This window comes from Pleurodeles waltl, chromosome 4_2, assembly GCF_031143425.1.
Source record: "Pleurodeles waltl isolate 20211129_DDA chromosome 4_2, aPleWal1.hap1.20221129, whole genome shotgun sequence".
Lineage (NCBI taxonomy): Eukaryota > Metazoa > Chordata > Amphibia > Caudata > Salamandridae > Pleurodeles > Pleurodeles waltl.
In genome coordinates, this window is record NC_090443.1 from 305,464,523 (window position 1) to 305,608,701 (window position 144,179).

Sequence of the window (144,179 nt, forward strand, 5' to 3'; positions counted from 1 at the left end):
AAGCAGCTGGGTGATTTATGCCAACAAAGATTAACAGATTGGGAGTAGTGAGTGTGTCTTTGTCCGGCTATGAAGTAAGCACTTCAGTTGGAAGAAGAATTAAGATAATCTGCCACAGCCTTTGAAACTACTTATAAATATTTGGGAACAGTTAAAACAGTCAAGATCATAAATCACAAAGAGTTTGGCAAATCCACGTGTCTTGTAGGAGTTGGAATCATGTAAGATGAACTCTGATTTTAAAATTATACACATAGAGATACACCAGGCTCAGTGCACATATGCAACAGGGTGGCTTGGGGGAGGATGTTTTATTTTGTGGATCTTAGGCAGTATGTAAACAATAGGGTGGTCATGGGTCTTTTTTGATGAGGAACTCTGCTTCCTTTGTCATGATCTACCCCATGTTGTAATTCCAACCCCTACAAAACACGAGGTTTTATGGAAGAGGTACCTAGACAACATCCTCCTGATTTTGAAAAGGGTCACAGGATGAGGCGAAGATGTTCACCAACTGTCTGAATGCGCTAGATCCCTTCACGAAATTCACAATGTCATCTTGAAATTCACAATGTCCATGAGCACTAAAGAGATATCCTTTTAGACATGAGAATTTACCCAGTAGGGTGGGCCTTAGATACAGAGGTGCCCTATAAACCCACTGACAAACAGCTTAGTATGATATGAAAGTTCATGGAGGGACTTCCTGTGGGCCAGTTCCTGGCAACATTCCACCAATATTGATAAATACAAAAACACATGTTAAAAAACTAAGCACTAAAATGAAAGAGAAACACTATCCCCAAAACATCATTAAAAAAGCTGAGAAGCATGTAAGAAGCAACAATACTGAGCTGTTTCTGGCAACTCACAAAAAAAACAGCGGTAACAAGACCAATATGTGTCACACCATATTGTCCGAGTTCTAACAAACTGAAGAAACTAGTGAACACACACTGGAGTTGTTGGAACTCAGGAGACCTTAACATTGAGAAACCATGTTTTCATTTGGGAAAGGCAGAAACCTCCAGGAAATTCTTGTGCCTACCCAACCAACGAAACAGATAACTAGAGAACAAATACCCTGTGGAACATGCAACGTCCTGTGGGACATGCCCTCTGCGGAGGATGCAGTATTTGCAAATTCACAAGGAGATGTAATACACTAAACCTGGGGCTCCAGACTCTGTGACATATAAATGGTCTAACTAACTGCAATTCACAGAATATCTGCACACCTGGAGAAAGATATATATCTTTAAACTAATCTTCCTCTCCTTTGATGATGATAATACTGGGAAATTTACTCTCCCAGACTAACCGCCAGCCAAACTTGAAACTACAATGGTCTGCTCATTGTATAGAGTCCCAATTAATGATACACTGAGGGCACTCACAATAAATAAACTTAGGAACTACCTTTCCCATCACTACTGTGACTCATGTGATGGACACTGGACCAATCCAGCTGTAGCTGAGCCCTTAGAATTGGAACTACCTTTCACATAACTATCATGACTCACATGACACAAATTTAGACCAATTATACTGCAGCAGGGCCTTTAGCAAATGTGGGCACAACAAATCAGTAACCATGTGAACAATGGAGCCCCACCCAAAGATGGTGTCCACCAGTATAAACCTGTCAGTAGCACCTCTTCTTGAGCACAAGAGAGGTTGGCTAGCACAAGGCGAAATAATAGGTATAGGCCCATTCTCCTTTATGAAGTAAGTACTTGACTTCTAAACTGATCCTGAGATCCCCTGGCTAGCCGCACTAAATCAGCTGGGTGTGTATTGGCACTAATGAAAACTCGCACCTGCGCTACAATAAAATTTAGCATATGGATTATGGGATTCTCAATTCGTGACTTTAGATCTAGTAACAAATAATCTTCTTTCATAAAGATATCACACAGTATTGCAATGTTTCCACTAATAGGAGGTAACCATAAAATTCCATGTGTAAGTATGTGACTACATGAGGGCCCCCCACCTCTGCCTGACCATGAAGTAAAGAGTAGCTCTAAGTAGAGCAAGCAAAGACAAACTAGCATGCATGTTGACTGGCACTAAGCTGCACGAATGATAAACATTTGTTGTGTTTGGGCGTGTGATTTACAGTACCACCCTATCACATGTGCTGTGTCATTGAACAATTTTTCCACAAATCGTCACCATCCCACGTGATGGATGGTATCTTATTGCCTAATTGATGCGCTTTTGTAACCTAGGTCTTAAAATTAAACTATGGAGTGGTAGAACATTTCTAAACGAAAGCAGTCTGTGGTTTGAGTGGTGCACTCATCTGCTGGTGCTTGTGACGGCGGGGACCATCCATGTCAATATATAAATAACAACTAATTTTCACAGCACTTCACAAGTCCAATTATTCCTCCTTTATTTCATTTGCATAGCCATCAACTCGATTCAACTCGCCTGGAGTCTTGATCATGGTAGTGAGTCCCTTTACCATTTTTACTTATATACAAACAATCCAGGTAGCTAGTAATGAAGCATTCTAGATAACGTAGTTTCAAATAAACATAAAAGTGTTCTCTTAAGTTGAAAAATAAAGACATAAATATATAAAGAGAAGGGAGGTGCTAAAATACATCATGCAAACTGAAGTATCATGTTAGTATCAAATAGAAAGCCTCACTATGTGTTCCAACATAAAATTAACAATCAAATACACCTTGATACTGTCTATACTCTAGAGATTCAGTAACATAAAACTGTTAATAACGTTTTTGTAGGAAAGTACCATCTTTCTTGACATGTTTCCCCCCTCCAATTTGACCTCTATGTCAGTATGTTTTTGCCTGTCATTAGGATCCTGCTGGAAAGGACCCCAGTGCTCATAGTTCATGGCCTAATGTGTGTCTGTATAGTGCTTGACTGTGTCACTGAGGCTCTGCCAATCAGAACCTCAGTGCTTATGCTCTCTCTGCTTTTAAATGTCACTATAGGCTAGTGACTTCATTTACCAGTTTCAATTGGCACACTGGACCCCCCTTATAAGTCCCTAGTATATGGTACCTAGGAACCCAGGGCATTGGGGTTCCAGGAGATCCTTATGGGCTGCAGCATTTATTTTGCCACCCCTAAGGAACTCAGACAAACCATCCACAGGCCTGCCATTGCAGCCCGCGAGACATAGTGCACACGTTATTTCACAGCCATTTTCACTGCACTTAAGAAACTTATGAGTCACCGATATGTCTAACCTTCACTTGCTGAAGGTTAGGTGTAAAGTTACAAAGTGTGAGGGCACCCTTGCACTAGCAAAGGTGCCCCACATAGTTCAGGGCCATTTCCCAGGACTTTGTGACTGCGGGGACGCCATTACACATGTACACTACATATAGGTGAATACCTATATGTAGCTTCACAATGGTAACTCCGAATATGGCCATGTAAGGTGTCTAAGATCATGGAATAGTCCCCCATTCCAAATCTGGTATTGGGGAGCCAATTCCATGCATCCTGGGGGCTCCACTATGGACCCCCGGTACTGCCAAACCAGCTCTCTGAGGCTTGCTCTGCAGCAACAGCTGCTGCTGCTGCCACCTCAGAGACAGGGTTCTGCTCTCCTGGGGGTCTGAGCAGCTCAGTCCTAGGAAGGCACAACAAAGCATTTCTTTTGGGAGCAAGGTGTTACAACCTCTCCCTTTGGAAATAGGTGTTACAGGCTGGGGAGGGGTAGCCTCCCCCAGCTTCTGGAAATGCTTTGAAGGTCATAGATAGTGCCCTCCTTGCATAAGCCAGTCTACACCGGTTCAGAGACCCCTTGTCCCCTGCTCTTGTGTGAAACTGGACAAAGGAAAGAGAAGTGACCACTCCCCTGTCCATCACCACCCTGGGGGTGGTGCCCAGAGCTCCTCCAGTGTGTCACAGACTTCAGCCATCTTGCTTTGCAAGGTGTGGGGGCACTCTGGAAGGCTCTGAGTGGCCCGTGCCAGCAGGTGACGTCAGAGAGCCCTCCTGATAGGTCCTTACCTGATAAGGTAGCCAATCCCCCTCTCAGGGCAATTTAGGGTCTCTCCTGTGGGTTCTCTTCAGATTCTACTTGCAAGTTTCCAGCAGGAATCCTCTGCAACTATTACTTCATCCTCTGACCTTGGATCAACCGCAGCCTGCTCCAGGAACTGCTGTAACAGCAACAAAGTATCCACAAGGGATTCTTTTTTTCTGCAACATCACCTCCAGCCAGCAACTGCAACAGTTTCCACGGTGTGCACGCTCTGAGGACTCCATGTCTTCATCCTGAACCAGAAGGACAAAAGAAATCTCCGGTGGGGTGACAAAGTCACTTCCTGCTCACGCAGGTACCTTCTAAGTCAACGACCGGTACTCTTGGACTCCTCTCACAGCGACGAGCGTGCTCCTTGGAACATAGAGGGTGGAATCCATTTACACAGACTGTCCTGAGGTCCTGCTGACGCAATTTGGAGGAGGTAAGACCTTGCCTTCTCCCAGAACAACAGTACCCCTGTGCACCACGTCGTCTTCATCTCCTGAGGCCTCTGTGCACTATTTGCAAAATTCCTTCGTGCACAACCTGGCCAAGGTCCCCAGCACTCTATCGGGCGACACTCAACTCGCTGAGTTGTTCTCTGGCGGCCTGGGACCTTCTTTTGTAGTGCTGAACCAACCGCATTTTGCACCTCCTTAATCCCAGTGTACTGGGACTCCCATGGGTGCTATCTGGTGCTCTGAGGGCTCTCTGCAGTGCTGAGGGCTCTCTTTGTCCTCAAACAGAGTTGGGGCACCCAGGTCACTCCTTGGTCCAGATATCGCCTAGTTGACACAAAACGCGTCTTTGCCGGAACCAAGGCTTGTTGGAGAAATCCAGCGTCAAAACTAACCTGCATCCAACTTCACGACGTGGGACATCCTTTGCATCACGCAGGGACCTGTAGGAGGCTGGACTGGCTTGTAGTGAGTACCAGGGGGTACTTACACCTTGCACCAGGCCCAGTTATCCCTTATTAGTGTATAGGGTGATAGATAATGGTAGCTTAGCAGAGCAGCTTAGGCTGAACTAGGAGACGAGTGAAGCTCCTACAGTACCACTAGTGTCACTTGCACAATATCATAAGAAAACACAATACACAGATATACTAAAAATAAAGATATACTTTATTTTTATGACAATATGCCAAATTATCTCAGAGTGTACCAGAAGTATGAGGATAGCAAATATACACAAGATATATGTACACAATACCAAAAATATGCAGTATAGTCTTAGAAAACAGTGCAAACAATGTATAGTTACAATAGGATGCAATGGGGACACATAGGGATAGGGGCAACACAAACCATATACTCCAAAAGTGGAATGCGAACCACGAATGGACCCCAAACCTATGTGACATTGTAGAGGGTCGCTGGGACTATTAGAAAATAGTGAGGGTTAGAAAATTAGCCCACCCCAAGACCCTGAAAAGTGAGTGCAAAGTGCACTAAAGTTCCCCAAAGGACAAAGAAGTCGTGATAGGGGAATTCTGCAGGAAAGACACAAACCAGCAATGCAACAACAATGGATTTCCAGTCGAGGGTACCTGTGGAACAAGGGGACCAAGTCCAAAAGTCACAAGCAAGTCGGAGATGGGCAGATTCCCAGGAAATGCCAGCTGTGGGTGCAAAGAAGCTGCTACTGGACAGTAGAAGCTGAGGATTCTGCAGGAACGACAAGGGCTAGAGACTTCCCCTTTGGAGGATGGATCCCCCACGCAGTGGAGAGTCGTGCAGAAGTGTTTTCCCGCTGGAAGACCGCCAACAAGCCTTGCTAGCTGCAAATCGTGCGGTTAGGGTTTTTGGATGCTGCTGTGGCCCAGGAGGGACCAGGATGTCGCCAATTGCGTCTGGGGACAGAGGGGGCGTCGAGCAAGACAAGGAGCCCTCTCAGAAGCAGGCAGCACCCGCAGAAGTGCCGGAACAGGCACTACGAAGAAGAGTGAAACGGTGCTCACCCGAAGTTGCACAAAGGAGTCCCACGTCGCCGGAGACCAACTTAGAAAGTCGTGCAATGCAGGTTAGAGTGCTGTGGACCCAGGCTTGGCTGTGCACAAAGGATTTCCGCCGGAAGTGCACAGAGGCCGGAGTAGCTGCAAAAGTCGCGGTTCCCAGCAATGCAGTCTGGCTTGGGGAGGCAAGGACTTACCTCCACCAAACTTGGACTGAAGAGTCACTGGACTGTGGGAGTCACTTGGACACAGTTGCTGGATTCAAGGGACCTCGCTCGTCGTGCTGAGAGGAGACCCAGGGGCCGGTGATGCAGTTCTTTGGTGCCTGCGGTAGCAGGGGGAAGATTCCGTCGACCCACAGGAGATTTCTTCGGAGCTTCTAGTGCAGAGAGGAGGCAGACTACCCCCACAGCATGCACCACCAGGAAAACAGTCGAGAAGGCGGCAGGATCAGCGTTACAGAGTTGCAGTAGTCGTCTTAGCTACTTTGTTGCAGTTTTGCAGGCTTCCAGCGCGGTCAGCAGTCGATTCCTTGGCAGAAGGTGAAGAGAGAGATGCAGAGGAACTCTGATGAGCTTTTGCATTCGTTATCTAAAGAAATCCCCAAAGCAGAGACCCTAAATAGCCAGAAAAGAGGGTTTGGCTACTTAGGAGAGAGGATAGGCTAGCAACACCTGAAGGAGCCTATCAGAAGGAGTCTCTGACGTCACCTGCTGGCCTGGCCACTCAGAGCAGTCCAGTGTGCCAGCAGCACCTCTGTTTCCAAGATGGCAGAGGTCTGGAGCACACTGGAGGAGCTCTGGGCACCTCCCAGGGGAGGTGCAGGTCAGGGGAGTGGTCACTCCCCTTTCCTTTGTCCAGTTTCGCGCCAGAGCAGGGCTGAGGGGTCCCTGAACCGGTGTAGACTGGCTTATGCAGAAATGGGCACCATCTGTGCCCATGAAAGCATTTCCAGAGGCTGGGGGAGGCTACTCCTCCCCTGCCTTCACACCATTTTCCAAAGGGAGAGGGTGTAACACCCTCTCTCAGAGGAAGTCCTTTGTTCTGCCATCCTGGGACAAGCCTGGCTGGACCCCAGGAGGGCAGAAACCTGTCTGAGGGGTTGGCAGCAGCAGCAGCTGCAGTGAAACCCCTGAAAAGGCAGTTTGGCAGTACCAGGGTCTGTGCTACAGACCACTGGGATCATGGGATTGTGCCAACTATGCCAGGATGGCATAGAGGGGGCAATGCCATGATCATAGACATGTTACATGGCCATATTCGGAGTTACCATTGTGAAGCTACACATAGGTAGTGACCTATGTGTAGTGCACGCGTGTAATGGTGTCTCCGCACTCACAAAGTCCGGGGAATTTGCCCTGAACAATGTGGGGGCACCTTGGCTAGTGCCAGGGTGCCCTCACACTAAGTAACTTTGCACCTAACCTTTACCAGGTAAAGGTTAGACATATAGGTGACTTATAAGTTACTTAATTGCAGTGGTAAATGGCTGTGAAATAACGTGGACGTTATTTCACTCAGGCTGCAGTGGCAGGCCTGTGTAAGAATTGTCAGAGCTCCCTATGGGTGGCAAAAGAAATGCTGCAGCCCATAGGGATCTCCTGGAACCCCAATACCCTGGGTACCTCAGTACCATATACTAGGGAATTATAAGGGTGTTCCAGTATGCCAATGTAAATTGGTGAAATTGGTCACTAGCCTGTTAGTGACAATTTGTAAAGAGAGAGCATAACCACTGAGGTTCTGGATAGCAGAGCCTCAGTGAGACAGTTAGGCATCACACAGGGAACACATACCTATAGGTCACAAACTTATGAGCACTGGGGTCCTGACTAGCAGGGTCCCAGTGAGACAGTGAAAACACCCTGACATACACTCACAAACAGGCCAAAAGTGGGGGTAACAAGGCTAGAAAGAGGCTACTTTCTCACAGGACCCCGCTGGCATCTTTCTATGGTGCATTTCAGCAGTCTTCGTCCAACCAGAGACTCTTCTTTTGCACCCTCTTCTGGGTTGGCAGGGGCTCCTGTCCTTCCTGGAGCTTCTTTAGATTTCTGGACTTGGTCTCCTTCCTTTGCAGATCCAGGAATACACTGTTTGTTGTTTGCAGACTAAGTTGGTACTTGCAATAATCCCAATCACGAGGTGCAGTGTGTCCTAAGGAAACTTGCAGTACCTTACTCCTGCTTTTCTGGGCTCTGGGGTGAGGTAATTTACTTACCTTTACTGTATTCTTACTCTCCCAGCGATTCTGCACACAATACACTTGTCTAGGGGCAAATTCGTGATTGATTTGTGTTGCCCCAGACCTATTTTCTCTCATTGCATTCTATAGCATTTCCTATTGTTTGTACTATCCTATGTCTAATTACTCACCCTATTTTGGTGTCTAGTGTATATATTGTGTACAATACTTACCTCCAGAAGGAGTATTGCCTCTAAGATATTTTTGGTACTGTGTCACCCAAATAAACTACCTTTATTTTTGGTAACACGGAGTATTGCCTCTACTTGTGTATAAGTACTATGTAACTTTAAGTGGTATTGCATGAGCTTTGCATGTCTCCTAGTTCATCCTCAGCGGCTCTGCTATAGCTACCCCTAACAGCCTGAGCTGCTAGAACACTACTACACTTCACTAATAAGTGATAACTGGACCTGGTATAAGGTGTAAGTACCCAAGATACCGACTACAAACCAGGCCACACTCCTACATTGGTGGTGCAGCTGTGGGACAAGTACTTGCAATTACTTTGCCACTTTGTTACTGGTGCTTTTCACAAGAAAAGCTTGCTCCAATACTCGGAGCATACATAGTATATACCTAGAAGTCATTTTCTAAAAGGTTCTTTAAACTTTACAAAAGTTTTTACAAAGTTCTGAAACGTTTTCATCTTTTCTCTAAACAGTTACCTCTGTTATTCTACTAACTGTTTACTCGCTTTCCCAAACTTTTTCTCTTTCAATATGTCTTCTGTAGAAGCTACCCCTAGAGTTGTGAAAACAACATATGAGAATCTTAACTTTAAAAGTTTGAGGGGTCTCTGGATTGGGAAGAACCCCTATAAGGAGTTCCTCTTAAATCTTCTCCTCCAAGATGACGAGGGACTCAGCACTGGTCCCGATCAGATAGGGGAAGAGGTCGAAGATGATTCCAACCAGGAAGGCTCAGTGGAGCAAAATGACAATCCTGGGGAGGGAACTTCCACAGATCTATCTGTTAACAAGCCATTAGTACAACTGGTAGTGGGAAGGGTTCACACACTAGTAGGGCCCACTTCACCCCTAGAGGCCAGGTCACTAGAGTGGCCCCTGTTAGAGATAGGTCTGCCTCTGCCCATTCCAATGTTACCTCTGTTTCAGAGGCATCCCACACAACTAACCCTGAGGACCCGTCCCTAGATAGGGAACTAAGAAAGCTGAGGTTAGAGGAGGCCAGACTAAGGCTAATGCAGCAACAGTTGGCCTTAGACAGGGAATTCCTGGCTGTGGAAAAGGAAAGGCAGGGTTTGGGGTTAGTTCCTCTTGGTGGCAGCTGCAGTTTCAGAAATTCAAATGTTAGGGAACCTTCATTTTACTCTAGGAATCTGCACAAAGTTGTCCCTCCTTACAAGGATCGTGATGGCATCTACAAGTGGTTTACTGCACTTGATAGGGCCTGTAAAGTTCAGAGGCTCCCCATGTACAGTGGGCTGCTATTCTTTGGTTATTCCTCTCTGGTAAGGGGAGAGGCAGACTCCTTATTGTCAGAGAGGATGATGCAGATAATTACCAAATTCTTAAAAATGCCCTCTTGGATGGTCTGGGCTTAACCACTGAGCAATTTGTGATTGGCATTCCACTTTCTTAGTATATGTTTTGTGTTGCTCCTAGACCTATTTTCTCCCATTGCAATCTATAGCATTTCCTATTGCTTGCATTGTTCTATGACTATTTACTTGTCGAATTGTGGTGTCTAGTGTATATATTGTGTATAATACTTACCTTCAGAAGGAGTATTGCCTCTAAGATATTTTTGGTACTGTGTCACCCAAATAAATATCTTTATTTTTGATGACACTGAGTATTGTCTTTACTTGTGTATAAGTACTGTGTAACAAAGTGGTATTGCAGGAGCTTTGTGTGTCTCCTAGTTCAGCCTAAGCTGCTCTGCTATAGCTACCTCTATGAGCTTAAGCTGCTAGGACACTACTACATTTCACTAATAAGGGATAACTAGACCTGGTATAAGGGGTAAGTAACCAAGGTACCCACTACAAACCAGGCCAGCCTCCTACAACATTGGAGACAGTTTACCTGTCAAAAGTAAAATTTACCAGCAGCCAGACCATGTCAGAGATTGCATAAAATCAGAAGTTCAGAAAATGTTGGATCTTGGAGTTACTGAGGTGGTGCTTGTCCCCAAACCGCATAGGAAAGAAGAAAGAGAGAAATGCGGTTTTGTGTGGACTATGGGGGTCTTAATACAGTAACCAAAACAGATGCTCAACCTATACCCAGCGCAGATGAGCTAATAGATACACTGGCATCTGCTAAGTATCTAAGCACCTTTGATTTGACTGCAGGGTATTGGCAGATCAAAATGTCAGAAGATGCTAAAGCAAAAACTTCATTTTCTACCATAGGAGGGCATTATCAATTCACTGTAATGCCCTTTGGTTTGAAAAATGCACCTGCCACTTTTCAGAGGCTGGTGAATACAGTCCTCCAAGGCTTGGAAGCTTTTAGTGCAGCATATTTAGATGATATTGCTGTCCTTAGCTCCACCCCTGGAAAGTTTTGGAGGGCCTGCAAAAGGCAGGCCTAACTATCAAGGCATCTAAGTGCCAGATAGGGCAGGGGCAAGTGGTTTATCTGGGACACCTGGTAGGTGTGGAACAGATTGAACCACTACAGGGGAAGATTCAGACCATTATGGACTGGGATCACCCTACTTCACAGACCCAGGTCAGAGCCTTCTTAGGTCTCACTGGGTATTACAGGAAGTGTATTAAAAATGATGGCTCCATTGCAGCCCCTCTTAATGACCTCACCAGTAAGAAAATGCCTAAAAAGCTATTGTGGACAGCTAGCTGTCAGAAAGCTTTTGAGGAGCTTAAGCAGGCACTGTGCTCTGCACCTGTGTTGAAGAGCCCAAACTACTCCAAAAAAGTCATTGTTCAAACACATGCTTCTGAATTAGGGGTGGGGGCTGGACTATCACAACTTAACTCAGAGGGCCAGGATCAACCACTGTCCAACCGCATGCACGAACCTTGTCCTCGCTGCTTACCCAACTGGGAGGATAATCATACAATTGTACCCCACTATGCAAGACAGAGTACCCGTAGTCAGCCCTATGGCAAAACATGCATGGCAGGCAGACTTAGATTCTGAACTGTCAGACAAACGTGTCACTTTTATTGCGCCTAGACTAATGCCCTACAACCACACTATTGATTGCATCTGATACACGTCAAATACCTTCACAAAATATACCGTACCCCTGCCATATTATATAACTTTGGCTTGTTACAAGACTCACGATGTGCATTCTGGGGGCACTGATGGTGTAGATTTTTGCTTTTGGCCCGGATGTGCACAGAGGTGGCTGCCGTTAGACGCTAGTTTATGACTGTATTGACAACGTAACTGACAACTATCCTTGGCACTGACCCTGGCTGTGGGACTTTCGGTGCATGCCTGGCCCAGCGAGCTGATAAAGACCTAGTGTCACTCGAGATGGTGGGAGATGGAGCTGCTGGAGCTGTCTGATTATTCTGTAAACCCGTGATTTATCCCATTTTGATCCCACATACGAGCTAGAGCACCACAGCAGTACTTTAGCGCCGTGACTGCCAGCAGGTTGACCTGCAAAATGTGCCTATACTTGCAGTCACAGCTGGTGTCAGGTAAATAGTGGGGCAGTGCGGGAGACCAATAATAAAACAATAAAAAAAAGAACTCATCTGCCGATCTTCTGCTGTGCACAGGCCGAGGCTACTAGACTCCCCTACAGCCAATCCAGATGTTGCTCTCATACTGGTAATACCCATGAGAGCAGCATCAGGATTTGGCTGGTTTTGCACTCCATTGGGGACTGGGAGCCTGTGCCTGCTGTTGCTCTCCACCCAGCAACACAGCTGGGTTGGAGAGAAGTAAGTGCGCATGTCACGGCCGACCAAGCCGACATGTGCACTGATTACAGTGCCCAACACTCCTCCACCATTCTTCGTATGGCCCCACCCCCAAGACTCAGAGCGTGATGACAAATAAAATGATAATAAAACTATTAGCATTTTATTTTTCATTTGCCTCTGCTGGCGGGGGCGGCACGCCTCCGAGGAGCTGGTGCTGTAAATTTGTACTTGCTCTCACCTGACCATGCAATGTGATTAGAATCAATGGATTAATTAACGCTAAATAACAGGAATAGTAACTGCTTTGGTTTTTATATTGCACGGACCTTCAATCCATGCTGTAACTGCTGGAGCTGGGGTTAATGGAACTTTTGTCTGTTACCTTTCTAACTCAATAAATTAAAAAAAAAACTTCTACAATTGGAGACAATGTCACCTCGATGGGGGAAAAGATTGGCAGGTTAGAAAGGGATATCTGACCAGAAACTTTAGATGGCTAGGAAGTTATCCAGAATGCAGGTGTGATGCAACTGAAATATCTACAACTTGCAACCTCTAAGAAATGTGCCAGTGCGAGCACAACATGGTTACAAGTACTATTACTTCTCTCAAGTATCAGCTATAACCCTTTCAAGCTTCAACTCTGTGGAAAACTGTTAACTAATAGCTCAGTTTCTGGATTAGCATTTTACCTAATTTGTAGCAATCAAAATCACAACGGCTTCGCAAACTGCCGTCTGTACAGGAAGGCCAATGAAGTGCCTTATAAATCCAAACAAGCACAGAAAATATCCTCCTGCAGTGCAGTTAGAGCTGGTTTACCACTCTGTTTCAGAGAATTAAACACTGTTAATGTTAAAAGTGCTTAGTATTACAACCATCGCTATAATTGTAGAATATGGTTATACCTGGAAACAGCAATGGTTGGATGAGAATCACTGCAAAACACTGGGTGTAAGATTAAAAAAACAAAAACAAAGTATCCATGCTCTTGGTCTCCAATAGCTGTATGCACACGAGTAGTTACCAACAGGACATGTAAAGAAATAAGTACATTTTTCGAAACTCAACTAAAATCATTCTTGCCACACGGGCCGAAACACTCTCAGGTGGTGAGGAATGGATAAGGGATCATCCACATTGGAATCTTGAAGCAAACTGAAGTATTGCACACTGATCGTTGGAAATCATAAACATTTCAATCACCATATATTTGTAATACCACAAAATAATTTCTCCTTGCAGGCCTCCGCCACACACGCAAAGCAAGATAGCCTGTGTTATTGTGCAAAATCACCCCATGTCACCAAATATGCATTTTGCTTGCTATGACAAACTAATCTGCTGCATATTAAGTGAACGTTATATAAGGAACACATTTTTTTATTTGGCATAAATTAAAGAGAAAATATCCATAATTGGAAGGTCTTGAGAGGAAGAACCCCGATTTTCACCACTGTCTCAAAAAAAGCCACAGTTTCAATGGCTGCATCTAGAGGGTATGATGTTGCAACTTAGCCATCACCATTTCCATAAGCATCTACAAAAGTCAATGATACAGCACTAGTTCTTTAAGTAGAATCTCCTTGACAGGAGGCCAAAATTCTCGCTCTTTTCTCATACACCCCTGTGCAAGATATTACAACAGATGCAGGCTGTGAAAATCGCACCACTGAGTAAAGTGCTGGACATTCCTTCGTAGTCCTCTGGTTCCCCATTAGGCCCTCACATTGTTGGACCAATGAACCTGGAACTTGAGGTTGAACAGAATAGTTGAGACTAATGACATCTTGCTGGCACGAGTGACATTCTAGTAGCTAGCTGCTGGTCCACCAAGAGAGGAGACCCAGGCCTGGCTCACTGATTGAACCCTGCAAAACAAGAAAAATGTAACAAATGAATCCCAATGAAAGCAACTTAATGCCAATTCAACATTAAGGTGGGATAGCTAAGTTAATAACAAACAAAATAACACTGTTATTTTCAGAGGCCAACATTAAAAGAGCATTTTCTACCCCAGTCCTCATGCTACTAGAGGAATAGGTATAAATAATGGTGAACCTGAAGATAAAGTCTATTGCTACCAGTTTCCCAGGACTTGGAATACAGCCATGGTGAGAAGGAGTGATATTCACAATGAAAACCTTACTGTGAAGAAGAGCCCGAGAGTAGACCTAAGGTAGAGAAGGTATCACCAACCTCCCAGGGTTCAAGAGGGAAAACCAGTCAATATGTGTGAGACCCAACACCCTTGGTGTGGTGTTCCCTAAACGTTTTGCCTTCACCCCACCTGTCTAAATTCGGTCTTGGTGGCATTAGGACTTGCTGCACTTTATCGCTGCTAACCCGTGCTAAAGTGCTTGTGCTCACTCCCTAAAACATGGTAAGAGTGGCCTACAACGGACTGGAAAATGTAATTTACTTTTATAAGCTCCTAGTAAAGTGTATACCAAATAGCCAGGGCCTGTCAATTAAATGTTACTAGTGAGCCTGCAGCACTCATTTTGCCACCCACTAAAGTGACACTTTTGAAACATGTCTCAGGCTTGTCACTACAGCCTGTAGTGCAGTTTTAAACTGCCAATTTGACCTGGCATTAATTCCTTGTGGGTGCAAGTAATTGCAGATGGTCTCAATGCACTAGGAAGAAAACAAATCACTGGGACAAAGATCACAACTCATGCTAGCCATTACATTGGCAGAGATCAAAGACACCAGATACAGTTGACATAGCACCTTTCCAAGATGCAATGACAACACCCACCTTATTACGTCACTATGCAGTGAAAGCCACAGCAGAATCAGTGTAAGAAGTGAAAAGGTGTATCTGTACCCTCATGACTATTTCTCTTCTATTCTTGTAGATGTAAGACGTGGACCCCTGACAAGGAGGGAACCTACCCTTTCTCCATCACTAGATCTTTCATAGATTCACATGTTTAAATTATCCCCCATTATCAAGCTGTAACAGAGACTATTTTAAGTATGTTAATCCAGGAAAGACTCCAACACCTGAGTACTTTATCCACAGAGAACATGTATTATACAGCACTTAATGTCCATCTCTTGCCAGACTGGAAATCTAAAAGGTCTACAAAAAGTGCTCACTCCAACAGATCTTCTCTGCATAAAATCCAAGACTCCGGAATTAGCCTTCTTTGAACCTCAGATTCTCTCCATCATTGGAGCAAATCAGGAAAAACTTCAAGCCCAACCACTTTCTAACGCCTTCTGGTATACTCAGCTTTTGCTTGCATCTCTCACTTTTTTTATGGATTTCTTCTGGCCCCACAATGAACGCCAGCTACATTTTTATTACGATCACCCCAACTTTGAGGGTTTTATCACAAAGAAGGTTGGAAATCGTGAACTGGAAATAGTTACACACAGTACATTTGAAGCATTTATACAATCTTTGTTAGATAAGACTAAAGGCAGTAAATGTTTTGGGCGATGGAAATAATGTGGCACTGGAGGTTTTAAATTATAAGGCAGGATTGACTAAGTATATCAAGCAGCATTATGTAGCACATTTTGTGGCTGTCTTTTCACACAGTTTTGTCATTTTAACACACGTGGATACAAAAGGTAGACTGTGCTTCAAAATAGAAAGGAGTCTTATTGACCTTTCAGCATTCTGGTTCTGCAATCGATATAGCTCCCCACTTTCCTCTCCAACTTGTCTCCCCATTCCATCCATTTATTTTTCTAATACCATTCTATATTTCCTTCTATGTTACCACTCTTACTCATTCTCATTTCGCTCCCCTTGCTCCTGCTCCAACTTCATTGCTCCTTACCTCCTTCCCCTTTCTCATTCCGACCTTTACTTTTACTCCCTCTTCACACTCAAAGTCTTCTGCTCTTTCTCCATCTCTGTTCTCTCACCGTACCCTCTTTTTCACTTTCTCCTCTGCTGCAATGTTTCCTCTACCTTTCTGCCCTCTCACACTACTTTGTCCTTGCAATCTGCCTACACTTCTGTTCTAACTCACTTTCTTCCATCTATCCCTCTACTACGAATTAACTCCTTCTCTGCATCCCATTCTCCTACTCTCTAGTCTTGACTTCCCTTTCCTTCTCCTTGTCTATCACACTTTTACCCACCCTGTACTTCTTTTTAGTTCTCATTGCCCTCTTGCCAGGTTCCCCTCTCCCATAATTCACTATGTTGTAACATTTACCAATTCTATGATTGTTACAAATTAGATGGTCAATGTATTACTGTGTTCTCTACATGACCTTTGAGTCAATGTTGTTCTTTGTAACGCACCCTCGTACATTTTGGTACTTGTTGCCATACAGAACTGTTAGATAAACAAATGCTAAGAAAGAAAACAGATACTATTGAAAATGTCATTAATCAAAATTATGATTTTGTTTTGAATGGATCTTAGAGAGGCTATTCTATTAACACCAGTCCTTTTAATACCAAGTGTAAATAGTGTATGCTAGAAGTAGGGTGCACATACTGGCTTGTTTTCTGCTCCTGCACCCAGCAATAAAAAAATAAAAAAAAGCATATTTCTTGTCATAAAAGGTGTGACTATTTGTGTTTTAGGTCTGGAGTTGGATATCCTCTTTCCCTCGATTTGAGATTCTATATTTACATTTTCAATTCCCTTTCTTTTGGGGGTGGGGGGGAGGGGGGGGGGGGAGATGGGAAGCAAGTTTGAAGACATCAGATCATAAAAAGAGAAGCAAAATGTTTGAATTTTTTTGTTTTTGAAGTGTCATCTTGAAATAACTGCTGCTCCGAGAAGCGTCACTGGTGCAACATTAATTATTTTTCGCTCAAATTCGATTTAAATATGCATTTTTTTTGTCATGCAGACAAAAACTCTTCCCTCATCAATCAACTGGGGACATTAATATTCTCTACACTACATTTTCATCTTATCAGTATAACAACTTAATACAGCAGTCAACAACTGAAAAGCTACCAGTTAACATTTGCTAAGTGTTTGCTACTACATTAAAATACAAGCAGAACGTTTCTTTTATTTTTGATGGAAAAAAGATTTCTTGTTTAAATCTGAAAATTAAGATCAAATGGTGGCATCTGCCACCAAATCAAAAACAAGCAAGCAGTGCCATCTGAAAAAGCTAAGAGGACAGCGTGAACAACCATATTCAGGCAAAGAGCACATCACAGTCTTCCTACGACCAGGAAGACACAGAATGATTTTTTGTTTTGCAGGGAAAGCCTCTTGAAAAAAATAGTAGAGGGGACTACTGGACGAATGTGGCCTCAGCATTCAAATTCTAGGTTCAAACCCTAGCTGGAGATCAAAACTTTACACAACCCTCTTTCAAGGGATATATGGTTTGCCCTCATAAATTACCTTCTTAGATTATTTTATGGAACATTGCATATATTGACAGGATAAATCTTCTGGGGTTTCTGGTTTTGGATTTACTCACTATTAGACTGAGCGGGGAAGGTAGCTTATCAGGTGGTCTTATCACGTAATTCACAGCAAAATGGAATACTACACTTGAACCGTGTATAACGGAACAACATTCTATAACAGCTTTAAAAATAGAATTCCTGAATGTCAAGCATAGTGTTAAAGGAGCAAGGTGCTGTATTATGCATTTACTCCCCCAGATGCGTTATGCACAAAGAATGGCACAAAAAGTGCCACTGACCTGCATTCGCTTTCAAATACAAAAAGATCACAAGACACATTTGAGGGTTAGAGGGAGCTTAAACAATATAATGAATAAATCACAAACAAATGTGGAGGATGTACATACAATTGACAACTTTTGGCATCTTCCAGGTATCGTTTCACTTTTTTATGAACAGGATTTAAGATAATGGTAGGCTTTGGAAAGAACTGACAGCCCATCTTTACAGGTTATAAAAAGCCCTGGAGCCTGGATACCCTCACAAGTGATAAGCTGTGCTATACAAATCTTCTTAACATAACATGTTCCTAGCTATTCCTGCACATCCATCATATAAAAAAAAAAAAAACAATTACTGTACTAGCCTTCACTATATTGACACTGGTGTCATTGCAGATGGCCTGCTTCCTTAATATAGTATAAAGATGCAGACGTTAGCCAGACAGTATAACCCTCAATTTCTTGGCTATGGAAAGTCTAGCTTTAAAACAATGTTGACCATGGGAAGGATTATTTGAAACGGCTCAAAGAGACACATTTGTCAAAATCTTGGCTACTACAATGAAAGGGCTCTACGGTAATCACATTTATACAACACATTTCATTACTAACCCAATAAGACTTGGGCATTTCTAAAGCACAGCAAGACATTCTCACTAGTGTTCTTGGTTTTGTAAGCCCTTTAGAAATGACTTAATGAACATCAAAAGAGGGAGACACAGTTATAGAACTCAGAAATCAGGTAGTTTAAAAATAGGAAATTGCAGCTACAAAAAGTCACTAGACACCATAAAAAACTTGTTTTATTAGCAGAAGATGATCATATCAAAAGAATAAAGAAAACCTATAAAGGGCAATTTGAGAAGCTAAATAGACCATGCAAGCAAAGAGATAGGCTAATATTCAGTTTGGGGCATATAATCAATGCACATACAGCAATAGAAAAAATTTACAATATGCAGATAGGTGACCTCTAATAGTTCTCACATACCAATTCCAAAGGGCAACCATAGATGAAGACCCACTATATATAAACACTTCTACCACAAATTGTGCCTCATTAGACTCCATGTCCTGTGCATTGGGACAATTGGGTGGATTTTCCTACCAATAAATGACAAACTGGATCACGATTTGGGGATTTTAAACATTAGCAGTAGAACTAAAAACGATATGGGATTCATGGAAAGGCTCGTACTGCATCCAGTTTTTTTCCATATAAAGGAAGATTAATAATCTACAGAACTATAGAAAATAAATGCATTGTTAGTGAGGAAAAGTTATTTGCCAAAGCCTAACTTGAGTAATTTTAAGTATAGGTCGAGGGCAATTCAGTGTTGCTGCTCTTGTAATGTGGTTTCAGTAAATCAGTAACAGTGCAGAAACCACAGCCAACATAATGGCAACACACATAATCACACAAAGAGTCTTGAACAGTCTTGGAGATGGGCTCTATGCCTGCTTCCTCAACTATTCATCTGCTATTGTAAGAGGCCAAACTGTGCAAACAGTTGACCGAATTAGTGCTGGACTGTGCATTTCCTGCTTAGAGCAATAAAGCAATTATATTGGGAAAACTGGATGTGGATGAATGAAGATTGGGGGCGGCACAAAGGTAATAAAAATAACCAACTCTGTTGCTTAACTTATATACAGCAGATGCAAGTCTGTGCTTGGATGGTGTAAGATATTTTTCAACAAAATTAAGGAGCCTTGCTTCAATAAGCTGAGGGTACTGTTCTTTTGGATATCACCCTAATCGAATTAAACCACGACTTCAGAACCATTAAGGATTAAGGTCTGACTTAAGATTAGGCAGTAAATGGTGTAATGTCTAAAATCATATTCTGATGCATACTTCTAACCATATATTCTGATGGGTACTTCTAACTGCACTTTCTTCACCTTCTGAATATCCCCCAAGTTTCAGACTGGATCCGTAACTTTACATATGGTGCTGCATGGAAGCACTGCTATGAAAGGTGCATCTCTGCGTGCCTGAGTCAGTTCCTTTGTTTTCATGCCTTTGAATGTGGATCTAGAGCTCCACTCTAACTTTTCATCCATTTGACAAGTTTTTTCCAAACTGAATTCCAGTGTGCAAGAATGATGCCCCCACCTAAAACTACAGGGCTCAAACCATGCCATGTCTGGTGCAAGCAGATGTCGTGACAGACCTACACAAGGTGTATTTCTAGTGTTTAGGCTCTGGGCATAACTCCAAGCTGTGTCAGGAATGTGCCATCATGCACTCAAAACATGTGTAGAGGAGCTGTACTTTGCCAAACATCGAAATAAGTCACAGAAGTCCTGCTCCCGTTCTAGTCCGGGGTGCAAACCTGTTCCAATGACAGGACTTTTTTGAGCCTGTCCAATAAGTCTTAGTCGAAACACAAGAAGGAGAAGCGGGACTAAACCTAACCCTTCCACACTCTATTCAAACTGAAGTCACAAAGGCATAGATGTGCCACTGGATCTCGCTCGCTGTGTCCAACTGAGAAGCCATATCCACAGCAGGTTGAGGCCTATAAGGAAGCCATGCTGCATATTTAGGCATTCTTCAGATACCCTTTTGGCCCCAAGAATCTGATGGGGCCTGCAATAGGGTCACTGTTGGCGGATCTACCCTTGGCGCCATCTGAGCCTCTGTGGACCTACCTCAGGTTCTGCACTCACTCTGGTTACAACCTCCATTTAGGCTAAAAAGACCTGCACCTGTCTATTCTACATTGACACCAATCCCGACATTACCATTGGCAGATGCAGATCCACTTCATACTCTGGTTTCTGACCACAAGACAAATCCACCTTGACCCCAACAAGGTCATGCTCTGAATCCACTCCAGTGCACCTGTACAATCTGATTTCTTACAAAACATTCTGGTTCCAAGGAGCACTCCTCATTTGCTCCACCAGCTTTTCAGTTCCGATTCTGACCAGAGTTTGCAACCATTTGGAGATAACAAAGGTAATGACGGGGATTATTTAATCCCACATTATGATGATGCCCGTTTATAGATGGACTCAAGAAATCAGTGGGCTTAACACTTCCCCTAATACAAGGTTTACTTACCCCCTCGGGTCACCAACAGAAGAGAGATCTTCCTTTGCTGTAGTAATTTGATGTCCTCCGAGGATCCACCATCATCTGGGGTCCGATTCCAACCAGAGTGTACCACTCATAGATGACAATGGTGGTGACAGGAATAATTTAACCCCACATTATGACACTGACTGCTTATACACTGATTTACAGGAGGCCAATGTGCTGGATACTTCCCTGATACAGGACAACACCATTATACGCAATCCCTCTGGGATATGGCTAGCAAACTCTCACTGTCTGGCCTGGAACAGCTCGGAGCCTAACTGACTCAAATCTTTCAGGGTAGGCAGGATGCAGCCAAATATATAATTTGGGCACTCCTGCACACTACTGATTGCTTGGGGGAGCAGTCAGCAACAGAGTGTTGTTTCATCACCATGCGTGAATGAGGGCCACAGGCTTTTCTGAAGATGTGCAGGCATCCCTCATGGGTATCTCTTTTGAAGGATCCTGCCTTTTTGGTGAAAAAGCTCATTCTGCCCTGGAGCGCTTCAAGGAAAGCCAGGCTACAGCATGCTCTTTGGACCTTCGGAACCTGCCAAAAGGTTCCTTCCTAAGTTTCGGTCCTTCCAGTGCTACTCCAGAAGTTGGGCCTTCAGACAGCACCAAGCTGCCCAAATTGCAGTCACTATGGCCCTTTTGTGGCCAGGCATCAGACAGCCAATGTGCAGGTCACCACAGACTCTGACATTTCCAGTCTCCTTTCCCTGCATCATCACCCTCCAAGCTGCTTTAATCAGCCATTAGTAGCACACAACCACCTGTGGCAGGCAGGATTCAACATTTTCTCCTAGGGGGGGCAGTCCATCATATCCAACGAATGGGTCCGCCAGATTGTCCAGCAAAACCATGCTCTACATTTTCTTTGCGACCCACCAGCTCTGCCTACATCAGAGCGACTCTCAGAGGAGCACTTATCCATTTCATTACAAGAAGTGTGAGCTATACTGTCCAAAAGTGCCATTGAGAAGGTGCCGGACTTAGAAGAGGAAGGCATGGTACTCCCACTATTTCCTCGTGATGAAGGATGGAGGCCTTTGTCCCATCTCAAATCTCCCTCTGGATTCCTTCCTGCAGAAGGCAAAATTCAAAATGCTTGCACAGCCAAGTTCTATCTGCCCAGGATCCAGGAGACTGAATAGCGGTCTGAGCCCACTCCACAGACCCTCTACCATGGGAGGTACTGCTATGGTTTTTATTCTAAAGGTAAGGAATCTGCAGTTAGACGTTTCTTATCAGAAGACCAAGTTAGTTACATCAGGTCACTCTCTTTCTGGTGGATACCCCACCTAACCACACATTTCTCACTGCCCTCCCACCTCCCAGTCCTGTGGAGCGCTCTCTTTTATCATCAAAAAAGGTCCTAAATTCTAGATATGCACACTGGTACCGCCTATGGTTTTGCCCTCCGGATCCAAGGTGTGGAAAGAGTCAAGCAAGAAACTGATGTTGTCAGGCAAGGATGGTGCTTATATGCGGCACTGCTCCATCACTTCCGGGCACTAAATCAGGTCAATGCATAGCCACACAGCAGCACCTGGCGGCATTTGGAGGCTATGAAAACTTGCACATCCAGTGTGACACCTGGGCAGTATTCTAAAGGTGAAGAATCTGCAATTAGATAGAGAATCAACCAGAAAGAGTGCTACTGAAGGTAATGTTCTTGTTGTTCTATGCATGAAGAAAATGACTTTTGCTGGAATTTGGATACATCAAAGCTCAAGAAACCATTTGGACATGCAGCAAGTAAAAAAAAAAAAAAGGCAGGTGGTAAAACATAACTCCAGACGTCAGTCAAGCTCAAAACCTCTTACCACACACCCAGAAAATAATAAATGAATCTCTATATTTGCAGGCCACAATCAATTCTAGTCAAAACTAAGTTAGCAGCATCAATTTTATCCAGGTACCTGACCGTCAGAGAAGACACTTGCACCCGCCTGGAAGCCTTATTTTGTAAAAGGCTCAACTGCATCTTTTGTTTGCTTAAAACATGTCCACCAACACTAATTAAGATAAGAATTAGGTTTAACAAATACGGTATGTATGCTGGATTCAGCATTTGTCAAATCCTGTTATAGGATGCGGAATGCAGATGCTGAAACCCTGTTTATTGTGGACAGCAATGCATTCCAATTCACATTTAGTTCAGAAAGGAATCCTATCCAAGAAAAAACATTGTGGATCACAGGGGGCTAGATCAGAGTCAGAAGACTCCCCTTCATATATTCGCTTTAAAGAAATTGGAAAGGATAAAGTGAGAATTGTATCTTTTAAGGGGATTTTGAAAAGATTTGGATAAGCTCAATATTATCACATTACCTAAGCCACAACCATATTTGTTGGTCATGCTAAAAACAGAGTCTCAGCTAAAATACAGGAAGTATTGACTTTTCTGTATACCAATATTAGATACAAGGGTGGATCTGAGGTGTGATTTTACCCGACAGCTCATGCAGCTACCACTGTGGAGATACATTGGAATTAATACTGCACTTGATTTGTATCTGCTCAGGTTTTCAGAAGGGACGTACAAAAATGGTGAAACTACTTTTTAGACAATATGGTGTAACCGTTTCTAAAGAAGTAACATTTTGTGTGGCTAGAAATAACCTAACCACTAGATTACAGAATTATTAAATGCATAGAAGTGTTACACATGAAGTTAAGTAACAGAAAACAAAAGCCATAATTTATACTGTTAGAGGAATAGGAGGTCTGATTTGAAGTCTGAAAAGAAATGTGAAACGCATTACAGCTTTAACTAATGGAGAGCACAGAGGTTTTATGAACATGGTTTGTAATTTGTGCTATATGGCACTAGAGAGAGGAAGGATTAAAATCACTGGGCTTGATATTCTAATGTATGTTAATGATCATGAAAGCTTGGTGATACCGCTAAGCTTATGCAGCTCAGCTTGTGGAAGTTTTTCTTATCTATATTTCTATTTTTTTTATTTTTTATTATTACCTATTTTAATTTACAATAACAAAAAATACTTTATTCATGAATTAGAAGTGCCACGTTTCTTTTAGTAACTTTTTCTACAAACAATACATACTTGTTGAAATTTGGAAATTATGCAGCAGATGGTTTACTGAGTGGCAAGCACAGCAAACTATGAAATACATGCAAAAAACCTCTATTGCCAGATCTCAGTTTCAATGGCTCAGTTAGAACTGAAAAAGTGTAGTGAATGATACAGAACAATCAGATCAACACATTAGGATCAGAGCACCACTGTCCATATAAACCTGAAAGGCTACTGGTGTTACTGAGTAAGAAACAGCATCTCTCGGTCAGAGGTCATTGCCCAAACAGAATACAATAGCTACATGTCTTACGGTGTATGCCCAGCACTAGGTATGTTCCTTGGTTGAACGGTCTAGGACTTACCACTAGTGTGTAGGGGGCGTCCTTTTTCTGAACTTCATCAGGGGTAGAGGTAGACGCATCAGCTGTGCTGGGCCCCGTCGGCGATGTGTCAAGGAAGGTTTCATCAACCACCCTGAAGCGAATCTCCTCTCCCATGTCCATGTACAGGTCGTGGGCCCCTTCTTCTGTTTCATACTCCCACACCCATACCTGTTCTCCTTCATCACTGGTGGGATCAGAGGTCAAGAAAACAGCAGAAGCAAGCCGAGGAACGACAGTAACAGACATGCAGACCAAACAATAAAGGTGGGCGAGCCAACATCATAACAAAGAGAGCTGAGCCAAGGGTCAGCTCTAGCTGTAAGAGCCCCTGTACGAGCTGAGCCTTGAAACTATTTGGCATGTAAATCATGCAGCAAACATCATGTAAGAATATGATAAAGCCTAATCAATTTGATAAAAAGTGCATTTCTTTAACAAATGGAAGTGTTTCTCCTTAGTACGTAAAATTATTTGAGAAGTATTAAAAGTGAGTGTTTTTAAACACTCAGTGAACAATAAGGCAGGTCAGAGGCTGTGCACCCTACACATGGCCAGGTTCATATTATGTATGAAGCAACATTATAGGCTATTAAATCAAAAAGGACAGCTTTTGTACAGAACACTACTGGACTCACTTTTTTGTGGGTGCTCTCATGTGATAAAGAACAAAAAGGAGGCTCAATGAAATAAAGTATTTGCATAGATCACACAATTTGGTCAAGTGGGTGTAGGAAAGTGCCACTGTTTGCATGGTTACTACCCCACTTTTTGCCAGATATTTATGCCAACTTTGATTGAAAGTGTGCTGGGATCCTGCTAAACAGGCCCCAGCACCAGTGTTCTTCCCCAAAATCTGTACCTTTGTTTTCACAGTTGGCACACAGTTAAGTCCCTTTCAAAAGGTATCCCTGGTACCAAGGGCCATGTGGCCAAGGAAGGTCCCCAAGGCTGCAGAATGTATTATGCCACCCTGGGGGACCCCTCACCATGCACATGCAGTTGGTGTGTGCTGGTGGGGAGAAAAAGGCAAAGTCGACATGGCACCCCTCTCAGGGTAAACCACTGCCTGTGGCATAGGTAGGTCACCCTTCTAGCAGGCCTTACAGCCCTAAGGCAGGGAGCACTATACCATAGGTGAGGGCATAGCTGCATGAGCAGAGTGCCCCTACAGTGTCTAAGTCTATTCTTAGACATTGTAAGTGCACTGCAGCCATATTGAGTATATGGTCTGGGAGTTTGTCATTGCGAACTCCACAGTCCCATAGTAGCTTCACTCAATACAGAGACGTTTGGTATCAAACTTCTTAGCACAATAAACCCACACCATTGCCAGTGTGAGATTTATTGAGAAATGCACCCAGAGGGCATATTAGAGATGTCCCCTGTATGTTAGCCAAACTGCTAGTGCAGGACTGACTGGTCTGTGCCAGCCTGCCACTTTCAGACGAGTTTCTGACCACATAGGGTGAGAGCCTTTGTGATCTCTCTGGTCAGAAACAAAGCCTGTCCTGGATGGAGGTGCTTCACACTTCCCCCCCGCAGGAACTTTAACACCTGGCGGTGAGCTCTAAAAGGCTCAAACCTCTTGTTAGTGCCCAGGGGCACCCCAAATTGTGGAGCTGCCTGCCCCCCAGACAAAGCCCCACTTTTGGCAGCAAGTCCAGTGGGTAAATTAGGGAAAACAGGAGGAGTGACCACCCCAGCTAGGACAACTCCTAAGTTGTCCAGAGCTGAGGTAATCCAATCCACTCCGTGCAGAATCCTCCATATTGGTTTGGAGGACAGAGACCAATAGGGTTAGGTGTCCATCCTCCTCAAAGGGAGTGGACAGAAGAAGGGTTTAGCCATCCTCAGGGACAGTAGCCATTGGCTACTGCCCTCCGTCCCCTGAAACGCCTCTATATCCAGGATTTAAAGGCCTCCCTGAACCCAGCTCATCAGAGTCCTGGCAACCTCACAAGAAGAAGGACTGCATAGCTAAAACCCCCGCAGAGAAGAAGGACGACACAAACTGACTTGGCCCCAGCCCTACCGGCCTTACACTCTCTTCAGAGAACCTGCACAAAGAAAGCGACGCATCCAGCAGGACTAGCGACCTCTGCCAAGCTCCTGAGGACTGCCTTGCACCACATAGGACTGAGAACTCTCAAGGACACAGGCCCTGTCCACAAAGAATCAACAACCAAGGGACTCAGAGCCTCCTCGGATATGTGAGTCCTGACCACCCTGCACCCGACGCCTTTGGCCAGGGTGACCAGGTGGCCCAACCAGCTAAGTAGAGTCCCCAGACGACTGTGAGCAAGTGTCCACCATGGGTTGACCTCTCCACCCATCCCCAATGACACCTGCAGAAGGAATCCCGAGGACCCCCGACCACAAAACTCTGGACGAAGATATCCAACGCCTAAAAGACCACTGCACCCGCAGCCCCAGGGCCTTGGAGAACCTGACCTCCAGTGCAGCTACGTTCAGCAGGCTGCCCTCCTCCCTGTCTAGCCTGTGGTTTGTCCAAGCCAATCCCCTGGACCTCGCCTGCAGCATCTGAGTGACCCCCGGTGTCCCTTCACAGGCCATCATTGGAAACCAGATGCCTTGTTTGCACCCTGCACCCGGTCGCCCCAGTGCAGCTGAGTGTGTGTTTGGTGCCCACTTGTGGCCCCTCCAATGCTCCTCTAAACCCTCCAGGTCTGCTCTCCGAAGCCGTGGGTACTTATCTGCAGGCAGGCCTGATTCCGAGTACTCCCAATCTCCATAGAAGCCCATGTTAAGTTTGCCTCAAATTTGACCTCTGCACCCAGCCGGCCCCGTGTTGCAGGTGGTGGGGGTTTGGGGTTAACTTGAACCCCAACCTGTGGACTTCCTAACCCCCGGGGACTGGGACTGTAAGTCAAGTACCTACCTGTAAAGCGTACTAACCTTTCTTCCCCCCAGGAACTGTTTCTGAAAATTGCATTTTTAAAACAGATAAATGCCAATATTTCAAAAACTGTATAACTTATCCATTTCAATCAAAGTACTATTGATATATGTGTGCAATACGAATCTATTGAAGTACTTACATGCAGCTTGAATCTTGTGGTTCTAGAAATAAATTAAGAAAATATATTTTTGCTATATAAAAACCATTGTTCTGGAGTTAAGTCATTGAGTGTGTGCCTCTTCTGTTGTCTGTGTGTGTACAACAAATGCTTTGCACCACCCTCTGATGAGTCTAACTGCTCGCCCACACTACCACTGCCTCCTGTGAAAGCTTGGTTAGTTTTGGGCTTGAGGTTCCAAGAGGACCCCCAGATGAGCCATAGCCGGGCTTACGACTGAAGCTTTCAGTGGCTCACCCCCCACTTAATAATATCCATGAAGCAATATGCCAAGTGAATGTTTTCAATTGCAGTTTGCATCTATGAGGCATACTATAAAACAACTTGCTTAGTGCAAAGAAACCTTCTCCAGTAAAGGAGACTAACCCACCAGGAAGATCCGGCTTGTTTGAAGGAGCGGTCACAGTGTAGCCTGTCGTTTGAATGGGACCATTAGTAGATTTGCTCCTGCTCACCGCTTCCCCTAGGACGTTGCCGCACCGACGCACACAGAAAGGATTTTTGCCACCCACAAGGATCTTTCTTGGTTTCATTTTGTCTCCCTTACAGGAGCAGGTCCTGAACCGGCTTCCCTCGCTGCCTCGTCGCTCTGTTCTGCCGTGTTTTAGGCCTCTGCTGCTTTCCTGCCATTTGTCCCCGCCTGCCCTTCTCCCACTTCTCCCCTCCCAACCCAGAACATACTTAATGGTGGTCGCTGCACAACCCCACTGAGCAGGTCCTGAACCAGCTCCCCTCGCTGCCTGGTTGCTCTGCTCTGTCAACTCTGCTGTGGACAGACTGCAGGTTGGACCAATCACACTCCATTCAATGCACTGGTTGCCCGTGCTGCTGCGTGTTAGGCCCTTGCCCCCTTCCTGCCGTTTTTAGTGCTCCCCCCCCACCCCACACACCTCCTACTCCGCCCCTCCCACCTCAGGACCTACTTAATGGAGGTCACTGCACGACCACGCACAGCGGGTGCTCCAAAGGCAAGCACGTCTGCACCTGGACTGCGCCTAGCACCAGGAACCATCACTCTCCCACTATCCGCCGATACTCAGCAACCGCAGTCCAGGACCTGGCTCCCAGGAACCAAGACAACTACTGCTGCACCACCTCCCCCCCAGTTCACAGTCGGACCATTTGCCTGCTTCCAATACAACTTCACTTGCTACACCGATAACTCCACCAGTCCCCCACTGCAGCCCTCCAAGCCAGAGAAACAACTCCACTGCATACTGCTCAATGCTAGATCGCTCCTCAAACAAGCTACAGAAATATGGGACACCATAACCACCCTCAGCCTGGTCCTGATGTTAATTACCAAGACCTGGCTCACACCCACTTCGGCCCCAGCCATCACCTGCACCACCCCGCAAGGTTACAAGCTTATCCACAAAGACCGCCTCAGTAAGCATAGAGGAAGCATCGCCATCATGCATAAGGACAGCCTCCCTTGTACCACCTTCTAGGAAGAGATATCACCTCATAGAACACCTTAACTTCCTCATCCGAATCGACACAAGATCAACCATCAGGGGAACCTCAGCTCTAAACCCCACCTTCATCGCACCCCCCCACTTCTCCATAACCAGCAGACTGGAGCCTTCCACCACTTCTCCCCCTCTGTAGATGGGGGAGAAAAAAAATAAAAAATCACCCAGATGCAATGGACCACCGCCTTCTACTCCAGCAAATCGATCCTCTCCGGCAAACTTGGGCAAGACGCCTGCAATCTATCCAAATGGAGCCTCACAAGCAACTCCACCTCCAGAAGATACAGCAAACCTGCAAGGTGGTTCATCCCCGAACTCCGACATACTCAAGAGAGAATGCAAACCATTAGAAAGACAGTGGCACAGCAGCAGAGAGCAAGCAAGACCGCACCACCTTCAAGGAAGCACTGAACAAATATCTCCACCTCAGATAGGCAAAAAAGGCCACCGTGCTCAGCCGCATCAAGGAAAGTACCAACCGACGGAAGGACATTTTCAAAATCATCAAAGAGTTCTCCTACCCATTAGCCACCGAAAACACAACCCAACTCTCTCAGACCCTCTGCGACTCATTAGCCGACTACTTCCATGACAAAATCAAAGGCATCTACTGAAAATTTCACCCCCCACCCACCAGCATCGAACACCTGCTGACCCCGTCATGCGAGCCTCTCAGCCACCTGATCACCGACTGGAAGCCTCTTTCCATCCAGGAAACAGAAGCACTCATGAGTTTGACCCACTCCATCTCACCCAAGACCCATGTCCCCACTACATCTTCAACCTGGGCCAGAAAGAAATTAGCAGCATCCTCACTCCCATCCTCAACACCTCCATCAGGACTGCCCCCATCCCTGAAGCATGGAAGCAAGCAGAGATCAAGCCGCTCCTTAAGAAACCGTCTGCCGACCTTAGTGAACTCAAAAGTTACCACCCTATTTCACTGCTCCCCTTCCAGCTAATGGCCTGGAAAAGGCTGTCAACAAACAGCTCTCTGAACACCTAGAAGGACACAATCTACTGGACACCTCCTAATGTGGCTTCCGCACCAACTACAGAATCGAGACTGCCTTTATCAATGCAATAGATGACATCAGGTCCTTCCTCAACACAGAGACAAGGCAGCCTTGATCCTCCTCGACCTCTCCACTGCGTTCAACACTGTCTCCCACCACAACCTCACCTCAAGACACCACTACATCAGGATCCGAAGCAACCCCCTCAAATGGATCCACACCTTTCTCACAGGACTCACCCAGAGAGTCCACCTCCCACCGTTTTCCACTGAACCAAAGAGCACCATATGCAGCGTCCCCCAGGACGACACTCAACTCATACTCTCCCTCTCCAAAGACCACGCTACCCGTACGGACAATTTCGGCAAAGCCATGACACGTTGCAGAATGGATGAAATCCAAATCCTTGAAACTGAACACAGACAAAACAGAGGTGATCATCTTCGGAAACACCTCCTCTCCTGGGACGACTCCTGGTGGCCCTCCACACTCAGACAACCCCCGACCCTGACTGACCATGCCCGCAATCTTGGTGTCATCATTGACAGCAAACTCACCTTCAAACGACAGATAAGTGCAGTGGTCAGCTTACACAACCGCTGCATGCTACAGACGATCTTCAGATGGATCCTCATCGAAACCAGAAAGACGGTAACCCAAGCCATCATCACCCGCAGACTAGACTACGGAAAAGCCCTTTACGTCAGACCCCCCCACCTCCTCCTCCACCACCACCTACAGACCATCCAAAATGCAGCAGCAAGACTGGTCTTATCCTCCAGAGGCGGACCCGGATCACCCCCTCACCTCCGAGGACTCCACTCGCTGTGCTCAAGAGGTGCAAATTCAAAGTCCTTACCCTCGCATACAAAGCCCTCCACAACATCAGACCCAATCTCATCAACCACAGACTCTCCTTCCACCGGCCCACAGGGAGCTCCGTTCCACTACCTTCGCTCAAGACTCAAAGTTTGCCGCAGCTGAGGGCGCTCCTTCTCCTACCTCGCTGCCAAGATCTGTCACGACCTCCCCACCACATGCATACCATGCACAACCTCCTCGACTTGAGGAGGAAGCTCTAGACACGGCTCTTTGATGAGTAGATACAAGTTCTCAGCGATTATCCACAGTGCCTGGATAACCTTCGGGGTGATAAGCCGCACTTTACAAATCTAATGATTGATTTAAAGCAGCCTGAAGCTGTGAAATAGCTGTGGAAATGGCCACAAATTAAACTGAGGTGTTGTATGCCCAATCAATGAAGTCGCGGATGAGGAAAAATTCCTTTGCATTGAGTGGCAGTTCGGATTCTTAGCCACAGGATGGAAGCAAACAGAGTAAAGGGGGAAGGTTTTGCTTAGTGGTATTGACAAACTTGTGATTCAGAGGATGAGTGGGTGAACAGGTGAGAGACAAATAGTGGAGATGTAAAGTGACTCTCTATAGATGATCGCAAGTCATCCTTGGTGATTGCCCATTTGATAGCGAGTGAAGGTTGTGTCTGTTTGCTGGCAATTACTTTGCTTATTCTTCTACCCTCCCTTAGACCTACCTCCCAAAATAAATGTTGTTCTACTCAAACCTTTCAAATTTTTAAAAACCCCGAGACAACTTTCCTTCTTTCCAAGACAGGAGGACTTAACCTCTCTCCCCAAATCCTCCAACCCCCACCCCTAAAAAATAAAAAAATAAAATTGGTTATTTGGTTGCAAGATTGCCTGAGAATCAGAAAGGCAGCATTTCATTTTCTCTGTACTGTAGTTAAAACTACATCACTTTTCGAAAGTAATCCTATCTACTTTTTGCAACTGCACATACTTATTTTGTAAAGGATACAACTTGCCAGGCTGTTGTAAAGACTCTGGGGGAATTAATATATCGTCGAAGAAACCCAGTGTAACTACAAAGTGAAGAACAGAAAGTCAGTGACTGGTACTGGACCTTAGCAAAAGAAAGGATTTAGAAAAAAAACCTCACAGACTCACAGAACTGGTTACAGTCCTGTCATGCACATCACTTCTGATAGTCACCAAAGGTCACTGGAATGAGGCTTGTAGGCTTAAAGAGCTGAAAAAGCAGGCTACAAGTCATGAAATGTGCTGTTTGGACATTTATCACTGTCTCTTGGCTGGCGAAATTCCCATCCCAATTTCTGAACCACAGAGCAACATACCATTTGATTACACTGCAATACAGCCACCCCACAATCACCACTTTATTGGGTCTACCAGGCCACAAACTGGCCTTAAAAAGTGGTGGTCCAAAGCCATAGTTCATAGAACAAAATGGACATACAAAGATGTGACAAATATTGGTAGACATTAGCCTGGCAAAAAGGCAGGAGGAGCGCTTTGAACTAAAGGAAATAAGGAGATTCTTGTACAACTTGACATCTTTGAAAGACCAACAAACCTGAGAATCACATGCTACGGCACCTGCCTCCAACCTTTTATATGCAACCGCATGTGAAAATGTCTGATTTCTGATAGCGACTTCTATTCTCATTTTGTGAGTCTCCCAAGGCACCAGACTGGATCCGGAAACTTTTGAAGCAGTTCCTCTGTGTGTAGGTATGTTGTGTTGTGAGGCTCTACTTCAGATCCATCCCGCTCCGGATGTAACAGAGTACCTAGCTCTGCAACAACTCCACATCAGTTCCTTTCTGTCAGAACCTTTTGAGGCGGATCTGGAGCTTTTCCAATTCTGTCAATCTGAGAGAAGTTATGTCTGAATACTGAGAAGAAATTTGAATATGTCTTCTCCGAAAGCAAGCTGTGTCGAGACTGTCCTCAAATGATGTTGATGATAGACATCCACAACATCTGCCTTTGGCACCTCAACCCAAACACGACTAGGCGTTGTGCGACTGCTGCACAAAGAAGAATAGCATGTGCATCGGCGACAGCAAAGCCAAAGGCGATGAACTCTGCAAGTAGTATCGAAAAAGGTCCCAGTCGAAGTCATGGAACTCTCGCTCCCAAGGCCCATCTCACAACCAGTCATCACTGGAGTTGCAGGGGTCAGATAAGTGTAAAAAAAACAACAACAACAAAAAAAAAAAAAACACAAGAAGTCCAAGCACAAGCTGCAGTCGTACCACCACTCCCACCATTTGGAGTCAGGCAATGTCCCTGATACCTCCAAGCCGCATTCGCAACCCCTCTCCTCTCCCAAATCCCCCAATGGAACCGATCCTGCTTTTGCTCCTGGTCATTTCCAAACCCCATAAGATCAGCAATTTCAAAACAGCTCCATGAGCTGAAAGAAGCCCTGAATAAAATCTTCAGGATCCCTTGGGATCCATGTAGAGTGCCTTTGGGCCCTAAAGATCTGAAGTGATCTCCAGTTGGGTTAACACAAGCAGATCTTTCACAGACTGCGCCACTCTACCTCAACCTGAGGCTGGCATCTGCTTCAAGCTTGGTCCCACAGCACCAGTCCCGCTCTACATGAGATGCCATGCTCCACCCCCGACCAATACTGCCAGCACAAGTCTCGACAGATGCACCAATGTCAGTGATGCTGGAAACAGAGCCAATACTATTAGGAGAGCCTGAGACCCATGCTCCACCAACACCAACGTCCCAAACATGACACCATTACACCTATTTGGCCCAAGAGACATATACTTAATATGATGATGATGAAGACACAGGAGAAGACAATGTCCCTATGATGAAGACAACAGCTTTGACGACTTACAGGATGACAGTGGTCTGGATAGCTCTCCAGACATTGTTCACATAGTCAAGTTTGGGGATGAAAAGCCAGACAAACCAGCCTTCTTAGCTATGGTGATTAGGAGGGCGGCAGAGATTTAAAGTTTATTCTGTCCATAACAAAAGTTAAAATTAATCTCCTCACTGAGGTCCTCAACCCTGGACAAACCAATTGAGGACCTCTATTCTCAATCAAGGAGGCCATGCACAATGTACTGGTGGGCACATGAGCGAAGCCAGGGCTTTTCCTCGTCCATTAATAAGCAATTGGCAAGGGGCATAGGCGTCCTCCTGGTGCTCCAGAGTTTCTAGCTCAGCACCCTGCTCCAGAGAGCTTGGTAATACAAGCTTTAAAGAGACCCCTCAATCCAAATACCTTCCCTACAATCACTTCTGACATCTTCGGCCAGCCTTGCCCTAAGATCTGTTAACCTATATTGCCTCCTGGGCAGGTATGAGCATGCGTTGTAGGACAAGGTGGCTGATATGACATTTGACCAACCCTACAGTGCCTTATCACACATGGTAAGTATGCAGCAAAATACTCAGTTTGGTCATGCTTGGATTCGACTGACAGTCTGGGTAGAGCAGTTGGACCCAGTGTGGTACTTCTGTGCCCCACATGAATTCCGGCCACAGGCTTTACTCAGGATGTTCAACAATCCCTGATGGGTATGCCCCTTAATGGATCTAGGCTCTTTGGAGCGTAGGCAGACTTGGCACTAGAAGAGTTCAAATACAGCAAAGCCACTGCTTGCTCTCTATGTGTAGCTCTTCAGGTTTGGCAGACCCACCAGCAATTTCAGCCCTTTCGATGCTTTGACAAGGTGCACCAGCAGAGGCACCACCAATGTGGGTTTCAGCAGCAACAGGTCTCTTTGTCCTTTTGGGGCAGAGGCCAGGGGTCTAGTCACCAGTGTCCAGGCCCTCAAGGGCACCGATCTACCAGACCCTCACCCCTGTCCCACAGCTGCTGCAAAACTGCTTTAATTCACCCTCTGTAGTTCACAATCACTCGGTGCGAGGAGGTATCACCGTCTAAGTTTCTGGATCCAGTCTAGTGCCTGGGGAAATTCACAATGGAGGTAATCTGTAGTGAGATTGAGCCTCTACCAGAAAAGGTGTTATCTAAGGTAAGTAACTTGTACTTCTGTGCTGACTGGGCCAGTTGCAGACAGAGGCACAGCACAGTGCTGGCCCTCGTCACCTACCGTGTACACCATCCTGGCTGCAGCCCTTTATCTTTCCAATGAGAATCTCATCCAGAAAGGGGTGAAACACCACATAGCGAAAGTGAACTGCAAAAAAAAAAAAAAAAAAAAACACAGGGAAATCGAGGGTGAACAAGAGATAATAGATCCAAGGATAAAAAGAGACATGTACCCAGTGAATGCAGCAACAGCACCTTCATTGCCACACTTTAAAATTGCTTTGACAGCCTAATTTCTATGTAAAGAACTTTATTTCATTTACATTCATAAGAAGTAATATACAAATTAATGAGCCATGCCAAGTGCCATGTGTCTTAGGTTGGACTAATGCATTTGGACATTTTCTCTGCACCACCACAAGCACCCAACATGTTCATGCAATTACATCTGAGCTGTGTGTTGAGTCTCTGTGCCTGCCTATGGCTACTGATGTTGCTGTTGTAATTTCTTCAGCTTGGCGATGTATACTGATACCTTGGATCATTTGCAAGGTGGTAGGGTTTTTTGTCACAATGACTGATAATGTGAGTACTCCGCTTCTGAGGCACTAACCCTCACTGGCCTGTTGTTACTAAGGTCCAACCAGGACGAGGGTGGGCTGGATGGCTCGCTCTCTTACTGGCCCTGATTTGATAACTCAGGCTTCAGTGAATCTAGCTTTACCCCACTTCCTGACTATCTAGCATATCCCTCCACCAATTTCCCTGTCTCTTAGGACACCTGCCGCAATCTGTCACTGTTGGCTTACACTACTAAGTTCAGATCCGAAGAACCACTGTCAGATGCCTGGCATGACAAGGCACTCAATGTTTGCAGCAAAGAAAGTAAGATGTAAAGTTTATTCAAGTTCCCGTCTGCGACAGTATGTTATGCATAGACCTTTAATGTCAGGACTGACTTGTTGCTGCTGCTCTGCGGTGTATAGAAGAGCAACTGCTCGTAGTCTAATGCAATGTCAAATCCCTGGGCTACTCTGTGGACAGTGTGCATTGCAGAGTAGTGATGGCTGGTTCGAATATGTGACTGAACAACTAGGTCCTAAACAACGACAGGCTAAACCACTACTGCTGAACAATGAAAAAGCCTAAACAACGAATTTTCCAACAACTAAAAAATACTATTAAAGAAGAATATACCTGAACACCTACATCAATTGCCGCACATACCCAAACCACTACATTAATAACTACAAATATATATATATATAATTTCTAAACAACTAATAAATCATTAAAACAAAAACAAAAAAACTTACCTTAAAATAAATTCTAAACAACTAATAAACCATTAAAAAAAAAAAAAAAAAAAAAATTACCTTAAAATTCGTTGTTCAGGCAATCGTTTTTGAGGCAAAATCGTTCTTTAGGCAGTAGTTGCTCTGTACTTCGTTGTAGGGACTTATTAGTTGTTTAGGGGTCGTTGTTCAGGCAACTCGTGGTTCACACCTCGTTGTTCAGGGTGTTTCCCGGTTGGTTCACCACAATGGAAATGATTACAATGATCACTAGTGCTCATTGTTCATATTTTTGAAATATGAACTTGTGTCCAATTCTCACAGTTAGGTAAATAAAGCTTAGTATAATTAAGCAATAGTTTCCATTATCGAACAATCCCTTAACATCATGAATATGAGAACAATCATATCAAAGCACTAACACGCCATTAAATTGGAGAGTTGTGCCTTTACCCGACCCATAACACTGCAATAGCCTCCAATTTAAAGTGTCCCTCTACTAATCAGAGGTGCATGGTGGGACAAGGATGACAAACATAGAATCTAATGCCCATGAAAGGACCTTGCCACACCTAAACAACTGGAATCCTGCATCACTTTTGATGCTAGGAATCTGCAGTAATTCATACCACGATCTGATCCTGCAGTATGCTCTGCAGCACCTCAAAACCTGACCCGAGCGCTGCAGAGCACCTGTGGGTCCTATATCGGTCCCAAAATCTGCAGTACTGCACTGAAAAAGATTGCGACCTAAGTTAATAATGGAGGGGGGATGAGAGTTGAGGAATGTAAGTAGCGATGACTGAGTCACATGGAAGAGAACAAATGCTTCTCAAAATGTATTATTGGGAAACAGAGCAAACAGAAATTCCAGTGTGCAGAATAATGCTGATTTCACAGAATGCAGTTATCTTACACTGTGGTTTGCATATTGAAACTGGTTGAGAATCGAATCAGAATTTGGGCATTACTATAAAGAGAATGAGGACTGAGTCAGAAAAGGGAAGTCAATCCTCCCTCGCCTCTTCCACTGTCTCCCCTGGGGGCAGGAAGGGGAACTTCAGTAAGACTGAACTCAGATGTGCAAGATATGGCCTGAACGGCTGGGCCTGGGTGGCTTTCGGCTCACCTGCCACATGAAGTCTAACATTTTAACCAAGTAATGAAAATTACTTTGGTGAACACTCTGTGATCCCAAATGAAGCACAAGAGAACCAATGGAGTAGACAGCGGGAAGACCCAAGCATGGAAATTCAAGGGAAGGCTTCTGTAGTTTTTACTGTCAAATGGCTTCAATCACGGTAACGTACTTGGTGGAACGGTTGTATTTAATCAATTAGGACCTAGTAACAGTGTATTCTAAAAATAATTAGCATTACTTTCCAATGACACAGACATTAGATTTGGCAACGTGAAACATAGCTTTGCTGTCAGAGGTGTAGCCTATCAGGTTTGTGAAACCTTAGCTACGGCTCAATTGCTAAAAGTGATGGCCTGCAAGAGCTGACTAACCTAAGAAAGAACGTTGTTGTCTAATGCGAACACCAGAAACAAAGTGAGGTTTGAGAGATGGCTGGGCTGTTTGAGGCCTGAGCATGTAACATTTGGTGAGTTAAAATAAATCTGGTCTCTAAGAGTTTTTGAGCATGAATAGCCTGTGGATTAGTTCTTCCAAGTATAAGCAGAGTTTGTGGTTCAGTATAACCTGTGGAATAGTTTTGCTGTGTTAAACCTTTTAAGCTCTGTGCCATCACATCGCAGAAATCAGACTAAAGTTTGATCTCACATTGTCATTACTTTGGTAACAGATACCCATACCTTTAAAAATCTAAGACAATGTTACTAGAGAAGGAAAGTGGGTTAGCGATCTTTCATGAACACTTCCGCGCCTTCCAGCTGATTCTATGCAATGTCTAAGACATTACATTGCATATAAGGCATTCATTTCCGTAATTTATATAATTATGTGGACATAGTTATTTTGTCCTACTTATGGTAAAGTGTCACTGTTATGCCCTGTGGCCTGTACACTTCCAAAATGTGTGAGAACTCCTGTTACTGTACATATTGGAACTATGAGTTTTGATCACACTCAAATGCCAGATACAATAAAATCTGCATCCCTCGACTTGAATTCAATATTTGCTAGAGGCAGGGCGATAGCTAAAGTACCAAACGTGGATTGTAGTGCAATATGTGCTAAAATCTGCATTTTATTCCTGTATTTTGCAGGAAAACGCATAACATGCGATGATTAGCGCACCTAATAAATTACGGACACCTTAGTGTCAGATTTGATTAAGTAAATACATAGAGCATAGAAAACAGGCCACTTGTAATCAATGCCACAGTGCCACACATGGAAGCACTGAAATGTCACACATAGGCTTACTGAAAAAAGGGTCACACACAAACATTCATTAAACTTGCCAGCTATGCAGAATTCCACTGAAAGCTTGATCAGCTGAATAGTTACACAAAACATGGTTGGAAGGAACAAAGGTATACAGATATAAAAGATTTTTCCAGCGATAGTGGAACAGTTAGGATGTGCATAGTTTGGACTGTGCTTTGGTCTGGATGGGTCCAACGTAGCGCACTAGGAATTTAGTCAGCAGGTACTCAAACCTCTTTAAACTAGAGTCAGGGCTGTGGCCAAGATGGCTGACCGAAGAGACATGTTCCTGAGTCTCACCTTCCCCGCTGTGTTCATCCTGACATAGCTGCCTACTAATGGGGGTCGTACATCCCATGATTGGCGGACATCGGCTGAGCGAGAACCGGAGAGCAGACAGAGGTGGTCATTCTGACCTCGGCGGTAAAAGGCGCCTACCGCCGGTCAGAAATCCTCCATAATCCCGCCGCGGTCGCGGAAACCCGCCACGGTCATTCTGACCCGCAGAAGGCAAACCTCCGAAAATCCGACCGCCACAACAGACCGCCAGACCAGCGGTCGGCGGAAAGGTGGAGGTGACCAAACCTCCACCGCCACGCCAACAGAAATACGCCCATCCCATTACGACCCACGAATCCACGCGGCGGTCATTCAAACGCGGTATTCCATTGGCGGGACACACCGGCGCGGTCAGAATACACACCAACGAACAAAACTCACCCACATTGGACGATTTGAATCCCACACACCTGATACACATACACACACCACTCCCACACACACAATACAATATAAAACACCCACCCACATCACCCACAAACCCCTACGCTTACAAAATCGTAAAGAAGGCAAGAGCGAGACACCAGCATCCAAAACATAACAGCCACAGCCACTCAACACCATCACCCACACACTATCCACACACAAAACAACTCACACCACCACACTCAACTCACTTAAATACACATACTCCACCCCACACATCATACACACCACCCCATGGCACCCCAAAGACAACCCCGCTTCACAGACGAAGAACTCAGGGTTATGGTGGAGGAAATCGTTCGTGTAGAGCCCCAGCTGTTCGGCACACAGATACAATACACCAGCATTGCCCGGAGGACGGAGCTATGGCAGAGGATTGTCGACAGGGTGAACGCAGTGGGACAGCACCCCAGAAATCGGGAAGACATCAGGAAGCGATGGAACGACCTACGGGGGAAGGTGCGTTCCATGGTATCCAGGCACAACATCGCCGTGCAGAAGACTGGCGGAGGACCCCCACCTCAACCCCCACAATTCACATCATGGGAGGAGGAAGTCTTGAACATCCTGCATCCTGACGGCCTCGCAGGAGTCGGCGGAGGAATGGATACTGGTAAGTTGAAGCTTCAATACTGCTTCCCCCCCACCTGCATGCCAAATCAGACCCCAACCCTCACCCCCATCCTCGAACCCCATCCTCACCCCCACCCTCACCCCCACCACCATCCTCACCCCCAACACCATCCTCACCCCCACCCCCACCACACCTATTCCCCGCCAATGTCTCACCATCACAACCCACTCATCCCAAAACCTAGGCCTGCATGCGTCCACTAAGCATGGACACCCATCACCAAAGCATGCCCAATGCATATACACATCCCCCCCACAAGCCACCCTCACCAAAGCCCCCACACACGAATGCCAGCACTTGGGGACACGGGAACCCACAGATACACCCATATGCCACACATTGAAACTATAACCATACCTCTATACCCCTGCAGGACCCGACCGTCAACACACCGCCGCGGAGGGCCCAGAATTATCCCCACCCCCCACCCAAGAGGCCGTCAGCGATGACAGCAGCTCTGTCGATCTGGACACCGATGACCAGCCCGGACCATCGGGGACCTCTGGACAGTCGGTTCCCCTCACACAGGCACAGGCCACTATAGACCCTAACCCCTCTGGGAACACCAGCACAGCTCCCACCCAGCGGGCCCATGCCTCTGTCTCCAGGGCGCGTCAATCTGCGGTGTGTCTACCACTACAGGGCACCCAGGATAACCCACCACCCCAACAACAACAGGGACCTGGGGGCAGTGGTAGTGGGCACACCGGCCAGGGGGCAGAGGCCCAGGGAAACAGGGCAACTCGGCGGGCAGCTGTGCGACAGGGGGGGGAGGAGAGGCCCAGGGAACCCACTCTCCACGAGGTCCTCACCACCATCATGGGAGCATACAACCGCTCCCAGGAGACGATGGCGACGGTACTGGCCCGGTTCCAGGAGATCCAGGTGCTGCAGGAGGAACACTATCGGGGGTACAGGGAGGACATCCGAGCCATCAACACCACCCTGGTTACCATGGTAGGGCTGCTGCAGGACCTCGTAAACAGCAGGGCGGACACTGAACAACACCCAAGGGCCCCTGCCACTAGCCGGGACCAAGAACAGCCATCCACCTCCGCCGGCGCTAGTGGACAGGAGGCCCCCGCACAGCAGCAGCCCACCAGACCCCCACCTCCTGCAGGAGAAGAACCACCCCGCAAGAGGGCCCTGAGATCTCGCAAGACAGAGTAGGATGTCAAGACCCCCGCCAGCAATGGATACCACCTGATGTCATCCCACTGTCCCACATTGTCACCCTGTCCATCCTCGAACTGCCCATGCTCCATCTCTCCACAGGCCTCTGGACAATGCACCTGTGTGACTGTTACTCTGGACTCTGCCATGGACATTCCTTCACCATAGCCCCCACCCACTTGAAACCACCCATCCCATTTTGAGCACTTCAATAAACACCTATTTTGCACCAAAATATCAGGAGTCTGGCTGTGATTTCAATAGATTGTAATTGACATGACAGTGCAAATATGTCCTTGTACATGGTGAAGTCAACAAACAGCTGCCACAAAGCTGTAGTCCATGGGGAAACGAAGCACAGGACTCGTAGTGGGGACCCCAGATCTGAAATAGGGAGGGAAAAGCCAAAACTCAGTCATCATACACTGGGGCAAATAGATAGGCAGCAGAGATGCTGCAGAGTAGTTAACATTTACTAAATTATCTTTGAAATGTTACCTGTGTCCTATTGGAAGTACTGTTCAATGATTCTGTCCCTGTTGTCTGTTTCAGCCCCGTCGTCTTCCTCCTCGTCACTCTCCTCAGGTTCCACCGCTGCCACAACACCACCGTCTCGACCATCCTCCTGCAGGAAAGGCACCTGGCGGCGCAAAGCCAGGTTGTGAAGCATGCAGCAGGCCACGATGATGTGACACACCTTCTTAGGTGAGTACATTAGGGATCCACCGGTCATATGCAGGCAGCGAAACCTGGCCTTTAGGAGGCCAAAGGTGCGTTCGATCACCCTCCTAGTACGCCCATGGGCCTCATTGTACCGTTCCTCTGCCCTGGTCCGGGGATTCCTTACTGGGGTCAGTAGCCACGACAGGTTGGGGTACCCAGAGTCCCCCACTAGCCATACACGGTGTCTCTGTAGCTGTTCCATCACGTAAGGGATGCTGCTATTCCTGAGGATGTAGGCGTCATGCACTGACCCTGGGAATTTGGCATTTACATGCGAGATGTACTGGTCAGCCAAACACACCACCTGGATGTTCATTGAATGGTAACTTTTTCTGTTCCTGTACACCTGCTCCCTGTCTCTTGGGGGAACCAAAGCCACATGGGTCCCATCAATGGCACCAATTACGTTGGGAATATGTCCAAGGGCGTAGAAATCACCCTTCACTGTAGCCAGTTCGCCCACCTCAGGGAAAATGATGTAGTTCCTCACGGATTTCATCAGGGCAGACAACACTCTGGATAACACCTTTGAAAACATGGGCTGAGACATCCCAGAAGCAATTCCCACGGTTGTCTGAAATGACCCACTTGCCAAGAAATGGAGTACTGACATGACCTGCACCAGAGGGGGAATCCCTGTGGGTTGGCGGATGGGGGACATCAGGTCGGGCTCCAGCCGGGCACACAGTTCATGGATAGTGGCACGGTTAAGACGGTAGGTCAGGATAATGTGGCGTTCTTCCATTGTCGCCAGGTCCACCAGCGGTCGGTACACGGGAGGATTCATCCGTCTCCTCGCCCAACCCAGCGGACGGTGCCTAGGAAGGACAACATGGAGCACACAGTCAGGCAACCCACAGGTACGTACTCACAGCTAGCACAGTATACGATTCTCTATGCAGTGAATGGCGTGTCTGAGTGGCTATGCAAGGCCTAGGCCTGTGTGACGCAGTTGAAATTGAGCCATGTGGGCCCTGGAAATGGCGGCTGCCTGACCTGTGAAGTGTGACAATGGGATGTGAGGTCAATGCGCTGGCGTGGCACACCGCGGCGGGCGGCGGGCGAAGACCGCGGCGCGAAGCCGCATTGGTTAACATTGAAGCCTATGGGTTTCAGGAGCCAATGGCGAAGGGCGCCGGCGGTGGCGGGACGCACCGCCGCGGTACGCACCGCCGCGGACGTGACCGCCATTTTCTATCTACTTATCCACTTGCGACTTGAACTTTCACAGGAGAGGACCTATACTGCAAGTGTTGCTGTGACCTCGGTCTGGAAGGGACAATGGCTGCTGCGACTGGGGAAAGGGCCCCTGCCTTCACTGGAGAGGAGTTGGAGAAACTTGTGGATGGGGTCCTCCCCCAGTATGCGCTACTCTACGGTCCTCCAGACCAACAAGTGAGTTTAATTCTATCTGGATTTGGGGCCACTGGCTGGCTTGGGGGCCTGGCGGGGATGGGGGGCATGTTGGGCCTGGCGGGGGGCCTGGCGGGGATGGGGGCCATGTTGGGCCTGGCGGGGGGCCTGGCGGGGATGGGGGGCATGTTGGGCATGGCGGGGGGCCTGGCGGGGGGCCTGGCGGGGATGGGGGGCATGTTGGGCATGGCGGGGGGCCTGGCGGGGGGCCTGGCGGGGATGGGGGGCATGTTGGGGCTGGCGGGGGGCCTGGCGGGGATGGGGGCCATGGCGGGGGGGCCTGGCGGGGGGCCTGGCGGGGATGGGGGGCATGGCGGGGGGCCTGGCGGGGGGCCTGGCGGGGATGGGGGGCATGTTGGGCATGGCGGGGGGCCTGGCGGGGGGCCTGGCGGGGATGGGGGGCATGTTGGGGCTGGCGGGGGGCCTGGCGGGGATGGGGGCCATGTTGGGCCTGGCGGGGGGCCTGGCGGGGATGGGGGGCGTTGGGCCACTGGAAAGGAAAATGCTGAGTAACTTGAACGTGGTATTTCTCCCTCCCTGTACGTGTCACAATGGCTGCTGCGACTGGGGAAAGGGCCCCTGCCTTCACTGGAGAGGAGTTGGAGAAACTTGTGGATGGGGTCCTCCCCCAGTATGCGCTACTCTACGGTCCTCCAGACCAACAAGTGAGTTTAATTCTATCTGGATTTGGGGCCACTGGCTGGCTTGGGGGCCTGGCGGGGATGGGGGGCATGTTGGGCCTGGCGGGGGGCCTGGCGGGGATGGGGGCCATGTTGGGCCTGGCGGGGGGCCTGGCGGGGATGGGGGGCATGTTGGGCATGGCGGGGGGCCTGGCGGGGGGCCTGGCGGGGATGGGGGGCATGTTGGGCATGGCGGGGGGCCTGGCGGGGGGCCTGGCGGGGATGGGGGGCATGTTGGGGCTGGCGGGGGGCCTGGCGGGGATGGGGGGCATGGCGGGGGGCCTGGCGGGGGGCCTGGCGGGGATGGGGGGCATGTTGGGCATGGCGGGGGGCCTGGCGGGGGGCCTGGCGGGGATGGGGGGCATGTTGGGCATGGCGGGGGGCCTGGCGGGGATGGGGGGCATGTTGGGGCTGGCGGGGGGCCTGGCGGGGATGGGGGGCGTTGGGCCACTGGAAAGGAAAATGCTGAGTAACTTGAACGTGGTATTTCTCCCTCCCTGTACGTGTCACATAGGTCCGCGCCCATGAGAAGATCGGGATTTGGCGTGCCATCGCCAAGGAAGTCCGGGCCCTGGGGGTCCACCATCGACGGGGCACCCACTGCCGCAAGAGGTGGGAGGACATCCGCCGCGGGACCAAGAAGACCGCCGAGTCTCTGCTGGGGATGGCCTCCCAACGTAGGCGGGGTGCCTGCCGTCAACTGAGCCCCCTGATGTTCCGGATCCTGGCGGTGGCCTACCCTGATTTGGATGGGCGCGTGAGGGCAGCACAGCAGACACAAGGGGGTGAGTCCAAGCATTATCTACTCTGTTGTTGCGCAGTGGAGGTGTCTGGGTGGGGGAGGAGGGCTGTGGGTCCCCCTAGGCCAGGGCGATATCTGTAGGCTGGGCACCCCCGTAAGCCCCTGTGTCCCCAGCCACCACCCTCAGTAGTGTGTCAGTACAGCCATCCCTGGGCCGTGTCATCCATGGGTGCAGTTGACAACTCTAGGCGTGTAGGGCATGTTCCACGGAATGCGTAGCGGACCCCAAGTGCGCAACTTAGTGCAGGGGGCATCTGTGTCTGTCATGTCCGCTAACTGTACCGGAGATCCATGTAATCAATATCCCTTTATTTCTCTCTCCCCCCCCCTTTTTGTTTGTCTTTCTGTGCTTGTGTGCATCAGCATCATCAGGCGGAGGAGAAGTGGCATCGGGGCAGGAGGGAGCTGCATCTCACATGGCCCAGGAGGGCCATGCCACAGAGTCTGACTGGACCAGTGAGACGGAGGGCGAGGGGAGCTCCACGACGGGGACGACTGGAGCCTGCAGCGACACGGACACGTCCTCGGAAGGGGGCTCCCTTGCGGGGGTGGCACCATCCGTGCCCCCCGCCATTACAGGTACAGCCGCCACCCAGCGCACCATCTCCGCCCTCCCAGCAGCCCCTCCGCGTTCGCCCCGTGCCCGCTCTGCCAGGAAGCCGGGCATCTCCTTCGCCCCAGGCACCTCAGGCCCTGCCCCTGTTACCCCCGCTGCCCTCAGTGAGGAGGTCATTGACCTCCTCCGAACGCTCATTGTTGGGCAGACTACCCTTTTGAATGCCATCCAGGGGGTGGAGAGGGAGGTTCATCGCAGCAATGCGTACCTGGAGGGCATTCATTCGGGTCAGGCTGCCCATCAGCGATCGTTCCAGGCTCTGGCCTCAGCACTGACGGCAGCCATTGTCCCTGTCTCCTGCCTGCCTCTACTAACTCCCTCCTCCCAGTCTCCTGTTCCTCTGCCTGTCCCACCCACACCATCAGACCAGCCTGCACACACCTCAACACCCAAGAGAAGCTCATCCAAACATAAGCACCACAGATCACGCAGACATTCACACACGCAACATTCCGATGCAGACATGCCAACAGTCACTACCACCTCTGTGACCCCCCACCTCCTCGTCTCCCTCCTCCCTCCCTGTGACGTCTACACTCACACCTCCATTCACCTCACCATCAGCCAGTGTTTCCATCACCAGCACACCCTCCACTCCAGTCCGCACACGTGCAGTCACCACCCCCACTGCCATTTACACGTCCCCTGTGTCCTCTCCCACTGTGTCGGTCACCCCCTCTTCCACACCACACAAACGCAGCCACCCACCCACCCAACAGCCATCCACCTCACGACAGCCTATCCCTCCTGCACCTGCACCCAAAGACAGCAAACGTGACTCACCTACAACCACATCCTCTCCCTCCACTCCCATTCCCACTGTACCTACCACTCTCCATTGTCCCAAGAAGCTCTTCCTCGCCACTACTAACTTCTTTCCTGACCTGAGCCACCCCCTCCTTCTCGTCGGGGTAAGAAGAGCACCTCAGCCACCACCAGCCCTGCAGCCCCCTTGACAAGGGTGCAGGGGTATTGGAGCCCGCCAGCCCGCATGTCTGGATCTTCGCCCAGCAGCAAGGGGACAGCCAGCCCACCCCCTGGGAAGAGGAGCAGAAGGCGGAAGGGGCGCCGCAGGAGCCCGCCTTCTACATCCCCCCCGGACACCACCCAGAGACAGTCACCAGCCACAGCTCCAAAGGGAGGAAAGGGCCACAGGCCGACGACTAAGGAGGGCAAGGGCAGCAAGTTGGAGAGGTCAGGCAGCAGGCCTGCTGCCCAGGAGGAGCCCACAACCCCCATAGCCGCTGCCCCGGGAGGAACCGGCACAGCTGCCCCGGGAGAGCCCACCAGCCCCATAGCCGCTGCCCAGGGAGGACCCAGCCCAGCTGGCCAGGAGGGCCCCACCACCCACAGCCCAGGTGGGCAGTGAAGGAGCACCATCCCCGCTGCCCAGGAGGGCACCACCAGGCATTTAGCAGTTGGCCATAGACCGTCCGCCGTCTCAAGAACCGCTGAACTGGGCCCTTCAAGGCAAGAACCGCTGAACTGGGCCCCGCCGTCTCAAGAACCGCTGAACTGGGCCCCGCCGTCTCAAGAACCGCTGAACTGGGCCCTTCAAGGCAAGAACCGCTGAACTGGGCCCCGCCGTCTCAAGAACCGCTGAACTGGGCCCCGCCGTCTCAAGAACCGCTCCGCTGGGCCCTTCAAGGCAAGAACCGCTGAACTGGGCCCTTCAAGGCAAGAACCGCTGAACTGGGCCCCGCCGTCTCAAGAACCGCTGAACTGGGCCCTTGAAGGCAAGAACCGCTGAACTGGGCCCTTCAAGGCAAGAACCGCTGAACTGGGACCCGCCGTCTCAAGAACCGCTGAACTGGGCCCTTCAAGGCAAGAACCGCTGAACTGGGCCCTTCAAGGCAAGAACCGCTGAACTGGGCCCCGCCGTCTCAAGAACCGCTGAACTGGGCCCTTCAAGGCAAGAACCGCTGAACTGGGCCCTTCAAGGCAAGAACCGCTGAACTGGGCCCCGCCGTCTCAAGAACCGCTGAACTGGGCCCTTCAAGGCAAGAACCGCTGAACTGGGCCCTTCAAGGCAAGAACCGCTGAACTGGGCCCTTCAAGGCAAGAACCGCTGAACTGGGCCCTTCAAGGCAAGAACCGCTGAACTGGGCCCTTCAAGGCAAGAACCGCTGAACTGGGCCCTTCAAGGCAAGAACCGCTGAACTGGGCCCTTCAAGGCAAGAACCGCTGAACTGGGCCCTTCAAGGCAAGAACCGCTGAACTGGGCCCCGCCGTCTCAAGAACCGCTGAACTGGGCCCCGCCGTCTCAAGAACCGCTGAACTGGGCCCTTCAGGGCAAGAACCGCTGGCCCTTTGGCAGACGTGGCAGGGCAGGATCTATCTCGGGCAGGGCTGCAGGATGTCCTCTGGCCAACTTGCCTCCTCCAGTGGCAGTGGGGTCTGTTATGGACTGTATGGACTGTGGCTTTGCTCTCCCCAGGATGGCCCAGTGGGCAGGCCACCCACTGTATGGACTGTATGGACTGTGGCTTTGCTCTCCCCAGGATGGCCCAGTGGGCAGGCCACCCACTGTATGGACTGTTTGGACTGTGGCTTTGCTCTCCCCAGGATGGCCCAGTGGGCAGGCCACCCACTGTATGGACTGTGGCTTTGCTCTCCCCAGGATGGCCCAGTGGGCAGGCCACCCACTGTATGGACTGTGGCTTTGCTCTCCCCAGGATGGCCCAGTGGGCAGGCCACCCACTGTATGGACTGTATGGACTGTGGCTTTGCTCTCCCCAGGATGGCCCAGTGGGCAGGCCACCCACTGTATGGACTGTTTGGACTGTGGCTTTGCTCTCCCCAGGATGGCCCAGTGGGCAGGCCACCCACTGTATGGACTGTATGGACTGTGGCTTTGCTCTCCCCAGGATGGCCCAGTGGGCAGGCCACCCACTGTATGGACTGTTTGGACTGTGGCTTTGCTCTCCCCAGGATGGCCCAGTGGGCAGGCCACCCACTGTATGGACTGTTTGGACTGTGGCTTTGCTCTCCCCAGGATGGGCCAGTGGTCATGGAGTCCCCTCGTGGATCTGGCGTTGTGTACTCAAGTGGCTGAGGTGCCCCCCCTTCCCTTCCCCCTGAGGTGCCTGTCCTATTTTCTTTCTGATGCCCCTGCAGTGTTCTCTCCGTGGAGTTCTTGTCGTGGGACTGGGCCTTGCCCCTTTGCACAGGACCCCTGTGATCCACGGACAGTGGTTGGACTACATTTAGTAGCTGTATATATTTTGTACATAGTTTATTTATTTTTTGGGATTAATGGCGTACATATTTCAATATATCTGCCCGTTTATGATCTCTTCTTTTGGTCTTTGCATTATTTCGGAGGGGGGTGGTTTGTGGGTTGTGACAGTGATCTGTGGGAATGCATTGATGTGTGTGTTGTAGTGGGTGTGGGTGGGTGGGTGTGTGCCGGTAATCTTTTCCCTCCCCTGTGTCGTAGGTGCAGTACTCACCGATGTCTTCCGCGCCGCCGGGCGTGCTCCTGGTATATGAGGAGGAATAGGAGTGCGGGGATGACCTGTAACTCTGGCTCCATACTGCCGGAATCTCGCGTGGAGTGCGTAGAGGTGAGCGTTTTCCCGTTCGTAGTCTGTTTCCGCCGTGTTCTTATCGGCGGTGCTCCCGCCCCGGAAAAGGTGGCAGATTGGTGGGTCGTAATAGGGTGGGCGGTACTTTGTCTGCCGCCGGGCTGTTGGCGGGAACCGCCGCGCTGTTTGTTTGTACCGCTGTGGCGGTCGGAGTGTTAAGTTGGCGGGCTGTGTTGGCGGTTCCCGCCAGGGTCAGAATGCCATTTTTAATACCGCCGGTCTGTTCGCGGTCCGACCGCCGCCTCTCCGCCGACCGCCAAGGTCAGAATGAGGGCCAGAGTGTGTGCGGGGCCTCGCGTCAGGATCCAGCGACGGCTGGGCTCGAAGGTTAGAAGCCCAAGTGCTCCATGCAGCGAAGCCAGTGGATCAATTGGGGGAAGAGGCCCCCGCCTCACAAAGGAGCAATGAGGCAGAGAACACTGCAGAAGCTCGGTGGTCCTGATGGGCGCCTCTGGCCGTGCTCTTTCACTCATGGGCCCTCTTCAGAAGGGAGGTAGAATCGGTACTGCAGACGTCTTTCTCCGAGGCCCTGGAAGTGTCGGGAGTTGGCCATGGCGGTGCGCGTTGCTCCCGCGGCACAGAACCTGAGCCCCACGGGTTAGGGCCCTGGACTACAGCCCCCTAGGTGATGGCACTCCCATGGTGGCCTGAAGGACCCAGTGTCAGCCCTTTTTTTTAGCAGCAGAGGGTCTGGAGCCTTGGCCTGGACTGGTTAGCTGTTCCCGCTGCCCTGGGGGGCTTCCCGAAGGCTCCCCTTGGAAGGTCTACACTGAGACAAGATTGGGGGGCCCTCCCCCAGAACTGCCCCGCTGTAGGGTTTCCTTGACGGGGAGTGGATCCTACGGGGTGCCCGTTAGGCCTGACCTTGGTTCTGCCTGTGACGACCCTGGGACTGGGGACCAGCTTACAGAGCTGACATCACCCAATGTCACTGAACATCTGAAGGTCTCAGACTTGGAGGCTGGATACTGTGCGCCTCCTCCCAGGGGCACTGCCTTGAGTGTTCGTCTGGCGATGGTGCACATTTGGGGCCCAGGGCCCTTGACTGACTAGTTCTAGCCCACAAAGACATTGGATGGACCCCCTTTGGGCAGCTCTGTGCCCTGCTCGGCCCGTGGGAGAGGAGAATGCCTGCGTGAAGATGGGCGGGTGGCCTATGAAGCTGCACCAGCTTGACGATATCGCCTCTGGGGTGGCAGGGGCGCCACCCACCAAATATCACTGACATGCCGGTTGCCTCGGAGTCACGATTGCCCTTGACAGTTTCACACTTTGCCAAACCTAGTGAACAAGGGACTCCAAAGCAGCAGCTTTGAAGTTTAACACTTCCTTAGCTGACCTGCGCTCCACTGCTGAGAGCACCTAGCACTTGGGCGTGTGGTGAGCTTTCCCTACACCTCTGGTGTAGAGGCTAGTAGTGGCTGAGGGGCTATGGCTGGTGGACGAGGGAAAAGGATTGTATGCTGAAGGACATGCTCGTCAAGCCCACCAGCTCAGACTCTGGGTGACCCTCCTTGTCTCTGGGATCGGACGCCTTGATGGATGCCCCCAGGGAATCGCCGTTCCTGGAGGTCCTCTTCTCTTCCCTCTGGGATGACTCTCAGAAAAAGCCTCTCAAACGACCTCAAAGCGATCAGCCAAGATATCAACAGCTTGGGAGACAGACTCATCGCTGGAAGACCATGAAACAAATCGCAATGAAGAGGTTGAGCAGTTTCAGGAGGCGGTCATGCGGCTCTAGGACCAGCAGCTGGACCTCCAGGGGCCCGCTGAAGTTCTGGAGAACAGATCGCTGCGCAATAAAATCCGCATCAAAGGTGTACCTACCGGGGCAGATGGGGCTGACATAACTTGATATGTCACAGAGCTCTTCTTCTCAATCCTGGAGGTATCTTCGGAGACAGAAATGAAGCTGGACAGAACTCAGAGTCGGCCCTAAAAGACTAAAGTCAGCCCCCCTTGGACATTATGACATGTGTTCACAACTTTCCACTTAAGCAGCGCATCTTCCACGCGGCTCAGGACCACCACCCTTTTCAGTTCTGGTGTCTCAGTCAATACTTTACCAGGACTTGGCTGCCTCCACTCTCCAGAAACACAGGGACTTCCGCCCTGTTACTGCCCATCTCTGATCTGCAGACATAACATATTTGTGGGGGCACCCCTTCAGGATTGTCTTTTGGCGCAACGGAAAACACCATCAGCTTTGATCCCTGGAGGGGACTTATCGGCTGCTGGGCACTGACGACCCATGGAGTCGCCCCAGGCTGATCAACATGAGGGCGGGACTCGCACGAGTTCCTGTCAGAGTGGCACCAGGGCGTCTTCGGAAGGGCTCCATCCCAACCCAGAGACAAATCTAAAGAACAGGAACCTGTGTTAGAAACGCTCTCTGGGGACCCTACTGGAGCAGAGCTGACATGAATACGGCTGTGATGTTGTTACACTTTACACTAAGGTAGGTGGGACAGGGCGGGGAGGTGGGACTTTAGGCCACTACACACACCCAGTTATCTCTACTGACTGGGTCTTAGACCCTAGACTCTGACCTTGTTTGGAAATTTTTCTACAGTTTTATGTTTGGTTCTTCTTTACTTTTTTTCATTTTTCCGTCAACCTACTGTAGGAGGCTGGCCTGGCTTGTAGTGGGTACCAAGGGTTACTTACACTCTGTACCAGGTCCAGTTATCCCTTATTAGTGTAGAAGAGGTGTTTCTAGCAGCTTAGGCTGAACTAGGAGACATGCAAAGCTCCTACTATACCACTGGTGTCATATGCACAATATCATAAGAAAACACAATACACAGAGTTACTAAAAATAAAGGTACTTTATTTTTATGACAATATGGCAAAAGTATCTCAGTGAGTACCCTCAGTATGAGGATGCCAAATATACACAAGATATATGTACACAATACCAAAAATATGCAGTAATAGCAAAAGGAAGTAATGCAAGCAATGTAAAGTTACAGTAGATTATAATAGGAGCACATAGGTATAGGGGCAACACAAACCATATACTCCAAAAGTGGAATGCGAACCACGAATGGACCCCAAACCTATGTGAGCTTGTAGAGGGTCCCGAGTACCTGTGAAACAAGGGGACCAAGTCCAAGAGTCGCGACAATGTCGAGAGTGGGCAGATGCCCAGGAAATGCCAGCTGAGGGTGCAAAGAAGATGGAAGAAGCTTTGGTGCAAGAACGAAGAGGGCTAGGAACTTCCCCTTTGGAGGATGGATGTCCCACGTCGTGAAGAAGCTTGCAGAGGTGTTCCCACGCAGAAAGACCGCAAACAAGCCTTGCTAGCTGCAAGGGTCGGGGTTAGGGTTTTTGGATGCTGCTGCGGCCCCGGAGGGACCAGGATGTCGCCACTTGGATGAGGAGACAGAGGGGGCGCCCAGCAAGTCAGGGAGCCCTCACAGAAGCAGGCAGCACCCGCAGAAGTACTGGAACAGGCACTTGGAAGAGGAGTGAACCGGAGTCCACCCAAAGTCACAAAAGGGAGTCCCACGACCCCGGAGGACAACTCAGAAGGTTGTGCACTGCAGGTTAGAGTGTCGGGGACCCAGGCTTGGCTGTGCACGAAGGAAATCCTGGAAGAGTGCACAGGAGCCGGAGCAGCTGCAAATCACGCGGTACCCAGCAATGCAGTCTAGCGTGGGGGGGGGGGGGGGGGGGGGGGGTGGGGGGGGGGATGGGGGGGGGCAAGGACTTACCTCCACCAAACTTGGACTGAAGAGTCACTGGACTGTGGGAGTCACTTGGACAGAGTTGCTGAGTTCCAGGGACCACGCTCGTTGTGCTGAGAGGGGACCCAGAGGACCGGTGATGCAGTCTTTTGTTGCCTGCGGTTGCAGTGGGAAGATTCCTTCGTCCCACAGGAGATTTCTTCAGAGCTCCTGGTGCAGAAAGGAGGCAGGCTACCCCCAGAGCATGCACCACCAGGAAACAGTCAAGAAGGCGGCAGGATAAGCAATACAAGGTTGCAGTAGTCGTCTTTGCTACTTTGTTGCGGTTTTGCAGGCGTCCTGAGCAGTCAGCGATCGATCCTTTGGCAGAAGGTGAACAGGGAGATGCAGAGGAACTCTGATGAGCTCTTGCATTCAGTATCTAAAGAATTCCCCAAAGCAGAGACCCTAAATAGCCAGAAAAGGAGGTTTGGCTACCTAGGAAGGAGGATTGGCTACTAAGAGAGGTAAGAGCTTATCAGAAGAAGTCTCTGACGTCACCTGCTGGCACTGGCCACTCAGAGCAGTCCAGTGTGCCAGCAACACCTCTGTTTCCAAGATGGCAGAGGTCTGGGGCACACAGGAAGAGCTCTGGGCACCTCCCCTGGGAGGTGCAGGTCAGGGGAGTGGTCACTCCCCTTTCCTTTGTCCAGTTTCGCACCAGAGAAGGGCTGGGGGATCCCTAAACCGGTGTAGACTGGCTTATGCAGAGATTGGCAGGATCTGTGCCCATCAAAGCATTTCCAGAGGCTAGGGGAGGCTACTCCTCCCCAGCCCTGACACCTATTTCCAAAGGGAGAGGGTGTAACACCCTCTCTCTGAGGAAGTCCTTTGTTCTGCCTTCCTGGGCCAGGCCTGGCTGGACCCCAAGAGGGCAGAAACCTGTCTGAGGGGTTGGCAGCAGCAGCAGCTGCAGTGAAACCCCGGGAAAGGCAGTTTGGCAGTACCCGGTCTGTGCTAGAGACTCGGGGGATCATGGAATTGTCTCCCATTTCCATGATCTTAGACATGTTACATGGCCATGTTCGGAGTTACCATTGTGACGCTATACATAGGTAGTGACCTATGTATAGTGCACACGTGAAATGGTGTCCCCGCACTCACAAAGTCCGGGGAATTTGCCCTGAACGATGTGGAGGCACCTTGGCTAGTGCCAGGGTGCCCACACACTAAGTAACTTAGCACCCAACCTTCACCAGGTGAAGGTTAGACATATAGGTGACTTATAAGTTACTTATGTGCAATGTAAAATGGCTGTGAAATAATGTGGGCATTATTTCACTCAGGCTGCAGTGGCAGGCCTGTGTAAGATTTGTCAGATCTCCCTATGGGTGGCAAGAGAAATGCTGCAGCCCATAGGGATCTCCTAGAACCCCAATACCATGGGTACCTCAGTACCATATACTAGGGAATTATAAGGGTGTTCCAGTATGCCAATGTGAATTGGTAAAATTGGTCACTAGCCTGTTAGTGACAATTTGTAAAGCAGAGAGAGCCTAACCACTGAGGTTCTGGTTAGCAGAGCCTCAGTGAGACAGTTAGGCATCACACAGGGAACACATACATATAGGCCACAAACTTATGAGCACTGGGGTCCTGGCTAGCAGGGTCCCAGTGACACATAACAAACATACTGAAAACATAGGGTTTCCACTATGATCACTGGGTCCTGGCTAGCAGGATCCCAGTGAGACAGTGAAAACACCCTGACATATACTCACAAATAGGCCAAAAGTGGGGGTAACAAGGCTAGAAAGAGGCTACTTTCTCACAACTACAGGCTGCCATCTCACACCTTCACTTCAACACACCTGTTTTTTGCTCCTCTGTACCGCACATTTCGAAACGCACACCAGGGTCCCCTTTCTAAGACTGTAGCGACTTCACAGCGCCTTGCTCCTCTCAGTCCTATTCCATATAATCTACAGATACTCCTCCTTAATGTGAAGGGTCTCAACAATCCTACCAAACACAAAGCTGTGCTTATCTGTCTTGAACACTATGGAGCCCATATTTGCCTACCCCAAGAAATCCACCTGTTTGCCACTGTCTGGCACAGACTGCGCTTCAAATCGTTCCCAGATCAATTATTTTCCTCCAACTCCAGGAGTGGCGATTCTGGTGTTCAGTTCTTTCAGAGGGAAAACAGGCCCTAAAGGGGTGAAAATGTGGGGTAGTCTGTTAGCCTATTCTGTGTCTGTGGGTATAAACTCCTTTATGTTGGGGACTATTTACATTACTAATGAAGGTCAGGAGCACTTTATACTTCGCGCAGTGGCAGAGTTGCTGACAACACAGAACCACTTGGTGCTCTTGTGGGTGGGGGGAGGGGCTGGGGAGCTTCAATTTAGTTTCTGGTAATGACATGGTCAGACCAGCCCAACGCTACTGTCAACAGGGGCTATTTTTCACAGGAAATCACCCACTAGCTGGGGGAAATAGGTCTAGGGGACATTTGGCACAGGCTACACCCCAAATGAAGGACTATACATTCTACTCACACACACATAAGACATATGCCAAAATAAATCTCTTTTTAGGCACCCAAGGCATCCAAGCTATGGCCTTGGCTTCGGAGATAAAACCCCGTTCTCTGTCTGATCATGCGGTGGTTTCACTTACCCTGACTTTTCCAACAGTGCAGCCTACTACTAGGTTCCAGTGGCTGAGAGAAACACTTTTACACCACTCTGCAGTCATTAAACAAGAGGACTTTCTCGCAGTCAACAACACTGTGGATGTTTTTATCTCTATGTTACGAGACGAAGTAATTGCGATTTCTGCAGCGGACAATATCCGCAAGGACAAGAGGGTGCACCTGCCCCGATAGGATCAGGAACTTGAGCAGATTCAGAAGTGCACAGGCTCAACCATGGGTATGGCAGCAACTAGAGGCTGCCCAGACACAATTAGCGGGTATTGACCTGGACAGGGCATAATACTCTGTCCTCAGTCTTCGCCAATCTTATTATATTGGCGGGGACAGGTGTGGCCGCCTCTTGGCCAACAGACTATGGGACCCCGATGGTGTGGAACCTACTAACCACCCCGAGATCACCACTGCCTTCTGGGTCTTCTACACGGAATTCAACACAAAACAGGATCTGCCTGCATATGGGCTGGCCATTACCTTCAGGGTCACCGCACACTTAAGTTAACATTGAAACAGGCCTCTCACATTGATTACCCAATTAGGGTAGAGGAAGTCATAGCGATCATTGACAGGCAGTCCCCTCTTAAGTAGCCGGGCCCAGATGGGTTTCCAGCGCTTTTCTATAAAACCTTCTGCACGACCTTGGCTCCCATTCCCACTAGATTGTTTAATGCTATCAAAGACACAGCATCAATCCCGCCTTCTATGCTAGCAGCCTCTATCATCGTTACCCCAAAGCCGCGCAAGGATAAGCAACAATGCGCATCCTATAATCCAATATCACTTCTCAACGTTGATCTTAAGCTTTTCACTGGCATTCTAGCGGCCAATCTAGACCCTCTTCTACTGGGCCTAGAGGCCCCCGATTAGGGGGGATTTGTGCCTCATCGCCAGTCTGGCAACAATACAAAGCAGATCATGCACCTAATTGATAAAGCTAGGCACTCAGGGCAGGACCGCATCCTACTGGCAGTGGACGCCGAGAAAGCGTTTGATCTGGTTCACTGGCCATAGCTGGAGGACACTCTAAAGCATTTTGGCCTGGACGAACGCTTTGTTCCTGGATTCTTAGTAACTACGGCCATCCGGTCACAACCGTTCGAGTGAACAGGTAGACTTCTACTACATTTCCCCATCTGTAGAGGCATTCGCCAGGGGTGCCCTCATTCACCCCTGCTTTTTGCGCTATTTATGGTGCCACTGGCCCAGCGCATCCGCGACAACCCAGTCAACAAGAGGATCTCTTTTGGAGGAGAGGAGCACACCATCCGTCTACATGTAGACGATGTCTTGGAGGCCCTGGAGGAACCCTCCACCTCCCTTCTAGCCTTCCTGTTTGAACTGGAGGCTTCTGGACAAGCAGCGGGTTTTCAGAGGAATGTACATAAATCCCAGGCCCTTAATCTGTCTCTCACGCCTGACCCCATAAGGCCCTTACTCGTAACCACCCAATTCAATGGGCGGCGACCTCCATCCCATACCTGGGTGTACAACTAACTTCTTCAGCCCGGGCGACTGCATCTTTCAACTACCAGGTCTTGCATCAGCAGATTAAGTCAGACCTAAATAGATGGAGGCCACACCGCCTCTCCTGGCTGTGTCAGGTGGCAGCCCTAAAGATTTCGATCCTACCTAAAACATTTTTCCTCTTTCAGACTTTGCCTTGCAGCAAGACCTGAATCGCTTTGTATGAGCTGATGGTCATTCTTGCATGTGGAAGAATTTAGTTTAGTTTAACAGATCTATAAAGCGCATGGCTAGCCGAAGGCCTCCCAGCGCTAAACAGAGGTGACGACTCAGACACTGGAAATGGAATACTGTATAAGCTATAAGAGAGTTAGGTCAAATAAATAAAAACATTTCTTTTGGAACGGTAGTTCCATAGGTTCTTGCCGAAGTTCTAGGGGTAGGGAGTTCCAAAGGCGAGCTGCTTTGACTGAGAAGGAGTTACCTCCCCATGATTATCTTTTAAACCGTGATATGTGAACTAGCTGGGTGGTGGAAGATGTCAGAGTTCTTGCAGAAATATAAGGTAAGATGCTTTGAATGATAAAGTGGGGACCTGTATTCTGCGGCTACTGTTTTATTGGTAGCCAATGAGGGGAAGCTAAGGCTGATTTGGCTGATTGATGTTTAGGTATATTCTTGAGTAGTTTTGCAGCCGCATTTTGTACAACCTGAAGTTTTTTCACTACATAGGAAAAGGGAATTATCATAATCCAGACGAGAGTATCGTGGCCTGGATAAGAATTCTTCTGGATAGAGGGGGTAAAAGATTGATGATTTTCCTTAGAGTTCTAAGGAGGCCAAAACAGGATGAAGAGATCTTTTTAGCTTGCTGCTCCATTGTGAGGCGACTGTCTAGCCAAAAGCCTAGGCTCTTTATATAATCCTTAGGGGGCGCAGGGTTACTGAAAACTACTGAATACAGTGCCAAAAAATTAGAAGGAGCACCATTACCTACAATCATTACTTCAGATTTTCCGTAATTACGTTTCAGTTTGGACATATTCATCCATTTGCCAATCTCAGCCAGGCAAAGAGAAAGATTTGTCAAGGAAGAATTCTTGGCATTAGAAAGAGATACTACTAAGTGAGTATCATTAGCATATGTGACCACCGAGAAGTCATATGGTTTTACAACTTTAGCTAGGGAAGAAAGGTAGATATTATAGAGAGTAGGGCTCAAAGAGGAGGCCTGTGGAAAACCACAAGTGAGGGGAAGTATTTTCAACAAAAAAAAGAGCGATCAGAGACTTGGAAGATTCTACCTTTCAGAAATTAGGAAAGCCAAGTTAATGCTATGCCTTCTATCCCTATATTAGAGAGCTTATAAAGGAGGATATTGTGATCTACAGTGTCAAAAGCGGCACTGAGATCAAGTAAAATAATGGCTGCATGCCCTCCATGATCTAACATTTGACGGGTGGTTTCAGTGACTGCTAGTAGGGCCGATTCTGTGCTAAATTGGGGTCTAAATCCCATTTGGGTGGAGTATAAGAGTTTGTGATCCTCCAGAAAACATGTCAATTGCTTGTTTATATGATTTTCCATAATTTTGGCTAGGACTGGAAGGAGAGCAATAGGCCTGTAGTTACCGAGCACAGTAGGATTAAGTTTGGGTTTTTTCAAAAGGGGATTGACAACAGCATGTTTGAGTGATTGTGGTAGAGATCCAGATATTAAAAGGTGGTTTAGAATGTTTGTCAGGGGCGGGACAATAGTGTTGGAGGCCAACGCCAGAGTACTGGGAGGGGCAGGATCAAAAGGAGATCCTGATTTAATATTATAGAGGAATTTTGTGACCAATGTTTCTGTCAAGGGGTTGAAAAGCTGCAAATGAGACCGAAGGGGGCTGGAAATTGGCAAGCTGATCATTAGTGACTTCATGGTTGGATATAGCTGGAAAGGAAGAATATATGTCAATAACCTTCTCCTGGAAAAAAACGCCAGTTTATTACTGTGCTCAATAGAAGCCTCTATAGGCGATTCATCTGAAGAAGCATGGGTAAGTTCTTTAAAAATGTGGAAGATCTCCTTCTGAGAGTTTGCCGATCGCTCTATTCTGGTACTATAGAATGAGGATTGAGCTAATTTGATATTGTCATGGTAATTTCTAATGGCTGCTCTATAAACTTTCTTAGAGGAACTACTAAAGTCTTTCCTCCAAATCCTTTCCAGCGTCTTGCATTCTTTTTTTAATTCTACCATTTGGTGATTAAACCAGGGTTTAGGCTTGTGTTTATGCCTTTTTACCGTCATCTTGATTGGCAGGATAGAGTCTAGAGAAGTGGAAATCAATTATTAAAGGATTCTACAGACTCAAGATTAGGTTCACTATATTTGGGAAGTGAGAGACAAAGACTGCCCTGCCATTGTTTGGGGTCAAGTTTTGACCATTGACGAGAAGTTGTTTTTATAGGAGTTTGGAGGCAGGGGGAAGTTCCACAAAATGGTGTAAATGAAAGTAGATAATGATCTGTCCAGATTAGAGGCAAAGGAGTATAAAAGGAAAGATCCAAAGATTGCTAAAAATGAGGTCGATGGTGTGACCTTTGATATGGGAGGGTCCTGTGATGTGCTGAGTAAGATCTAATCCCGCCAAAGTGGATAGGAGCGTTTTGGCGGAAAAACAGTGCATGTTGTCAATCTGGATATTAAAATCCCCAAGTATGGTCAGATTGGGTATTTTACACAAAATACTTGCTACAAAGTCAGGCAGAGCCCGTAGAAAACTTGCGTAAGGGCCAGGAGGAGGATAAACAAGTATTCCGGAAAAAGAGAATGTTGCATTAAGATATAATGAAAAAGACGTACTTTCGCATCCAGGGATGTCTAGGGTGGTAGTAGAGCATTTAATAGTTTTTATGTGGATAATAGCAATACCGCCTCCTCTAGCCTGGGGTCTGTCTAAGTGAATAATTGAGTAGTTTAATGGTAGTGCCTTAAAGATTTCAAAAGAGGTATCTTCATTGAGCCATGTTTCTGTCAAAAATAGGGCGTCAGGGTCATAATCCTTTAAAAGAGAAAAGATATGGAGGCAGTGGGCGGGCAGGGAGCGACAGTTAAGCAAAAACAGTCTACCTAAGAGGTTAGAACTGCTAATGGGAGGGGATGGCAGGTCGAGCGACGGAGTCCAGGGACAGCTGTGGCAGGACCAATTTGAAGAATCAGGAGAAAGAATAGAGTGTATTGGGGTTGTGTGGGTGATATTATAGGCTAGGAGCTGTTGACGAGAATAAACTAACCTTTCCGGGATCAAGCCAGCAGCACGACTGGCCTCTGGGCTCTCCTGGGTGCAGATGGGCTCGCCTTTGGCATGCCCACTGCGCGCGGCCGGCGTGAGGAGTCGTTTAAGTAGTGCATCTGATTGGATGCCTACTCAACCGACGACTAGACCGCCAACCAAGATGGCGGCTGAGAGGCTGCTCAGCCAGGTAGAAATGGCGGAATTGAGTCAATGGAGAAACTGCTGGATGCCTCTGAACACGGGCACCGGCGAAGTGGAAGTGAGAAGAATAAAACAGTGCAAAACAAATAAAAGTTAAAATAATGAAAATGTCACTTACCCAGTGTACATCTGTTCGTGGCATTAGTCGCTGCAGATTCACATGTTTGGCACAGTCCGCTGCCTGGTGTTGGGCTCGGAGTATTACAAGTTGTTTTTCTTCGAAGAAGTCTTTTTTGGTCACGGGACCGAAGGACTCCTCCCTCTTCGGCTCCATTGCGCATGGGCGTCGACTCCTTCTTAGATTGTTTTCCCCGCAGAGGGTGAGGATGGAGTTGTTTGCTATAAATAGTGCCCATGCAATGGAGTGAATATGTATGTACGTTAAGAGTTTATAATAATTATTTACAAATGTACAGATGTTTAAGATTTATGATCTACTTCTAAACGGCTACAGGCTTCCCGGGGCGGTGGGAGGGTACATGTGAATCTGCAGCGACTAATGCCACGAACAGATGTACACTGGGTAAGTGACATTTTCAGTTCGATGGCATATGTCGCTGCAGATACACATGTTTGGCATAGACTATAAAGCAGTTACCTCCCCTAAAAGCGGTGGTTTAGCCTGTAGGAGTTGAAGTAGTTTGGAATAATGTTCTTAGTACAGCTTGGCCCACTGTAGCTTGTTGTGCATTTAGTACGTCTACACAGTAGTGTTTAGTAAACGTATGAGGCGTAGACCAGGTTGCAGCCTTACATATTTCGCTCATAGGAATGTTTCCTAGAAAGGCCATTGTAGCACCTTTCTTTCTGGTTGAGTGTGCCTTTGGTGTAATAGGCAATTCTCTTTTGGCTTTAAGATAGCATGTTTGAATACATCTGACTATCCATCTAGCAATGCCTTGTTTAGAGATTGGATTTCCTATGTGTGGTTTTTGAAAAGCTATGAACAGTTGTTTTGTTTTCCTGATTAGCTTTGTTCTGTCAATGTAGTACATTAGTGCTCTTTTGATGTCTAATGTATGTAGTGCCCTTTCAGCCACGGAATTTGGTTGTGGGAAGAAAACTGGCAATTCTACTGTTTGATTTAAATGGAATGGTGAGATTACTTTTGGCAGAAATTTTGGATTTGTTCTTAGAACTATTTTATTGTTGTGTATTTGAATAAATGGTTCTTGTATGGTAAATGCCTGTATTTCACTTACTCTTCTGAGGGATGTGATTGCAATGAGAAATGCGACTTTCCAGGTTAGATATTGCATTTCACAGGAATGCATGGGTTCGAAAGGTGGACCCATGAGTCTTGTTAAGACGATGTTAAGATTCCATGAAGGAACTGGTGGTGTTCTTGGTGGTATAATTCTTTTTAGCCCTTCCATGAATGCTTTAATAACTGGTATTCTAAATAGAGACGATGAATGAGTAGTTTGTAGGTAAGCAGATATTGCTGCGAGGTGTATTTTTATAGATGAAAAAGCGAGATTTGCTTTTTGCAAATGTAGTAAGTATCCTACTATGTCTTTCGTAGAGGCATGTAATGGTTGTATTTGATTGGCATGGCAGTAGTAAACAAATCTTTTCCACTTAGATGCATAGCAGTGTCTAGTGGAAGATTTTCTAGCTTGTTTTATGACCTCCATGCATTCTTGTGTGAGGTCTAAGTGTCCGAATTCTAGGATTTCAGGAGCCAAATTGCCAGATTCAATGATGCTGGGTTTGGATGCCTGATCTGTTGTTTGTGTTGTGTTAACAGATCTGGTCTGTTGGGTAGTTTGACATGCGGTACTAGTGAAAGGTCTAGTAGAGTTGTATACCAAGGTTGTCTTGCCCATGTGGGTGCTATCAGTATGAGTTTGAGTTAGTTTTGACTCAACTTGTTTACTAGATATGGAAGGAGAGGGAGAGGGGGAAAAGCGTATGCAAATATCCCTGACCAACTCATCCATAGAGCATTGCCTTGTGATTCGCGGTGTGGGTACCTGGATGCGAAGTTTTGGCATTTTGAGTTTTCTTTTGTTGCGAACAAATCTATCTGGGGTGTTTCCCAAATTTGAAAGTACTTGTTCAGAACTTGGGGGTGAATTTCCCATTCGTGGACTTGTTGGTGGTCTCGCGAAAGGTTGTCTGCTAGTTGGTTTTGTATTCCTGGAATAAATTGTGCTATTAGGCGAATGTTGTTGTGAATCGCCCACTGCCAAATTTTTTGTGTTAGGAGGCACAATTGTGTTGAGTGTGTTCCTCCTTGTTTGTTTAAATAATACATTGTTGTCATGTTGTCTGTTTTGACAAGAATGTATTTGTGTGTTATTATGGGTTGGAAGGCTTTGAACGCTAGAAATACTGCTAACAGTTCTAGGTAATTGATATGAAATTTTGTTTGGTGTATATCCCATTGTCCTTGAATGCTGTGGTGATTGAGGTGTGCTCCCCACCCTGTCATGGAAGCATCTGTTGTTATAACGTATTGAGGCACTGGGTCCTGAAATGTCCGCCCTTTGTTTAAATTTTTGCTGTTCCACCATAGAAGCGAGAGGTATGTTTGGCGGTCTACCAACACCAGATCTTGAAGTTGACCCTGTGCCTGTGACCATTGTGATGCTAGACACTGTTGTAAGGGTCGCATGTGTAGTCTTGCGTTTGGGACAATGGCTATGCATGATGACATCATGCCTAGAAGTTTTAGCACAAATTTTGCTTGTATCTTTTGGTTTGGAAACATAGCACTTATTACCTTGTGGAATGCCTGCACTCTTTGTGGACTTGGAGTGGCAATTCCTTTTGATGTGTTGATGGTTGCTCCTAGATATTGTTGTGTCTGACACGGTTCTAGGTGTGATTTTGTATAGTTGATGGAAAACCCCAGTTTGTGAAGGGTTTGTATGACACATGTGGTGTCGTTTGCGCATTTTTTTACTGTGTTGGTCTTGATTAGCCAATCGTCTAGGTAAGGGAACACATGTATCTGTTGTCTCCTGATGTGTGCTGCTACTACTGCTAGATATTTTGTGAACACTCTTGGTGTAGTTGTTATTCCGAATGGCAACACTTTGAATTGGTAATGTATTCCTTTGAATACGAACCGTAGGAACTTTCTGTGAGAAGGGTGTATTGGTATATGAAAGTACGCATCCTTTAGGTCTAATGTGGTCATGTAATCTTGCTGTTTGAGCAGTGGAATGATGTCTTGTAGTGTGACCATGTGAAAATGGTCCGATATGATATAGGTATTTAGTGTCCTGAGATCTAAATGTTGTGGTGACATTTTGCGTGTTTTGGGAGGGATGTTTGGTGGGAATTTGTGGAATTTTATGCAATAGCCATGTTGGATTATTGCTAATACCCAATTGTCTGTTGTAATCTGTTGCCAAGATTGGTAGAATTGGCTTAGTCTTCCCCCCACTGGTGTTGAGTGAAGGGGTTGCGTGACTTGAAAGTCACTGTTTAGGTGGAGGTGTTTTTGGAGTCTGGAATCTTCCCCTACTCCTTGGGAATTGACCCCCTTTATATCCCCTGAAACCTCCCCTTTGGAAGGAACCCTGATATGGTGTGGTTCTTGTTTGTTGGCTGGTGGTGTCTGTGGGTTGGCCACGAAACCCCCCTCTAAATGGAGTTTTTCTAAAAGAGCCTCTGCTCTGCGGGGAGTAGAGTGCGCCCATGGCCTTGGCCGTGTATGTGTCCTTTTTAAGTTTTTCAATGGCTGTGTCCACTTCAGGGCCAAAAAGTTGTTTTTCGTTGAAGGGCATATTAAGGACAGCCTGCTGGATTTCAGGTTTGAAGCCTGAAGTGCGGAGCCAAGCGTGTCTCCTTATGGTGACAGCAGTGTTGACTGTTCTCGCTGCAGTATCGGCTGCGTCCAGTGAAGAGCGGATTTGATTGTTTGAGATAGTTTGTCCCTCTTCAACTATTTGCTGCGCCCTTTTTTGGTATTCTTGGGGAAGATGGTCTACGAGAAGTTGCATCTCATCCCAGTGAGCGCGGTCATATCTGGCCAGCAGCGCTTGAGAATTTGCGATGCGCCACTGGTTGGCTGCCTGTGATGCTACTCTTTTCCCTGCCACATCAAATTTTCTGCTTTCTTTGTCCGGAGGTGGGGCGTCGCCAGATGTATGGGAATTTGCTCTTTTGCGAGCTGCCCCTACTACTACGGAGTCAGGTGGTAACTGCGAAGTAATAAACACTGGATCTGTGGGTGGTGGTTTGTATTTTTTATCCACCCTTGGGGTGATGGCTCTTGATTTTACGGGCTCTTTAAAAATTTGTTTTGCGTGCCGTAACATCCCCGGTAGCATTGGGAGACATTGATATTGGCTATGTGTAGCCGAGAGGGTGTTAAATAAAAAATCATCCTCTATAGGATCGGAATGCAGTTGGACATTGTGGAATTCTGCAGCCCTAGCCACCAGTTGTGAGTATGAGGTACTGTCCTCTGGCGGTGACGGCTTTGTGGGGTATGAATCTGGATCATTGTCCGGCACTGGGGTGTCGTATAGGTCCCAAGCGTCTTGATCCTGATTATCTTGACTTATGGTAGTTTGCGCTGGTGAGTGCATTTGTGGCGGTGTTTGTGCCGGCGATGCCTGTTGTAGTGGAGAGGGCGGAGGCGTGACTTTTTTAACCACTTTGGCTTGTGGTTGTGCGTCATCCTTGAGGAGACTGATCCTTCTTTTCCTTATTATTGGGGGAAGGGTTGATATCTTCCCTGTGTCTTGCTGGATGTACAGTCTCTTTTGTGTGTAGTCTGATTCTACACTTTGGAGCTCTTGTCCAAATCTGTGCATCTGGCCACTTATTCCTTGTTCCTCTGAGTAGGATGAAGGTGTGGTATTTTTCGGCGCCGAGAGAGAATCTTTTTTCGGTTTCGGCACCGACAGAATTTTTGTTCCTTTCGGCATGGATTCTCGGTGCCGATGTTTTTCGGTGCCGGTATCTTGTTTTTGTCTCTCGGAGCCGCTTTCTCGGCTCCGAGGTTGCTCCATGGCGGTCCCTCGACCGGAGTCGGGTGTCTTCGCTATGGGCGTGCCCTTTTTCGGCGCCTTCGACGGGTCGCCTGTTTTATGGGTCGAGCCATGGCCTGTTGGCAGTGGCGTCCCCTGGGCTTTCGTTTTGTCGATGGTTTTACTTTTCGACGTCTTACTCACAGTTTGTTGCTGTTGTTCGACGTCGGAGTTTCCGGATTCTGAGTCCGGAACCGAGAATGTTTCCTCTTCGTCGTCGAAACGTTGTTTTGTCGGCGTGGACGCCATTTGTAGACGCCTGGCTCTTCGGTCCCGGAGTGTTTTTCTGGACCGGAAGGCTCGACAGGCCTCACAGGTATCCTCCTTGTGCTCGGGGGACAAGCACAAGTTACAGACCAAGTGCTGATCTGTATAAGGATACTTACTGTGACATTTTGGGCAGAAACGGAACGGGGTCCGTTCCATCGGCTTCGATGTCGCACGCGGTCGGGCCGACCAGGCCCCGATGGGGGAATCGAAGCTACCCCAAAGTCTTCCGATGATCGGTGTCGATGTACCTAACTATCCCGATACCGAACGGAACAATACCGACGCTTTCTTCCGAGATTCTGACTAACTTTCCGAACCGAAACACGGAGCGAAAAGGAATACGTCCGAACCCGACAGCGGAAAAAAACAATCTAAGATGGAGTCGACGCCCATGCGCAATGGAGCCGAAGAGGGAGGAGTCCTTCGGTCCCGTGACCAAAAAAGACTTCTTCGAAGAAAAACAACTTGTAATACTCCGAGCCCAACACCAGGCAGCGGACTGTGCCAAACATGTGTATCTGCAGCGACATATGCCATCGAACGTATTGTTTTTGTTATTTTTTTTTTTATAAAAGGAATAAGTATTTCTTGCTGCCAAAGGAGCCACGTACCCCCGCACAAGGGTGGCCTCGGCATCCTGAACCTGCTTCTCTATCAGACGGCCCAACTTAGATTCCTCCTTGAGTGGTCTCGAGAGGAATCTGAAAAACATTGGCTTTTCATGGATAGGAAGGTGGCATGGCAACATCTCTGGAAGATCCCCTTTCTACATAGACATGCTTGGCCACGAAGCCTTTACTTTTTCCCCCAATCACCAAAGCTACCCTGGCTGTCTGAGACAGGGCAGCCGAGAGGGTTGGCCTGACCTCCTTCCTGTCCCCCCTGGCTCCCACTGTCGGTAACCCAGATGTTTCTCCAGGTCTCAAAGCAACCAGCTTCCACCACTGGCACAAAGCTGGATGCCAGTCTGTAGGTCACTTGTCTGACAAGGAGGGTCCCACCCCCTTCGAGCAACTCCGATCGCATCATGTGCTACCTGAAGAGTGTTTGCATGATCTGCAGATTAGACAATGGTTGATGCACCCATCTGTTTGTCCAGGGACACAACACTTCCTTACTACTTTTGAAAAATGGCTGGTTACCAAAACATAACTAAACTTTACGCAGTCTCCATTCAGCCCCAACACCAGAGAAATCAACTGGCAAGCGACACTGGGAATTCGAGCTTTGCCGCTCACTGACCCATAAAGAATAGGGGGAAAATTCATTAGCGTGCACGACATACAGCCCGAAACACGCTAGTATTGAGACGGCTACCAAGACAGTCATGTACTTGTACCTCACTCCATTCCTTTTACACCGGGGAAACCACGCTCGCAAACCAGAATGTCAGTACAGCTGTGGCTCCCCCAGTATATCGTTACATTTGTTGTGGGAATGTCCAAAACACACTTCTTACGGGACTTAACTGCTTTACACTGTCAATGCCCACCTTAATATTCAGGTCCCCCGCTTTCCTGCCTGTACCATCCCGGGGATACCCAACGCACTCACTTTCCCGCTCAAATCCTGCCAGGGTCGGCAGATTGGTCCAGCTTTGGGAACGGCCTTGCAAAATATTCTGACACACTAACTTTGGTACATCCTGGGGATGGAAAGACTGACCATCACTCTCTCCGCTCAAAGTACCTCATATTCGGAGATTTGGCGTCCTTTTATAGCTATACTATCCTCTGAACTTCGGAAACTCACCTGCCCCAGATACCTTTGGCTGCTTCGCCTGACGGAGGCTCCGGCTGTTGCTAACCATGAGGGTACGCACTAGTTAGCCACACTAGGTACTGTGAGCTATCCTTATGTATTACACTCTTATGCACCGTAGGTCTCGGAGGGAGGGGGGAGTAAGTGGACGTTTTGTCTCTTCATAGCTGAACTACTGAGGATGGGCTGATCGCTCACTGTACTGCTGTAAATTATTTCTTTGAAATCCAATAAAGAGATTTGAACCATAAACTACAGTCATTCATCTACCCCCTCCCCTCCCAGTGCACTGGTCACTGATATAAAGATATGGAAGTGAATGTCCAGCATAATTAAACATAACTGTGTGTTAAAGTACCGTGTGCTGAGGGGACACTTCTCCACTTGCCTGTCCATGAGGAGGGTTTGGTTTCAGGTAAAAAGGGTAGAATAAGGCCATCTAGGTGCAACCCTAGGTCGTACTATCACCGCAAGGTTTGTTTCATGTCTGACAAACAGAGGCCTATGCAACTTGTGATACTAGGATTTGAACCATTATTGCCCCCCTTACTGTATCATGGACACCTACAGTCAATATCTCTTTTCAAGCACCTCACATTAAGTCTGTAAGAATTTCTGAGTCACAAATAAACATCTGTGCTACACTGAAGTTTCGTCCTTCAGTATACCCGGACGTCTCGAAGAGCACTCGTTTCTCAATGTTCAACATGCTCAAGATTGCTCTCAAAGCTACCTTCTGCTACAAAAGGGAATGTCTATCCATATTCTGTCTTCCTGTTTACAATACATTAATGCATTTATTGTTTTTGTACTATTATTCAGGTACTATATATTATAACTGGCACATTTTCTACATGTTAAGGGCAATAGCTGATATCAATGTACGTAACCACGGTTACCTAGTTGCTGCATACAGTATTTGGTTTCTTATTGTTCCTGTTACCTAATAAATAAATGTTCTGTATCTAGAAGTGCATGGGAAGGCCTATGTGCCCATAGATATTTTGCTGGGGCCTGGGGGAAGTTCTCAGACTTGTTTATGATCCATATCACTTTGGAACAGTGGCAAAATAGAAAGGCAAAGAACTTCTACAGTGTTCTGGTTTAACAGTTCAGCCAAGAGACATGGAGGGTTTAGGATCAACACAGTAACAAAAAATCTAAGCACTGAGACCAGAACTCACAGCTCCGATATTTGTTTAAAGGGGTTAGTTGGGAGCTCCGTTATCGGTTAATTTACAACTCTAGCCTGAGCCCATATACTGTGGAACAGCAAGTAATTTAACTAGTTAGAGAAGAGTGTTTTTAAATAGGAAGCCATTCCTTGCAAAGCCATTCCAACAAGTTATTTTTTCTTTACACAGTTTGGGAAAAAAGAGATAGTCACTTGTTTTTTAACATTGGGGAATCTGAGATAGGGCAGTTGCTAGTTCTTTGCACTTCAACCCACTTATCTGTTGGTGATTTTGAGGGTTTTCTCACAGACCTCTCGAACTGGTTCTAGTTAGGCGTGGGCAAGACACATTTTGTAAGAGACTTTCAGGAAGAGAGATAGGAGAAACAGTGAAGGAGCAAGAAAGACAGGCACTTGAAGAGTTAAGAGAGAGAGAGAGAGAGAGAGAGAGAGAGAGATATAGACAAAAGAATTGAGAACAGGAAAATATAAATAAAGCACAGAGTACTAGAGATTAAATCACATGCAAGAGCATGTCAGTGAGTGTGTGAAATGTGTCAGGGGGGCGAGTACAGAGTAAGTGTTGAGGGAGAACAGTTACCTTTGGTATGGGAGGCTCCATCCCCAGGAAAGATGTATGAGTCCTCCAGCTGGGTGATGTCATACAAGCAGATACAGAGCCCTACATTGTACACCACCTGTCGGGTAAAGAGGGAAATTTCAATGACTGGAGGTGTTCCTCCACCCAAACAGTGTTGACCTTCAGTTTAATTTAGGAGCGCTTACACCGAACCCTCTGATGCCAGTGAAGCACTTCAGCTCAAAATATAAGAATATTTGCACTCACTGAGGCAACACCTGCATATGCCTGTGGTTGTCCTCATTACAGAGTGACCAAACCTGATCTTGGAAGCCCCAAGGATTTCACTTAAATCATAGAGAGCAGGGAGGTCTAACATGGCGTAACAATACTGCTTTGCTGGACATCCTTACTTCCCTGGCACATACCCGCCATGACATCTCTTCGTTTAGTGCACTGCTTTATGAAGTCTCAATGTTTCCTCGCTGAAAGCCATCCGAGCTGGGATGACCTGCAGAAATATACCAGATTCCCCTGCATTGATCTCAATCTTGCACTATGACTTTTAAGAGCAAAGCAGGCTTAGGCCTCCATTACAACCCTGGCGGATGGCAGTATTTTGGAGAAAAGTTCTGCCAACAGGTTGGCGGTACTGTTCTCCAAAATATGACATTGGCGGGTTGGCTCAAGCCAAACCATCAATGTACCACTCCGTCCGTCAGGGCGGTAATAGCCGCCGGGCTGGAGACTTCAGTGTCCAGCCAGGTGGCCGTCGGTGTCCCACCCGCTGGATTATGACCCCACCTACCGCCACGGTTTTCATGGCTTCCTTAACGCCATGAAAACCATGGCAGTAGGCACTATCAGTGACAGGGAATTCCTTCCCTGTCACTGATAGGTGTCTTCCCCGTCCCCCTCCCAAAGAGTCCTTCCCCACCCTCCCCTTCCAGACCCCCCCACGACATACACACACACATTCATGTACCATCATACGCATGCATTCATCCACATACACGCATTCCCCCACGTATGCATACATCCATTCACACATATCCACACACACACTTACATACAAGCACCCAGGCAGTCACACAACATACACGCACACTCACAACCATGCATGCATACACGCATTCCACACACCACACACCCGCATGCACGCACAAACATACACCCACACCCCCCTCCCCTGTCGAAGCACCCGACTTACCTAATTGCAGGGGGTCCTCCGGCAGGAGACAGGACAAGGCGCTGCCGCCAGCAGCAGAGTCTGCTAGCAGAACACCGCCAGGCCGTATCATGGGTCATGATACGGTCTGCGGCGGTCTACTGGTGTGGCGCTGCTGCTGGCAGCAGCGCCCCCTTTACCGCCATCCGCCGCCGGAATTCCGCCAGCTTTCTGGTAGAATTCCAGCTACGGTCATAATTTGGCGGACGGTAGGTAGCCGCGGCAATGGTGTTTTGGCGCCCATTGCCATGGCAGTAGGCAGTCATTACCGCAATTGTCATAATGTGGGCCTTAGTGCCATCTTCCAAGCCCTGCTGGAGCACAGCTGGGACCAGTGAATTTTTGCTCTGCCTTATAGATGCAGAGTAGTACATTCAGGCAAATGCTGGAAATCTTAGGCCAACTAGATAACTACTACTTTATCTCCTGCTGAGATGTTTTTAGCAACCATCTGTCCTAGGCATGCGGGAATGATCAACCAGAACAACCACTTTCAGATAATGCACTAATGCAGCAAATGGTAACATGCTCACATAGACCCTCACCCCTAAACTTTACACAAAGAAAACTGGATGGTGATGCCCCATATACTCAGGGCTGGCAGATGCCAGTCCCTTTAGTTCCATTTCTCACCACAAGAAGGCAAAGAATGGCATATCACCCCTAATGGAGGGACTGTGAGGACCAATATGTTTGTCGTTCCACAAGGCACTATCGGATATTAGAACAAACCCCCTAAAGGCCTGTCTGATTCAAAGTAGACTGTGGCTCTTTGATTTGGGCATGTGAAAATATGTGTTATGATTTTCTTGGACAACTACTTTTACACATTCCTACTGAAAATCACCTACATGCAAGCCGAGAGGACCACATCCTTACCTTGTTGGCCAACTTCTTGTTGAGTTCTTCAGCAATAGAGTCATTTAGCTTCCGTTCGAACTGCCAGGGCGGGGTCCGCACTGTGTCTACCATCTCCACAAGTACAAACATAGTGGCTGGTGATCCCCTCGATCAAACACTTGAAGCAAACAGAAGTAGAACAAAGAGTTTAATATGCAGAATCATTAATTCGGGGCTCAAAATCCTAAGGAGCAGTGCAGGTGGGCAATTGAAACTCACTAAACAAGAGAGAAATTTTGCAAGGACACCCCCAAAGCATGTCAACAACATGACGTTGCTGTGGTGACAGCAAATGGAATATCAATGCACAAAAACATACTCAACATTAAAATGGAGGCTATATTACATACGTATGCATTACGGGTTAGGCTCCATCTGAAAACTCAAGTTCTGATAAAAAAAACAATGAAATGTACAACATAAAAAAAACATTTTTTTTTTTCTTTTTTTAAATGATTGTGTACATATCCATTTGAGGCCTAAGTAATATGCATATTGCAATATTAAAACTCCAAGAATAAACACAAGCTTTATTCGGTCAACATATCCATCAAAGCAACCATAAAACAATTAAAGAATCATAAATAATTAAGAACATAAAGGAATTTAAAAATCATCCAACAATTAGAATAAAATGTGAACCCTCCCACTTCATATCCACAACATACTTATTACAAGGATTTGATTTTTTTAAGAAAACAAATACGTATATACCAGGCAGCCACAAAAAACCTTGCTAACCGCTGATATTAAAATGGTTGAAGTATCACTTTTCAGAATCCTTAGAGCAGTGCAACATTGTCTTATGCCCAAGTTCCGGCAAACTGTACAAGTCCACTTGCGCCGGGGAATGGAATATGCCGGGCAAAAAAACATAAAATGTTCAACACATTCAATAATATTACAACAGGCAGGACATAAGTCAAATGTTAAGGGCGTTCCCCAACTGCCAGTTAGGGACAAGAGTGGTAGACGCTCAAAACAAAAACGAACATACAGACTCTTCCCCAATGTATCAGATATAAGATCTAAATAAGGTTCGAAGTGGGGGTACCACTTGAAAGCAAGAAATTGGTTAGTCAGCCGACCATGTGATGTACAAAGGAGGAGATTGTTTTTTTTACATAGGACCAATAAGCAACTTTTCGGGACAGCTTGTGATTTCTCCCTAAGTTCTGTGGGTTCTCCCAATAATTTCCAAGCCCCAGAATACGAAACCATTTTGAGACATGCCTGAACCATGGGATAGAGGTCACGTTCGGTCTTTTTAAGAGGTCAAGAAGAGAGTCCCTGTATATAATGAGCTCAGGGATGGTCCAGATCCTTACACAAAAGAGTAAGGGTCTCAGGGCTATCAGATCAGCAATGCGATTAAACCTGAGATCCAGAAAAGACGGGATCAAGGGTACGCTACGAGGGCACGCAAGTAAGGCCCTGGCAAAATTATTTTCGTCCACAATCTATAGCTGTTATAAAACCCCCACACCTCGGCGCCATAGGCAGCACCGCCCTGCGCCTTTGCCAAATAAATCTTAATAGCCGGCGATACGGCTTTTGTTACAGAACTTTTATAAAAACGCAGGATAGCGCCCTCCCTGTGCTGGAGAAGTACCGCACTTTTATTGATCTGATCCTCCCACTGTAAATTATTTGAGATCCTCACTCCCAGGTAATCTATTGAACTAACCTTGCTTAGAAGGGTCCCATCTACAATAACAGTATATCTCCTGGTTAATCCTGGGCTGAACACCATTAATTTTGTCTTGCTAGCATTCAATTCCAGGCCATAGTCTGCACAGTATGATTTAAACCTATCAACAAGAATCTGAAGGCCCACTGGGGTCTTAGAAATAAGTAGAGAGTCATCTGCAAAAAGTAAAATAGGAATTTTCTGCGCAGTTAGGGAGGGGGCATCATTCTGACAAGTAGACAATACTTGTACCACCTCATTTATAAATATAGTAAATAAGTTTGGGGCCAGAACACATCCTTGGCGAACCCCCCTCTGAATAGGAATATGTTCTGTTAATTCTCCCTGACTGCCCCATCTCACCTGAGCATATGTATTCTCATGTAACCATTGTAATAAATGAATTATATTGGTAGGAGTACCCATCCTATGTAGCACTTCCCAAAGTATTTCTCTAGGGACCATATCAAAAGCGGATCGAAGGTCCACAAAAACGACATATAGATTTTGCTTGGCAAGGACTATGTATTTCCAATATAAAAGCATCAGCCTGAAGACCTGGTCTACCGTACTAGTTTTTGAGCGAAAGCCCGTCTGTAATGGGGATAGTACCTCATGGGCTTTAACCCAACTTAGTAGCCTTCCCAAAAGCTGCTTAGCAAAAATGTTCAGGATATTGCTGATAAGGCTAGTAGGTCTATATTTAGCCTGGGAGCTCACATAGCCCTTTTTGTGAATCAGAATTATTTCAGCCCCTTTCCAGGTACTTGGAATTGGGCACCCGGCTGCGATTTTATACGAAATCAAATTTATGTACCAGGACCATACTATTGGTTCAGATTGATATAAGTCCCCCGGAATCTTATCCGGCCCTGGTGCTTTTGCAGATTTTAAGTAGTTGATTGATGCTATAGTTTCCTCCATTGTGAAGATAACAGGGTCTTCACAAATAAAAGAATCTAGTCCTGGTTTATCCAGGGAATAACTTGTTCTAGCCAACAGCGGGGAAGAAGATTCGTAAAGTGAAAAATTAAAAGGTAGGGCGTAAAGCTGGGAAAAAATGACTCACCCAGCTCTCAGGTTGAATATGATTGCTTTTAGTGCTCTAACATCCTCTTTGTCTATTAGACAATAACTTCCAGAATGTCACATTATCATTAAGTTTGGTTGCATTAAGCAGGTTTTGCCAGATTGAATCTTCCCAGCTTTTCTTTGCTTGTAATAAAGTCTAATTATAAACAAGTCTAGCTGATTGTATTGCCCCCTGAGAAGATGTCGTAATAGTTATTTTTAATGCTGATTTAGCCTCAAAGCAATCCTTGTTAAATCACACATTGGTTTTAGGGTTGCTATCAAAATGCTTGATGCTGGTCTTTTTATAAAAGAAATTCTGCAGTTTCTTCAACAGATCTTAATGGATACAAAGAATAGGAATGTTGTTAACTTCATACTCCTCATATATAGCAATTACATCAGCAAACAATTGATAAATCCCTTTTATCAGGAAGGGGTTAGATAGCACTTTTGGCCAGCAGACCAGAGAGAAGCTATTATCCAACCGTGGTGCTGGAACCACAGTGCGATAGTCATTCTGTGATCTCCTGAATACGTCACTGTGCATAGTAAGGAGCAAAGGATTAGGATCGCTCTCATAACGTAAATCCACCTTCATATCTATTAGGGAGGGCCATAACCTAACATCCAATAGAAAGTAAACAATTACACTGGTGGACATGCCTCGCTTAAAGGTTGGTGCAGTGCCCAAATCAAAGGAAGTACAGCCATTACAGGCCCTAAGTCCATAATTAAGACATAAGGATACCATCTGGGAAGCAGCACAAGAATTAATACACTGCTGTTTATTTGTTAGTTGTGGAATACCCCAAAATTCATCTTCTTCATCCATTAGACCACTATTTAAGCAGGAAGGTTCAAAAGTACAATTCAGTTCTCCTGCAATCACTAAATTCGTCAGAAGGTGCAAGGTGTCCAAAAATTCAGACAACTGCGCCAGATTCTGAGACCCTAAACCCCGTTGGAGGGATTGGGCATAGACATTAATTATGGTGATCTGAAAATCTCGATCATAAATAAGTTGTACTCCCAATAAATCGGGTGAGTCAATTTTTAATACAGAATGATCACAATGTACTCACTTAATTAGCAATACCAGTAGGCCCCCTTTAGCACGACCTAAGCCCCTCTCTGCTGGTTGAGCCTCAACACAGTATGATAAAAACCCATCTAGATAAACTTGATCCTCAGCCCAAGTCTCCTGAAAAAGACAGATATCCTGATTATTAATATAGCTGACCCACTCTGGGTCACCCAACTTCCTGTCAAGCCCTGCTAAATTCCAGGACATAATAGATAATTCCGAACTGGTTACCACATCTCTAGTCCTGGGACGCTGGGTCTCCCTATGATGTACATCCTCATTGAGCACTCCAGATTTAACCACTGGGGAAACTCCTGGGTATGGGTCAGTATGTAGCCAATCAGTTGCTGGTAGTGTATGGGGAGATTTTGCTACGGGAGTTGGAACACACTTTTGAGTAGGAACTGGGCCATTCAAGAATGTAGGTGAACGGGCAGCAGGTGCATGTGGTATGAGTCTAATGCCCACCCCTCTCAGATCCCTAAGATGGCTGGTACGCAAATCAAAGTCCATACGTTTATCCACCAGCAACCTGTCTAAAAACAGATAGAGATAAAATCAAAGTTTGAACCAGGTTGACGATGTCTGCCCACCTGGAGTATGTCAACACGGATAACAGGGACAATTGCGCTGAGCACATAACCAAAAAATTACCTTATTTATCAAGGAATAATAACGCCAAGAATAATACTTTTGAAACATGGGTCTCATGTTTTCTTCTCAATAGATTTTGAGCTTTACAGGCAAATAAGCTGTGCACACTATCCTCCCTACCCTTACCACATAGTTGACACAACCTTGTCTCAATATTCCAATCTGTTAACAAAAGACATACCGTATTTATCGGCGTATAACACGCACCGGCGTATAACACGCACCTCTTTTTAAGAGGAAATTTCAGAAAAAAAACCCATTAAATTTATCGGCGTATAACACGCACGCATCATTTGCCCCCTATTTTCAGGGAGAAAAAGTGCGTGTTATACGCCGATAAATACGGTAGTTGTAAAAGTTCTATACAATTATCTTACAGTAGTGTCCAAAGTAGCTGCAGACAGAAATTGCATTACAAAATTTGACTGATGCAGTACTACAAGACATTTCTTTTTCCATACAATGCTATCTCTTGCCAAACTATGAATACCCACAATTAAGCCACAGCTCCATCTGCTATACTTCTACTGCAAGACTTTGTCTCATTATCATAATTATCTTACAAAACAAATCATCTAACACATTTACTCACTTCACAAGATCACCATGATTTCTTTCTGTCCTACATAATAAAAACCACAAACATTTGGCCTTGTAGATTGCTTGATTTTATCAATTGTTTGTTGTAGGAAGTTGGCTCTGTATGTGCTATTTCAAAGTAAGGAATAGCATGCACAGAGTCCAAGGGTTCCCCTTAGAGGTAAAATAGTGGTAAAAATAGATAATACTAATGCTCTATTTTGTGGTAGTGTGGTCGAGCAGTAGGCTTATCCAAGGAGTAGTGTTAAGCATTTGTTGTACATACACATAGACAATAAATGAGGTACACACACTCAGAGACAAATCCAGCCAATAGGTTTTGTTATAGAAAAATATCTTTTCTTAGTTTATTTTAAGAACCACAGGTTCAAATTTAACATGTAATATCTTGTTTGAAAGGTATTGCAGGTAAGTACATTAGGAACTTTGAATCATTTCAATTGCATGTATACTTTTCAAGTTATTCACAAATAGCTACTTTAAAAGTGGACACTTAGTGCAATTTTCACAGTTCCTGGGGGAGGTAAGTTTTTGTTAGTTTTACCAGGTAAGTAAGACACTTACAGGGTTCAGTTCTTGGTCCAAGGTAGCCCACCGTTGGGGGTTCAGAGCAACCCCAAAGTTACCACACCAGCAGCTCAGGGCCGGTCAGGTGCAGAGTTCAAAGTGGTGCCCAAAACACATAGGCTAGAATGGAGAGAAGGGGGTGCCCCGGTTCCGGTCTGCTTGCAGGTAAGTACCTGCGTCTTCGGAGGGCAGACCAGGGGGGTTTTGTAGGGCACCGGGGGGGACACAAGCCCACACAGAAATTTCACCCTCAGCAGCGCAGGGGCGGCCGGGTGCAGTGTAGAAACAAGCGTCGGGTTTTCAATGTTAGTCTATGAGAGGTCAAGGGATCTCTTTAGCGCTGCAGGCAGGCAAGGGGGGGCTTCCTCGGGGAAACCTCCACTTGGGCAAGGGAGAGGGACTCCTGGGGGTCACTTCTGCAGTGAAAGTCCGGTCCTTCAGGTCCTGGGGGCTGCGGGGTCTTTTCCAGGCGTCGGGACTTAGGTTTCAGAGAGTCGCGGTCAGGGGAAGCCTCGGGGTTCCCTCTGCAGGCGGCGCTGTGGGGGCTCAGGGGGGACAGGTTTTGGTACTCACAGTCGTAGAGTAGTCCGGGGGTCCTCCCTGAGGTGTTGGTTCTCCACCAGCCGAGTCGGGGTCACCGGGTGCAGTGTTGCAAGTCTCACGCTTCTTGCGGGGAGTTGCAGGGTTCTTTAAAGCTGCTTCTTGAAACAAAGTTGCAGTCTTTTTGGAGCAGGTCCGCTGTCCTCGGGAGTTTCTTGTCGTCGTCGAAGCAGGGCAGTCCTCAGAGGATTCAGAGGTCGCTGGTCCCTTTGGAAGGCGTCGCTGGAGCAGAGTTCTTTGGAAGGCAGGAGACAGGCCGGTGAGTTTCTGGAGCCAAGGCAGTTGTTGTCTTCTGGTCTTCCTCTGCAGGGGTTTTCAGCTGGGCAGTCCTTCTTCTTGTTGTTGCAGGAATCTAATTTTCTAGGGTTCAGGGTAGCCCTTAAATACTAAATTTAAGGGCGTGTTTAGGTCTGGGGGGTTAGTAGCCAATGGCTACTAGCCCTGAGGGTGGGTACATCCTCTTTGTGCCTCCTCCCAAGGGGAGGGGATCACAATCCTAACCCTATTGGGGGAATCCTCCATCTGCAAGATGGAGGATTTCTAAAAGTTAGAGTCACCTCAGCTCAGGACACCTTAGGGGCTGTCCTGACTGGCCAGTGACTCCTCCTTGTTATTCTCATTATTTTCTCCGGCCTTGCCGCCAAAAGTGGGGGCCGGGGCCGGAGGGGGCGGGCAACTCCACTAGCTGGAGTGTCCTGCGGTGCTGTGACAAAGGGGTGAGCCTTTGAGGCTCACCGCCAGGTGTTACAGCTCCTGCCTGGGGGAGGTGTTAGCATCTCCACCCAGTGCAGGCTTTGTTACTGGCCTCAGAGTGACAAAGGCACTCTCCCCATGGGGCCAGCAACATGTCTCTAGTGTGGCAGGCTGCTGGAACTAGTCAGCCTACACAGATAGTCGGTTAAGTTTCAGGGGGCACCTCTAAGGTGCCCTCTGGGGTGTATTTTGCAATAAAATGTACACTGGCATCAGTGTGCATTTATTGTGCTGAGAAGTTTGATACCAAACTTCCCAGTTTTCAGTGTAGCCATTATGGTGCTGTGGAGTTCGTGTTTGACAAACTCCCAGACCATATACTCTTATGGCTACCCTGCACTTACAATGTCTAAGGTTTTGTTTAGACACTGTAGGGGTACCATGCTCATGCACTGGTACCCTCACCTATGGTATAGTGCACCCTGCCTTAGGGCTGTAAGGCCTGCTAGAGGGGTGACTGACCTATACTTGCATAGGCAGTGAGAGGCTGGCATGGCACCCTGAGGGGAGTGCCATGTCGACTTACTCGTTTTGTCCTCACTAGCACACACAAGCTGGCAAGCAGTGTGTCTGTGCTGAGTGAGAGGTCTCCAGGGTGGCATAAGACATGCTGCAGCCCTTAGAGACCTTCCTTGGCATCAGGGCCCTTGGTACTAGAAGTACCAGTTACAAGGGACTTATCTGGATGCCAGGGTCTGCCAATTGTGGATACAAAAGTACAGGTTAGGGAAAGAACACTGGTGCTGGGGCCTGGTTAGCAGGCCTCAGCACACTTTCAATTGTAAACATAGCATCAGCAAAGGCAAAAAGTCAGGGGGCAACCATGCCAAGGAGGCATTTCCTTACACAACCCCCCCCCAAACGAAAGAGGATGAGACTAACCTTTCCCAAGAGAGTCTTCATTTTCTAAGTGGAAGAACCTGGAAAGGCCATCTGCATTGGCATGGGCAGTCCCAGGTCTGTGTTCCACTATAAAGTCCATTCCCTGTAGGGAGATGGACCACCTCAACAGTTTAGGATTTTCACCTTTCATTTGCATCAGCCATTTGAGAGGTCTGTGGTCAGTTTGAACTAGGAAGTGAGTCACAAAGAGGTATGGTCTCAGCTTCTTCAGGGACCAAACCACAGCAAAGGCCTCCCTCTCAATGGCACTCCAACGCTGCTCCCTGGGGAGTAACCTCCTGCTAATGAAAGCAACAGGCTGGTCAAGGCCATCATCATTTGTTTGGGACAACACTGCCCCTATCCCATGTTCAGAGGCATCTGTCTGCACAATGAACTGCTTAGAATAATCTGGAGCTTTTAGAACTGGTGCTGAGCACATTGCTTGTTTCAGGGTGTCAAAAGCCTGTTGGCATTCCACAGTCCAGTTCACTTTCTTGGGCATTTTCTTGGAGGTGAGTTCAGTGAGGGCTGTCACAATGGATCCATATCCCTTCACAAACCTCCTGTAGTACCCAGTCAAGCCAAGGAATGCCCTGACTTGAGTCTGGGTTTTTGGAGCTACCCAGTCCAGAATAGTCTGGATCTTGGGTTGGAGTGGCTGAACTTGGCCTCCACCTACAAGGTGGCCCAAGTAAACCACAGTTCCCTGCCCTATCTGGCATTTGGATGCCTTGATAGAGAGGCCTGCAGATTGCAGAGCCTTCAAAACCTTCTTCAGGTGGACCAGGTGATCCTGCCAGGTGGAGCAAAAGACAGCAATATCATCAAGATAAGCTGTGCTAAAGGACTCCAAGCCAGCAGGGACTTGATTCACCAACCTTTGGAAGGTGGCAGGGGCATTCTTTAAACCAAAGGGCATAACAGTAAACTGATAATGCCCATCAGGTGTGGAGAATGCTGTTTTCTCTTTTGCTCCAGGTGCCATTTTTATTTGCCAGTACCCTGCTGTCAAGTCAAAGGTACTTAAGAATTTGGCAGCACCTAATTTATCTATGAGCTCATCAACTCTAGGAATTGGATGAGCATCTGTCTTGGTGACAGAGTTGAGCCCTCTGTAGTCCACACAAAACCTCATCTCTTTCTTTCCATCTTTGGTGTGAGGTTTGGGGACTAAGACCACTGGGCTAGCCCAGGGGCTGTCAGAGCGCTCAATTACTCCCAATTCCAGCATCTTGTGGACTTCCACCTTGATGCTTTCCTTAACATGGTCAGACTGTCTAAAGATTTTGTTCTTGACAGGCATGCTGTCTCCTGTGTCCACATCATGGGTACACAGGTGTGTCTGACCAGGGGTTAAGGAGAAGAGTTCAGGAAACTGTTGTAGGACTCTCCTACAATCAGCTTGCTGTTGGCCAGAGAGGGTGTCTGAGTAGATCACTCCATCTACTGAGCCATCTTTTGGGTCTGATGACAGAAGATCAGGGAGAGGTTCACTCTCTGCCTCCTGATCCTCATCTGTTACCATCAACAGATTCACATCAGCCCTGTCATGGAAGAGCTTAAGGCGGTTCACATGGATCACCCTCTTGGGGCTCCTGCTTGTGCCCAGGTCCACCAGGTAGGTGACCTGACTCTTCCTTTCTAGTACTGGGTAAGGGCCACTCCATTTGTCCTGGAGTGCCCTGGGAGCCACAGGCTCCAGAACCCAGACTTTCTGCCCTGGTTGGAACTCAACCAGTGCAGCCTTTTGGTCATACCAAAACTTCTGGAGCTGTTGGCTGGCCTCAAGGTTTTTGGTTGCCTTTTCCATGTACTCTGCCATTCTAGAGCGAAGGCCAAGTACATAGTCCACTATGTCTTGTTTAGGCTCATGAAGAGGTCTCTCCCAGCCTTCTTTAACAAGAGCAAGTGGTCCCCTTACAGGGTGACCAAACAGAAGTTCAAAGGGTGAGAATCCTACTCCCTTCTGTGGCACCTCCCTGTAAGCAAAAAGCAGACATGGTAAGAGGACATCCCATCTCCTTTTGAGTTTTTCTGGGAGCCCCATGATCATGCCTTTTAATGTCTTGTTGAATCTCTCAACTAAGCCATTAGTTTGTGGATGGTATGGTGTAGTGAATTTGTAAGTCACTCCACACTCATTCCACATGTGTTTTAGGTATGCTGACATGAAGTTGGTACCTCTGTCAGACACCACCTCCTTAGGGAAACCCACTCTGGTAAAGATACCAATGAGGGCCTTGGCTACTGCAGGGGCAGTAGTCGACCTAAGGGGAATAGCTTCAGGATACCTAGTAGCATGATCCACTACTACTAGGATGTACATATTTCCTGAGGCTGTGGGAGGTTCCAGTGGACCAACTATGTCCACACCCACTCTTTCAAAGGGGACCCCCACCACTGGAAGTGGAATGAGGGGGGCCTTTGGGTGCCCACCTGTCTTACCACTGGATTGACAGGTGGGGCAGGAGAGGCAAAACTCCTTAACCTTCTGGGACATATTGGGCCAGTAGAAGTGGTTGACTAACCTCTCCCACGTCTTGGTTTGTCCCAAATGCCCAGCAAGGGGAATATCATGGGCTAAGGTCAGAATAAACTCTCTGAACGACTGAGGCACTACCACTCTCCTAGTGGCACCAGGTTTGGGGTCTCTGGCCTCAGTGTACAGGAGTCCATCTTCCCAATAGACCCTATGTGTTCCATTTTTCTTGCCCTTGGACTCTTCAGCAGCTTGCTGCCTAAGGCCTTCAAGAGAGGGACAGGTTTCTTGTCCCTTACACAGCTCCTCCCTTGAGGGCCCCCCTGGGCCTAAGAGCTCAACCTGATAAGGTTCAAGCTCCAAAGGCTCAGTTCCCTCAGAGGGCAGAACTTCTTCCTGAGAAGAGAGGTTCTCTTTTTCTGACTGTGTTGCAGTTGGTTTCCCAACTGACTTTCCTTTTCTCTTGGTAGGCTGGGCCATTTTTCCAGACTCCAGCTCTACTTTTTCACCCTGTGCCTTGCATTGTGCTCTTGTTTTTACACACACCAGTTCAGGGATACCCAGCATGGCTGCATGGGTTTTTAGCTCTACCTCAGCCCATGCTGAGGACTCCAGGTCATTTCCAAGCAGACAGTCTACTGGGATGTTTGAGGAGACCACCACCTGTTTCAGGCCATTGACCCCTCCCCATTCTAAAGTTACCATTGCCATGGGATGTGCTTTAGTTTGATTGTCAGCATTGGTGACTGTATAAGTTTTTCCAGTCAGGTATTGGCCAGGGGGAACCAGTTTCTCTGTCACCATGGTGACACTGGCACCTGTATCCCTCAGGCCCTCTACACTTGTCCCATTAATAAAGAGCTGCTGCCTGTATTTTTGCATGTTAGGAGGCCAGGCAGCTAGTGTGGCTAAATCCACCCCACCCTCAGAGACTAGAGTAGCTTCAGTGTGGACCCTGATTTGCTCTGGGCACACTGTTGATCCCACTTGGAGACTAGCCATTCCAGTGTTACCTGGATTGGAGTTTGGAGTGGAACTTTTCTTGGGACAGGCCTTGTCTCCAGTTTGGTGTCCAGACTGACTACAGTTTCGACACCAGGCCTTTTTGGGATCAAAGTTTTTACCCTTGTACCCAGGATTGTTTTGTGAAGAGGCTCTGGGCCCACCCTCCTGTGCAGGTTTTTGGGGGCCTGTAGAAGACTCTTTACTATTTTTATTTTTGGCTGTCTCACCACCTTTCCCCTGGGGAGGTTTTGTGACCCCTTTCTTTTGGTCACCCCCTGTGGAAGTTTTGGACACCCTTGTCTTGACCCAATGGTCCGCCTTCTTTCCCAATTCTTGGGGAGAAATTGGTCCTAGGTCTACCAGATGCTGATGCAGTTTATCATTGAAACAATTACTTAACAGGTGTTCTTTCACAAATAAATTGTACAGCCCATCATAATTACTTACACCACTGCCTTGAATCCAACCATCTAGTGTTTTTACTGAGTAGTCTACAAAGTCAACCCAGGTCTGGCTTGAGGATTTTTGAGCCCCCCTGAATCTAATCCTATACTCCTCAGTGGAGAATCCAAAGCCCTCAATCAGGGTACCCTTCATGAGGTCATAAGATTCTGCATCTTGTCCAGAGAGTGTGAGGAGTCTATCCCTACACTTTCCTGTGAACATTTCCCAAAGGAGAGCACCCCAGTGAGATTGGTTCACTTTTCTGGTTACACAAGCCCTCTCAAAAGCTGTGAACCATTTGGTGATGTCATCACCATATTCATATTTAGTTACAATCCCTTTAGGGATTTTCAACATGTCAGGAGAATCTCTGACCCTATTTATGTTGCTGCCACCATTGATGGGTCCTAGGCCCATCTCTTGTCTTTCCCTCTCTATGGCTAGGATCTGTCTTTCCAAAGCCAATCTTTTGGCCATCCTGGCTAACTGGATGTCCTCTTCACTGGAGTTATCCTCAGTGATTTCAGAGGTGCTGGTCCCTCCTGTGAGGGAGCCAGCATCTCTGACTAGTATTTTTGGAGTCAGGGCTTGAGAGGCCCTGTCCTCCCTAGATAAGACTGGTAGGGGGGAATTTCCCTCCAAGTCACTATCTTCATCCTCTGAGTTGCCACCCTCAGAGGGGTTGGCCTTTTCAAACTCTGCCAAAAGCTCCTGGAGCTGTACTTTGGTAGGTTTGGGGCCCATTGCTATTTTCTTTAGTTTACAGAGTGACCTTAGCTCTCTCATCTGTAGATGGAGGTAAGGTGTGGTGTTGAGTTCCACCACAGCCACATCTGTGCTAGACATTTTGCTTCTAAAAGTTGGAATACTTTTTAAGAATCTACAACTGGTTCTAGAATCTAATTCAAACTTTTAACAAACTTTTAAACTCTAAAAGAAATGCTAACAGGGACTAACACAAGGCCCTAGCAGGACTTTAAAGAATTTAGAAAACTTTTCAAATTGCAAAAATCAATTTCTAATGACAATTTTGGAATTTGTCGTGTGATCAGGTATTGGCTGAGTATTCCAGCAAATGCAAAGTCTTGTACCCCACCGCTGATCCACCAATGTAGGAAGTTGGCTCTGTATGTGCTATTTCAAAGTAAGGAATAGCATGCACAGAGTCCAAGGGTTCCCCTTAGAGGTAAAATAGTGGTAAAAATAGATAATACTAATGCTCTATTTTGTGGTAGTGTGGTCGAGCAGTAGGCTTATCCAAGGAGTAGTGTTAAGCATTTGTTGTACATACACATAGACAATAAATGAGGTACACACACTCAGAGACAAATCCAGCCAATAGGTTTTGTTATAGAAAAATATCTTTTCTTAGTTTATTTTAAGAACCACAGGTTCAAATTTAACATGTAATATCTTGTTTGAAAGGTATTGCAGGTAAGTACATTAGGAACTTTGAATCATTTCAATTGCATGTATACTTTTCAAGTTATTCACAAATAGCTACTTTAAAAGTGGACACTTAGTGCAATTTTCACAGTTCCTGGGGGAGGTAAGTTTTTGTTAGTTTTACCAGGTAAGTAAGACACTTACAGGGTTCAGTTCTTGGTCCAAGGTAGCCCACCGTTGGGGGTTCAGAGCAACCCCAAAGTTACCACACCAGCAGCTCAGGGCCGGTCAGGTGCAGAGTTCAAAGTGGTGCCCAAAACACATAGGCTAGAATGGAGAGAAGGGGGTGCCCCGGTTCCGGTCTGCTTGCAGGTAAGTACCTGCGTCTTCGGAGGGCAGACCAGGGGGGTTTTGTAGGGCACCGGGGGGGACACAAGCCCACACAGAAATTTCACCCTCAGCAGCGCAGGGGCGGCCGGGTGCAGTGTAGAAACAAGCGTCGGGTTTTCAATGTTAGTCTATGAGAGGTCAAGGGATCTCTTTAGCGCTGCAGGCAGGCAAGGGGGGGCTTCCTCGGGGAAACCTCCACTTGGGCAAGGGAGAGGGACTCCTGGGGGTCACTTCTGCAGTGAAAGTCCGGTCCTTCAGGTCCTGGGGGCTGCGGGGTCTTTTCCAGGCGTCGGGACTTAGGTTTCAGAGAGTCGCGGTCAGGGGAAGCCTCGGGGTTCCCTCTGCAGGCGGCGCTGTGGGGGCTCAGGGGGGACAGGTTTTGGTACTCACAGTCGTAGAGTAGTCCGGGGGTCCTCCCTGAGGTGTTGGTTCTCCACCAGCCGAGTCGGGGTCACCGGGTGCAGTGTTGCAAGTCTCACGCTTCTTGCGGGGAGTTGCAGGGTTCTTTAAAGCTGCTTCTTGAAACAAAGTTGCAGTCTTTTTGGAGCAGGTCCGCTGTCCTCGGGAGTTTCTTGTCGTCGTCGAAGCAGGGCAGTCCTCAGAGGATTCAGAGGTCGCTGGTCCCTTTGGAAGGCGTCGCTGGACCAGAGTTCTTTGGAAGGCAGGAGACAGGCCGGTGAGTTTCTGGAGCCAAGGCAGTTGTTGTCTTCTGGTCTTCCTCTGCAGGGGTTTTCAGCTGGGCAGTCCTTCTTGTTGTTGCAGGAATCTAATTTTCTAGGGTTCAGGGTAGCCCTTAAATACTAAATTTAAGGGCGTGTTTAGGTCTGGGGGGTTAGTAGCCAATGGCTACTAGCCCTGAGGGTGGGTACACCCTCTTTGTGCCTCCTCCCAAGGGGAGGGGGTCACAATCCTAACCCTATTGGGGGAATCCTCCATCTGCAAGATGGAGGATTTCTAAAAGTTAGAGTCACCTCAGCTCAGGACACCTTAGGGGCTGTCCTGACTGGCCAGTGACTCCTCCTTGTTATTCTCATTATTTTCTCCGGCCTTGCCGCCAAAAGTGGGGGCCGGTGCCGGAGGGGGCGGGCAACTCCACTAGCTGGAGTGTCCTGCGGTGCTGTGACAAAGGGGTGAGCCTTTGAGGCTCACCGCCAGGTGTTACAGCTCCTGCCTGGGGGAGGTGTTAGCATCTCCACCCAGTGCAGGCTTTGTTACTGGCCTCAGAGTGACAAAGGCACTCTCCCCATGGGGCCAGCAACATGTCTCTAGTGTGGCAGGCTGCTGGAACTAGTCAGCCTACACAGATAGTCGGTTAAGTTTCAGGGGGCACCTCTAAGGTGCCCTCTGGGGTGTATTTTGCAATAAAATGTACACTGGCATCAGTGTGCATTTATTGTGCTGAGAAGTTTGATACCAAACTTCCCAGTTTTCAGTGTAGCCATTAATGTGCTGTGGAGTTCGTGTTTGACAAACTCCCAGACCATATACTCTTATGGCTACCCTGCACTTACAATGTCTAAGGTTTTGTTTAGACACTGTAGGGGTACCATGCTCATGCACTGGTACCCTCACCTATGGTATAGTGCACCCTGCCTTAGGGCTGTAAGGCCTGCTAGAGGGGTGACTGACCTATACTTGCATAGGCAGTGAGAGGCTGGCATGGCACCCTGAGGGGAGTGCCATGTCGACTTACTCGTTTTGTCCTCACTAGCACACACAAGCTGGCAAGCAGTGTGTCTGTGCTGAGTGAGAGGTCTCCAGGGTGGCATAAGACATGCTGCAGCCCTTAGAGACCTTCCTTGGCATCAGGGCCCTTGGTACTAGAAGTACCAGTTACAAGGGACTTATCTGGATGCCAGGGTCTGCCAATTGTGGATACAAAAGTACAGGTTAGGGAAAGAACACTGGTGCTGGGGCCTGGTTAGCAGGCCTCAGCACACTTTCAATTGTAAACATAGCATCAGCAAAGGCAAAAAGTCAGGGGGCAACCATGCCAAGGAGGCATTTCCTTACATTTGTACATACCGGAGAACACACATAGAAGCCCATTTATAACTGATATTCTTTCCAGAAACAGTGTCCACACTAATGAACAGTCAGAATACAGCTGCACGTAACAGCAAAACCTCACATTATCTGACATGTTACAGTTCAGAAACCAATACTTCTCAGGTGGCAACTGGAACTTTTGCAAATATCTTTGCTCTGCTACATCGAACACGGATGAAGGTTTCAAAGGGTTTATATAAAAAAAATGTTTAATGCTTTTCGTTGCAAACTTATTGGCATTAGAGGAGTCAAAACAATGCCATCCACATTCACAAAAACAGAAAGTAACAAATCTCACTGTGTCCAGAAAAACAGGCAGATTGGCTAAGTAAAGAGAGAATAATAATAAAGGGACAACAACACAGTATTGCTTCAGGCCATCGTGCCCCGGAGTGCATTCAGTGTATTTACAGAATTCATCTACTTTAATATGAACCCATATCTATGAGCACTGTACACTTGATATTTATTTGTCCCATATATATCTAGCATTAAAGGTAGTACCAGGCCATTGTAAGCAGTAGAAGCTATTTTTGAATATCTAGATTTTTCATCCAGAAACAGGTTCAAAGAAACCACCCTTTTTCTAGATTCACATGAGGAGATTTGGCAAACAATTCCCTGCACTATCAAATAATGCTATTTGATAACTATTTAGCAAATGTATAGAGGTTTTTTTTTTTTTAAGTTTAATAAATACGGATTAACGGGCTTCCTTTCCATGCTGCTGTATTGCATACTGCTCCCCAAAATAGACAGTGAGTGGCTTAAATGAATTAGTCCATAAAGGCAAATTTTCTTTTTAATATTACAGTGGGTCACCAATTGGAACCCTGTGCTTGTGAACATTTTAAAACAGCTATTCAATTCACTATCACCTCTACCTGAAGACATAAGGGATAATTTACCTTGGTTACATTCATTACTTTCTTAAGGGGTTGGCATGCAATTACACTACATATCAGAGCAACCGTGGTAATTTTTTTAGGAACCAAATTCTTTGTAATCTTTACTATAAAGCCCTAAAAGATACGCTGTGTTTTTTTTAAATCAGGAAATGTTTGAATTCACACTAAATCATAAATTCAGTTGGTTCTTTTGCCTGGCAAATTTGGGACTGGTGATATTCTCTTATCTATTTCAAAGTTATTCACCCAATTACTATCTGTTTGATCTACAAGCAGTTGTTCCCAGATCATTTTCTGTTTCATTAAGGTCTAATGTTTCTTTTGCCACTGCTTTCACTATTCTTTAGATTTCAAATCATTTGTAGACCAGTTTGAAATACTCTGCCACTCTACTAATAGATCTGTCAAGGTATAACACTAACAGATTAGTCTCAACAGTTCCTCTAAATGTGTCATCAATTTCTTGGCACAGCCTCTAGCTGTGCTTATAATCAATTGATTTCATGATGACATTTTGGGTGGCTGCATCATCGTTTCATCACAAAAAGTCTATCCAAACCAGTTTAACTTCAGCTCAGTAGTCACATACTCCTTGTCACTGCTAAACCTTTCCTCAGTGTCAGCGGACATCAATACGATGCTCAACCAATTCTGAACCCCCTCATTCCAGAAATAAGAGATCCATAATTTAATTTGTCCACAGCATTTCCCACTGTATTTTCCAACTATTATGATCCGAGATGAGTGACAAAGAAGTGTGGGGGTCTTTGACACTTGTAGCTTCTATTGGGGACCTCTTCTGCATCAAAGCTAGTTGCTTAATAAATCCACAGTTGTACATAACAAATCCCTTATGTATGATGACTTGGCAGTCCACACTAAGCACAAAATTCTGTTCCCAACATATGTTCACACAAACCCTACTGAAGTCTTTAATATTAATTATATGCAATTAAGAAATCTGGGCAAGTAGTTCCCAAATATGTTATAAAATTGGTTGATGGGAAATATATTTTTTAAGTGCAGTGACATGGGATCATATTTAAAAATAGGCTGCTTACATCCGAGATCTTCACTATGGACAATAGCAAACTTGTGTCTCTAGTAGCAGACTTGCTGTTCTAGTATCCTTGTTGTGCCACCCACTACACTTCCAGTGCAAACATGGGTTCAGGCCTACTGCTATAGCCTCACTACTACAGTTTTAATCCTGCAACCCGGCCAATAAAACGAACCATTTCTGACAAGAGTAAAACTCCCCTTTAAACATTAGTGTCACCCCTTTGTAGCCCTGTTAGCCCTGACAGCAGGGTATTTGAAGGTAGGACATGTAAACATTTAATGTTAACATGGCCTTACAGTGACTAGAACACAACACAAAAGCTATTTTTAATGTGAAAGGCCTAGCTGTCCTATGTAGAAAACCAGACTACATTAAAATACTAATACTGTATCTCGGGAATGGGACCAGCTAGAAAAATAATTATGCAGTTATATTAATAGTTATTAAAAATTCAATTCAAAGGTGAAGTTATGATTTTAATAAATATTAGGGAAAATTCGCTTTTTGAAAGGTACTTTTTTCTTGAGTTCCTGGAGGCTAATTTGCATTGGCTTGATAGCTTCTACAAGATAGTGATTAGCCTTGTATAGGAGTGGAATCCTTCCCAGGAGCAAACAACAGGCTGACGTAAATGGACAGAGATGACTCCTCTGAATGCCATATAATAAGGAGAGTAGGGGCTATGGGCATCCTTTTTGAAACTACAGTGTCAAATCCTGTTTGACTGGTCTGCTGGGTGCACTTGAAAGGGAAAGAATAGGATGCCACGACAATTCTTGTGTATCCACTGTCTGGTTACTGAACGAGAAAGCTTTGGTCCTACCACACTCATGTCTTTGGGTTTGTTATGGGTACAGTATCGGCTCCAAACTGGATTTCAGTTTCGAATGTGGAAGGACACTAGGATTACCATAGTACACTAAGCCAACCCCATCCCCCAGAGCTCAAGTTTAGTGTGGCCGAAGACATTTGCTATCTTGACAATGCCTAGACATTTTGAATGTTGCTTCTGTTTGCAATAAGGCAAAAGGAATCTACGGAAAAAGTAGGTAGGGTTGACCCCGGGGAACTTCTACCCCACTGGTTAGGGCATGATCAGTAGTCACCCCACCCTTGAGCTTGCGCCTGTCATAAATGTGGCATCTCTAGGCACCCACTTCAGAACACTTTCTGGATTCAATGAAGATTGGAAGAGGACTGGAAATGCTGTGTGTGACCTGACAGGAGTCCCGAAGGTCTGGATCTGCTCCCTCTTGTACCCAGGACAAAGAAGTGGTCTCCAATGGTCAGTTGCCTGACCTCCTGTGTGGCCACACGGAGACAACAAGTTGCAAGAGGTCTTTTCCTGGAAACATTCAGCTAACCAATGGCAATGGGACATTGATTGGACTTTGTTACCCTTATGGACTCACCACCTGCCAAATGCTGAGAGGTCTGCTTGCCCAGTGGACATCTGTAGCATTGGTAGGAACCACGGTCAACAGTTCCGAGCTGTAGGACAAACTTACATTTTTAAAAATATTATTTTGTTTGGGGGAAGGGTGGGTGCCTCCCTCACCATGGAAATTTTCTTCCACGATGAAGGGGGTGTTTTGCAGTTTTTAGTGGCACTTACTGCCAGCTATTACTTAGCATGACAAACAGTGAAAACTGGACATGTGTTCACCCACTCTAAACCGGGTGGACAGACATATAGCCAAACCTCCAATGGCCTTTAGTCAGTTAGGAGTCAGCAGAGTAGCCTCTGTTGTCATAATAAAGGTCCGCTGTCTCTAAATGAGGTGGGTAGACCTGCATTTTGGCAGAGAGGGTACTCTTGTCTCAGTTGCAACAATGTATCCTTTCCGCCAAACTCTAAAATGCCCCCTAAATCAGAAGGTAAATATTATGACCAGGAGGACCCTTATTAGTGGCCAGGCTCAAGGTCAGCAAACCTCAAATTGTGCCAATGTCTTGATCTACTGCGACCATTGACTACCACTGGCGGTTTGTGTTTTTGGTGCTGCTTCTGCTTAAAACTTTTAAAAAAAAATCATACTTTGGTTCCCCTTGCTTCTTTTATCAAGCTATCATTTTGTTTAATAAAAATTTAATTTTCGAATTCGGTTTGGGAATTTTGATTTGCATTTTGACTATTTTACTGGTTTGATACTCCATAAACACTTTACATGTTGCCGTTTAAGTTAAGACTGTCTGATTAAAGTACTTTGCATTAGATGATTTTTTTATGCCCAACGTACGACGTTAACAGCGAAACTACAAGTCTCAGCATGCAACATGGTACTGGTTACAAATCCAGAAAAGTCTAAAACGTTTCAAGCATAATATGTGGCCACTTCGCAGCTTCACAGTAAAAAATGCACTACTTGATACATACATACATTCGAACACTGCTCGTACTGACAGGAGACTCCCAAATCATCTGTATTTTGGCTGTCTCCCGCCTATAAATTGCCTCTACTGCAGTGGAAATAAACGGGTAAAATTAATAACATTATTTTTCAAAATCTCCCTCTTGGCTGTTGCCAAATTTTGGCATGTACACTAATGTGACTGACCCTTTCATAACTCTCTCTCTGTCATTATTATAATAACCAGGTGAGTCTATATCACCACGGATCAGGACATCACATTTCGAGTACTTTCAATTTACAAATTAGTATAATCTGGGAAATACAGATTTCCCCGCTAAAATTAACACACGACAGCGCGAATTCAGATTACGTCCTAACATAAAAATAAACAAAAATTCTACCTCAAAGCAGAAGACTTAATGAAGGTTCAGTTTAGCAAAATTATTAGAATGAACGTAGAGCTCTCCAAAATAAATTAGTCTGATCAGCTACATTAAGGGCTGAAAACATTTTCAAAAAAGACGTAACGTTTCCTCAATGGTACATGCCCCGATTTATCCTGCATATTAAGATTCTTCATCGTGTGGATTTCATTTCCTTAAACAAACAAAAAATGTAGCCTAAAACGTAAAATGCACCTTGATATCGATGAACCGACCTTTAACAGCCACAATATATATTATTTACCAGCCTAGAGTGTGCGCCATAAGAAAGTGTTTTCCCTTTCCGCATGCGCCCTAAGCAAATGGCTGTGTGAGGGCATACGCATTTGACAAATCTAGAGGATTGTTTATCCGGCGGTTTGTCGTTCCTAGCCACGAGGCAGGCACCGACTGAGTGACTCGACTTACCTTTCCGTAGGGGTGACACTACGGCCAGGGCCCCCACCGGCACAAATAGAGGGTGACAGGCCTGGTAAAACATAAAGAGCGGGCGGGGCAGCGTCGTCCCCCGTGTACTGTGCGGGCGAACCAGCTAATAAGGGCCAGTAGGGGGCTGAGGCTAGAGGTAGAAGACGGACTTTCAAGTAGAGAAAAACGTCATACATCAGTGTTGGGAAACTTGGGTACTTACGGTCCTCGGAGAGTGGTACCTGTCCTTGGTAGGGCGTGTCACAGTGATGATGCAAAGCACAGCAGCCACGTTTTCAGATTGCCTATGAGTGACATTTCGATGGTTTCAGTTCACTTATGAGACATTCAACTGCCAAATGTGTGACACTGACAATATCAGAAATCATATTCTTTTGAGCAATGAGAAGCTCGGAAAAATATACTGCTGCAAAACGCCTGAATGGAAAGGTGAATGCTTAATAATTAACATATTGCTGAAACTTTTGCGGCAGCCTATGTTATACTATGTGTAATGGAATTTAGTTTGACTTATATGATTTATTATCATGCACTTGAGGTTATTTTCAATGCAGTTGCCTAAACACCATCAAAATAGTTATAGACTGTCTCGACTAAGCCCATTTACGCATTTTGACCTCTGCAGTTTCACCGGATATTTAAGAGGGGCTTTAGTGTAGGGCATCCGAACAGCGCATTTAATTCATTGCTGACAGCTTGACTTTAACAGCATCAGATCATGGAAAAGGAAATAGTCATATAATAATGCAAATTTGACCTTAATACAATTTATTCTCTGCATGAAAGAAGTTAACTCCTGCACACCTCATTAACTGGTTAAAGCAGTGGTTCCCAACCTGTGGTCCGGGGACCCCTTGGGGTCTGTTGAGCCTCCTCAGGGGGTCTGTGACTGCTTAGAAAAAATAAATAATATTAATATATTATTAGTTCACCAGCTTTCAATAATGACTCAGTGAGGGGTCCCCAGTCTCCAATAATGATTCAGTGGAGGTCCCCGGGTTCCAGTAATGACAAAGTGGGGGTCCACAGAAGCCAAAAGGTTGGGAACGTCTGTTGTTAAGTATCTGGAACTGCCGGCCTAGTGCGGTTAAGCACATGCTGCAGAGATGGGACAAGCTTCAGAGTGCAGATCCTGTAAATAGTGTGTGTGTGAATGACTCACCTGACTGCTACTACTGTCCATGACTGTTTTGCCAGGTCAGCACTGCAACGCCTCGCTTCGTCTTTAGCTGCATGTTTATTCGCCATGCTTGGCAGGATGGGCACAGGCTGTAGTAGCAGGCGGCAGGTCAAGGAGTGTGCCTGAGTGGAAGGAGAGTCCGGGGCTGCATCTCGCCTCACTCTAAAGTGTCTCATTCTGGCTGACTGGTCAGCTGTAGTGATGTTTTTAGGTCAAGTATAGCAGCGCGCAAGTGCTGCTCTTCTCAACATGTTGTAATCTATTCTTTGGGCTTTAACCACGCCCATCACTTTCATTTGTTCCTAGGCCTGCCTTTCAAATATCCCTTGATGTTGTTGGTAAATGCTTTACGTTTGTGCCGCCTTAAGGCTGGTTTGTTACTGCCTTGCAGACTGACTTGATAGATTATTGCACGACTGCTGATACACTTTAGGGTGGGCGCACTACTTTTTTCTTTTGTCTCTCCCCTTCGCGTCACGCTCCATGGTGGCCATGGCCCTTTGAAGTTTCATGCAGAGCAGACTCGATGAAAGGTATTGGAGTTGATCATTTCCAGCTGGTTGGTGTCAGGTGCTTATTGAACAAATGGTGTCTGCTTCTCCTCGTGACATGTCTGCATACTAATCCTATTGACGATTGATATGTGTATGATTTCTGCGTATCTCCGTTTTTGTTGGTGAGTTGTGTCACTTGCAAATTAGCAAAACATTGTTTTTCAACATAATTATGTGAAACAAAGCTTATGGAAATGCGTTACTATTTAAATGATTGTTCCTCGGATCTGTTTGGAGTCTTGCTTACAGTTCCCTTTTGCTGACTTGTAGGCACCATTTTATCCCATACTTTGCGATATACTTTGGGCTGTTTTGTTGGATAGCTATATTGTCTATTTTGGTTCTCCCAGGGTTTGCTGCTTTCTTCTCTACTTCATACTTTTACCGCACCTTGAGTCACAGTAACACCTACTATTGAGGTTGATAATGTCAGCCGCTTTAAAAATATTCTACTTTTTCTATACTTTTCCAGATGGCTATTAGTTGTGCGCAGCAACGTATACTGTTGTTACATCAAATAATAGAACAAAGCAACCACCTATGGAAGACGTTTTTTATGCTCAGAAAGTGGCTGCCCACTGGAGTGACCATAGTAAAATAAATTACGTGTGAAAAAGGGTTCTCAATTTGGGTTCTTAGGTCTGGACATCTATTTATGAGATGTGTTTGGTTAAAAAACATGGTTAGGCACTTAGTAAAGTTCCTTGTGCATGTAGAGGTATTGTCCTTTTTCAGAAGACCATTAAAGGGACATGGTCGATTAAAGACTAGAGTGCTTTATATTCGTTGTTTTGTAGGTGCCTACAGTTGTTAATATACTGGATTATTCAGGTCTTGTGAAGGGCCTCAATTTTACACTAATGTTGGCTTTGTCTCCCGTACCCCTTTGCTTCAGTTTCTGTGGGTGAGCTAGCGCAGCGCCATTTGAGGCTCTTGGTGCTGGGGTCATCTTGTTAAGCCACCAAGGTGTAGTATGTTCCCGAAGTTGGAAGCGCATGGCGCAGCAGACCGTTCCCTTACGGGTGCACCTCTGACCCTGGCACCAAGTGGGGCAGGGGCACCCACAACCGTGTGCATTGCAAACATTACCACAGAGAGTAGTAAAGGTAGTGTGAATAGCCAAGCCCAGGGCATAGCTATGTTCCACACAGAGGTGAGCTTACGGAGGTCCGCCACTCCACCCATTCCCACAGACCTTTTAAAGTTTAAATTATTTCTGTAGCTGCTGCCAAGCAGTTTTGGTAAATCTTTGAAAAAGCAGCCCTTTGGGTATTTTAGGCAACTTGTGTTTAAACAGTATGCAGAGACAAAAGCTATAAAACGTATGTTATATTGGTGATGCAATTGTTTTGCTAACACGCAATACACGCTAACACAAGTTTAAAACTCATACAATCCACAGTTCAAAGTCCTGCTTTAAAAATAGAAGTGAAATTCGAGCCTTTTCATTCCAGCGGCTTCCCATTCTCTCTGTGATTGGTTTGTGGTGTTTATTTGTACAAAAGCCATTACTTCGTGAGGAACTATCTGCAAAATGAGAGGTTTTAGTAAACATGCATTTTTAACTTAAAGGGGGCCTTTTGTCCCCAGGATAAAGGGGATGTTAGGGTACATGGTGTGTATGCTTTAAAACCTGGTATCTCTGCACAATACTGTTTACTCTGAGCTCCATGCGGCACGGCCAGAGCCTCTTTTAACTTTCCATCGACAACAGGAAGAGTGGCTTACCCATGGTATTAACAAAGGGCTCCGCTGGGTATCAGATTTATGCAGGCAAACTCCATCAAATATTTCTTGGAGTTCATGCTACACGTTCCTGCCAAGAGTGTAACTAGACTACTTTGTTGGTCATGGTAGGTTTTGCTCAAAACATTTGTGTTTTTAGGTTGAGCATAGCAGCGCACAAGCTGTGCTTTTTCACATGGTGTAATCTATTCTGTGGACTTTACCTATGCCCATCTCACACCAATCACTTTAATTTGTTCGTTCCTGGGCCTGCCTTTCAAAAATTCCTTGATGTTGTTGCTAAAGGCTTTACGTTTGTCGAGCCTTGAGGCAGGGGTACTGCACCCTTTCCCTGTTTCGTGTACATTAGAACAGTAAATGTTGCAGGTTTTTTTCAGCAAGCATTTTGTTAGTGTAAACGCGTTAACGTAATCATGTTGTTCCTGCTTACATTTCACATGCTTTACTTAATCATGCATCCTCTATCAGTGTTTGCTTTTTCCAGAATGTTGTTACTTATTTTTTTTCAGCCAACATATTACTCTTGTCTCCCCTCCCTCATAACCTATTTCACATTTTCCAGTTCTCCAGCACTGTAAGGTAATTCGAATGTCAATAGCCCTATGCAAATATCATCACTCCATTGCATACAAAAAACACAAAAGTAAAAAAAGTGCCATTTTCAACGCCAAGAGCTCTAACTTTCACAAATAAGAGACCGATTTCATTGCAAATGTTTGTTATCCTTGTGTGCACATCCAACAATAAAAAACATGATAAACTGATAACTCGGCCAGCGAAATCCGGGTTCCGCTGGCCGGGAGAAACAGTACAGAGTAATAGCAGGGCTTTCCCAGGTGCCTGCAAACAATGCCCAGTGCCACTATTATGTGAATAATAAAACAATAAATTGTGCTGCCAGTGAAATCGAGGTTCAGTTTGGGCCTGACAAGACTGTAAAGGGCAATCATGCTGCTCTCCGTTGCGCCAGTAAAGAGCAACCTGTACCCTCTAACGCTGCTCCTCTGACCACCTGCCATCACCAGTCAGTTGTGTACTCACCGGTCACACGAGTGTAAGAAGCTCACGCTGTACATTATGTTTAAATATTCCAATAGTATTAATCACACAGACCTGGGCGAGAAGAGCAGCAGCCACGACAAGTTGCAATGCGTGGCATCAGAGGCAGTCAGATCCAGTTATCATCATGATCCTGCCTCTGCGATGACTGCGACCTCTCACATCATCAAGTGTTGGTCGCGCATCATGATGAGGCACGTGGCACCAATATTGGTGGCACAGTGACTGGAAGAGGTGCCGGTGGCAGCAAACTAAGAAACTGAACTGCTGCTCGCGCCAAGGCCCAGCTCACTCAGAGGCAGTGGCTAGTGTCAGCAATTCAAATGGGCACACTGTGATTATAGTTGCAGTGATGCCAAATCATGTGAATGCTCCCACGGTCAGCCCGGGCTCAAGTCTCAGCAGCATCTTAAATGCAGAGCCAGCACAGATGAGCCCTGGCCGGTGCCACTCACTCCTAGTATTCTGATGGGTACGTTTTTCAGGTGTACTTGTACCAGGGCAGCACTGCACAGTGTGCAGTAGTGCAGTCACCCACTCTGCCACTCCCCGCCTGCTTGCTTACTAAGTGCTGCTATAGGATGGTGCTTCCAGTTTGCTTGTCTATGCCTCAGCACCGGTGATATCAAGGAAGAGCTATAAATGCGTGACTTTCAATTTGTCTTAATGTTAGCCCATTAACAGACATGTTTGTCTTTGCATTTGGAAAGACTATCTCTATGCGCTGCCACCTGGGATTTCCTACAAAAAAAAAGGCAGAAAATGAGGAGCTAAATTTGACTTTGCATTTCTTAAGTCTGCCAGGTGGCATCATGATATCATTAGTCATTTCTACCTTTTCATTTAGGAGCATATTACATGATGAGACTTGTGGTTTGGCTTTTTTCTTGGTGCATTATAGGTTCAAAATCTCAGCATGCAAAGTGTGTTGGAGTAAAATGTAAAAAATGCCTTAAAGTGTTATACATGACATAGAGCCAGTTATCAGCTATTTAAAAATGTTACAGTTATCTAGTCCATTAGAAAAACAAATTTCTTAACCCGTAGACATGAAAGTAAACTGTGCTCACCTATTTTGTGAGAGATCACTCTTTCACTCACATCATACATTAAAACATGCCTTAACAATTGGAATATTTTTTATCTTTTGTGTAGCGGAACATTCTAAACCGAGCTTCACAACACAATAACCTTCTAGAAGAAACAACAAGACCTATTATATACGTACCATGCATTTTGTTCACATAGGATGACGAACCCTCATTAACCTATGCTTCATTAATGGATTCCACATCTAGCGTTGGAAAGCAACCAAGAGTAGTATTCTATACTGGTTGCACAGTCTTCGAGCCTATGGGTTCCCTAGTTTGTGTGAGATAATGGCCCTCATTACAACCCTGGCAGTCGGTGATAAAGCGGCGGTAATACCGCCAACAGGCCGGCTGTAAAAAATGGAATCACGACCATGGCGGAAACCGCAAACACAGACAGCCACTTTAACACTCTGACCGCCACTGCGGTAGAAACAAACACCGCAGCGGTAACCGCCAACAGCCAGGCAGAAGACAATGTACCGCCCACTGTATTATGACAGGCCAATCTGCCACCTTTTCTGGGGCGGTACCAACGCCATCAAAAGCAAGGCGTAAACAGTCTTTGGAACGGAAACCACTCACCTCTCGACACTCAACGAGGAACCAGGACACCATGGAGTCCGAGTTACAGGTCCTGCCCATGTTGCTTTACCTCCTCATCTACCAGGAACATCAAAGACGGCGGTGACGATGACAGTGAGTACTGCACCTAGCACACAGGGGAGGGGGGGAGGCAAAAGAGAGTGACACACACACGCAACACCCCAACCCCCACCCACAACAACAGACACACACACACATCCAATAACATCACAGATACACCCAGTCACCCCCTGGAAGAACGCAAGGACCAAATGAAATGAGTTTAACCAGTGTAATAATCAAACAATCAAGTAGCCCAAGATACTTTAAAATCCTCACATTTACAAATATTTACAGCAAGTACACAAGTCTGTACACTGTCCCATTAAATGTTCGTGGACCCGTGGTCCCAAAAAGCATGGGCGAAGCCCACACATGACACTTGCCTCAAAACAAAGAGAACACTGCAGGGGCATCAGGTAAAAAAAAAAAACAGGCACCTCAGGGGGAAGGGGAGAGGGGGCACCTCAGCCGGATGATGGGACGACACCACTGCTCCTCGAGGGGGCTCCATGCCCACTGCTTGGTCCTGGGGAGTGCAAAGCCACAGTCTCTAAAGTGGGTGGTTTGCCCACTGCTTTATCCTGGGGAGTGCAAAGCCACAGTCTCTCAAGTGGGTGGGTTACCCACTGCTGTATCCTGGGGAGTGCAAAGCCACAGTCTTTCAAGTCTCTAAAGTGGGTGGTTTGCCCACTGCTTTATCCTGGGGAGTGCAAAGCCACAGTCTCTCAAGTCTCTCAAATTGGTGGGTTGCCCACTGCTTTATCCTGGGGAGTGCAAAGCCACAGTCTCTCAAGTCTCTCATGTGGGTGGTTTGCCCACTGCTTGTTTCTGGGGAGTGCAAAGCCACAGTCTCTCAAGTGGGTGGTTTGCCCACTGCTTGTTTCTGGGGAGTGCAAAGCCACAGTCTCTTCAGTGGATGATTTTCTTCACTGGTTCTGGATGGGGCTTTGTGTCCAGAGTGCTTCATCCTGCCAAGGACTGGGGTAGTGGATGCTGTTCTCCACTGGTTCTGGAGGGGGCATGGTGCCCAGAGTGCTTCATCTTGCCAAGGACTGTGTTAGTGGATGCTGTTCTCCACTGGTTCTGGAGGGGGCTTTGTGCCCAGAGTGCTTCATCCTGCCAAGGACTGGGTGAGTGGAAGCTGTTCTCCACTGGTTCTGGAGGGGGCATGGTGCCCAGTAATGCTGCACCAGCGGTGTGGCAGTTCCCATTCCCTCACATGGGAGTCTGAGCCACAAGATTTACCGGTAACAGGTAGCAGGATACTCCATGGAGGCAGAGCCACACTCCTCCTTGCGACGACTTAGGCTGCAAACTGCAGGTAGTGCCAGTGCTGGTGCCTCATGTAGTGTGTGCAGGGTCCAGGACGTCTCCTGCAAACTCGGACGCCTGCCCACTGTGGATGATGATGATGTCCGCTGTAGTGTGGCACTGGCTGGGCACGTCGCGGGGCATGTGGCGGTGGCTGCGGCGGTGTCTGCGGCAAAGATGCTGCCGGTGGTGCAGGTGTCTGCACTTGTGAAGGGAGACACCAGGCCGTCTCCTGCAGCCTCGGAAGGCTGCCCACTGGGGATGATGCTGGTGACTGTAGTAGAGGCAGCAGATGTGCAGGTGGTGGTGCAGATGGCGGTGCAGGTGGCGGGCGTCCACCGCTGTACAGGTTGCTGGCCTGTCTTGCAAAAGGGGTGACACCAGTCCCTCACCCGGAGGCTCCGTGCCCTGAGCTGAATTCCCTTTGCTTCTGTGTCCCTTCCCCACCTTGGAAGTCGCTGCTGGGTCTTTGGCACTGTCCTCTTTGGTTCTGGAAGAGGCCTTGCTGGATGGTTGGTGCAGCTTTTCTCTGCGGCATGCTGGCCCCTTCTTTACCTTGGCAGGTGGAAGAATAGGTTGGTCCTTGGCCGCACTAGGTGACACACTGGCAGTCCTGATGGGTGCCCCCTTCGATTTTCCCGGACTTGCAGGGACCACACTGGATGAGGATTTGGTGGCTGTGGTGCTGGGCTGGGATCTAGACATCCTGGCCCTAGGGGAAGGACAGGGGGGAGGGGGGCGAAGGGAAGAGGGCAAAGTTAGCTAGGAAAAGTTTTGTAGACACACTGGAACAGGAAGATGGAGGGGGTTTGGGAGTGGAGGAAGAGGTAGTGGTTGTAGGAGGTGTACGTCTGCTGAGTTTGGGTGAAGGTGCATGGGCTGGAGGCTGTTGTGAGGTGGATGGCTGTTGAGTGGGTGTGTGCCGGCGTTTGTGTACTTTGGGAGGAGGACTCACAGGCACTCTGGGAGAGGACACAGGGGACCTGTACATGGTAGTGGGGGTGGTGATTGCACGTGAGCGGTGTGTGGTGATGGGCGCGCTGGTGATGGAGGTAGTGGCTGAGGATATAGTGCATGCAGGTGTGAGTGGAGATGAGACTGAGAGGAGGTGGACGACGTGGAGGAGGGGGACACAGTGGAGGCAGTGGATGTTGGTGTGTCTGCATGGGTATGGTGCTTGTGTGAGTGCCTGTGGGATGTGTGGTGCTTATGTTTGCCTGAGCCACTTTTGTGTGTTGATGTGTGTGCATGCTGGTTTGATGGTGTGCTTGGGAGAGGCTGAGGTAGAGGGGGATTGGGTCTGGGTAGTGGAGGTTGGAGGGAGGAGACTGGACACAGGGACAATGGCTGCCATAAGTGCTGAGGCCAGAGCCTGAAATGCTCTTTGTTGGGCTGCCACGCCAGAATGAATGCTCTCCAGGTATGCATTTGTTTGTTGCAAATGCCTCTCGACACCCTGGATGGCATTCAGAATGGTTGACTACCCAACAGTGAGGGATCTCAGGGAGTCAATAGCCTCCTCACTGAGGGCAGCAGGGCTGACTGGTGCACAGCCTGAGGTGCCTGGGGCGAAGGAGATGCCCACCCTCCTGGGTGAGCGGGCACGGGAAACACGCTGAGGGGCTGCTGGGTGGGCAGTGCTGGTAGGGGGGGTGGCGGCTGTACCTGTTGTTGCGGGGGGGCACAGATGTGCCCGCCACTGCAAGGGAGCTCCCATCAGAGGAGGAGTCGCTGTCGCTGGTGTCCCCTCCTGTCCCCGTCGTGGCGCTCCCCTTGCCCTCCATCCCACTGGTGCCTTCACACTCCGTACATTCACCCTCCTGGGCCATGTGGGTTGCAGCTCCCTCCTGCTCCGGTGCCACTGCTCCTCCGCCAGATTATGCTATTGCACACAAGGACAGGGTGACAAAACAAAAAGGGGGGGAAAGACAGAGGACACACATGGTCAATGCCAGCAACACCACTACCGTTAGCGGACACAATACACAGGGAGCAGCCCTATGCACTAGGCCATGCACTAACAGTTGTTAGGAAAATCACCTGCCCATGGGGGACTATGCCTAACCCCATGTGCTGCACACCTTGAACCCACAGGAGCCTGACTAGTTGTCGATGGCCACTACCACTATTGGGGTTGGAGTGCCACAGAGCCTGCCTAACAAGGGACTTATCCTTGCAAGTTCGCCCTGGCCTAGGGGAATCCCACAGCCCACATCCCCCATTCAGATACCTCGTAAAGCGCGCAGAGTCAGCTGAATAAGACTGTACTCATCCCCTTGTGGCTGCTGTGATGCCCTCAAGTGCCCATCCAACTCTTGATATGCCACCGCCAGGATCCGGAACATCAGGGGGGTCATGGTGCGATGGGCACCCCTTCCACGTTGGGAGGCCATCCCCAGCTGGGCCTCCGCCGTCTTCTTGCCCAGCGGCGCAGGTCCTCCCATCTCTTGCGGCAGTGGGTGCTCCATCTATGATAGACCCCCAGGGTCCGCACATCCTTGGCGATAGCACGCCAAATACTCTTCTTCTGGTGGGCGCTGACCTACAGGAAAGGTAAAGTAAGAATGGAACTTACTCCCCCGTCCAGTTCTTCTTAATCATTGGCCACAACTTCCCACCCATGCCCTGAAACACATACACCGACCATCCTCACTTGCCGGCCACAGCCCCCCCATGTGTGTTCAATCCAGACCACTCCATACATTCATGTCCCATCCATCATGCTCACAGTGTACTCACCTGTTTGTCTGGAGGACCGTAGAGTAGCGTGTACTGGGGGAGGAGGCCTTCCACCAGTTTGTCCAACTCCTCCGCAGTGAAGGCAGGGGCCCTTTCCCCAGACACTGTAGCCATTGTCGCTTCCAGACTCAGGTCACAGCAGCACTTGCAGTGTAGGTCCTCTCCTGTTGAAGGTCAGGTATCAAGTGAGGGAACAGATAGAAAATGACAGACGCGTCCGCGGCGGTGCGCACCGTCACTGCCGGCGTACATCATCATTGGCTCCTGGAACCCATTGGGCCCAATGATAACCAATGCTGAATTGCGCGGCAGTCTTCGACCGCCTACCGCGACGCTGCACAACACCAGCGCAGTTACCTCATTTCCCCTTGTCCCTCCTTACAGGTCAGGAAGCCGCCATTTCAGGGGGGCACATTGCAGGGCACCTACCTGCGTCACAGCACATTTAGGCAGGAATACGGACAGACAGCACCACACACTGATTAAGTCACATTAGTGCAGAACACTCTTGTGCAACCTATGTGGTATATGACCCTCTGCTCACCATTCCCCTCCATAGGGCCCATCCGCTGGGGCAGCTGATGAGATGGCATCATCCTCCAGTGTACAGACCCCTGGTGGACCTGTCGACAATGGAAGGCAGACACATCATTATCACCTACAGACTTGATCGTGCCACAATCCATGAACTGTGTGCCCAGTTGGAGCCTGACCAGCTATCCGCCATCCCACAGGAATCCCCCCTCTAGTGCACGTCCTGTCAGTGCTCCATTTCCTGGCCAGTGGTTCCTTTCAAACAACAGTGGCTATGGCATCAGGGATGTCACAGCCAATGTTCTCTAACGTGTTGACCAGAGTGTTGTCTGCCCTGCTTAAACACATGCGCAGCTACATCGTTTTCCCCCAGGTGGAGGATTTGCCCACAGTGTAAGGTGACTTCTATGCCCTGGGACATATCCCCAACATCATTTGTGCCATTGATGGTACACATGTGTCATTTGTCCCACCCCGCAGGAGTGAACAGGTGTACAGAAACCGGAAGAGCTACCATTCAATGAATGTGCAGATGGTGTGTTTGGCAGACCAGTACACCTCCCATGTGAATGCCAAATTTCCTGGCTCCGTGCATGAAGCTTACATTCTGAGGAATAGCAGCATCCCTTATGTGATGGGCCAATTCCAGAGGCACCGTGTGTGGCTAAAAGGTGAGCCCAAGGTCCCCACACAGTTTGAATAGGTGTCTGGGTATGGGAGAGTTACTAAGGGTTGGTGTATGTCTAACAGATACCCCTCGATATGTGCAGGAGACTCTGGTTATCCCAAACTGTCATGGCTACTGATTCCAGTGAGGAATCCTAGGACAAGGGCACAGGAACGCTACAATGAGCACATGGGGAACTAGGCGGATTATAGAGAGGGCTTTCGGCCTCCTGAAGGCCAGATTCCGGTACCTCCATCTAACAGGTGGCTACCTATACTACTCAACGAAGAAGGTGTGCCAGATAATCGTGGCATGCTGTATGTTGCACAACCTGGCTTTGCGATGCCAGGTGCGTTTTCTGCAGGAGGATGGGTCTGTTGACTGTGGACAGTGGAGAAGAGGAGACAGAAGAAGAAGATATTGACAACCGATACAACATCATCATGCAATACTTCCAGTGAGACACAGGTAAGAGACTGGCACTGCTCCTCTCATATCAGACTACTGCAGGACAGTGTATAACTCTGCATTTTTACCTCTGTGTCTGGACACTCATAGTTCACTTTGCCTTTCCCTTTCACAGATTTGGGTACCACATTCTGCCTTCTGCTATGTTCACTGCTGCCCAACAACTGTCATACTTTGGTATGTGCAAATGAATATTAACATTTATATTTGTCAGAGAGGTTGTAATAACACATTTGTGAAAGTACAGACTGACTCCAGATTGTTTTGTGATTCAAGAGTGTTTATTTAAGTGCTAATAAGTGGAGGGGGACGTGCAAGGGGCTGGTGTCATGGTGGAGGAATATCCATGGTAGAGTCCAGTCTCTTGGTATCACAGGTGCATTGTCCAAGGGGGCATAGGAAGTGGAGCAATGGCAGTTCAAGGTGGTCAGGGTGACAGAGTGGGACAGAAGGGTGGCAATCAGGAGAGTCTTATTTCCTGGGGGGGGGGTCTTGGCAATGTTCTCTGTCTTGTGCTTGGATCGCAGGGACCGTTTGCGGGTTGGTTCTCCTTCTGCAGGGGGTGGGGTGCTTGAGGCCTGTTGGTCCTCTGGCGGGACCTCCTGTCCACTAGCACCGGCAGACATGGAGGGCTGTTCATCATTCAGGCTAGTGTCAGGGGCCCGTTGGTGTGCCACTGTCTCCCTCGTGGTGTTGGCCATGTCTGCCAGCACCCCTGCACCCCTGCAATGGTGACCAGGGTGGTGTTAATGGACTTCAAGTCCTCCCTGATCCCCAGGTACTGTTCCTCTTGCAGCCGCTGGGTCTCCTGAAATTTGGCCAGTGCCATGCCCATGGTCTCCTGGGAATGGTGGTATGCTCCCATGATGTTGGAGAGTGCCTCGTGGAGAGTGGATTGCCTGGGCCTGTCTTCCCCCTGTCGCACAGCAGTCCTCCCAGCTTCCCTGTTGTCATGTGCCTCTGTCCCCTGAACCGTGTGCCCACTTTTACTGACCCCAGGCCCCTGATTGTCTTGTGTTTGTGGGTTTGCCTGGGGTCCCTGTAGTGGTGGACACACTGCTGATTGACATGTCCTGGGGACAGTGGCATGGCCAGCTGGGTGGGTGCTGTGGTGGTGTTTCCTGAGGGGGAGGTTCAGTGGTGGTTTGTGACTGTGGCAGGGGAACCGACTATCCAGAGGTCCCTTATGGGCCAGGCTGGTCATCTTGATCCAGGCGTGCAGAGCTGCTGTCGCCACTGTGGGACTCTTCTGTGGGAGGACTGGATATGGCTGGCACCTCCTGTCCGGTAACGTTGGGTAGGGCCCTGTTGGGGTGTAAATGCATAGTTATTGTATCTGTGTGTGCCATCTTGTGCAATGGGTGAGTTCCCCCCTAATCCTGTGCTTGCATTATTGCCTTGGCCCTTGTGTGAGTGGTGATTGTGTGCCCTGGCTGTGTCTCTCTACTGGACATGCTTTGGTGATGGGTGTCCATGCAGGTCTGTGATGGGTGTCCATGCATTGTTGTTACATGCAGGGCTTGGTTTTGGGATGTGTGGGTTGTGATAGTGGGGTATCTGTGAGGTGTTGGGGTGATGGGGTGAGGGTAGGGTTTGTTGTTTGTGATGGAATCCAGGTTGGGTGGGGGATAAAGTAGTAAAGATTTGACTTACCAGAGTCCAGTCCTCCTGCTACTCCTGCAAGGCCCTCAGGATGCTTGATCGCCAAGACTTGCTCCTCCCATGTTATTAGTTGTGTGGGAGGAGGTGGGGTCCACCGCTAGTCCTCTGTACGGCTACCTGGAGTCTGGATACAACGGAACGCACCTTCCCCCGTAGGTCGTTCCACCTCTTCCTGATGTCATCCCGTGTTCTTGGGTGCTGTCCCACTGCGTTGACCCTGTTGACAATTCTCCGCCATAGCTCCATCTTCCTAGCAATGGAGGTCTGCTGCACCTGTGATCTGAATAGCTGTGGCTCTACCCGGATGATTTCCTCCACCATAACCCTGAGCTCCTCCTCTGAAAACCTGGTGTGTCTTTGAGGTGCCATGATGTGGTGTGAGTGATGTGTGAGGTGATGGTTGATGTGATGTGTGGGATGATGTGTTGGGGTGTGTTCTTTGAGGTGCGTGGATGTTGTATGAGTGATGGTGTTGTGTGCCTCTGGATGCTGGTGTTGTCTTTGCTTTTCTCTCTGTCTGCTTCTTCCAAAAATGTTGTTGTAAGGGTTTGTGGGTAATGTGTGTGTGTGTTTTATAGTGGTGTGAGTGTGTGGGTGTGGTGTGTGGGTGTGGTGTGTGTATGTGTATCAGGTGTGTGTATTTTGAATAGTCCAATGTGGTTGTGTTTTGTAAACGTGTTTGTATTTTGTACGCAGCGGTATGTACCGTCAATGGATTACCGCGGTTGAAAGACCGCTGCGTTGATTCATGGGTCGTGATAGTGTGGGCGTATTCCTGTTGGCGTAACGGTGTGGGTTTTGCTATCGCCTGTTTATCACTGACCTTTGGTGTGGCGGACTTGTGTGGGTGTCTGTATAGTGGCGGATTTCTAGATGTGGGTCATAATACCTATAGCGGATTTCCGGCGTTGCCACGGTATGTTGGCGGCCGTCAGCATGGCGGTAAGCGGGATTTACCGACAGGGTTGTAATTTGGGCCAATGTCTCTTATGTTGATCGTTTTATGTACCGTTTGTTAAACTGTCAGACCTATATAAAAATTGTATGTGAGTGACCTAAAAGTGGTTTTAACTGGTGTCTGTCTACCACAAGATTAAATACAGGAGAGTCAAGCAGCAAAACCTGCTTCTCTTTTTTGACATGTTCCAGTGCTTGAATATGGGGTCAAGTGTCTTCTGCGAGATTACAGGTATCATAACTGTATTAAAAGAGTTTGCTGCGGACTTGGTTTGGGCTGAGGGCACACATAGGGTTTGAGGCCACACGCTCAGCACTCGAGCACCTCTTGTCTCGCTGCCAGCACCAGTAGGACAGTAGTAGTGAGATGGTGATGGCCAGGTCCCAAAATAGCTAGTGTTCCTGGCTCTGTTGTATCCTGTCTAGAAAAGCTCAGCAAAACTGAGAATACAATTTAGTCAAGTTGAGTAGCCAAGATTAAAGCTGGGTTTCCAAATTAGACATTGTGCAATTTGGATCTTGGATGGGCATCACATTATTTCCCTTAGTGCCTTGACTGCAACTCTTTTAGTGACCCAAGAGAGAAGTCAGTTGATTCAAAAGGCCAGGGCACTCGTATGAAATAAGATAAGAGTCTGTACAGTTAGGTTCTTGGTCTTCGGAAAATCAATATATAATCCAAACAGAGTTAAAGTTCAGTGTCTTTATTCTTATGCGAGGTTTTCATACATGTTCATCACATCAGAAAGATTTCATATGTGGCCATCACAACAACTTCCAACAGCCAACACGTGTTTCGTCTCCGAGAAATTAATCTCATTGACTTCCTCAGGCCAAAATATAAGTAAGGTGTTAACATGAATAGATGGCTTATCCTAACCAAGTAAAACTCTTCAAGATAATGTACGATCAATAGAGAAAGAGTAGTGGGAATCACGTGACGGGGGCAAAACACTATTATCCCAGAGTCTTTGTGAGGGAGTACTAATAAGTCAGCACGTATGGATCCAAAATCTTTTACGGTGTGATCTATAAACAAAACCGTTCTTTTGGGTAAATTCTTGTGTTGGGGGCGCTGTGTCTTGCTCCCCGATAATTAAGCTGGTGTGTATGTAGAGAAAAAGGACGTGTAAGACCTCCGTCTCATCTAGAGGTATAAGGTATAGAAGAGACACAGAGTAAGGTCTCAGGAGTGTTTGTGAAACTCCTCGGCATTGTCTTGTGCCTCTTATACAAGGCCTTTTTCATTGTATGTAAGGAGCAACATTATGGTCTATTGAACCATATACAAAAGAGGTTTTTGTACAGTGCACACACTGGTCCAAATAATTTCTAGGTGTTCTCCCATGTAATGATCACAGAAAAAGAAGTACAGTGAAGAAAAATAATTGCCCACAGTCACACAGTTTGTTCATACTGGGATTGAAACCAGGATCTGGGGTCAGAGCTCCACAACTATTTTTTATCTGGGGTCCCACAAAGGCCTGGCTTTGGACCCTTAGATTTGTATAAGACTACTCTTTTATTACGGGTCCCAATCTTTGTTAGAGTTTTTAATACTGTGCTGAGATCTGAAAACACCCCTAGATCATGGAGTATGGCAACAGTTGTTCTAATATTGAAGAAAGGTGTTAGAACGGATCCATCCAAGTACCGCCCAATATCATTACTAGACGGTGCAAGCAATATCTATGTGAGGGCCCTTTCCAGCCACATGCAAGATTGGGTTGAAATCAGAAAAATACTAGCAGACAATCAAGCAGGCTTCAGAATGGGTATAGGAACCGTTAATCTAACCATGTGCTTATATTCCATATCCATAAAGTCTGTAAGGCTAAGGAGAGTCCCCTTCTATCTAACGTTCATTGATATGAAGTCAACGTCTGACTTAGTAGATAGAGGCCGACTCTGGTTGGCAGTCCAGCAGCAGGGACTAAGGGGTTATTACAACTTTGGAGGAGGTGTTAATCCGTCCCAAAACTGACGGTAAAGTGACGGATATACCACCAGCCGTATTACGAGTCCATTATATCCTATGGAACTCGTAATACGGCTGGTGGTATATCCGTCACTTTACCGTCACTTTTGGGACGGATTAAAATGTTGTAATAACCCCCTATATTTGCCCACATCCTTACAGAATCCACATAAAGACGCAACAGCACAGGTACCGTATGGGTCCAAGTGGTAAATTACATAAAGTTATCTGATCACCAGTGGCTCCCTTGCTCTTCTCATTATTTTTGAATGATGTTGGAGCCCACCTAGATCGCCTGAAGCTGGATAGCCCGAGACTCTGTAATTCGAATATCTCTGTGCTAGTATTTGTGGTTGATGTGGACCTGAAATCTCTTACTGGGCTCTCGGTGCCCAACCTGATTAAGGGCTCTGATGATTATTGTTTGCAGAAACCCTTGATCATTAATATTTCCAAAAACCATACCCATGATAATAAAGCCAAAGACTGTGCTGAGATGCTTTTTTTGGTGAACAATGAGCTCTTAGAGTGGGTCAACTATTTTGACTAGCTTTCCATACAATACAACATAAAACTGACTTGAAGTCAGCACAGGGAAAAGCAGCCACAATAATAAAGCAGGCTGCAATCATTAGCAAAGTCTAGAGTGGCAGTCCTTAAGCACACTATAGCATGTATATAGGATTAAGGCAGTATTAGCTGCAGTATACTGCAGAAATCTGGGCTTGTATAGATTCTTCCATAATCCAGAAAATTGGGAATAGGTTTCTAAGTTCAATATTGTCGCTGGGGGCCAAGTATACCCCTAGCTGTACTTTATCTGGAATTGGGCATTAAACCCATTTCTGAAACTATTGCTCTTGCTCGGATACCTTATTGGGTTTGTTTATATTGAAATTGTCATGTGGGTATTTACCTATCATCCATAAGGGAGGTAGTTCACCATCCTGGGCAGCTTGGGATGTTCAAAGTACCCTAAAACTGCTTAAAATTATAATGATATATTAGGTTCCCTATGTGATTCAGGAGACACCAACTAGGACCAAGGAGATTTATTAGCAGTGCAAAAATCAAAATGTATATGATTCTAAGAAGAATAAGCCCTTGGTACAAGATTTCTTAAAGCAGAAAATTCAAGCTGGTTTTGAACCCTATCTAGATGACATTTACTCTGAGGTACGGTGTTCACTACACATTAAGGTCTGCCTGAGGACTCTTCCTTGAACAACATATTTTGCTAGATAGATCAGCACAGTGGGGAATGATGAGATTTGTGACTGTGCTAGTGGGGTTAAAAGAAAATATTACCCATTTTATGTGAATGGCTTATTCTCTTATTTAGTGCCTATAATGTATTGATTGAGATAGATAGCTTAGCCCTTTGCTATAGGATGGACCACTCTGCGATTTATCCAATGGTTTCTAAGTACACTTGGATTGCCTGGATTATGACTGGGAAGTTGAAAAATAAGGGGAATCTAGACTGATTTGAACTTGCATTATTTTAGCTTCCATATATTTCTAGTGTTTGCCAGGCTAGCCAAAAGTGGGGGGATGTCAGAATTGTATTTTATATCTTGCCCCTTGTTTTAATGAAGAGATGACCTGTAATGATTTTATTGTGGCTAGTGCTGAGTCGTTTTTGGGTAGAGTGTTATATTTATTATTGTGTTTTAATGTTGCATGATGTATTTTTCTTAAGGCAAACGCCGAGAACAATAATTAAATATAGAGTACAAAGGCTTCTACAAAGGCTTCTAACTGGCTTGGGTATGCTATGCAAGTGCATATTACATTTCCTCTACGTAGCATTAATGAAATGTTTTAATATTATTAAGGACACAGGGGTGAGGATTATGATTTTATGACAAGACCGGAGGCTCCTATCATGCGTTTCTTTTCTTGCTTTAATAAAACAGCAGCAAGTGAAGAAAACTACAAATCCCATGAGCACAGAAAAAAACAGCCAAAGGGAAACAAGTTGTAGTTCGTTTACAATAACCAATGAACATCAACGTATGCTATTATAACGTAACTGGACTGCGAACAGCCCTCTTTTCTTGCTGCTCGCAGCCAGTTAAGTCCTTTTTCTTCATTAGTCCATGTTTATTATATGTTTTAATTGTAAACGTTGTGTTTCATTTATGAAATTTATCGCGCTTACTCGGGCTGCTTTGCTCTATGTTTAACATTGTTTTGTTTCCTAGACGGCAAGTTGGCGCATAAATTTGTTCCTGCTGCTGCCTGCGCGCTCTACCTCGCGCGCGCTGTGCTTCTTAGGAATGGTTTCAACCATTCCTCAGGCATCGTGCCGTTATTCTCGGCCCGCGCTTGAGGAACGAGGTGTTTTGCCGTCTGCCTCGCGTTTGAGGAGTTTGCCTCGCTTACCGGTCACGTTTTCCAGCCCAACAAGCTCCTTTACTCTGTGTTGACTCACAGTAGGATGTTTGTTTACGCCCAGGGGCGGGGTTTCTTGGTTCCCTTTCCCAGTTAACCCTTAAACTCCTGATTTGACTATCTATCCCTTGTTGCTTCAGTTTCCCACAGTGAATATGGAGTCTGGCAGTTCCACTTCTCTTCAGGTTGATCATCAGGAAGTTTCTGCCATAAAACAGGACATAAATGTGTTTATACAGAACTCTGTACAGCAAGCAGTGAATAGTTCTATAAATAAATTATCCAAAAATCTGGAATCTTCATTTTTGAATATGCTCAACAAGTCATTATCAGCCCAGTCTGCAGGGGAGTGCAGACAGCGCCCTTCACCCATGTCACAGTCAAAACATACACAAAGATCTGCGCTAAAGATTTGTGAGGTTCCCTCACCCATGGCAGAGGACGCGGCTCCTCAAAAGGCTCCAACTAAGGAGAATAAAATTCCAGAAAGTGCATCTCATTCACAAAAACGCAAGGCAAAAACTAAACACATTATGTCTCCTTTAATAATTTCCTCCATACCAGACACTGATGACGATGTACCTGAGGCAGATTCAGATGCTGATCCATCTGACCATGATGATTTTTGTTCTTCGCCTATTTCCAAGAAGCCTAAACTTTCCTCCTCTGAGTCCTTCACTCCCAAACCGCTTCTGGATTGCAAAGGTTTGCCTATGTTGGATCCCTTTTTTATCTTACACCCCAATTCGACTGAATGGTTCCCAGCCGCTCATATGGGGGATTATGTGTCAGCCAAATTATTTTGTCCACTGGATAAACAAACATGAGCCAAGCTCAGATCAGAGTGTCCACATCCCCCTCTTGCGCATAAGTCTTCCACTACTCCTACCATTGACCAACTCATCCTAACATTCTTCACCAAATTTGGCAACGATCCTCGGAAAGGAATTGATAAAGCCTGGTCCTCTTGTCAGGACAAACTGTTGGATGTCATTGGCTCTCTCATCCGTATATTTGACATGGCTGAATCCGCCAGAATCGATGGCTCTTTCATTGATCCCGAGGAACTCTCCCTATGGGTTCAGAGGTCTGTTTGCCTTCTGGGGAATGCTAACGCTGCTCTTTCTCAAGAAAGGCGCAAAGGTATTTTACTCTAATTAGACTCTAAACTTGTAAACCTGGCCACAATTCAATCTCAGGTTAAAACAGAGGGTTTACTATTTGGCGACAACTTTATCAAAGAACTGGGCAAATACGTAGCCACGTTTACCTCACTGGACAGTCTTTAAAGAAAATGTTCAACCAGCGGGTTTTTGCCAGGGCCGGCAGAGGCATGAGCCGCTTTGCCGGCCGCTCCTACTACAATCAAGGCTCCCGTGGCACCTACAACTCAGCCTACCAAGAATTCAGGCCGCAGTTTTATCCACAAAGAGCCAGAGGTTTTCGCACCAGAGGCTTCAAGAATTCCATAAATACCAACCAAACAGGTAAACCCTTTCCTTTCTCATGCCTCCGTGGGCGGTCACCTTTGTCCTTTTTTCCCAAATTGGTTATAATCACCTCAGATCCTTGGGTTCTAAACACCATTCAGGGTTATATGATAGAATTCTACTCAACCGCAGTGCAAGCTGCTGCTCCTCCTCTTCCTCGTTTCTCTACAGATATGTCCGCTCTTATTTCTTCGGAAGTCCAGTTTCTTCTGCAGAAACAAGCCATTGCTCCCACTCATCCAGATACTCCAGGTTTCACCAGCTCCATTTTCTTGGTTCAAAAGAAGAACAAGAAAATGCGACCCGTTACCAATCTCAAGTTTTTCAACCAGTTTGTTGTTTACCGCCATTTCAAGATGGAAACCATCCTCCATCTCAGAGACTCTCTACTTCAGAACGATTGGATGGTTCGTTTGGATTTGCAGGATGCTTACTTGGTTGTCCCGATCCACCCAGAACACAGGAAGTTTCTCCAATTCCAATGGCTCGACCAATTCTTTCACTTTACATCTCTACCTTTCGGTCTCTCTTCAGCTCCATGGTGTTTCACCAAGCTCATGAAGCCAGTCGTGGCGCACCTCAGGGCTCAGGGTGTAAGACTTCTCATTTATCTGGACGATATTCTCCTCATAAGTCAATCACCACAATTACTTAAAACTCACCTCAATCTAACCTGTGCTCTTCTATCGGACTTGGGTTTCATCATCAAAAAGGAGAAATCTCTTCTTCTCCCTACCCAAAGTATAGAATTCTTAGGTTTTCTAATAAATTCAGTTTCGGCCACCCTGCTACTTCCTTCTGCAAAAATAAAATCTATAAAGTCAGAGATTCTTCAAGTATTACGTCATTCGTCAATTTCCCTAAGAACTCTCGCCCGCGTCGTCGGTCTTCTTTCCTCTTCCATACAGGCTATATTTCCAGGTCCCTTGCATTACCGGGCCCTTCAGCGTTTAAAGATTCAACATTTACGCAAAGGGCTTTCTTACGCAGACACTATTCCTCTGGATCACGACTCTCGTACAGAACTGCAATGGTGGATAGACCATTTAGATGCCTGGAACGGAAGAACTATCTTTCCATCAGTCCCAGATCTTGTATTAGAGTCAGATGCAAGCCTAACAGGCTGGGGGGCCCGTTGTGGTCCAATCTCGACTGGAGGTTCATGGTCATTAGAGGAGTCCAGATTGCATATCAATTGTTTAGAGATGCTTGCAGGCTCCTTTGCACTCAGAAGCCTCGCAAAGAACAAGGTCTGTTGTGCTATCCTTACCAGGATGGACAATATTTCGGCAGTCCGCTACATAAACCATCTAAGGGGTACAAGATCCAAACCTCTAGCAGAATTAGCAAAGAGTTTTTGGGAATTCTGCCTTGCAAACCAAATTTCGGTTCATGCAGAATATCTTCCGGGAACCCTCAACTCCATTGCTGATTGGCACTCTCGTCATCTCCAGAACTCAAGCGATTGGAAGTTCCCTCCCGCAATCTTTCATTTTCTACAGAACAAATGGGGCCCCCTGACGATCGATTTGTTCGCGTCTCGCCTCAATTCGCAACTCCCTCAATTTTACAGTTGGCGTCCGGATCCTTTGGCCCTGGCCTCCGATGCATTTCTTCAAGACTGGTCCAAGTCCCTTTCTTATGCTTTTCCCCCCTTTGTTATGATCAGCAGGGTGCTAGCTCAGGTTCGCCGTCAAAAAGCCACTTTAATTCTTATTGCTCCATTCTGGTAATCCCAGATTTGGTTTCCAACTCTTCTGAAACTAGCCATAGATTTTCCTTTCATCATGCCTACTTTCCCAGATCTCCTTTTGGACCCTCTGCAACGCCCTCACAACCTCATTTTGGACAACCTTCTTTCTCTTTCAGCATGGAATATGTCAGGAATTCCCAACATTTCCCTCTCATTTCGTCACAAGCTTCGGAATATATCAGACAGTCCTGGGCTCCTGGGACAAGAAAAGCCTACAAGTCAGCTTGGGCTTTATGGCATAGCTGGTGTCTGGGAAAACACATTGATTCCCTTTCAGCAGATGTCACTTTTATAGTGAATTTTCTTGCTGCAGAGGCTAATAAGGGCAAAGCCTTTCGTACTATTAATTTGTACATGTCAGCCATCTCCTCTAATCACCAGTTCGTCAATGGAAAGTCGGTGGGTGAACACCCGCTGAATTGCCGCCTCTTAAAGGGAGTAAAGTTTTCTAATCCACTGTTACCTATATACAGATTCTTGTGGGATGTTAATGAAGTTCTGAATTTCTTCCTCTCATGGCCAGACAGTTCTTCCCTTACTCTGAAGATGTTATTGGCCAAGCTCACTATGTTGTGTGTCTTATTTCTATTAAACGTCTGTATTCGGATGTCAAAGCTTTAGATATTTCCTCTAGATGGTTTACTCCTTCTGGTGTGTTATTTACTGTGTCTCGAAGAACAAAAACAAATTTACAGTCTGTTTTTTAATCATATTTTCCAGATCATCCCAAATTATGTGTAGCACAATGTTTAAAAGCTTACGAGCACATGGGTGCTCATCTAAGAACGTCCTCATCTCACAAACTCCTTATTTCCTTCAGGAAGCCTTACAAGCCTGTGTCTTCGGCTACTTTGGCCCACTGGGTTAAGTGGATTATGGGGGTGATTCTAATTCTGGCGGGCGGCGGAGGCCGCCCGCCAGAATTCCGCCCCCATAATACCGCTCCGCGGTCAGAAGACCGCGGAGGGTATTATGAGTTTTTCCCTGGGCTGGCGGGCGGTCTCCAAAAGACCGCCCGCCAGCCCAGGGAAAAACTCCCTTCCCACGAGGATGCCGGCTCGTAATCGAGCCGGCGGAGTGGGGAGGTGCGACGGGTGCAGTAGCACCCGTCGCGTATTTCAGTGTCTGCAAGGCAGACACTGAAATACCTTGCGGGGCCCTCTTACGGGGGCCCCTGCCGTGCCCATGCCATTGGCATGGGCACGGCAGGGGCCCCCAGGGGCCCCGCGACCCCCCTACCGCCATCCTGTTCATGGCGGCTTTCCCGCCATGAACAGGATGGCGGTAGGGGGGGTCAGAATCCCCCATGGCGGCGCAGCAAGCTGCGCCGCCATGGGGGATTCTGAGGGCAGCGGTAAACCGGCGGGAGACCGCCGGTTTACCCTTTCTGACCGCGGCCAAAGCGCCGCGGTCAGAATGCCCTGCGGGGCACCGCCGGCCTGTCGGCGGTGCTCCCGCCGACCCTCGCCCCGGCGGTCGAAGACCGCCGGGGTTAGAATCAGGGCCTATGTCTTTGCCCGGGGTTTGACACCTCCAAATTTGGAGCTCACTCTTCCAGAGGCGCTATGGCATCCAAAGCCTTTTGAACGGGTTCCCGTCTTGAGGACATTCTTAGATCTGTAGATTGGTCTAATGACAATGTATTTAGAGTCTTTTATTGTAAACCTGTGGATAATGTTTCTACGAATGTCATTAATTTTCATTAAACATGCATAATAGTCATAAAATGTAGATTTTCCTAGTTTTAATGACGGAAAGTCTTAATTTTATTAAAGACACTGAGGCGAGTATTATCCCACCCTTATTCTAGTAACTATTGTTTGTTTTCTATTTCTCCCATCCCTTTAGTGTCAACATCGTCTGTTCAACCTGATACCTAAGTCATCGCTTCATGGTGTGGATGCTCCATCAACGTCTACACTTTCCCATTATCCACTTCTTTCTTTGGCAGACCACCAGTGTGGTTCTCTTCATCGGCAGTTTCCTGGACTTATGAACTTTTGCTCCGAGTTGTTATCTTTTATTATGGCTGTTCTCATTTTGGCTTCTATTTTCCCTTTATTTCCTGCCAGCTGAATTTTTAAGCGCAAGAAAAGAGGGCTGTTCGCAGTCCAGTTACATCATAATAGCATACATTGATGTTCATTGGTTATTGTAAACGAACTACAACTTGTTTCCCATTGACTGGTTTTCTCTGCGCTCATGGGATTTGTAGTTTTCTTCACTTGCTGCTGTTTTATTAAAGCAAGAAAAGAAACGCATAATACTAGCCTCCGTGTCTTTAATAAAATTAAGACTTTCCGTCATTAAAACTAGGAAAATCTACATTGTCTCCACTTTATTCTGCAATAGAAGGCAAAAATCAAAAGAAAGGTTACAGTTTCAAAGATACAATTTGGGGAAATGGTAGTCCAAACAACAACCAGTTAGTTTCCATCAGTCCAAATGACCTTGTTTGTAAGGTCTCTCTTTTCCTCTTTGTTTATGTGACATCAGCTTGTCCTCGTTTGCCAATTTCTCTGTCTTGTTTCTGTTCCACATATGCTACCAAAAAGAAAAACAATAACCTTACCGAAACAATACGTGGATATAACTGCAGTTCACAATTAAAGTTAGAAATCACCACTCAGATGACACATCATCACCATTTAACCGCAGATTTGAAAGTCATAACCATTTTACTTATTCTTTCATTCTTCTGGGTCGGATTGTTATGCAGAATACATACCCCCCTCTTAGTGTTTCTGCTGGGTGGGATAATCCTCATCTTCATTTTCTTAATAGAGTTGAAAGCTCTCTTTTATGCTAGTAAGGACATTTTATATTCTATGTCATAGCCAGAGGCGAAGATTATGCTAATTCTAGGGTGTAGCTTTCATTGGTGCAGCAGGTGCAGTGGCTTCAGGGCCCAGAAGTCAGAGGGGCCTGCTGAATATTGATGTATTCACATTTCAAACAGAGGCCATGGTGCCCATTCCCTTCCTTGCACTAGGGCCCATGACTTACTGGCTATGCCACTGCCTATTCCAAGCTTATGACGAAAGAAACCACATCCACCACCAGTTCAAAATAAACATTCCTGAAGGTGGATTCAGACAATCAATCCACTGCACTTTGCATTTCTCCCAATTGTGCCTTTTAAGGCAAATGCTTTGGTAGTTATGGATCCCCTAACTGAGTGAGCTCCAAACAATATGTCAAGACCCTTTTCCTGCATAGGCCATCGCATCCATCTGGCAACTGTGGGAAAGGGTACCAGTAAAAGGCTTTAAAAAAGATAGCAAAAGTTGGTTAACCACCGGAGGCCTCATTTCGTGGTCATGGCTTCATATGCCTTAATACATTGCACCACACACACCTCTGGTCAGTCTTTAAACTCTGGGTAGGAAATCACCTTGGTATTTGTTTTGGTGCATCTAGAGACATCCAGTATGGGATGAACATTTTTGCAGATAAATCCAAAGCAAGAAGCTCTTAAAACCTTTTTCAGGACACCAGGCACAGAAGTATGCCTGATGTGGACAAGATCGAACTCCAAGGGATCCATACCTTGTACCACATACCAATTTGTCCATTGTCATCAAGCTGACCTATATGTCTTAGCTGTGTTATACAACTTTAGGAAATTGGGTCTTTAATTGAGAGAAGTGAAGACCTTTCTCAAGCAACAACCACAAGCCCTGTCAGGGTGAAACACAACAGTCACTAAATCAACCTGTGCTTTTCCCTCTGGCAGGCTGGCACAAAAGCCATCAGGCTTAACTTAGAGGTACGGTTAATTATTTATACAGGACGCAAACAGTAATAAAGTGAAAACATTGCATAATACAAATTCCCACCCCAATTTAGAAAAAACAGAGTGAACTGTATTAAATAAAATGATATTAGAACAACAAAAATCCAATCAGTAGAACTGGAGCTATCTAATTTAAACGTTTTAGGTAAGTATAGCATTTAAAAGCACAAAGCGGCACTCGCGATCATTTGGTTGTGCTACACTGGGCCTAGTGTTGTGGACAGTCATCACTGTAGCGCAAAGATCCGATAGGGTATTTGGGACAGTCGCTGCTGGAGCTTTGCATTGCGGGTCACTGCATGCTGTCGTTATAGCATGAAGTGCAGATTTCACATTACCTGTTGTTGCTGTGGCGCGAAGAGTTCAATTCACCAGAGCTTAGTGTTGGCAGTCGTCATGGGCAGAGTCTTGGTGCAAATGTGCGTGTTTGCAGTTGAAAAAGGCCCAAAACTTTATGATTTCACCCTTCTTTGCAGAGGAGTGAACTCTGATGCCAGCCAAGGGACAAACACCTGGGGATGGACCACTCTGGGATCAAGGACTCACTCTAGCAAAGGCCAGCAGGGCTTAGGCAGGTCCAGGCTTGTCCAGTTGCAGTAGGTAAGCTGGGCTGGTTTGGGGAGGCCTCTGGAGCTTGTTCTATCCCTGTAGCTCAAAACAGGTCAACTAACTGACCCTTGGAGTCACTCAGGTTAGCCTTGGATGAAGGGAGCAGGAACCGTCTTCCTTTACAGAGAGTAAAGCAGGCCTCAAGCTGCAGGGCAGTCCTCTGGAATACAAGGCAGTCCTTTGGACTCCTTTTTCCAAAGGTCTTGAGCGTACTGAAGAGTTGGTCAGAGGTCAATATTTATACCTGGTGCCAGCCTTGGATGTGGGTGAGACTTCTGAGCTACCCCCACATCTGGTTCTGCAAAGTTCCTTCCTTCCCCTGCCCAAGTAATCTAGGGGGAAAAAGGCTGGAGTCAAGTTTCTTTGTGAGTGTGATGGAGGGAGCCCTTTGAAATATAAGTGGGGCTGGGAACAGCTCTGCCCCTCCCATCCTGGCCTACTTTCCAAAACCTAGTCCCCCTTTCTCACACTGTCTGGAAGCAATACACAAAGGTCAACTATTCAGAATGTGACCCACAACACAGGCTGCAGGCACAAAATGGTTAGTGTAAGGAATTGTCTCTTTTTGCATGTTCACCCCTACATTTTTGGACTGATAATGCTGGTGTTTCGACTCTGAAAATGCACTGCTAACCAGACATCAGTGCCAGTGTTCTGACCTATACAAATTGCATGTCAAATGGGATAAACCAACGTATACATACGTATAAGTCCCTAGTATATGGTACCAAGGGCATGTAAAGCACATTGTCCACTAAGGGCTGCAGCACTGTTTGCGCTACCCTGGGTGTGACAGAGTACAGAATGTGCCCCAGCCTGCCACTGCAGACTGGAAGGACAGTGATTTCACTGCGAGTTTGACTTTGGCATTCACTCTAATGGCAATGCTACCCTATCTCCTAACACTATATTTAAGTTTCCCCTAAGAAAGACCTAAGAGTCCTATGGCAGGGGGCAATAAGTTGTTAAGTAAGACATTTATATTTTGGATGTCTTAGCAGCAACACTTGCAAATTGTCCTTTGCTGTGGATAAATTTAGTAGCCCCATTGGCTTAGACAGTGTACCTGGTTGGAATTCCACCCCGGTTACCTCAAGAATGGGACTACCAAACTGGGTCATGTAAGGTATCAAATTATTTGTGGCATTAAACCCTGCCTGATGCCCAGGTTTTATATGATGTCACAATTAAAGTTTAGCAACTTTTAGAAAGTTGCTGCCCTGTGCTCCAGCCGTGTGAAAGACTCCCCAGCACAGGAACAAAGGCAGTTGCCGCAGATAGAGGTGTCACCTTCTCCTCCAGGATGGTAACACAAGAGAGTAGCTCAAAAGGCGAGCTTCAAAGGTAAAGCGGCCTTTGTGAGCGAAGTACCTTCAACATCTCTAAGCAGGATTCCTTTTGTTCCTGCAGACAAGGTCAAGGATGGAAAACTCGCCCCAGAACTGGTTCTACTGTCGGTGAGTAGCCTTCTGGGAGCCACACCTCCAGGGTAGGCTACCAAGATCCTAACAACCAAAGAAGAGTTGTGCCATCTTGAAAGGGACAAGAATGTGGCACTCTGGGATAGCCAGATGCCACACATCAAAGGAACTTCGTCACTAGATAGAAGGTTGACCCAGTAGCCCATTGGCTAGTAACCGCGTGGTTCCTTCGGGGCACTTTGCTGGGGTAAATATGGCACCCCTGGCACTCTGACCCTCGGATCATGCTGGAATCGGACAGAAGACTGTAAAAGGACTACCCAGCTGCCCTTGAACCTGCACAAAAAGAGAATGCACCCTCAGAAGTACTGCACCTGCTGCACTTTGGGCTAGCAAAGTTTGGACTGTTCTTAGACCTACTGTCTCTGGGACAAGTTGATTCTCAACATCCAACAACAGCAGTGACTCCAAGGGTCAGTTGGTTGATCTCCCCGAACCAGCTCTAGGGACACAAGAGGTGAAGCTGCCCAACCCGCCAAGTTCATAGCCACCCAAAATGTTGCTGCTACCAGTCGCCAGACACAGAAGAGGACAAATCCGAGATAGCCAAAAGTTGCATCCCACTCTGCATGACCCGAGGAGTGCTATCAAAGTCCGGTTTCCTCATTCCCAAGGTACACCAGCTCCCACCTAAGGATTTTGCCCAACTGCAGTGCAGACTGAAAGCCAAGCATCGGCTGGCCTGTTATTGCAAAATAGAGGTCTTCGTGGGACCTCGATCTCTGTGGCCAAGTTTGCACTACTACACCTATGGCCTGAGGAGCACCCACAAAGACATCCCCATCGACTGCACCATAACTGGAGCATCCTTTGAGCATCTTTTGCCTGAATCCATCAGCATGAGGACCACTCCATTGTTGCCTAAAATGGTTGTCCTGTAAAGTTTGGATTTTGCTTCAGAAACACTCTGTTGGCCAGGTAACTGTCCAAAGTGCCAGAACCCAAGATAGTATTTGAGAATGTACTGCACGATAAAGCCCCACAGCCATATCCTACAGTACATCCAAATCCTCAGTTAGGACGGAGAATGATAACTTTCTAAGGGTGGCATTTTCAGAACTGTGACTTAAAATCTGACTTTACCAATGGACGCGCTTTCTGAGGGCGGCGGCGGCAGCAGCTGACAGGGCAGGAGCCCTTTAAATCCAACCTTGCGCTCCCGCCTCGCGGGACGCGCTTTCTGAGGGTGGCGGCAGGCGGCGGCAGCAGCTGACGGGGCAGGAGCCCTTTAAATCCAACCTTGCGCTCCCACCTCGCGGGACGCACTTTCTGAGGGCGGCAACACACAGCGGCAGCAGCTGACGGGGCAGGAGCCCCTTAAATCCAACCTTGCGCTCCCGCCTCGTGGGACGCGCTTTCTGAGGGCAGCGGCAGGCAGCGGCAGCAGCTGACAGGGCAGGAGCCCTTTAAATCCAACCTTGCGCTCCCGCCTCACGGGACGCGCTTTCTGAGGGTGGCGGCAGGCGGCAGCAGCAGCTGACAGGGCAGGAGCCCTTTAAATCCAACCTTGCGCTCCCGCCTCGCGGGACGCGCTTTCTGAGGGCAGCGGCAGGAGCAGCTGACAGGGCAGGAGCCCTTTAAATCCAACCTTGCGCTCCCGCCTCGCAGGACGCACGCGGGCGGCACCCCGGGCAAAGCCCGGGCCAAGGGCGGGCCCGTCCTTCGCCTGTCATCGACCGGAAGAGGCTGGGCTGGGCCCCCCCTCTAACGCCTCTTCCTCCCGCCTGCGGTATTTTCTTCCGGAAGCTGTGAAAGGTACTGTGTGAGTCCATTATCTATAATGGGGAAAAGAAAGAACAATGTGCAAAAGGGGGAAAGCGGGCCCAGCTCTCTCCAGTCCTCCATTACTAGTTATTTATCCTCTGTGATGGGGGCTATTGAATCTGAATTAGAACAAGTAGAAGAAAGGATTGGGGCTGTTCAAAGCACTGTACAGCACCCCCCTTTGGAACCTATTGTTCACATAACCACTACTCAAAGAACTAGTCCTTTACCACCGATCCTGCCTTCGAGTATTAGACAATCGGGCCACGATATACTCCCACCCACTGACCAAATCAATTCTTCTACTCCACAAGTTATCCCTCCCCTGATCGTCTTCTGAATGAGGATGCCCCTGAAGACTTTTCTAGCATTATAGACTTGACACTCAAATCTTTTTGTGCAACTTTAGAGGCGAAACATATCACTTTGATCACTAGGAAGCTTGATTGCTTTTGTAATGATGTGACCAGCATTTTATCTAATTTTTCCAAGCCAGGATTATTAAGTACGGGAATATCTCATAGTCAAGTACCGGCTCATCAAACCATCCCTCCTTCTACCTTGGTATCTCAAGGAGCAAGCAATCCTTCGCTTGACTTACAGGTCGTCCCTGGCCAAGAAATTTCAGCTGCCGAACCTTTACACGGGTTGTCAAGGGAAGTTCACTCCTCTAGGTTGCAAGACATGGGACCAATTAAAATTACAAGTCACGCAGATTCTTTACATCTACCTCCTGATTGCAATCCGTATGTTTTGGGTCTCGCAAATGTTCCCCCTTTGGAGAGCTCCAAACAAGAAGATACCCAATCCCTTATTAGGAAAGCTGGTCACTGGTTGAAATCCAACATTAAATCTAATTTTTACCATAATGACAAGATTCTTATGGCCCGTAGAGTGAGGAGGGTTGGATATTCAAAGAAAATGGAGGAGGGAGATTATGTTGTTCTAAATTTTGCAAATCCTCGTTCAGTGGACTATCTTTTGACCAACTCGGAACAATGTAATAGGTCATGTAATAGGATTCAAATACATCCCCTGTGTCAATTTTATGACCCGCGCTCCTACCAAAATGCATTGTTACTAATCGAAGTACCCATAGACTTGACCCAGAAAGGTCCCAATTACAGGTAAAAGTACCCACTAGCAACTGGTTTTCGGCTCTTAACCACCTTGACGAAAACGATTGACTGACGGCTTTGGTCTACCCTTGTTCCTCTAATACGGAGAGACCAAAAGCCGGGAATGTTCACAATGAACGTATTTGGGACACAGAAATGCCTGTATTGGACTCACTAACTCTTATAAATACTAGAGTTTTAACTCCATGTTCTGGGTCTAGACCACTAACCCTGCTTAGCTGGAATATAGCATGGTTGCGATCCAAAACTGACAATTTGGATTGGAGGAGCTTTATTTCTTCTTTTGACATAATTTGTCTACAGGAGACCTGGTCTAAAGATACGTTCCTTCTGAACGGTTTTACTTCTTTGTGTCAGCTGGCAATAACCTCCCAAATGGGGAGAGCACGTGGTGGCCTCTTAGTTCTTGTTTCCTTACATCCTCCGCTTTTAAACGTGTCCTTAATTTGGTCTTCCCCTTACTTCATGGTTGTTTTAGTTTCTATTAGCGGACAAAAAGATATCTTAATTTTTAAATTTTTATAATAATATCCCTCAGGGTCTCCTTATGGGTCACTTGGAGGAGATAACGGACCTTATAGATTCATCAAATGTTTTGCAGAATAGTGATCTAATTACTCTATGGGTGGGCGATTTCAATACTCCTCTGTGTAGCAAGGAACACATGGACTTGTGTGCTTTCCCTGCTGAGGGTAGAGAGTCATTAATTCATTTAAATCATACTACTGAAGGAGATGCTCTAAATCTTTTCATTTGTAAGTTTGATCTGGTTCACGTTACAGAGAAACTGGCTGCTGATGCCTGTAAAATACCAACTTTCACAGGGAATTTGAAGGGGAGTATTATTGATTTTATACTTATTGGCTCCTCTGATTTTTATTTAATTCAAGAATTTAAGATCACGCCTCACTGTGCCAGTGACCATAATCCCCTTAGTATTAACTTGGATTTTGAAAATCAACCAGGTTCCTAAGAATAAAAGTTTGAGAGCTACTACTGTTTATAATCCAAATTGTGGTTTACGCTTAAAATGGGACAAAATAGATCATAACATTTTTCAGCATGAAATTGTAAAAAATAGGTCAGACTCTATTCACATGTGTTTGTCCCAGCAGCTAGATCCTGAACGTATAGTTTGTGAATTTGAATCTCTAAGTACTGATATTTCGCGAGCTTTGGTGACGGACAGGCCCTTGAAGGGGCCAGTGGCCCACAGATGGTTTGACTCTGAGTGCTCATCTGCCCATAAAAAACTTAAAGCTGCTCTCAAAGCAGTTCCCTTCTCCCGCCAACTAGTTAAACTAGCTAGAGCCGATTACAAGCCCGCCCTTGAAAAAAGGAAACTGGAAATTAGGTCTAAGGCCTGGGATGAACTTTTGACTGCCTCTGAGCTGAAGGATTCGTCCAAATTTTGGAAAGTGATAAATCACTCTTACTTCTCAGATAATAATACTAAGGTTGATGATTGCCTTATTGCCGAGGACGTCTGGGTAACTCATTTTAAGAAAGTTTTTTGTCCAGAAAATAATGAGAACCTGTATATAGAAGGTAATCCTATAGCACATTCTATTTTAGACCCTAATACTAAGGCCCTAGATATTACCTTTGATCTCCATGAGGTCTTAAGTGCCATCAATCGATCAAGGCAGGGCAAGGCTCCTGGCCCTGATGGGGTTTCCGCTGATCTTTTTAAATCTGAAATTGACCTTTGGGACCCGCTAGTTACAAATGTGCTGAATAGTGCGGTAAATAGTAATGTACCCATCTCATGGAAATCGGCTATTATTGTTCCCATTTTCAAAAAAGGAAACAGACAAGATTCTTCCTGTTACAAACCAATTTCCCTTATTGATTCGACGGCAAAGATTTTAGGAAGCGCGATCTTATCCCGTTTAGAAGATTGGGTGACTGAGACCCAGATTTTATCCCCTATTCAATTTGGTTTTAGACCCGGTGTAGGTACAGTTGAGCATGTTTTAAATCTGCATCTGATACTCAGTAAATATGTGATAGTCAAAAAAGAGTCCATTCATATGGCATTTATTGATCTAACTAGTGCCTTTGATATGGTTAACAGGTCGAAGCTATGGCAAACCCTAGGAGCTTTAGGCTGTGATACGTCCCTTTTGGAGCTTATTAAACGGCTACACACAGATTTAACGGTTTCTGTTCAGACTGGTTTACATGGGCAGAGAACTTCTCCCATTCCGTCAACAAGGGGCGTAAGACAGGGATGTATCTTAGGGCCCTTTCTTTTTTTGATCTACATAAATGGGCTCTATGACTCTCTGGTAAAACATGCAAAGGATGTACCAAAGATGGGCCAGAGATCACTCCCAGTTTTATTATATGCTGATGATGCAGTTTTAATTGCTCGTACCGCAAATGGTTTACAGGGACTTTTGGACCTATTTCACAATTTTATGTTGAACCTTGATCTGAAAGTAAATTATCCCAAGACTTTTGTTATGACATGTGGCCCACGTAACACAAAGTCTAAACAATTTATTATGGGAGGACATATTTTAAATAAGGTGAATAATTTTTGTTATTTAGGCTTGCATACGAGTTCCTCTCCAAGCTGCAACAGCTGACAAGGAATAACAAAGCGATTTTTCGCTTTACTAGTAAACTAGGCCACAGACCCCCTGCACAGATTAAAACACTCTATAACTCCAAGTGCGCTGCAGCAGTCCTATACGGGGCAGGAGTTTGGGGCTATAACAAAATTCCCTCTCTCCAGAGCGTTGAAAATAAATTCCTGCATAGATTACTGATGGTTCCAAAATGTACAGCAAATATCATCTGCCACGAAGAAATGGGTCAGCGTTTTTTGGAGGACAAGGTCTCTATTGCTCTTCTACTACTCTGGATTAGATGCTGGTTAAACTTGTTCAAGACTGCATTTCTGATTGCCTACAATTAGACAATTCAAATAGGATTCCCTGGCTTAAGTTTCTGCGAAACTCCTTTGAGAAGCTAGGGCTCAGGTATATGTTTGACGAACCCCATTTGTTAACTACAAATTCTAGGACTGTCTTGAAGTCAACTTATTCTGAGCACGTTTCAGAGTTGAGATTTTATAGTTCCCTGAAAATGAAATCCTTCGATCCCTATACTCGGATTGCGACTGCTCCATGCCTTGAACCCTATTTGACCTGGTTTTCAAGTTTTAGAACAATTTCTCTTTTAACACTTTTTAGATTTAATCTAATTCATTTTAAGGTAGCCTTCCCGAACCATGTTTTTGGAAAAAGGATTTACCATTCTGCCCCTGTGATTCCAAGTCAAATCAGAGTACCTCGCATTTTCTTTTTTTTTTCCCTCTATACGCTGCTCCCAGAAAGGCTTTTATCCTACCGATTTTATGTCACCTTAGACCTATCCACTACAAGGAAGCTTTATTATATTTTCAGAGACTGTCAGATATCCAAACCTGTCATCATGTACTAGATTTTGTTATAGCTTCTTTAAGTATTAGGAAAAGGTCTACTGTATTTTAAATCCGTATATCTTAGTGAAAGTCTACTATTTAAGATAATATCTGTACTTTTGAGCTTTTGTTATTTCTTAATCATGTTTAGTATATTTATCTGCTATTTGTCTATGGGTTTTAGATCAGATGTTTATATGGTGTTTTTAGAAACCGTTTTATAGTTTTAATCGTGTTTTACATTATTTATAGATCGGTAATATGTGTTCTGGTTTGCACTTTTATGGCAACTGACGAATAAAGTTATTTGACTGACTGACTTTACCATTAAAGGGAATTTTACATCACAATTATTTTGAGTCAAAGCATGACATTTCAGCCTGTTCCCAAATAAAGGTTTAACCCAATATTATGCTATGGGAAAGGTAGACCTCACAGTAGTGAAAAAGGAAAATGGACGTTTTTCACTACAGGGTCATATAAAACTTAAGAACATGTGTCCTACCTTGTACATACAAGGCACCCTGCATGTGGGCTGTTTAGGGTGACTTCTATGTATTAAAAGTCGAGGTTTAGGCCTGGCAAAAGGTTTATTTTGCCAGGTCAAATTGGCAATTGTAAAACTGCACTACCGGCAGCAGTGGCAGGCCTGAGACATGTTTTAAAGGGCTACTTAAGGGAGTGACATTGACAGGCTCTGGGTACATATAGGGGGTTATTCTAACTTTGGAGGAGTGTTAATCCGTCCCAAAAGTGACGGTAAAGTGACGGATATACCACCAGCCGTATTACGAGTTCCATAGGATATAATGGACTCGTAATACGGCTGGTGGTAAATCCGTCACTTTTCCGTCACTTTTGGGACGGATTAACACCTCCTCCAAAGTTAGAATAACCCCCATAGTTCGATTTGCTAGGGACTTAGAAGTACATTCAGTATTCCAATCTGGTGTAAGCCAGCTGTACCACATTTTAGAAGGAGAGCACACACTCTTTAGAACTCATTAGCAATGATAAAGTGCACAGAGTCTTAATGCCAACAAAAACAGTCAGAAAACAAGAGGGTTGAAGATAAATCGGGTTCACCCTGCAGAGAAGGCCAGGTCAAACACCAACTGTGCTTGGCTGATTAAGTTTTCAGCATGTGTTGAAAGTCCAGGGATTTGTCAACTCTCATTATAATGTTCCACGCCATGAGGTGGAGTATACTTTCTCGACTAATTGATGACAGAACCCTTGAAGGTCCATTAGACTGTTCCAACAATGGGATAGAGAAATCGGCAAGTCACAAGAAAGTTCCAACAGAACTGGAAAAAAACCTTGAGATTGCCAGATAGGCTTTGTCAGCCCTAGGTCTGCACCTTGTCTTCTCACTTGCGCTAATATTCTCGCAGTCATGTCGAACAGTGAGAACTCATAACCAGTCTCCATCATCCTGTACTGAAGGAAAGTGTTGGTGGCTATCACTCCTGGCTCCGGCCTCCAGCTGAACTATGTGAGAAGTTGTTAATCTAGTCAGGCTGCAATCAGATCATAGTGAATGGACACCATCTTCTTATTGTAGCCCTGCACAATGTCTGGTCGCAGCTTCAGCATACTGAAGTCTTGAAAGTGTCTAGATTGCCAGTCTACTGCCATGTTCTGACGAGTCAGCAGGTTCTCCACTATTACTGCCATTCAGTTGTCCAGGCAAAAGTGGCAAATGTTTTTGGCCAGTTCCGTAAGAGCCTTCGGACACGTTTTCTTGAGGTGATTTATGTACTGTACTTTGGAGATGCCCCTCTTCAACAGTACCCAGCATTTTACTCTATCTTGTGTCAAACATTTAAAGGAGCGCCAGGCAGTTGATATGTCTAGCCAGTCCCTCTTCAAACCACCTTCCTCCAGGAGATAATTCTCTTCATCTGGTACCCCAACCTAGCCTATTGGCTTTCAATTCTATCACCAGGTCCAGGGGTGATCCAAAGATAACTTTCCATTTCCAAGCCTCCATATGATCCTTCCACCTCTGAATCTCTCCCTTGGTGTTGTTTGAGTGGATCACCTGCTCAAACTAAGTTATGGTTTAAATCTATTTTCTATTGCTTATTCCCTAAACACATACACCCATGGATAACCACTGGTCAGTGGGGGAATAGTGGTATTTCCAGAGCTGAATTTTTACAATATCTTTCTTCACTTTTCCCATCCCTCCAGCATCTTTGAAGGTATTTTTTTCTTGTGTTATCAGCCACTTTAGGAATCATGTAATGAATTCCTTTCTGAGGTCCCCTCTTTCCAGTTCCTGGTGCGATGTTAGAAAGCTGATTTAGCTGTCTGCTGTGTGCTATGTGAATGTGTAAGGCTGAACAGAACTCCTGGGAGAGGAAAGCTATGTGTGGGTATGGGATCTAAGTCAAAGGCCCTTGGACATTAAACAACTTATGCTGACACTCGACTCCACCCCCAGGATCTATCAATGCCCTTATCTGGTCCCTTGATAAATCTGGCCAAAAAGTTGCCATGCAACTGTCACTATCTGGTGTTGCTGCAACTTTGCTCTCCAATGTTGGTCTGGGGCATTTTACCCTAGGTCATCCCTGGACTTTCTTATCCAGGGGCTTCCGAAGGTGGCTGGTCATCAACTGGGTCACCTTATCCCTGATGTCCACTTGGATCCTATCATGTCTAAGGGTGTCTTATATTGTTGGTCTCCCAAGCTGTCCTGTTTGTGATGTTAATGGTGAGGGCTCAAACGCCAAGGTCTGCCCACGTCATATCCACCATGTGAGTCACCATGGAAATCTGCATCATCAGACACATCAACAATTGTAATAGGATCCAAGCAGAACCCAGCATTGGGTGCAGTATTGCTGCTGGAGGATCCTGACGGCTGACCCTCCCTATCATCCTTATGTTTAATAGACTTTGCTCATGCCATAAAGGCATCCCAACACCTTTCAAAAGCATCAGGTTTAGTTGGCTGCTCCCTTTTCCTTTTGGTCTCACCCTGATGGCAAAGGCTCCCCTGGAGGATACCTAATCTTCCCTCACAGGTAGCGGTTCAGGGTGGCTTGACATCAATCGAAGAAGCTGCTTCCCAATAGGCTCTAGTGCTCACCGCCTTTTGATTTGAGACATATACCACCTAAGAAAAAAATATTATCCCAAAACATGCATTCCACCATCTCTCTTAGAGAGACTCCTGAGCCTCCCTCTGCATTGGGCGACAAAGAATACCCACTACTCAGACAAAAAAATCTCCTCCTTGTTTATTTACTTATTTTATATTATACTTAGAGTGATTTTGAGCCCACAGAGTCACAGTGCGACCCCAGCAGCTGTACATAAGAGGAATCTAGCTGAATGGGAATCTGAGGAGACTAGAAGGACTGAGGTACACACCCTGCAAAACTCGGGCTTTATAGGCTTGTGCTGTGCCCTTGACCAAAACAAGTGGGAAATTAAGTACTGACCCCCACATGGTGCAAAGCTCTGGGCCTGACGCTTAAGGACCATAGGGTGACCACCTGTCATTGAGGCAAATTCTGGACAGGACTGTAAAAAATTCAGGATAGAGGGTCAAAATTCAGGACAAAAATTCAGGATGAAGGGTCAAAATTCAGGACAGAAATTCAAGAACAAACGTCAGTTTTACAGACACACCCATGAGAGGCAATGCCTCACTATGTTATCAGTGCATTTATTTACTCTTTTTTTGACATAGTACTTTTTATTCACTGTGGTCTTTTTGTGATTGCCTCCTGGTATGCTACATTCAGGTGTCACATTACGTCCTTGTTCAGTATTAAATTAATGCCCTTCAGCACTATTTCAAGGACATCACTCCTACCCAAATCTACCCAATCTTTCTTAAAGAGAAAGTAACAACAACATTTTGATTATGTTACTGAACATTTTAAAACCCCTGGCAAACAGTTTGGGAAACATTAAGGTAATTAACGTTATGCTAGTTTAAACAAATTGAACAAAAACATGTGGTTCACCCCCACCGCCCATGGACTTTCAACCCCCCCAAAAATGTAATGCAGCAGGGCAGATGGTGTGGGCGACAGTCTTACACCTAATGTAAGGGTGTGAGGTACCCACAACTTGTCTGTAGTCTCACAGCACTAGAGTGTATGTCTGAGACTCTACATTCATCTCAGAACTGGAAGCCCAGACTACCAATCAAAGATAATAAAAGAGGAGGATGAAAGTGAGATCTAATGGGAGGTTGTTGCTAAGAACCGGATAAATAAGGAAGAGAAGAACAAGGTGGGACAATTCCTAATATCAGACAAGATGGGTCCACCAAGACTATCAGAAGGTATTGGGTACCCGGGGAGTTGTCTCTGCAGCAAGGAGAGAAACAGAAGAGGTCAAGTGGTTGAACAAGCACCTTGGCAAACTCTTCTGGTGCAATGATCCGCTGTTCGTGCTTGTGAGAGGTGAGCAGGGGCCAGACCCCTTGCACGTTGTGCAAGGCAATTGCCCACTTTGTCCATGTCTTCAAATGGTTTTGAAATTGAGAAAAAACCAAACCAGTGATCTGGGTTATCCATAAGTGTCAAGTACACATAGAGGCCCTCATTATGACATTGGCGCTAAATCCCACTTACCGCCACGCTGACTGACGCCAACTTACCACCGTCGCGGCGGATATCCGTTCACCATATTATGACACACACACACACACCAATCCGTCAGTATTCAGCCATAGACACAAATCTGCGCACCAAAGGTCAGTGATAAACTAGCAGTATCAAAACCCACACCGTTACGCCAACAGAACTATGCCCATCACATTATGTCCCACGAATTACCACGGCGGACATTCAACAGCGGTAAACCATTGGCGGTACATACCGCCACGCTCAAAATGGACACACACATACAAAACAACACCACATTGGACAATTCAAACAACACACACCTGACACCCATACACACACCACACCCACACCACTATAAAACACACACCCACATTTCCCACAACCCTTTACAAACAACAATTACTGCTAGGAGATTTACACCAAAACCACTGACACAACCAGAGCCACACACTATACACACCTATACACCACTCACGCACCACACATCACACACTCCAACAAATTACCCAACACAACCTCACCTACACACCTCACACTACACCCATGGCACCACAAAGACAAGCCAGCTTCACAGAGGAGGAGCTAAGGGTCATGGTGGAGGAAATCATCAGGGTGGAGCCACAGCTACTTGGAGCACAGGTGCAGCAGATCTCAATAGCTAGGAAGATGGAGCTATGGCAGACTATGGACCACTATCTGCCCTGAAAAATACCGAAATACCGAAACATAAGGTTTCGGTTTATTTTTCAAAGTGCAGCTCGTTTTCCTTTAAGGAAAACGGGTTGCACTTTGAAAAAAAAAACCTGCTTTATTTAAAAGCAGTCACGGACATGGAGGTCTGCTGTTCCCAGCAGGCCTCCATCCCCATGAGTGCCCTGACTCGCTATGGGGTCGCAAATTGCGACCCACCTCATTAATATTAATGAGGTGGGTCTTTGCGACCCCATAGTGACTCGCAGAAGGTGTCTGAGACACCTTTCTGCATCCCAAATTGCGACTTGCAATTTGCGAGTCGCAGGGACTCGCAAATTGCAAGTCGCAATTTGGGAAGTTGCTACATCTGGCCCTTACTGTTTTCTACTGACCACTCTACGGATCACCTTCCGGGGTTATCATGCACAGCTTTCTCTTGACTTGCTAGAACCTGTAAACTCACTGACACGAAGAAACCCTGTGCTCCTGCACTACCTTTGCTAAGCCTTCCCACGAGCACAGGATGACTATGCTCAGAGCAACTTCATCAATGGCATTCTGCAGGTGTCTTAAAATTGGATGATTAGTTTCTGAACTGCGAGCTATTAAATTTCGAAACCCTTGTGGCAGTCTACCATCTTCACCCTGATCAACTCCGTACTTACAACCACCTTTAACAATCATTAAATGCCCTAATTCATATCTGCCACCTAGCATTAACCCTACATAAGGTGTGCCGGAAGCTCTACACCATAGGGATTGGTGGCAAACTGATAGAATGGGTGTACAGACCTTTCCTACAATATTGGGACTACTCCGGGTCTTCTCGTCATACTACCTGGGTGACTGATGTGGCCAAACCTCTGCAAGATACGGACTGGACTAAAATACTGGACTTTCCCCGCAAAGTATCCGAAGTCTGTCACTTTGAGTACAGTCATAGCGCTTCCTTGGGAATGCATTCCACATGTTGCTTGCCATTGGCTTTGTGGTTTGTAACTCCCATTCTGTTGCTTTCAGTTTGATGGCTTTCTTTGTTTTAGGCTATGCAGCTTGAGTTCGTCCCTTCCCTTGCCCAAACCTTATTTACAATATCATTCTGAGTGTTCCCCTTCTGTAAAAAGGCCTGAAAATCTTAATCTGATCACATTTGCTGTGCATTCAAAGAGCAAAGTCAAATGTAAGGATCTGTCTTCGGTGGGAACTTAGGCGGTCATTACAACATTGGTGGTAAAAGCCGCTTACCGCCGTGCAGAAGACCGCCAACACACCGCCGCGGCCGCGGAATTCCACCACAGCTATTATGACCCACATCTCGGAACCCGCCAAAATTCAGACACCCACACAAGTCCGCCACACCAAATGTCAGTGATAAACTGGCGATAAGAAAACCTCCACCATCATGCCAACAGAAATATGCCCACACTATCACAACACACGAATCCACGCGGCGGTCTTTCAACCGCGGTATTCCATTGGCGGTACACACCGCTGCGCTCAAAATGCACACACTTCTACAAAACATCCCCACATTGGACGATTCAAAATACACACACCTGAGACACATACACACACCACTCCCACACACCCATTACAATATAAAACACACACCCACATCACCCACAAACCCCCACGCCAAAAAATTCAGAAAGAAGGCCAGAGAGAGACACCACCAGCAAGTACAACAGCATCCACAGGCGCTTAACACCATCACCCACACAACTTCCACGCACCTCACACAACACACCACTACATATCACCACACTTATCACCACACACTCCACCTCACACATCACCTACACCACCCCATGGCACGGCAAAGACACCCCAGGTCCTCGGAGGAGGAGCTCAGGGTCATGGTGGAGGAAATCGTACGGGTAGAGCCACAGCTATTCAGAGCACAGGTGCAGCACACCTCAATTGCAAGGAAGATGGAGCTATGGCGAAGAATAGTGGACAGGGTCAACGCAGTGGGACAACACCCAAGAAATCAGGAGGACATCAGGAAAAGGTGGAACGACGTACGGGGGAAGGTGCGTTCCGTGGTCTCAAGACACCACCTGGCGGTTCAGCGGACTGGCGGCGGACCCCCACCTCCTCCCCTACAACTAACAACATGGGAGGAGCAGGTCTTGGCGATTCTGCATCCTGAGGGCCTTGCAGGAGTAGGCGGAGGAATGGACTCTGGTAAGTCAAAGCTTTACTATTACATCCCCCACCCTACCTGCATGCTATCACATACCCCCACCCTCGCCCTCACCGCATCACTCCAACTCCTCACAAATGTCCCAATATCACAAACCACCCATCCCAACACCAAGCCCTGCATGCAACACCAAAGCATGGACACCCATCACCAAAGCATGCCCACTGCACATACCCATACACTCCCCTAAACCATTATCACAGAAGGTCCCACACAAGAATGGAAGCACTGGGGTACAGGGTGACCCACCTATTGCACACCATGGCACACACAGAAGCAATAATCATGCCTTTCCACCCCTGCAGGACCCCTACCCAACGTCACCAGACATGATGGTCCAGATATGTCCACTCCACCCACAGAAGAGGCCCACAGTGATGTCGGCAGCACTGTCCAACTGGATCTAGATGACCAGCCCGGACCATCTGGGACTTCTGGACAGTCGGTTCCCCTCACACAGGCACAGGCCACCACAGACCTTCCCCCCTCTGGAAACACCAGCACAGCACCCACCCAGCGGGCCCATACCTCCGTCCCCAGGACACGTCAGTCAGCTGTGTGTCCACCACTACAGGGAACCAAGGATAACCCACCACCCCAACAACAACAGGGACCTGGGGGCAGTGGCAGTGGGCACAGGGTCCAGGGGACGGAGGCCCAGGAACACAGGGGAACTGGGAGGGCTGCCATGCGACAGGGGGCGGACAGGCCAAGGGAACCCACTCTCCACAAGGCCCTCTCCTCCATCATGGGAGCATACCACCACTCCCAGGAGACGATGGCAACGGTACTGGCCAAGTTTCAGGAGACCCAGCGCATGCTGGAGGAACAGTATATGGGCTTCAGGGAGGAACTCAGAACCATCAGCTCCACCCTGGGCACCATCGTAGGGGTGCTGAAGGAAGTACTCAACAACAGGAGGGACACTGTGGCACTACAAGGGGCCCCTGACACTAGCATGGACGATGAACTGCCCCCCACCTCCGCCGGCGCTAGTGGAGAGGACACCGCGCCACAGGACCATCACACCCGCATCCCACCCCCTGCAGACGGAGAACCACCCCTCAAATGGTCCCTGAGATCCAGGAACAAGACAGAGAACGATGACAAGACCCCCGCCAAGAAATGAGACCACCCTGATTGTCATCCTACTGTCCCACCTTGTCACCCTGTACATAATTAAACTGCCCCAGCTCCACTTCCTATGCCCATATGGGCAATGCACCTGTGAGACTAATAGACTGGACTCTGCCATGGACACTCCTCCGCCATCACCCCTCACCATTTAACTTCCCCCTCCAATATTTTGCATTTAAATAAACACACCTAAAGCACAAAATGATCTGGAGTCTGTCTGTGATTTCGAAATAGTGTATTTCCAATTACAGTGGCAAAATGTTTTTGAAATAGTAATGTCAACATACCTATGTCACACAGCTCTAGTCCATGAGGAATTTAAGCAGATGTCACACAGTGGGACCCACAACTGTGAAACCGTAAGGGAAAGTGACAACTCAGTGACCATACACTGGGTGAAAATGACAGACAGGAGAGAGTTAGTAGTGTAAAAGTACATGTAGTAGGCAGGATTGTATTCTTACCTGTGTTTCACTGGAAATATTGCTGGATCACTGAATCCCTGTTCTGCATGTCTTCTTCCTCTGCTTCATCCTCATCACTGTCCACAGGCTCCACAGCTGCCACAACACCGCCATCTGGACCATCCTCCTGCAGAAAAGGCACCGGTCGTCGCAAAGCCAAGTTGTGAAGCATACAGCAGGCCACAATGATCTGGCACACCTTCTTTGGTGAGTAGAATAGGGATCCACCTGTCATGTGGAGGCACCTGAACCTGGCCTTCAGGAGGCCGAAGGTCCGCTCGATCACCCTCCTAGTTCGTCCATGGGCCTCATTGTAGCGTTCATCTGCCCTGGTTCTGGGATTCCTCACTGGGGTCAGTAGCCATGACAGGTTGGGGTAACCAGAGTCACCTGCAAATGGCGAGGTACAACTGTTAGACACACACTAACCTGTAGGGATATACCCAGACAACCATTCCCACTGTCTTGCTTCCAGGTGCTCACCTAATAGCCACACATGGTGCCTCTGGAGTTGACCCATCACATAAGGGATGCTGCTATTCCGCAGGATGTAGGCGTCATGCACTGAGCCAGGGAACATGGCATTCACATGGGAGATGTACTGGTCTGCCAAACATACCATCTGCACATTCATAGAATGATAACTCTTCCGGTTTCTGTACACCTGTTCACTCCTGTGGGGGGGGGGGACCAAAGCCACATGGGTCCCATCAATGCACCTATGATGTTGGGGATATGTCCCAGGGCATAGAAATCACCTTTCACTGTAGGCAAATCCTCCACCTGAGGGAAAACGATGTAGCTCCGCATGTGTTTCAGAAGGGCAGACAACACTCTGGACAATACGTTGGAAAACATAGGCTGGGACATCCCTGATGTCATGGCCACAGTTGTTTGAAAAGACCCACTTGCAAGGAAATGGAGCACTGACAGCACCTGCACTTGAGGGGGGATTCCTGTGGGATGGCGGATTGCCGACATCAGGTCTGGCTCCAACTGGGTACACAGTTCCTGGATTGTGGCACGGTCAAACCTGTAGGTGATTATCAAATGTCGCTCCTGCATTGTCGACAGATCCACCAACGGTCGGTACACCGGAGGATGCCGCCATCTCCTCACATGTCCCAGCGGACGGTGCCTATGAAGGACAACAGCGAGCACTGAGTCAAACAACGCAGATGTGCGTACCCACAGTTTACACAGAACACCAATCATACACAAAAGGTGGCCTGTATGTGTGTTGAGACTAGGCCTAGGTATGTGTGACGCAGTTGAAAATGAGGCCATGTGGGCCCCTGAAATGGCGGTTGCCTGACCTCTAAAGTGGGACAAAGGGATGTGAGGTAACTGCGCTGGCGTTGTACACCGTCGTGGTAGGCGGTCGGAGACCGCGGTGCAATGCTGCATTGGTTAACATTGGACCCTATGGGTCCCAGGAGCCAATGACGATGTACGCCGGCGGTGATGCTATGCACCACCGCGGACGTGACCACCATTTTCTATCTGTTCAATCACTCGATACCTGATCTTCGACAGGAGAGGACCTACACTGCAAGTGCTGCTGTGACCTCGGTCTGGAAGAGACAATGGCTCGTGCGTCTGGGGAAAGGGCCCCTGCCTTCACATCTGAGGAATTGGAGAAGCTTGTGGATGGGGTCCTCCCCCAGTACACGCAACTCTGCGGTCCTCCAGACAAACAGGTAAGTACACAGGGAGCATGTTGTATGGGCTATGCCTGTGTGGAGAGGGCTGGATGTAAGAAGGAAGGGGGCAGAGTGCTGCGTGCATGAAAGACGGTGAATGCATGTGCCACATGGCAAGTGTAGGGATGGGGGCCAATCACTTTGACGGTGCAGTTGGTAATGACTTCTCTTCTTCCCCTATACATTTCATATAGGTCAGCGCCCACCAGAAGAAAGATATATGGCGTGCCATCACAAAGGACGTCCGGACCCTGGGGGTCTACCACAGACTGAGCACCCACTGCCGGAAAAGATGGGAGGACATTCGCCGCTGGAGCAAGAAGACGGCGGAGGCTCAGCTCGGGATGGCCTCGCAACGTGGGAGGGGTGCCCGTCGCACCATGACCCCCCTGATGTTCAGGATCCTGGCGGTGGCCTACCCAGAGTTGGATGGGTGCTTGAGGACATCACAGTAGACACAAGGGGGTGAGTACACTCTCATTCTGCTCACTTTGCGCGCAGTGGAGTTGCCTGGGTGGGAAAGGAGGGCTGTGGGTTTCCCTAGGCCAGGGCGAGTTCCGTAGGCAAGGCCCCTCCGTAAGGCAAGCCATGTGGCACCCCAGCCCACCTCTGTAGAGTGCCAAGTACAGCTATTCATGCCCCTGTGTCACCTATGTGTGCAGATGTCGTCCATAGGCTTGTAGGCCATTTCCCAGTAATTGAACAGTGGAGCCCAAGAGCGCGGCGTAGTGCAGGGGGCTTCTGTGTCTGTCTTGTCTTCCAACGGTAGCGGTAATCCATGCACTCAACATGTCTTTCTTCTGTCGCCCCTTTTTGTGTTCTCCCTGTTCTTGTGTGCATAAGCATCATAAGGCGGAGGAGCAGTGGCACCGGAGCACGAGGGAGCTGCATCCCACATGGCCCTGGAGGGCGAGACTACAGACTCGGAATTCAGCAGTGGGACGGAGGGTGAGGGGAGCTTCACTGCGGGGACAGGAGCTGACACCAGCGACACGGACACATCCTCTGATGGGAGATCCCTCGTGGTGGCGGCAACATCTGTGCCCCGCATCTACAGGTACAGCCGCCACCCCCCTACCAGCACCGCCCTCCCAGCAGCCCCTCTGCCTTCGCCCCGTGCCCGCTCACCCAGGAGGGTGGGCATCACCTTTGCCCCAGGCACCTCAGCTCCTGCCCCTGTCACCCCTGCTGCCCTCAGTGAGGAGGCCATTGACCTCCTCAGGTTCCTCACTGTTGGGCAGTCTACCATTTTGAATGCCATCCAGGGTGTAGAAAGGCAGTTGCAACAAACTAATGCATTCCTGGAGGGCATTCATTCTGGTCAGGCGGCCCTTCACCGAGCTTTTCAAACTCTGGCCTCAGCACTGATGGCAGCCATTGTCCCCGTCTCTAGCCTCCCCCCTCCAACTTCCTCCACCCAGACCCAATCCCCTGTACCTCTGCCTATCCCAAGCACACCATCAGACCAGCCTGCACACACCTCACCACACAAGGGAAGCTCAGGAAAACATAAGCACCACACATCCCACAGGCACTCACGCAGGCAACACACACATGCAGGCACACCAACATCCACTGCCTCCACTGTGTCCCCCTCCTCGTCGTCTCCCTCCTCCCTCCCAGTCTCGTCTACACTCACACCTGCATGCACTACCTCTACAGCCACTACGTCCCTCACCAGCACACCCCGCTCACGTGCAGTCACTACCCCCACTACCATTCACACGTCCCCTGTGTCCTCTCCCAGTGTGTCTGTGACGCCCCCTCCCAAGGTACACAAACGCAGCCACACACCCACCCAACAGCCATCCACCTCACGACAGCGTCCAGCGCATGCACCTGCACCCAAAGTCACCAAACGTACACTTCCTACCACCACCACCTCTTCCTCCACTCCCAAACCCCCTCCACTTACCCGTCCCAGTGTGTCCAAGAAACTTTTCCTGTCCACCCTTGACCTCTTTCCCACACCTCCCCCACCCCGTCCATCTCATAGGTCCCGAAGTAGCACCTCAGCCACAACATATCCGGGACCAGTGGTGCCTGTAGTCATTGGCCACCAGGACAGCCAGTGTGGCACGGAGCCACAGCACAGCCAGTCCCCCACCTGTGAAGCATCAGAAGTTGGCCAGTGCCCGGCGGGAGAGGGGGAAGACTCCAGCCACCAAAGCCGCTCCCAGGGGTCCCGGTGGGAGTGTGGAGTCTGCTGTGACACCTCCCAAGGTGGGGAAGGGCCACAAGAAACCCGGCAAGTCTGGGAAGAGCAGCACGGCAGAGAAGACCGCCATCATCCCCGCTGTCCAGGAGGCCACTGCCAGCCCAGCTGCCCAGGGGGCCACTGCCAGCCCCAGCCCAGCTGCCCAGGAGGCCACTGCCAGCCCCAGTCCAGCTGCCCAGGAGGGCACTACCAGCCCCAGGCCAGCTGCCCAGGAGGCCACCGCTAGCCCCAGCCCAGCTGATGCGTGAAGGACCGCCAGCACAAGCCCCGCTGGGCCATGAAGGACTGCCAACTCAAGCACCGCTGAACAGGGCACCGCCAGCACAAGTACCGCTGAACAGGGCACCGCCAGCACAAGCACCGCTGAACAGGGCACTGCCAGCACAAGCCCCCGCTGGGCCATGAAGGACCGCCAGCACAAGCACCGCTGGGCCATGAAGGACCGGCAACTCAAGCACCGCTGGGCCATGAAGGACCGCCAGCACATGCACCGCTGGGCCATGAAGGACCGCCAGCACATGCACTGCTGGGCCATGAAGGACCGCCAACTCAAGCACCGCTGAACAGGGCACCGCCAGCACAAGCACCGCTGGGCCATGAAGGACCGCCAACTCAAGCACCGCTGAACAGGGCACCGCCAGCACAAGCACTGCTGGGCCATGAAGGACCGCCAACTCAAGCACCGCTGGGCCATGAAGGACTGCCAACTCAAGCGCCGCTAGCCCATGAGCGGCAGGGGCACTGACGCAACTGGGTCCATCACGGGGTGAGTGATGCACTCTGGGCACCAGTCCCCCTCCAGAACCAGTGGAGAGATCCATCCACTACCTCTGTCCTTCACAGGATGAAGCACTCTGGGCACCAGTCCCCCTCCAGAACCAGTGGAGAGATCTATCCACTACCTCTGTCCTTCACAGGATGAAGCACTCTGAGCACCAGTCCCCCTCCAGAACCAGTGGAGACATCCATCCACTACCTCAGTCCTTGGCAGGATGAAGCACTCTGGGCACCAGTCCCCCTCCAGAACCAGTGGAGACTGTTATCCACTTGAGAGACTGTGGCTTTGCACTCCCCAGGATTAAACAGTGGGCAACACACCCACTTGTGAGACTTGAGAGGCTGTGGCTTTGCACTCCCCAGGATTGAACAGTGGGCAACCCACCCACTGTAGAGACTTGAGAGACTGTGGCTTTGCACTCCCCAGGGTTGAACAGAGGGCAAACCACCCACTGTAGAGACTTGAGAGACTGTGGCTTTGCACTCCCCAGGATTGAACAGTGGGCATTGAGCCCCCTCGTGGATTTGGCGTCGTACACTCATCCGGCTGAGGTGCCCCCCCTTCCCTTCCCCCTGAGGCGTCTGTTGTATTTCTATCTGATGCCCCTGCAGTGTTCTCTCTGTTTTGATCGGGTATTGAGTGTGGGCCTCGCCCATGCATTTTGGGCCCAGTGGTCCACAGACTATAAATGGTGCAATACCTGGACTTGTATTATTGGTGTATATATTTGTTTATGGTGTATATGTATTTTGGAGTACTGGATTTTAATAGATTACAATCATTTCCTTTTGTCTTTGCATTCTTCCGGGGGGCTTGGGGGGTGTAACTGTAATGTATCAACATGTATTAGTGTGTGTGTCATAGTGGGTGGGGATGGGGGTGTTGCATGTGTGTGTCCCTGTTTTTTGCCTCCCCTGTGTCGTAGGTGCAGTACTCACCGTGGACTTCGCCGCTGGCGTTCGTGCTCCTGGTAGAGGAGCAGGAAGACTATCGCAGGTAGAATTTGGAGTTCCGGTTCCATGGTGTCCTCGTTCCTCGTGGGGTGTGTAGATGTGAGCGTTTTTCCTTCGGGATTCCTGTTTCCGCCGTGTTTTTATCCGCAGTGAATCCGCCCCGGAAAAGGTGGTGGATTGGCCTGTCATAATAGTGTGGGCGGTACATTGTCTCCCGCCTGTCTGTTAGCGGTGACCGCCGCCCTGTTTGTTTGTACCGCCGTGGCGGTCGGAGTGTTAAAGTGGCTGTCTTTGTTGGCGGTTTCCGCCACGGTCGTAATTGCAATTTTTTTACCGCCGGCCTGTTGGCGGTCTTACCGCCGTTTTAACACCGTCCGCCAAGGTTGTAATGACCACCTTAGTGTTTACTTTTCTTTCTCTGACTTCAAAGTGAGAGGATTTATGCGCCAATCTTGCTGGATACTGGGGTTAGGAAAGAGTTTTTTCTATCACATGACAACTTTTAAATAAACTTCAGAATATATCAGAATTAGGAGTAAAAATGGAGCACATTTTTGTTAATTCTGAACTGTGCTGGAAACAAAAACCTTTATATGATTAAAACAAATCATTGCATTAGGTGATGCAATTTCCACACATCATTGTCTGTGCACTGTATAGTTTTTATTTGCAAAACTGTATGTCTGTGCAATGTAATGGTCATTTCAATCAAAAACGTGTTGTCTGTAATGGCAGTGTGTTCCCACACCATTCATACTCCACTCCACTCTCCTGTGCACCATTCCACACCACTGCACCCTACTCTGCATCACTCCACTTTATGCCACTCCATGCCACTGCACTGTGGGACACTGCACTCTTCTCCACTCTTCTCCACTCCACTCTCTGCCACTGCACTCCATGCTACTTCACACTACGTCTCTCTACTCTACTCTGTACCTCTGCACTCTATGCAATGGACTTTACGCCTTTCTACACCACTGCGCACTGCACCTCTGCACGCTCTACCACTCCAGTCTAGGCAACATCAATCTAGTCTGCACAACTCCACTCAATGCCACTCTGCAACACTGTACTGTACACCACTGCACTCTATGCTAAAACACTCTTTGCTAGTGCACTTTACTCTGAAACACTAAACTCTATGCCCCTGCACTCCATATCAATACACTGTATGTCACTCTAATCTGCTCTGCACTACTACACTCTATGGCACAGCATTCTACACCCCTTTACTCTATGCCATCACACTCTATGCCACTCTATGCAACTCAACTCTACCCTGCACCACTCCACTCTACACCAGTCCACTCTACTGTGAAACAATCCACTTTACGCCACTGCACTCTGCACCACTGCATTCTATGCCACTGAAACTCTCCACTGTATGCCACTGCACTCTACTCTGAAACAATCTATTCTACGGCACTGCACTCTACGTCACTCTGCCTCACTGCACTCTAAACCACTGCACTCTACTTCAATGCACTCTACACCAATGCACTCTAAACAACTGCACTATATGCCACTGCACTCTGACTCTCTACTCTGCAACACTGCCCTGGCCACCACTGTACTCTACACCATTCTACTCTGTACTACTGCATTCTGCACCAACACACTCTATTCCACTGCACTCTATACCACTCTACTCTGCATAACTCCACTCTACGTCACTGCACTTTACAGCAATATACTCTGCTCTGCTCCACGCTCCACTACTCCACTCTGCACCACTCTACGCCACTGCACTCTATGCCACTTGTGTCTACTCAGCATTGTATGCCACTGCACCACTCTACACTACTGCACTTTCTGCTACTCTATTGTATGCCACTCTACTCCACTGCACTCTATGCCACTCTACTCTGCCCGCTGCCACTCTATGCCAATGCACTCTAAACAACTGCACTGAACGCCACTGCCCTTTACTCTACACCACTGCTCTCTGTACCACTCTATACCACTGCACTGACACTCTACTCTGCAACATTGCACTCGCCACCACTGTACTCTTTACTAACGGGCACAACCTGCCATTACTTTTTCTTCGCCTTGGGACTCACGTCCCAGACTCGCGAAGTGAGTTTTTCTCCAACTTCTTTTTATAACTTCCCGTCTCCACTGCTTAGGACGGTCAGACACTGGGGAAACCCACTATCCGATCACGCCATGATTATCCTCATTTGAGTGCTTTTTAGGACAATCCGCTAGTACTGTTCTTGTCCCTAACGATATACAGGTTTTAATCAATTAAATCTTTGGGGTAACTACTTACCATTGTTTTTCTACAACCCGCTTGACACCTTTCGTAGATATTTTTGTCCTTATATATACATAAAATAATTTTTCCTAACATTCAGTCCATCGCGATAGTAACTTTTGTCAGATCATCATTTTTTCTGCAAACCAACGGACAGAGCTAGAGGCTCTTGTATTTTGGTAATCTTATAGTCCTCAGTTCACTTGTCCACAACAATTATCTTAACTAACTTACGCTCTTTTTGCGCCTAATGAGCAGTGGGACGCCAGTAGTTTCCACCGCCCGATTACACTTTTTGTCCCCGGTTTATATTTTATATTTGATACAATGTCTCAATATTAGACCTCTTTTAGGTCTTTTTTTGCCCCCACGATATGTGAACAACTCAATCCTTTTGCCATATTATTATATACAACTTCGGACACTACTCTCTTGCTTATTACATTTATATTTTATTTTTCTTCTAGACTTACCATGGTCTCAGGCAGTAAACTCTACACATACTATAACTTATACACCCTGCTGTACGGTTCAGTTTTTCTTGGAAATTTATCAAGAGCAACCTCTTAATTCGTATACTACAAGGTATGCTACTATTGTCTCTTACCGCCAATTACATCACTTTCAGTTGTATCTTTCTTTGTTTTACATGTTGCTTACTGCATGTATATCATCCCATTTTTAGACTTACTGAGGTCGCAGTCTTTGAACTCTACCCATATTACCACCTGTACACCATACTGTACGTCTCAGTTTTTTCTTGGATTCTATCAGGATTAAACATCTAGTCCATACACTGCAAGGTATGCAACCATTACTTTCCCGCT

General features: G+C 47.3%; 1 protein-coding gene across 2 annotated transcripts; it reads right to left on the reverse strand.

The window, feature by feature from the left end:
- Positions 1-13,450: 13,450 nt before the first annotated feature.
- POLR3H (RNA polymerase III subunit H) lies at positions 13,451-92,015 on the reverse strand. Of its 2 annotated transcripts, none has more exons than XM_069231255.1 (7): positions 91,866-92,015; positions 71,009-71,147; positions 68,923-69,019; positions 34,772-34,858; positions 31,678-31,741; positions 24,232-24,436; positions 13,451-13,965 (listed from the first exon to the last, which is right to left on the reverse strand). In XM_069231255.1, the coding sequence occupies exons 2-7, from the start codon at positions 71,117-71,119 to the stop codon at positions 13,912-13,914; spliced, it is 618 nt and encodes a 205-aa protein (XP_069087356.1). In that variant the 5' UTR covers positions 71,120-71,147; positions 91,866-92,015; the 3' UTR covers positions 13,451-13,911. The 2 variants fall into 2 exon arrangements, with proteins under 2 accessions (XP_069087356.1, XP_069087357.1); XM_069231256.1 differs by lacking the exon at positions 91,866-92,015 and adding an exon at positions 91,653-91,749.
- Positions 92,016-144,179: the final 52,164 nt, after the last annotated feature.

Coding starts and splice junctions, on each gene's coding strand:
- POLR3H (XM_069231255.1), bottom strand. CDS start 71,119: ATGTTTGTACTTGTGGAGATGGTAGACACAGTGCGGACCCCGCCCTGG. Junction 34,859..68,922: donor TGGAGCCTCCCATACCAAAG/GTAACTGTTCTC, acceptor TTTTTTTTGCAG/TTCACTTTCGCTATGTGGTG. Junction 31,742..34,771: donor CAGCCAGGATGGTGTACACG/GTAGGTGACGAG, acceptor TTCACTTTGTAG/TTACACTGGGTTTCTTCGAC.